This window comes from Danio aesculapii, chromosome 5, assembly GCF_903798145.1.
Source record: "Danio aesculapii chromosome 5, fDanAes4.1, whole genome shotgun sequence".
NCBI lineage: Eukaryota > Metazoa > Chordata > Actinopteri > Cypriniformes > Danionidae > Danio > Danio aesculapii.
This window is the reverse complement of record NC_079439.1, coordinates 45,723,741-45,867,919: the sequence shown is the minus strand read 5'-3', so window position 1 is coordinate 45,867,919 and position 144,179 is coordinate 45,723,741. Positions and strand designations below refer to the sequence as shown.

The following is a 144,179-nucleotide window of genomic DNA, read 5'->3' as shown; positions in this document are numbered from 1 at the left end:
CCTCATCACTATGCGACAAGTAATTTGTGCTCCAGACCATTGTGAACACATTGGCTGCGTCCGAAATTGCATACTTCCATACTATATAGTACGCTAAAATCAGTATGCAAGCCGAGTATGTCCGAATTCATAAAACTCTAAAAACAGAATATGAGAAGTACCCGGATGACCTACTACTTCTGGCGAGATTCTGATGGACGCTACACTATCCTGTACTACTAACTGTAGGTCATGTGATGATGACAAAATGGCGGATGTAGTATGTCGTAGTAGTATTCATACTACTGACAATGATACTGTATAGAATATTTCTAACGGTCAAGGAGTACATTTAAATTCAAATGCAGTACCTACTGAGTACTGTAGTAGGCGATTTCAGACACAACTATTCAAACTTTTGCTGGAGCTGTGGAGTAATGTGGCGGTGATAGTTGTAAATAATGTTTGCTTCTCAGACTGTTTTGCTTCTCAAGATCTCAATGTATCATCAAAAGCCTCGTGTATTAATTGTGCTTAACCTGTGTATGTTTTTTTGACTTTCAAAGTGCTGAAAGCCATTGTATTACATATTGAAGCAGCTACACTATATTTTAAGTGGCCTTGTTATGGTGTGTAATTGTGCATTACAGAACAACATTAATTAACAACATGCATTTGCAACAGAGTTAGAGCTAGGTTTCTGTTTATGATTATTTCACATAATTATGCATAACTTACTCTTATTATTATTATATTAATGTAATGGAGGCCAGCTAGCAAAGTGCTTTGGCCAGCTAGCAAAGACTGGTGGGAGCTCCTTCACGAGACTCCACAGCTGTAAACACTCGCTCTAATGGGTTTGCATGGCTCTTGGTCCCACCCACACTGGTCACAGCTACCAAGCGGACCAATCACAGAGCTTGTGCTATGTGTCAATGTGATGTATAAATTTTTTGAGAGGTGCACGTCAGCGTCAGCCACTGCGAGGTTTATGCAACCGCGCAAAGGCTGCCCCGGACTATACGCGTGCGCTTGATGCAGAAGTATAAATCAGCCTTCACTCCTCTGACCTGAAAAGGTGCTCTAGCAACAGATGCTAAAGGTCATGGTCTTTAGCCTCCTTGTTAGAGCAACCGACTCCCATACAAAGAATCGCTGGCTTGATCCCAGCTCAGACCGAGCTGTGTGCAAAAAGACCAATGGGTTACACATGGGGGCTCGTCCGGGATGGGAGTGAGGTTTAGGGGGTGAGTGTAACAGAGGCCAGCTAGTGAAATGCTATGCAGGTAAAACTCAAGGCTCATTTATACTTCTGCGTTGAGTGATCGGCGTGACCCACGGCGCCTGCCTTGTGCGTAGCAGTGCAATTATACTTCTGCATGCTGTTTGTGTTGCTCTGCAATAGCACTTCGGAAATGTTAGCTGGCAGTAGGTGTTTTATGTTTCTCTGTGTCGTATTTCTTCACGGGTGTTGTGTGTTTTTTTTTAAATGCTACCTAAATTTACAAGTAGCTAACACTCACTCATTCAAAGGCAGGAGCTGGCGGATGTGCAACAACATTAATCATAAGGTAAACACAAAACAACAGTTTCCATCTAGAGCTACTTCACAAGACCCCACACCTGTAAACACTCGCTCCAACAGGTTAGCACGGCTCTTAGTCCTGCCCACGCAGGTCACAGCTACCAAGACGACCAATCACAGAGCTTGCAATACATGTCATTGCGATGTGTAGTTACATTTTTGAGAGGTGCACGTGAGCGTCAGCCACGGCAAGGGCTATGCGACCGCGTGAAGGCTGCGCCGGACCATACGCTTGTGTCCTGTGACCTGAAAAGGTGGTCTAGCGACAGATGCTAGAGGTCATGGCCTTTAGCCTCATTGTTAGAACAACCAACTCTCATACAAAGAATTGCCAGTTCAATCCCAACTCAGGCCAGGTTGGGTGCAGAAGGACCAGAGGGTTAAATTAAGTATATAAAACGTGTATCTTTCTGGGCTTCAACAGAGTACTGCACTCTCTGTACTTTTTTATTTTGTTACTACCAGTACAAAAAAAAAAAATATTAAAACTACATCATTTACCGTCCAAATGACAGGAACTGTTTCATGTCCTAAATCAAGCTCATTTTGGAGATGGTTTTTCCTTTATACGAGCGGCTTCCTGCTGGCTGAGGATGGCAATGACAGAACCATTACCTGCTCAGCTATTGAGAACAAGACAAAATGACAAGTCTTCACAAACCTCTCGCATTCAAAAGACAGTTTGTGTGCCATTGTCATGAATTAAGAGCCATTATGCAACTCTCAAGCTTTATCTTATGTGCAGCTACAGCTGGGAAGCGCAGCCAAAAACTAGAATGAGTAGAGGGTTAAAAACAGCACACACACACACCCCGATTCAATATGGCCTCAGTACAGCTTTGTGGGTGGACAAGGCTAACGTTCTTCCTAGCTCTCGCACACATATACACACACCACGATCATCTCGCTCTCATCTGCCTCCAATAACTGCAATCTTTTTCTCTCTCTCACTTGCTTCATCTCTCTTTTTATCTCTTCCTCTCTCTCAAAGAGCTCTGGAGTGGTGAGCTGTAAGCGAGCAACACGCACTTACGTGAAACATCAGTGAGAGGCCGAATGGAAATGAGAACAAACACAAACAGGATTCAAAAAAGCAGGAAAGTTCTTAACCTAAAGTAACGTCATATCAAACATATACAATTTAATGTTCGTTATAATATTCAAACAGAGTTTCATCAAAGACGATCAAAGCCAATTAGCCTATTCTTTAGGGAGCATCTGTTTTAGAGAGAGAGAGAGATGACACATAAGCAGGGAAATGAATAAATGAGCCAATGAATAAGATGATAAACAGATAATAATAAGGCTTTCCCTGGAGACAAGAAGAGGACCAATTGAGAGAGGAAACACAGAGGGAAGGAAGTTTGCTGAAAAGGTTGCCCATGGCTTTTCGAAGACTGCATGGGAAATGACAGAATTTAAAATTAAAACACACAGGAAAAACCGTTAAAAATAGCCTCTGTGTGTCCATGCAGGTGTGTTGAGAGATGGGCCGAATATGAACTGCAGAGTGAAAATACATGCCAATAGTCACTAAATGAATCAGCAGAAATGTTCACAAGTGTGTCGACATTTAAATCATCACACTATCAGAGAAATTGTTTCCTTATTACATGAAATAGTTGATTAAAACCTTTTGAATATAGTTACTTTAAAACATGGACATCACTGGAATGTCTGTCAAGGTGACCTCCCATAAATCTGAAGGTAAATGTATGATCATTCTCTGAAATGAGTTTTAAGGACCTTTGCTTTCAGCCCAAGGGTTTATGTTTACAATATCACCATAATTTACACTGTATTACATTACATACAAGCTATGCAACCAAAAAGGTGTTTTACTCGGTGTGTTTTTGGATTATGTAATTGCTTCAGAGCTCAGATTTAATTTAGGTTTAATTTTTGAAAACACTGCATTATGTTTGCAATTTATTATGTTTAGTAGATTCTTAAAGGAAACCCTGAGCGTTGAATTTGTTTTGCCTGCATTTGTTTTACTCTTATGTTGCTAATAGTTGTTGACTTGCATTTTATGAATCAGCATGAACAAGTTTCAGCTGTTTTAAAAAAAAGTTCTACCAAAGAACAAAAAGTCACCTACATATAGAAAGTCCTGAGGGTGAGTAAATTACCAGCAAATTTGAATTTTTCTCTGAACTACCTACAGGCATATGATCGGCCAAGGATAAAAAGAAGGGAACAAAGAAAGATTTCTTCACTAGTTTGCATCAGCAACAATTTATATCAGCAATACATTTCATAAAAATCTGAAAATACTTTGGAATGCCAAAGCTGAATAATGGAAATGACATGCTATAAGCCTCAAACACCATTGTTTCCGTGTTCTCAAGTAAATACTGAGTGTAAAATCCCGGTTAAAATCACAGAACAATCACACCAAAACACAGTCTGTGTCTTTGCACATGGGATCATTAATATGCACCAGGTTGCATTTGATTGGCCACAACGATTCCTAATATGATTACAACAATGATCATTTTCACCCTGAATTTTAAGTTTATCTAAGCCAGGAATGGGCAAACTCAGTCATTAGCCGCGTTTCCACTGTCGCGCCTAAAGCGAGCGAGCCAGTGCCAGTCATGTTTCTATAGTCACTTCTGGGGCCTGATTGGGCAAACGCGGGGCTTTCTCACAGCCAGTGGCCGGTCTTTTTCGGCCAGCCGAATACCTTGGGCCAAAGAGGGCCAGCTGGTCCACTTTTGTAGTGTCATAGATCTAGATAAAATAAGCTAGGCTACTGAAATCTTTTCAAGAATTACAAATATTGGATTTAATAAAATCACATTAAATAAACCAATATAAAACAAACCAAACCTAGAACAATGTAGGTATATACAATACAAATAAATTAAACCATTTTAACCCATTTTAAACCTTTATTTTACAATTCTGAAGAAAAAGATTTTAGATATTTTCTAAAAACAATAAACAACAGAGGAGTTTAGAAATATTATTTAAGAAGTATTTGGATACGATGATATTAATCAAATCATGCAAACAGAGCATTTTTGGGTGAGCAAAACTACCAAAATCTTGTCATCCTTCCTTTCTGTCATCCAGTGCTCAAGCGCTTTATAAACGGATTTGGAAAAACTAAGTAAAAGTAAAAATGTGTTCCATGTCCTCAAACTAATGTTTATGTTTTTATATGATGTTGTAAAAATAATTTTAAATGTAGAGCTTTATTAGAAGGATATTTCATATTTTAAATTGTAATCATGCTTTGGGGAGAATCAGTCTAGATATGCCTTTCTGCCAAAACAAGGATATTATTAAAAACAAACAAAAAAGTTTTATACGGAGTTATTCCCGGATAAATTCTGTGGTTTTATATTTTGGATGGTGCGGTGGGTCATGCTTCCGTTGGTGGCGAGACCACTCGATGCACCATGGCAACTGTCAGTCGGCTAGTAAACGAAAATAATGAATGAAAATACAAAGGCCATTGCGTATAGACATATAATGTAATGCCGTACAGTAACATGTCATTTGTTTGTCTCGGTTGTCTTCATTTTAATCTTTTCGTGATAATGCGGTGATGTGCTTTGCACTCCCGCTGAACTGGGCGGGTTGAGTGACGTTTGATTTGTGGGGCATTCTGCAGGTGGGGTTTGCATGCCGTGCTGCAAGTTATTGGCCTGACAGTGGAAACACGACATGATTTCGGCCTCACTGCTCAATTTCCTGGCCTATTGGCCCGTCCCGGCTCGATAAAAGCCTGGCTTGCACTGGCCTGACAGTGGAAATGCGGCTTTTGAGGGTAAGTGCCTTGCATAGTTTAGCTTCAACACACATGCCTGAATGTTTATAGTGTACCTAGAAAGATCTTAGCTGGTTCAGATGTGTCTAATTGAGGTTGAAACTAAACTCCTGGACTAAGTTTGGGCACCCCTGATCTAAGCTTATGTTCAATTATGTATGTGGATCTCTTATTTTGAATCTCCGGATTGAAGTGGCAGTGCATGTGCACTCATAAAATATAAAACTGTTTCTAGAGAATTTTTGAACTTACCCAAGCCCCTCACATACTTGTAGATGTCAGAGAACAATATTTAAACATACTAAATCAATGCTCTGTATAACACAGTGAGCTCAAGAGAGCTGTTCAACACAGCCGCTAGCTAGATGACGCATCTAAATCAATCAATGCTGTCAGCATTAATGCACATGTAATAACAGTTATTATCAATGCAGAATTTGCATTTTTAGTATATTTAAGTAGACAATTTGTTCCAGCATAACTTTGAAACAAGTGACATTTGTACTCGTATAAGCCATTAAATATTGGTCTTAAAAATGAAGCAATTTCATTCTGTAAATAGTCTTCATTTAGGATTTAAATGATAATTAGAGCAAAATTTCCACATTAAACATTTTATGGAAGTTGGCAATTTGTATTGTCATGACAGTACTAGGCATGGGCCTGTATACAATTTTGACGGAATGTTAACCTTGGATAAAAAAAAAAGAAAAGAAAAGAAAATTAAATTAAAAAAAAATAAGATAAAATAAAATAAAAAATGATAATAAAAAAAATGTATAATAATAAAAACCACAGTATTGTGATTACTGCTATATAATAAGTTCTTTTTAAATGTCTGGGTAAAACAAAAGAAAAACTTTTTCCCTATTGAACACAATATATTTTATTTTAGGAAAGATTTAAAATATTATTTGATAGTAAACATGTCAGGCTAAATAACTATTATAAATCATTGACTTCTGCTCTCTTTATTGGTTTCAATAACAGATTTCTTTACAAGAAATCAAGAAATAAGATTTTCTAATACATTAAAAAAAACTTTACATATACCTTGGGAACGGTATAACAGAACATTTTAGTGGTATTAAAACCTTGACTTTTCAAAATCGTGGTAAACCTTGAAACCAGTTATCATCCCATGCCTAGACAGCACTGACCATATTCTGCAATGCGGAAGTGCACTCGTTTTTGCGATTGTTTAATTCAGATATTGGCTAAGGAGAAATGACTAGGAGTAAAAAACATCAGAAAAAGCTCTACTACTAGCTCTACAAACAAGTGTATTATGAGTATACATAAAAGTAGATTAATATAATAAGAAAATATCAGTTTACAAGATCAAGCAGCATAAAAAAAAAAATGTACGTCTAAAAATCAATGGAGATGAATGAAACCGGAAGTCTCAGGCCAAGAAGATTCCGATAGCTGCGCTCGCTTATACGTGAAGAATAAGGTGAATAAGTAGTCAAAAAGAAAAAAAGTTGTCAACCCCCCACAAAAAAGGAAACAAACTTGGGACTACACAACTCGTCGTCCATTAGTGGTTGGAAAATACAAAAGAAGAAAAAAAAATTGCATCCCTCTATCTAGTAAAACATACCTAGGCTACTTTGTATTGTGTGTGTGTGTGTGTGTGTGTGTGTATATATACAGTACGTAGACTTCAAATGAAGGTTGGAAAATGGAAGCAGCTGGAAAATATTGTGAACAGCTTGCAGCTTTTAGACCACAGATGAAGCCATTACAAAGTAAAGTAATAAAATAGTAGGTAAAGAGCTCTCCTACAGATATCAATATTTAAGAACTACTATATCACGTTACATCATTAACCTGCGACCTCACAAACGCAGAAACCAATATTCATTCATCAACAATTTCTCTAAGCAAATAATACACACACACACAGACACAAACATCTGGCTTTACACAAACTTTTGTTCAGCTTGTTTATTTGCCAGCTGGTTTACTCTAATCAACCAATGAGGAGCTTCTGTTTCATTTAAAAGCTACGGCAGATTTCTTAAGCCATTGTGCATATTCATTAGATTGTGTTTACTTAACATTTTAGCCCATTGATATTCTGGTTTGTGATGATGATGTCATTAGCATTTATATCTCATTTACATAAGCAACTCATCCTTCAAATGGCTGCTATTATGATTATGTAATAGACGCGTTTTAAACATGCGAGCTTACCAAATTCAGCTGCTAGAAAATAACTCGTTTCTACACTGCTTCTATGCCAAGTTTTGGTGCTCTGGGAAGACTAATGTTATTTAAAAACGATCCTTACAAAAAACTGAAACTGAGACGAGCACAGGTGAACTGGAGAGCAGGTGGTTCTCAATTTCAAAACAATACCATGAAACTACAAACCACCTCAGCCGTGTGCAACTCTAGCTGGAGGGCCACATGTAAGGCAGGCCTCCTGTGATAACGTACATGTGCTTTGCTCCCCTAAATAAACGTCTATGAGTGTAGTGTGAGAGACGCGGTGTGTGGGTGTTATATAGGACAGCTATCAAACAATGAGCCGAAGTGAATCATCATGCTCTTGCTCTCTCTCTAGGGGCAATATCAGACACATCACACCCTGGAGAGCCGTGCCCAGGAACTCACTGTACCAACACACAAGAGAGAAAGAGAGTTATGGACACTGCTCTAATGTTTCAGGTTAATTCACCCTAACACACGTAACTGCTTAAGTTTCAAAGAGGGATAGATTGAGTCCTGTGGTACATATACATATGTACATGTACTAGGCTGCACAATATATCGTTTCAGCATTGATATCGCAATGTGATCATTCGCAATAGTCACATTGCCAGTTTACGCAATGTTAAGTCTGAATTATAATTTAGCATTTCGCAAGTGTTTTTGAGACATGTGACCGAGGATATTAAAAGCATTCAGGCATAAGAAATTGTACCAGTTGTAACTTTGATGAATTATTACTGATTCATTTTATTGAACTGTTTATAAAACGAAGATTATGCCGTATTAATTTACATTTGATTATTCAATTACTGCATACCTGAATACAGTTCGGCTCCTCAGATAAAACAATCAAATGCTGTTTATTTAATTTGCATATTTTGCTTTATTGAATTTATCTATGCTTGTAGATTGTTTATTATATTTTATGCACTCCACTACAGAATTATCCCAATCTATATATCACAGAATAAAAAAACATCACAATGTTGGAATTTTTCCAATATCGTACAGCCAAATAATATTTTATTTATTTATTTATTTATTTATATATATATATATATATATATATATATATATATATATATATATATATATATATATATATATATACATACACACATATATATAATTATATGAATATGATAAAAAAAAAAAAATTATTCGTCGGCGCCAATAGCCTAGTGGTTAGTGCGTCGACATATAGCACCCATGTATGTATGTATGTATGTATGTATGTATGTATGTATGTATATATATATATATATATATATATATATATATATATATATATATATATATATATATATATATATATATATATATATATATATATATATATATATATATATATATATATATGTTTATGTGTATGTATGTATGTATGTATATATATATACACAAGTACACTCCTCACAAATTTATCTTAGATGTACACACACACACACACACACACACACACACACACACACATATACACATACATTATATATATATATATATATATATATATATATATATATATATATATATATATATATATATATATATATATATATATATATATACACACATGTGTGTATGTGTTTATGTGTGTATGTGTGTATGTATGTATGTATGTATGTATATGTGTATATATATATATATATATATATATATATATATATATATATATATATATATATATATATATATATATATATATATATATATCTGTACTTTAAGGCATAAAATCTTGGATCATATATTGATCTACTGTCATTTTAAATCAACAACAAGCAAATCCAAAGAACTGATAAAGATAAATGCTGTACACATTTATATACACACGTTTCCAATAAGTTCCAGTATTTCCAATAAAACTTTACATATTTTGTTTCTTTACATGCATATAACAAGTACAACTACAGCCTTTTTATCTAATGGTTATATTCTCCATACTTCATGGGACTGTATTTATTTACATTATTAAAGCCGCTGATTGCAGTCTTGCACCTTTGTCTTTTCGTCAGAATTTCTGTGATGCTGCATTCCTTCTTTTAGCAAGGAATTTTATTCTCCTTATATTATTAATCTTCAAAAACTAAAAAAAGTGAAAAGGTAGTATTGATCCAGACTACAAAGCCTAAACCAGTAGTTCAGGAGGGATGAATAGCTAGAGATTTGTAAACAGTAGTTTCGAACATTGACGTTTGGGGAAAAAAGAAGAAAAATGCAGGGCTATTAATAAATTATTAAAACTCTGAAAGGAAAATCAAAGTAAATTAAAATATAAATTAGATATTTTTCAATTAGAAGCACCAACTAAATAATCATCCCTAGAGAGATGTTTTGCTGGCAGTTCAATATAAAGGATGATATTTTCATCAAGAAAAAAATGACTAGAAATAAATCAAAAGAAAACCTGAACCAAAGCAGAACCCTAAAATGAAAAAGTTTCTTTTTGAATGGCAGATAACCTCACCTCTATGCAGAAAGTCACCTAATTAGTGAGTGTAATTAGCCCTAAGACACTGGATTAGCCACCTGCTAGCATACTACTAAGCTAGAGGACTAGATTAGCCTTCTGTTCTGCTTGCACATTAACTACAGAGGGACTATTCTAGTACACTACAAACGCTAGCTATTCTGAGGCTAATATATACGCGCACTACTGTTCAGAGGTGTGAGGACAGAATGATTAGAAAGAAATTACACAATTAAAAATAATGGTTCTTCACTAGCATCGACGGTTCCATGAATTACCTTTAACAGCCATGGTACCTTTTCTTTACAAAGGTAAAAAATAAATAAATAAATATTTTAGTTTTTGAAAATGTTCTTCACACTAGGGCTGCGTGATATTGGAAAAATCTAACATTGCCATATTTTTCATTTTGCTATATGAATACAATTTCACCAGATGACTTAATATCTCTATTTGGAAAGAATTTATACTGTTAGATCATTTGAGATGATTCTGCAGTGAAAGTGCATCTCCATAGAATCTAATAAATCTAAATTTTTGGGGTCCCACAACACATTTTCATTGTTGTCTGTGCTTTTTGCAGTGCGTTTCTGTATTTGCATGTGTTCTAAGCAGGGGTGTAGTGGACATTTTAAAAGTGGGGTGGGGGGGGGGTTGGACGGCTGTATGAGATCTTACGTTCATATAATTATTAATCACCTGTTTCTAAATGGTCTGTCTCTAAAAGTGAAGGGGACGGATCCTCCCCACCACCCCCCACCCCCCCGGTTGCTACGCCCCTGGTTCTGAGTATTTTCATGCACATGTTTAGTAAATGATTGATGAATAGATGTTTACTTTTTGCATCTCCATAAAATCTAATAAACAATAGAATCTATAAACTTTTTGGAGTCCCCCTACACATTTTCGTTGTTGTTTGTGCTATTTGCAATCTATAAATATAATCAAGAAAAAGATACAACTAAAGTGTTTTATTATGTCCCGAGTCTAACAGTATTCAAGTACGGTAACTGAATGACAAAAATAAAAATAATTTAATAAAATTAATCATAGCTAAGGTCAGAAATGGCGCAATTTCTTATACCTGAATGCTTTTAAAGTCATTATACAATCACAATGCAAATGATAACTTGTAAAAAAAAAACTCAACATTGCATTTCCTGCGATGTGATTAACGCAAATGTTCACATTACGATATCAATGCTGAAACGATATATTGTGCAGCCCTACTTCGCACTATGAAAAGGAAGAACTTTCTATTAAAAGGGAACCAAAAAAAAGGTTCTTCCATTGTATGGCATTGCTGTGAATGGCCTTTTTGATTCTTCCTGTCACATTTTTTTTGATAGCATACTTTCAGCAACAACAAAATGTATTTGATTAGACAAACACTTCTATAATACTGCAAGGATTTCTTCACAGGATTAGTCATTACAGAATCCTGCAAAAATCCTGCATTGCAGCTTTCACAAAACATGAGATATTTTAAAATATAGCAATATTACCAGCCAAATAAATGCAGCCTTGGTAAACAAGATTTGCAACGATTCTTTAAAATCTTACGTATTACATACTTATATATGAGATTTGCTCAAAATGATCAGGCTAGTGTCAAGCTAAAATAGACTTTGGTAGTGGACTGTCATCTTGCCACATAGCTTGGATTCATGTCAAGATAATAATCTGCCTACTTCTGCTAAATGGGCAACTAATTTTCTCCCTTCACAAAACTGTTGCTGCAAAAATATTTGATGTATCCATTAACTCACATTTTCCAGCAGTGGGGCAGTAGGGAATGCTGAGTTTTTGTTAAATAAATAAACGACGCCATAAAAACACACCGACAGTCCACTGAATGATTCTATCACGATTGTATTGAATGTAAACACACACACACACACGCACACACAAGCTATGGCCTAACGTTAAACGGAAAGGACACTAATGTTTTGTTTTGCAGGGTATTCCCCACATAACACTAGAGGTATTCTAAGATTACAGTCCCCGTTAACACTCATTTGCAAGGCAGGCCCTACCAAACCACAAATGTAGGTGTTTGAGAGAGAGAGACACCTAGACTTGCATACACACAAACACATAAACACTCCAGGCCTGGATTATTATGTTACACAATACAGGCTCAGGATTTACCTGCTCGCAGAATAAAAACAAACAAGAGCTAGTTAACATTTACCATCGTTGCTGTATATATATTATCCCTTATATGACATAATATTGGTGCCGTTATGGATTTGTTTGGGTGTGAAGGCCTCTGACAGGTGCAGGCAGGTGAGCAACACACACTCATTCAAAAATACACACAGTCACTCACCCGCAGGGTGGCCAGGTCGATGTCATCCAGACTCCGCGTAGGTGCGTTTTCTGACATTTTCACAACGATTTCAGAAGACTATTAAAAAGACGCCCTCGAAGACTGCAGCTATTATTTTTTTTTTAATCACAATGTTTATTTCAAGGGACAGTTCAGAAAAACTTGCGAGGTCCCCGCTGAAACATTTGGCCGCGACCAGCTCAACCGACAACAGTTGCAGGATTTCGGACCATAAAATGTTTGTTTCTTCTTTACCGGAGAACAAATGGTTCTTTAAAGGCCAAAGTGATCCGATTCTTCAGGCGAGATTCTGCGGTTATCGATGATAAAGGCTGATGTTGAGCCTATAATCCTAAAGATTGCATGGCAACATTTACAAGAGCTCGGATCAGATGTGCCACACTGCGCTCCGTCTCTACACTCATTTTGGCAGCACTGCGTAAGTTAAGCCGACCCTACCTCAGTCAAACAGTAAGATTAGTCTATACACGAGGGGTAGATATGCAAGAAATCGCGAAAATATGTAAATACACAGGCAAAACTTCACGATCCTAAACAGCGGCGATATCCTCGTCAATCTGCCACAGCCGTCATGTTACGGCGCAACCCACGCACACGCCTTAAACGGGATTTCTGCCTGGATTTCGATGTCCCCGGTCGGCTGAGTTAATGTCCACAGTTATTAAAAGTCTCACAGCGTGTATTTAAATGAAATACACGGCCCCGGTGTCAAAAACAAGAAGTGTTTACGTCGAATAAAATTCCGCCCGCCTGGCAAACTTTCATTCCCTCCTGCCGACAGTCAGCGGCACCTCCCGGTTGTGCGCAAAACCTCCGCCGATTTGTTGGGAGAGAAAGAGGGGGAAGAACGGAAAACCATAAACAGTCCCTTGTTTTCAGCCCGGACCCTTAATGGCAGGCAGCAGCGACTCGTCACGATGCATACATAATATTCTGATTATTTAATCACTCGCTAATGAGTCGCCTCAGGAAGCCAACTTTGCTTTTTTCTGCAGGGAGGTCGTATGTTTTGATTTGTCCGACTGAACTTCTCTCTCCGTCTTGGTATGATCCTGTTCGTACTTCTGCTGTCTGTGGTCGGGCTGTGACGTCCCTCCTCTGCAAGAAAACACAACACTGTTTTCCAAGCACTTTCCTTTTCTCCCCCTCCCTCCTCTGCGCTTCTCACTCCCGTCTTCCTGGACTGGAGAAGCGCTACGGTGCTGCCACTGGGACAAACTACCTGAGGCAAGCTGGAGACAGGTGACACCGGGACGATCCTGTCCAAAATGTTCCTCTGCACAATCGCACACGTTGTGTTTTTAGCATTTTGAAGACTTAACATTTAACTTGACATTATATTTCTTTTAATGATGTAAAGTAACAAATTACAAATACAAATTACTGCAATTGAGTAGTTTTTCTCAATAATTGTAATTTACTAAGTAATTTTAAAAATGTGTACTTTTACTTTCCTTTGAGTATATTTTTAGAACAGTATCTGTACTTTTACTCCACTACTTTCCTTCAACCTGCAGTCACAACTTTATTTTCTCTTGTCTATGGGGATTAGAAAAATCAGTCCTGTTATTCCTGTCCAAACAAATCACACATAGAAGGTAAATCACATCATAATGAACTACCTCAAGACATGGGCCATTTATAATTGCAGCAAACTGTTTGGAAACATTAAAAGTGTCCAAGAAGATGTCCAAAAGCTTTACACGCATTGACCCAGAGAATGTTTAGATGCAAGTCAATGATGAGAAGATGACGGATGTTTACTGTATGATGACCAAAATGGCCTTAAACACCCAGGAGGCACAAGACGTCAACATGACGTCAGATTGATGGTATACCCCGATGTGTTTTTTTTTTTTTTTTTTGGAAATGAAAATCGGGTTGACATCAGAACTCAGTGTCAGGCTGATGACATCATTGTCCAACATCCAACCTAAAAGCAAACAAATATCAATGTCTAACGATGTTACAGCTTGACGTTGTGTGAACGTTACCAATATGATGTCTATCAGACATTGGATTTTAGTAGCCATACCTGACGAATACATGTCAGTATTTGACGTCAATATGACGTTGGTTTAAGATGTTGGCTCGACGTTGGATTTTGGTCACTTTCTAACACAACCTAAAATTGACCAAATATCCACATTATTTGCTGTTCTTATTGGTCATCAAAATAATGTTGTCCTTAGACGCTGACTAGACATTGAATTTTGCTCATCTGATATCACAACCTAAATATAATCTAATATTAACGTCTTATGACGTTGTGTGCCTTTTGGGTAATAACTAAATGCACTACAGAATGTTACGTTTACACACATCAACAAATTACATGTAAATGCATCAGCTTTTTACAGTGTAATACACTACTCTCGCTATTACTTTTGAAAGGTCTACGTTTTACTCATACTTTGAGTAATATTTACAACAGATACTTTTACTCTACTTGCACTAAATTTTTAGGCAAGTAACGGTACTTTTACTTAAGTATGATTTTTCAGTACTCTTTCCACCACTGATTGCATTTTTTAAAACTTTACAAAACTCAATCAGATACATTAGTTTGTTTATAAAATGCAAAATTCAATACATTACAAAAACATTCAATCAAAATGTCAAAATTTTTTGGCGTTCATTGATGTTTTTAACAGTAATTAACACTGGTTATTAGCACTATTCAAAATATCTTCTTTTATGTTCAGCACAACAGAATCATACAAGGGTAAATTAAGACAGAAATATATTTATGGTGAAGTTTTCAAACACAGTGTTTTCTCCTCATTTACTTTCTGCTTAATCCTTGGCCTCTAAGTTTTGTACTGTTTTGGATTGTGCTGCACATTTAGTTTTGTTTGCTCTGTAAAGTGACCTTGAGTCTAGTAAAGCTGCTGTATAAATAATTAAACATTGTTGGCTGGGTCTCACAACGTAGGAGATTTCAGGCTTTACTACCTTTGAGGAACTATTTTGGTCCTCACAATGTTGGCAAAACTTCACAAACACCGCAACTTAAGTATAGAATATATATATTTATTGAAACAGAGAACCAAAGGAAGAAAATTATTGATTGCTCAGTTGCTTACAAACAGCTATGGTATGTCATTTATAGCCATTTATAGCCATTTAACCAAAAATGCATGTCATACATTTAGAAAAACAGTCTTTTGTAGTTTAGTTCATCAGGGTAGCACCGTAATTCATGTTTGACGGTAATGAAAACCAGGTTGTGAGAGTTAGAAGTGCGTTCATTATATTGTACTGTTGTTTAACAACATATTAACTGCTTTAAACACTTCAGTAGACTGAAACTTCATAAAACAGTTATTTTCAGAAATCACAGTTCATCTTTCACAGCCTCGTTTTTCTCTGAAGAAAAGTTCATCTCATCTACCCTAGAATAAAAGTCTACACCAGAGGTCCATTCTTCGTACCTCGCTTAAATAATCTAAGATGATTTGGCAGATCTTGGATCTGTTAATGTTGATAACGGATCTCTGATTCTTCAAAAAGTTCACACAGCAGCATAATGACATTATCAAATTAATATTCAGTTATCTATATGAGCAAAATTACATAAAATTTGTAGTAAACGGTTAGTTAAATATGATACGCAATGACTTTCCACATTTGTTGTGGGCTGCATGCTCAGATTAGTAGGCCTATTCAAGTTTCTTAATAAATGGCTGTTTAAAATAATTCTGCATCAAAAAAGCATTTTGCTATTGGTAAAGGTGTCTGCAGTTTTCGCAAAGCATCAAATCACAGACATATTATCTGTCAAAACGTACATGACTGCAGAAATCATTATTCTTTTCCTTAAAAATGAGCCATCATGTCCATTATCATACACAAATTGTAGTAATGCTGGATCAGTACCTTAAAATAGTGTGCATTTGTTTCTAAAAAGAATAACCAAATCCAGCTAATTGAGTAATCCACGTATGAAGAATGGACCTCTGATGTCTAGAAGTAGCGAAAACACATAGTGTTAGCAGATTATTTAAATTTAAGTATTAGTCTGTGAGTTCTATATGCTTTTTCAATAAAAGCAATCCTATTTACATTAAAAGTATAAAATGTGCAAAAAAAGAGCAGATATGTTAGCTTGTCTGAACAGGTGTAGAGTATTTAGTTGTTAAAAAGCATAATTGTCAGTTCATAAAGGTGATTCCTTGACGTGATTGGAATGTTACAGTATATTAATGATCATATCTCTAGTGGTCAAACCCTAAAACATTCTCTTCTAGTGCAGTGCAAGTCACCTATAGCATTCCACAGTACACAGGCAGATTAGTGATGATCACTTATAAAGTGGGGCATTGATAAATTTAGCTTTGCCTTTCTGGCCTTCAGTGTGCTTCTCCACTAGTGTCGAAACCCCTTCCGAAAAACCCAAAGTGGAATCTTCTGGGCTGCTGACATTATTGCATAACAATAATTTCTCCTGGTTGTCATGGAGATTGGGAAGGGGGGCTGATAAATGCTGAGCTGAGACTCCCCCTGAATATGTTTGATGCCCCACCTGATCCCTGCTCCGTAACACTCCCCCCTACCTGCTTTTTTAAAAAGACAAAACGCACACACACATAAATTACGTAATTTTCGTGACCGAGTACACCGATACTTTTCTCTCCCCCTAACCTCCTTCCCTGTTTTTAACGGTTTGTCTATTTTTTCCTTCTCTTCTCGATCTCTTGTTCTTTTCGTTCTCTCTATCTCTCCTCTCAGCAGCCAAGACCAAGTCAGCTCTTTATACCCGTCACCATAACAACCACAAATGTTCTGACAGATTTGCTGCCACTGCATTGAGAGGTGTAGTGCACGCAAGAACGAAATAAAGAGAGAGGGAAGAGAAGGTAAAGCAACGCTAACCGCCCACACACATTCACAACAATAAATGTACGTTCTGTTCCTCGGCCATCAAAAATACTCTCTCTCTCTCTCTTTTTCACCTCGTTCGCTCTTCTCACTGTTCCTCGTTCTCATTCCACCCTCAATATGCAGCACTCGGCCATCTTAAACGCTCAGATCAGGACTTTCATGGACATAATGGCCATTTTGGCACAATTTCTAAGTAATTTGATTGCATTTTCATACATTAGCATCTGCACTGTTTGATTCTCCTGGTATAAATGCTTTATAGATTCTCACACATGATCATCATGTGTTTCTTCTACTGTGTTTGCGTTAGTGTTCAGAGCTAATCGTACATTAGTGTACACTAGGTCAAAAAAATCTGGACTTTCTCTTTTTCACTATATTTGCTCAGCTCTCCTTCCTCGTTTTCATTCCACCCTTAATATGCAACTTTCAGCCATCTTAAATACTCATGATCATGACTTTAGTGGGAGAACATCAAACCCAGCAAACAATTTTGTGTTTAATAGACGTCTAATAGACATCTAAACGAAGACAGCTTGGCTAAAACAAGGCTAAATTTGGGCTGTCACTGAAAATCTAATAGACATCTAAGAATAGCCCAAAACTAGACTAGTTGTCAAATAGACAGATTAGACAGACTTTATAAGTGTAGTCATTCATTTCTGTTTACTTGATGATTAGTCTAGTTTTGGCCTTTTCTTTTTTTATATAATAATTTTTTTAGGGGTTTTCACCTTAATTTTGACAGTACAGTAGAGAGAATTGACAGGAAAGTGTGGGGAGCAGAGAGAGGGGAAGGATCAGCCTAGAACCTCGAGGTGTGAATCAAACCCGGGTCACCACAAACATCAGAGTGCATGTATCGGTGCACTTTCCACTACGCCATAGGCACCGACAGGTTTGGCCTTATCTTAGACGTCTATTAAATTTTCACTGACAGCCCAAATTTAGCCTTGTTTTAGCCAGGACGACTATGTTTAGACGCCTATTAGACATATTTAAAAAATATATAAAAATGGCTGGGAAGTCATTTGGCTGCATTGTCATGTATAAGCAACTGCACTGTTTGGTTCTCCTGGTATAAATGCTTTTTAGATTCTCACACATGATCATCATGTGTTTCCTCTACTGTTTTTGGGTTAATCGCACATTAGTTTTGTCCAAACCAAAATGGACAAAACAGTGTGGCGGTCATCACCACAGCATCTCACTGGGTTAGGAGATGTGAAATATTTAAACTCTGAAATCTGGATTTTCTCTTTTTCACCATATTTGCTCATCTCTCCTTCCTCGTTCTCATTCCACCCTTCATATGCAACATTCAGCCATCTTAAATACTCGTGACTTTTGTGGTTGTAATGGGAATTTGGGGAGAACATCAAGGTCATTTGGCTGCATTGTCATGTATAAGCAACTGCACTGTTTGATTATCATGTTACTAATGTTTAAATAGATCATTCTACTCTATATCTGGGTTAGTGTTCAGAGCTAATCATCCATTACTTCAGTCTAAACCAGGGGCGCCCAAACTTGGTCCTGGAGGGTTGATGTCCGGCAGATTTTAGCTCCAACTTGCCTCAACACACCTGCAAGGATGTTTCTAGAAAGCCTAGTAAAAGCTTGATTAGCTGGCCCAGGTGTGTCTGATTGAGGTTAGAACTAAACTTTGCAGGACACCGGCCCTCCAGGATTGAGTTTGGGCACCACCATACCTTCTTGCTAAGTTTTGATTTTTACTGGCACACTTCAGACTGTTTTCTCTTCCCTGCTACGTCCACACTTCAATAGGAACCATTCGTTCTTTGCTTTTAAGTGGTGGGAGCAGGTTCTCCTCGCACAGGAAGTGCAGTGGGAAATGGACCAGAATGCCTCGGATTGCCTGGAGCTCTTCTCTGGCTTTCTCCGGGTCGGCAAGACTGAGGTTCTCTGAGTTTACGTGATCCATCAGCTCACGCAGGTTGCGGATGGAGTCCAGTGGAAGACATCGGAAGACCTGCACAGTCAAGAAAGGGTACTGCAGTTGAAACACTGACTAGTGCAATATTGCAACCCGATGTTTATTTTAAAGCCAAAACATTTTGGAAATCTAATCCATAACTAGTACATGCACACATCGGGATTATGAATGCGAGTGTAAATATAAGGGTAATGATAGTGCAGCAGTGTATGGGAGTGGTGCTATTGTCTGCAGGACTTCTGCACAACCTGCAAATTACAGTAATTGTAGGTTTTACTGCGGTTTAGACCTGCATTCAGTGCATTTGTATCAGCTCAAACCCCGCACAATGACTTTAAATGAAAACCTTTGGTTAAAGACATTTAGGGGAGTTTGGAGAAAATCCAGAACACGTCTAACACAACTCTCTCACCCACCTTCTCATAGATGATGGCATTTGTTTGAGCGACTTTGTTCCAGACATCATTGAAGAAATCATCACTGATTGGATCATCAATGTCCAGAGAGGGATCGGATTTTGCTCCAAGTAGTACACTGTGGAGACAAGGTAGATTGTGAAATTACAACATAATTACAATATAGGCAAAATGTAGTTTTACACCTTAAAAGACAGTCCTACAGGTGAAGTGTTTTTCAGTATGAACAATATTTAATTATAATTTTTTTGTCTAAATCTGAACTTAAACTATATATAAAATGCATATATCATGTCTCTGCATGCAGGTATTCTCTGATGTTATGGATAAGTACATTTAATGTACTTCAACTGGTATTTACATATTTATTTTTGTTGTTTTGTTACTTGAGTTAATAAATGAAGGGCTGGGGGACAGAATTAACAATGGACAATAGATATTACTGTTTATCTTTCTCAACATTTAACATGTTTTGTCCTACAAAAGACCAATAAAAAGATTAAAATATAAAATGCATATATCATCTATCATTTCCAAGTGTGAACTCATAAGTAGTTTTAAACACGACCAGGGGTCTGATCTTCATACGTGGATTACTCAATTAGCTGGATTTAATTACTGATGATTTGACATGATCCAGGATCTTTTGTTGTCATAGCAACAGTTCTGGTATCTTATCTTATATATATATATATATATATATATATATATATATATATATATATAGTTAAAAATAAATCTAAGTTAAATATAAAAAAATATTTAATCTACATTTTCCAATCTACACTCTATATATATATATATATATATACATATACATACTGTATAAAAAAATACAAAGACTGTCACGGGGTGTTTCTCCTTAAGGAGTTCAAAGAGAACATTTATTAATATGGACACTTTAGATACAAACGCATACTATTTTAAGGTACCGACCTAGGTTTGGTGCAATTTGTCAATGATAATAACTGTTTTTTTTATGTTTTTCTTTTAAAGGAATAATAATTTATGCAGTCATGCACGTTTTGACAGCTATGCAGGTGATTTGATGATTTGCAAAAGTTGCAGACACCTTTTCCAATATCAAAATGCTTTTTTGATGCAGAATAAATTTTAATAGCTAGTTATTCTTTACGCCGATTAAGAAACTTGAATAGGCTTCTATAATAAAGAAAATCCGCTATAAATGTAAGCCTAAATAATTTGCTAAATACTCTTGACACATGAGAGTGTAAGCCCTGCAGCTCACAACAAATGTGGACAGTTATTGCGTATCATATTTAACAAACTGTTTACTATGTATTTTATGTAATTTTGCTCACATGGATAATTGAATATTATCAAGCAGATGATGTCATTACGCGACTGTGCCATTAGCCAATCGTTGCATTGCTGATCTTGATTTCGAGGATCGATAGATCAGTCCTTCACAAAACACTCAGCGATCTCAGATCAGTTCATCCAGGCATTTTAATCTGATTCACAAACTTGTTTGAAGAACCAAATTAGCCAGAAATCAGTTATCAAGATTAAAAGATCCAGGATCTGCCAAATCATCTTAGATCATTTAAGCAAGGTACAAAGAACGAATCCCAGAGACTGTCGAGACCAAGAAAAACAAGACCAAAACAAATAATATTTTAAATCCATTTATAACATAATTTTTTTTCACAGAATAAATTTGGTCGTCCTACAAGAAAACTATAGAAACGTATTAATATTTTTGGATGGGGGTCCCTTGCAGGAGAATGATCATATTTAGAGGTCTTAGCATCTAAAAGACTGAAAAATCTAGATTTAGACCATATTCAGTACTGTACTTGGTTAAACTATTTCAATTAATTAACGGCTCAGTTCACTTCCACAAGAAAACACTTCGAAATGGACAAAGTGTACCAACAAAATTCACATGTAAGAAAATGAATTCAAATCATGTTTAATGTAAGTCATGGTGCTTTCAGTCTATTGATCTGAGAGTGTTTGTCATGTTCATAAATGCTTACATGAAAAGACAAAAATGCACCAGGTTTATAATAAAATCCCTAATGTGCACTGAGTGAAAACTACCTTAGGTTGCACAACCCCCGTCTATATCATAATATCATTTTAAACTTGAATCAGATTATAGCAATAGCTAATTTAATAACGTTTGGCTTCATACATCAGGGCAAACATCACAAAAGGAAATATCAAAACAGCTCAACAATCTAATATGCTGCTCCCTCTGGACAGTACACTCAGTAGAAAGTCTCATAAAGCAAGAACAAATGTGAACAGTGCAATGTGCTGTGAGGAGATTAGAGTGAAATAACTCAATGAAACCAGAAGAGCCAGAGACGGACATGAACACAATGGCTTGAGGTCACGCATCTGAAGGCCAGCACTAGAAGGTGCTGCAGACACGCATCATTAGAAGCATCTCGCTGTTTCCATTGGCAACCGAGAGATGTTCTGGTAGCTGGCAGTGTGGAACGCAGCGTGCCAACACGAATCACACACACACACTCCTCTTTTTCACTCACACACTCCTACACAGACAGGGGAGAAGCTGGACAAAATGGGAAGCTGAGGTGCTTCACTGCACAAACACAGATCTAATCACAGCTCTCACGTTATTCAGATAGACGAAAGACTGTTAGGAGGTACGTCAGGGAGGGAAACGTCAAAAAAGCTGAACAGCCTGTTAATATTCGCTATAAACTATTGCATATTGGTATCTGGCATTAATGTCTAACTAACTGCATGCAGATAAGGTAGCAAGTCATAACAAATTTGATCAATTAAATACTTTGAAAAGAATATTTGAGTCTGAACAGCATTACTTCATACTGATTCACATCAGTAAACCCTTAAAGCATAGGTCTCAAACTCGATTCCTGAAGGGAAATGAGCTCCAACCTTGATCAAACACAGCTGATCCAACTACTAAAGGTGTTCATGACTCTTTTGAACACCTCGATTATTTGGATCAGCTTTATATGATCAGGGTTGGAGCAAAACTGTGCAGAGCTGCGGCCCTCCAGGAATTGAGTTTGAGACCCATGCTTTAGGGGTTAGTTCACTCAAAAATGAAAATTGTGTTATTAATTACTCACCCTCATGTTGTTCCAATCCCCTGAGCTTCCTTATCCTCTATAGACAGCAATGTTCCAGACTTGTTCCAAAGTTGTTCCAAGTCCAGAAATGTACCAAAAACATCCTCTAAACTGACCATATGCCATTATGTGCACTTGATAATATTCTGATTGAACCCTGAAGGCATTTGGCCTGTTTTGAAGATGTTTTTTGCTTTCTCTGGACTTTGAATGACCATCGGGACCATTGCTGTCTATGGGGGATGAGGGAGCCCTCAGATTTCATCTAAAATATCTTAATTTGTATTCAGAAGACAAACAAAAGTCTCAAGGATTTGGAGCAACATGATGGTGAAAAAAAAATGTAATTTTTGGGTGAACCAACCCTTTATGTGTGTGTGATTCATCTTAAACGATTCATTATAAGAATTGGCTCATGAGAGTCATTTGTTGTGAATCAAACAAAAAACACGGGGTATGAGTTTGAGTTGGTTTTTTTGTAATAATTTTAATGCTACTCATAAGTAAAAGTATTAGGGACATTCTACCATAAGCGCACATTATCTCAGATTCTCAGATTTTCATTCTTTATTAAAAACACTTTACAAATGTACAAACCAGTCATTGTCCTTGTCTTCAGCCCAACTGAACCTACAGCTTTAATAGTGTTATGCTAAAAACTGTTATTTGGAAGAAAAAAAATCTGAAATAGCAAGTTTAAGTTGTTACTCACATCAGTTGATTGAAAACATGAAATTATAAATTAATTCTACAAATAAATACTACAAATATATAATACTAATACATTTACAATTGTCCCTTATGTTTCTGTCAGTCCAGTCACATTTGCATTAAATACAACATAAAATGTGTGCAATACACCTTTAAAGCTATAACTCAGAAGTGACATTATCTGACGGAGAAGAAGCTGATAGTGATCATGGATGCGTTCTATCATTGTATGGATGTGTTCAATCAATTGTATGATTTTATGATTGTTTTGTATGATTTTATTTGAGGATGACAAGTCAGGCCCTGTCACATTTTTTATAAGTGAAAATGTACGTTTCTGGTAGAATGTCCCATTAATGTTGCTACAGAATATCTGTATTCATCAAAGAATCCTTCCACAAAAATGTTACACTAAATCAGGGGTGTCAAAACTTTATTTCATTTATCAGTCATTCAAATGATTCATTTGAAACAGCTACTTCATTTAGAAACAAAACAAGTAACTGCTTTCATGAATGAATCATTGAATCGCTGACTTGTTCATTCAGGAACACAACTGCAGTTTCAGCAGTGTTACTCTGAGATGCACAGATGTTCTGCTCGGGCTTTGTCTGGAACTATTTTCTTTGGAGAAACCATAACATTGTATCTAAAACACAATTAACATGTGTGAATGTACTGACATTCAGGAAAAGGGCACCCTGACTTCTAGGAAAGGCTAATATATGACATACTGTAAATATAAAAAGAACTCTTACAAGGCATTTTTGCATTCATATCTTTATATGTATAATTATAAGTTAACAGCATTCATAGGCTTTGTCATGCAGTCAGTGTCTCTGGACTCTTCACAGTTATTTTTGTTTGGTTTTTACAATTTAAAAGTACCAAAATTTACAGTATTACAGCTGATGATAAATACTGAAATGTTCAATCTCATTTATTTTGTTCATTCTAAACTGTCTGGAAAAGTTATTGCAGCAATCTCACTTTCATTTTCAAAATCAATATTTTATTTTTTATTTCATATTACAGTTTGAATAATGTCTAGGGCAGGATTAGACACCTTTGTGGCCTATATTTGCCCTGTGGGCTGCATATTTGACACCCCTTTACTCAGAGCTTGACGTTAGCTTTATTGATCACCGGCCACTAGCTACGTTTCCCTCCAAAAATGCAAATTAACTTTATGCGCAAAACTGGAATTTCGCATAAGAGATGTGCGAATACAGCAGCGTTTCTATCCAATGAGTCAACGAGAACAAAATAGTCACTTCCTCATTAATTGCCACCAAATATCAAAAATAATAAAAGTAATTTGCTGAGGTAGGAGAAGCTGTGTGTATCTTTTCTTCATTTAATAAATGACTTGCGCCTCAGAATATGCAGTGAACGTGAGACACGGAGCACAGACGCACTTGACAGTTCTGGAGGTCATTAATAATATAATAACACTAATGCTGAAATGGTTAAGGCATTTTGGAATGACCAAAACAACATTTCAGTTGTGTTACAGTGTGCTCAGCCACTGGTTTGTCTTTTCACACACATCTTTATCATCACATGATCTCTTATAACAAAATCACATGACCTATTTTAAAGTGCATACTGGAATTTGTTCAGTAAAAGTGTTTCCATCGAAGTTTATGCACAGTTTTTCTTATCAAATAAAAAGTTTATCCTACTCAGTTATGTGCATATGTTTTTATGAACATTTCAACTATATCATGTGCATAAAAATAGGTGGATGGAAATGTAGCTACTGTGGCTAGTAGATTTCCAATGCTACAAGCAACTCACAATTTTCACTAGCCACAATTTTGTTGTTGAGAAAATATATTTTACATGCATAAATTTGACTTTGGCATGCTAAAATGACTTGATTTAAATTTTGTGTTATGTCTACATGAGTCCTTATCAATTTCACTTTTTTGTGTTGTGACCTTACCCAATGTGCATGAGCAAATGGGTTGGGGTTTCCATAGTGTCGCACTGCAATTCGTTTTATTTCACATGACTTTTCAGAGCTCAACACTAAGGATTTACCTCTTTTTCTAATTATTTCCATTCCACATATTTTAAATAATGTGTCAAAACGAGCAAAATATAGCTGTATACTGTACATACACTTTTTATTCAACAAAAATGTTTTAAAAAAATTGACATTTAAAAAATTAATTATTTTCATGTATCTAAAACTATGTACAGTGGTCTGTCTAAGGTCTCGATCACCAGTTAACTATACATAAATGGAGAGTGAAACTGCTATTAAAGAGCCCATATTATGGGTTTTTGAAAATGCCCTTCCATGTAGTGTGTAATGCAGCTCTAAGTGAAGTGAAATATCCAGCTAAGGCTTAAATCTGTAAGTGTACAGTGTTTAAAACTATTGATTCATCTATAAAAGAGTCGACTCATAGTGCTTCAAACGAGTCGTCTTGATAACGAGTCATTAGGTGTTTCGCGATGACGCAGCCACGAAACACAAGCCTCGCCAGTAGTTACGCACGCAAACCAGGGAGATTTGAAACCTGCGGCCCCGCCCACTAACACAGAAAAAACACTAGACACACACACACAGACGCCGCCGGTCGAATGAAGTCACGCTGTGCTCAGATGGATAATATTGACAGTCTCTACCCAAAGATGAGTTGTGAACTGTGAAGAATCAGTGGTTGAGGTTTATTCACTAGTGTAAGTAAGTGCGATTAAAATTGTTGCCTCGTTTAACTTGCAAATTATGTATTTATTGTGTTTTGTTACTTGTTAACCTGGTACAGTACACACGGTTACTCTTTAGTAGAGAGAGAGAGAGAAAAAGAACAGGTCGAGTTTGTGACGCCTAGGGGCTAGGAGACAGGAGACTCGCATCGCTTTCCCTAGTTCTTCTGAGGAGTGTTGTGTGTGTGTGTGTGTGAGAGAGAGAGAGAGAGAGAGAGAGAGAGAGAGAGAGAGAGAGAGAGAGAGAGAGAGACTCGCGTCGCTTTCCCTAGTTTTTCTGAGGAGCGTTGTGTGTGTGTGTGTGTGAGAGAGAGAGAGAGAGAGAGAGAGACTCGCGTCGCTTTCCCTAGTTCTTCTGAGGAGCGTTGTGTGTGTGTGTGTGTGAGAGAGAGAGAGAGAGACTCGCGTCGCTTTCCCTAGTTTTTCTGAAGAGCGTTGTGTGTGTGTGTGTGTGTGAGAGAGAGAGAGAGAGAGAGAGAGAGAGACTCGCGTCGCTTTCCCTAGTTCTTCTGAGGAGCGTTGTGTGTGTGTGTGAGAGAGAGAGAGAGGGAGAGGGAGAGGCTAGGAGACTCGCGTCGATCTCCCCAGCTCTTCTGAGGAGGGTTGTGTGTGTGTGTGAAAAAAGCCTTACACTATGAAGCGTGTGTGCACTGTGACTACTTTTATATAGTTGATTACCAGCTGGGCATTTCACTCTGTCTCGTGCTGAAGCCTGTCACTGTCGACCAATCGCAGCAGGCTGTCATCGGTCCAATCAGCGCAGATTAGCTTCGCGCTGAGGAGGGGGTTGGGAACAAATGAATCGCTGAACGATTAATATGGGAGTCGTTGGGATAATTAGGTAAAAATAAATGCAGATTATAAGACCATCAAAGTGTTTTATGACCTTGCATGCATATTAGACTGTTGTTGGAGACCCTTACAACCTAAATATGACCCTATTTCATGTATAATATGAGCTCTTTAAAGCAATACTATTGTAAAGTATGATCATTAAACCACATTAACAAAATTAAATGTAAGCTAAAGAAAGCAGATAAAAAACATTCTGTGTGCAATTATGAAAGGATGACGTGCATATGGTTAACATTAGGCCCATTAATTATCTGTACAAAGAATGGTAAAAGCGAAAGCAGCAACCGCTGCTGCTAACAAAGAATCTCATCAATCGCATTTCTTCCAGTCTATTTCAAAGAGAACCAATCGCACCAGTTGTGTTACCAGGCACGGTTGCATCACGCAGGGAAACGAGAGCGCACAAGCTTTTAAAACAGTCAAGCACATGATCAGTAAGTAAAAGCCCTTGTTAGTGAATAAAGACCGCCTGTCTCACCTTGTGCTGTGATGCTCTCATTTGTTATTTACCTGCTTTCTTTTGCTCGCGCGAGCAGTTAGTTTTTTGTTTGCTGCTTTTTGAGTCTAAAATCACATTTGTACACATATTGACAAACCGTCATAAACTATAACTCCAATCTTCAAAGATGCAATTTAAACATTATTTTCAACCAGTCAAAGTGGCTAGTGGGAGTTGTTATCTAACCCGCCACAGCTGAAATCTACCCGCATTTGTTGGGTTTTAATGTCAAGCCCTGCCTTCACAAAATCAGCAAATCAGAATGGTTTTTGAAGCATCATTTAAAGCTGAAGACTGCAGTAATAAATGAAGAACATTCAGGCTTTCACTACATTAAAAAAAATAAAAAAATCAAAGCTAATCAACCAAAACGTTTGTACAGTAGTGTACACTGGCTACACTGCATGTATTTACTCTTACTTAACAGAATGACATGGATCTTGCTGTGATTTTCTGGTACAGTCTTGTTAGCTCATCAAACTGGATTCAGACTGCAAACTCTGTGCTGGAACCAAAACCAGCTCTCTGAGCCTCCATGCAAAACATATCCAAAAACGTGGATATTTGCATGACTTTTCCAGGCCATGTTTGAAATACTCCTGATTTTAATCTTGATCATGAGCGACCACAGAAACTCCAATGCAAGTTTCAATATGTGCTTGATTAATGCTGTTTTGTGAGTCTGACTCTTTCTGACTTCTTCACAGAATCCTTGACAATTTTAAACACACTGATGTGTCTACTATGCTGCCTTAAAGGGTCACGAAACACCAAAACACAATTTTTGAGTCGTTGACAGTCGTATATGTGTCCCACACTTCTAAAAACACGATTAGGACACATATATTTCACTAAAAAGTATTACTTAGAGCAAATTCGTACTTCCGGTTTGAAACAAATTTTTGAAGCTGCGTCACGGCCATGAGATCTTATTCCAGCGTGTAGATTGGACGTCTGTACAAACCAATCAGCGTGCTCTATTGTGTATGCGGTGCAACTTCATTAATATGCATGATAGCTTCCAAGCCTGTTTTACCTGAAACAGTGTTCAGATGGCAGAGAGACAACACGTGTTGCCAAAACAAGTGGGAAAAGAATAAGAATTGTTTGGAGATACGGGTCGTCAGTGTTGCTTTTATAATGCGCAGCAACGAAGGTTTTGTTTTCATTTTCCAGCTATGAGAGCGCAACTGGACTCACGTGTGGATCAGTGCACACGATATGTGGCAGAAATACGTTTGTACTGAACATTTTTTACTCGAGAGCTTTTCGCATCTGGAAATTGGGAAATTATGGCTCCAGTTGGTATTGATAGTCCGGTCTCTACAGATTTGGTAAGTGTGTGTGATCAGTGCCCTTTCTTTGTTCATTCATAGTTTGTATCGTCAGCAGTACTCTTTCAGTGTTTAAAGACAGACCTTAGTCAAAATGATTTCTAAGTTACTTGGTTTACAGTACGTTAGTATCACTACATTATTATGGGCTAAAAGATCTACTGTAAATAATGCTCTACGAGTGTAAACATGTAAACACTGCAAGCAAACTATTACCGACCGTCATGTTGAATTTTCGCCACATTTTGTGACAGGATAGTCTACACACACACAGCTTTCTGACCTACCGAGTGCATCTGAGTTACCGAGAAATGCAGAGGTTTTTTCTCTTATACGATGTGCGGTGTCAAACATTCCACTGTCATTAAACACAGTCACTGTCTTTGTCCCCTGCGTCTGTTTGTTTGTTTTGCCTCTGTGAAAATCAGCACGTGCCAAAATGGAAACTCACATTTTTTTTTCAAATCCTTCCCTCTTTCCCTCCCCCGACACTCCCACCTAAACAGAGCTAGGCACACCCACTTTCCTGACTTTTTCCAAACTAGAGGTGTGAAAACACCCTGCTGAAACAGGGGGTTTCATGGCCCTTTAAGCTCAAGTAAACTGACCTGAAGCACTCCTTTCGTAAGGCTAGTGCCAGCGGTCCAGCCTGGTACTCCTCTCCATCCATGACTGAAGAAACTCTTTCCTCATCCTCGACCAGCACTGCCAGCTCACTGTCGCGAGTACCCAGCATGCTCCTGTCATTGATGTTGGCTGACCCTGATAACAACAGGAGAGGAAGGACATTTTGAAGAACTTTGATCAGCAACTCCAGTATTGTACCAGCAGGTAGATTATGGAGCTCAGCTTCTCCATGCACAAAAGTAAAAATCATGAGCAGGCAATTCCCCAATGTCAACAAAGGGTATAAGTACCTCAAGGGGGCACATATTTTTAATTAATAAATTAGTTCTACATTCTTTTTAAACAGTTTTTTAATTATTATTTCTTTCAATCATGATTATGTGTTAATGTTATCAGTATACATGGGATGGGGAAAATTTGTAAAAATGTTTCATATTTTATTAAAAATACATTTCTTTAATTGTCTTTTTAAAAGTGTCTTTTTTTACACTAGGTACAAAATAGTTGCAATATTTCATCCCAGTGCAATTTAAGCAAAATAAAACAAATAAAATATATCACACATTCTTTGTTGGCAAGGCTTCCAAATAGTAAGGAACATTTGTCAGGTTTGACCTGTGGAGGAAATACACTTTTTCATTATTTTCAGCATAGAAATAGAAATAAATGTAAATATTATTATGTAGGTGTGTTGGTATGGATGTATTTTGACGCAGCACAAATAAAATGCATCAAGTTTAAATGTTGTTGTCACTGACTTACTCAAGACTACAATAATAAAAAAATCTGCTCATTAGCACATGGAAAATTAAACAATATATATTTAATTGTTTCATTATGTAAACACTCTGTAGTTTACAAGAGTTTAAATCAATTAAATAAACTTTAGCAGTAACTTAGTAGATAACATCAGGGCTGGTCAGTGAAAATGTAAAATAAATAGTACAATATGATCCTTTCAGCTTTTTTGTGACATTTATATCCGTTCTACAACTACACATAAAACGACAATTTTTGCCTTAAAGGGCACCTATGATGAAAATCAACTTTTGTAAGCTGCTTGGACAGAACTGTGAGTAGGTATAACGTCATTTTGGAGTGCTAAAACCACAAGTCTCTTTTTTAAAATTTACTGACGTCAAAATCAGACCCAAATCCCTGTGATTTTGAGGCCCACCGCAACTCGACGTAGGAGTGTGGTTTTCCCTGCTCACCAAATTGATTGACAGACGCCATGTTTCTACAATAACATGTATACACATGTCCACTTTCTTCTAAGAAACTGGGATTTAAACATGTTACAACTTTCTGTGATCAGCTGCATCTAAATAATTAATTGTATAAGTTTAAGACGTTTTAAAAACAGAGCCTGTTTGTAATAAAGACAGTAAAATCACCATGTAATTCTTAACCGATATAATCACCACGGCACATGGTGTCAGTAAACTGCATATATATGTGTGTGTGTGTTCGTGTATCCTGCAAATTGCATTTGTGTGGAACGTCGGAACGGTGGGTGGGGAGAAGCAGCTCAATTGGATTTAAAGCCACAGGCTACAAAAACAGCTGCATTGTCATCATACCAAAATGGGCAGATTCTTCATTATATACTAAATAATCTGTTGGATATTTTGAGTTGAAATTTTACAGACACATTCTGGAGACACCAAAGTCTTATCTTACATCTTGAAAAAGGGGTAAAATCAGTGCCCCTTAAAGAAATAATCAATTATTTTCATTTGGTTCCAAAACTTAGACTTTCTTTTTTCTAATGTACACCATCGAAAGTGTTGAACACAAAAGAATATCAGAAACTATCAGTCACTGACAATAATAGCAGGAAAAAAATATGAAAGTCAATGGGTGCCGGATTCCAACATTCTTCAGAATCTTTTGTGTTCAACAGAAGAGAGAAGCTCAAACAACAAATTTGGAACAAGTAAAGGATGAGTTAATGGGCAAACTTTTATTTGTGTAAGCCATACTTTTTATCCTACACTGCATTTTTATGAAATATCTTGAGATGAAATATTTTTTAAAAATATGAATTTATTTTTCCAGAATCTGAATCTGACCTAAAACTTTTAACAGCCATTATCATCAAGAGCCCCATCGGCCTTTTACAAATGGTCAGTTATATGTTATTGGATTAATCTGAAGCGGAGCCTCTCACCTATGATGTAGCATCGGTCGTCGGCGATGAGGGCTTTGCTGTGCACATAGATGAGCTCTGTAACAGGAGACGGGCCGAGCTGAGAGTGTGTTCGCAAACCACACAGAGAAAAATACTGCGTCCATTTGTCCTGCACTGATGAGAAGACGACATGATCATTACAACAATAAATGCCAAACCATCTGTGAGATTGGTTAATGGCCTGAATGCTATAATGCGTGACTGAAAAAAACAACAACGAATAAACTCAATCATTTAGAATCACTTATATAAACAGACAGAAGGAAAGGAACAGATGAAAGGATCCTAAAATATAAACAATGCACCAGAGTGGCAGAATTACCGACAGCTAAATATGCTTCTGTCAGATACTTACTTTGTTCTTTTAATCTTGAAAGAATGGAGTGTTCTCCTCGATTAATCGTTCTGTGTACAGAAAAGTTCTGTTAGCAAGACATGATCAAGAATTGTGGATAGAGAGAGTGTGTGTATGTGTGATACTAGATTTGTCGGCTATGTGTGTAAGGAGGGGCAGGTTTGAATAATAGCACGGGTATTAACTGGGTATTATAATGTTAACATGAACTTTTTATGTGTCCTCATTACTGCTGTCAAAAGATTCATCAAATACACATATACACACAATAAAGAACCCACTAGTTTTTCCAGATTTATTTTTATTTAAAAATACAGTGTGTGTATGTATATATATATATATATATATATATATATATATATATATATATATATATAGTTGAAGTCAGAATTATTAGCCCCCCTTTGAATTTTGTTTTTCTTTTTTAAATATTTCCCAAATGATGCTTAACTGATGTTTAACAGAGCAAGGAAATTTTCACAGTATGTCTTATAATTTTTTTCTTCTGGAGAAAGTCTTATTTGTTTTATTTTGACTAGAACAAAAGCAGTTTTAAAAAAAAAAAAAACATTTTAAGGTCTTAATTATTAGCCCCTTTAAGTTATATATTTTTTGATAGTCTACAGAACAAACCATCGTTATACAATAACTTGCCTAATTACCCTAACCTGCCTAGTTAACCTAATTTAACTGGTTAAACCTTTAAATGTCATTTTAAGCTGTATAGAAGTGAACTGAAAAATATATAGTCAAATTTTATGTACAAAGATAAAATAAATCAGTTATTAAAACTAAAAAATAATGAGTTATTAAAACTATTATGTTTAGAAATCTGTTGAAAAAATCTTCTCTACGTTAAACAGAAATTGGGAAAAAAATAAACGGGGCTAATAATTCAGGGGGGCTAATAATTCTGACTTCAACTATATATATATATATATATACATTTATTTATATTATTTTTTTCACTTATTCTCCATACCACAGGTTCTGAAACAGAACTAAAACAGTAGGGATTAAGCTAAAGGAAGGTTGTATAACTCTTATTTTTACCTACAATCTTACTTTTTTTTTTTCTTCGATTTCACTACCCAGATCATCTGACATTCTGTACCTCACTCAAGACATGTGTTAGGGCAGGGGTCACCAATCTCAGTCCTGGAGGGCCGGTGTCCCTGCAGAGTTTAGCTCCACTTTGCCTTAACACACCTGCCTGGATGTTTCAAGTATACCTAGTAAGACCTTGATTAGCTTGTTCAGGTGTGTTTGATTAGAATTGGAGCTAAAATCTGTAGGGCACCGGCCCTCCAGGAACAAGTTTGGTGACCCCTGTGTTAGGGCTTCCACTACCGTAATACACCTAAAACACGAATTGCTGTAAAACTCGTCAAGGGCAGGGAAGTTGGATGTCTAATCGCATCTTTACATTAACTTCACATGTAAAACACTCATGCGTATGCAACCTCTATAAGTCACGCAATTCATTGCAAACTGAAATATTGTCCTGATATATATATATATATATATATATATATATATATATATATATATATATATATATATATATATATATATATATATATATATATATATATATATATATATATATATATATATATATATGCATATATGCATATATGCATATATGATATATATGCAAACTGATATATATATATATATATATATATATATATATATATATATATATATATATATATATATATATATATATATATATATATATATATATACATATATATAATATGTTAATACAAACATTAATTTTAGGTTTGTGATTAATCGTTTGACACCACTAGTCCTCAAAAATCAAAAGTTTAAAAATAAAATAAACAGGGTTTGTTTATTCTATGAGGGTTGGGTTTAGGGGTAGGGTTGGGGTAAAAGGACAGAATATACAGATTGTATGGTACAATAAAAAAAAACCTTTATTGATTGTCTTTAAAAAAAAAATTTATTGACTGTCTTTAAAAACCACAAAAATAAACGTGTGTGTACCTGTAGGTGAAGTGCAGTATTGCCTGAATGGCATTTCCTCCACCCTGACTGATGTCTCCCTCAAAGCCGGGCAGGAGAGGAATGACAACAAACACCCTGAACTTCTTCCCCTCGCTAGAACAACACAAATAAAGTATAGATTTCATGCTAGGAAACACAGAATTTACTTAACTGAACTTGTATTATTTTATTTGACTGAACAGCATATTTTTTTTCTTAGCAGAAACAGACCTGTGAGCTCGTAGGATTCGCTTGACAATGGCATCTCCGATGGTGTTGTGGACATTCTTCTCATCGGCGCAGCTGATGAAGAACTGATTCTGAGAAACAGAAATCACACAGAAGACTTCGCTTAATAGGTTTCAAATTTTTGCTAAAATTTGGCCATCAGGTGATGTAAGAGCATGACTGTCTGAAAATCATAAAAAAAAATCATTATTCACATTTGATTTAGTACATATTTTTTCTAAAAGTTCTATAAACATCAACCTGGAATGACGCAAATTTCTAATTAATCGGTTTATCACATGGCAGCAACTCATACATTTAGGCATGTAGACATGTTCAAGACGATCTGCTGCAGTTCAAACTGAGCATCAGAATGGGGAAGAAAGGTGATTTAAGTGACTTTGAACATGGCATGGTTGTTGGTGCCAGACAGGCTGGTCTAAGTATTTCAGAAACTGCTGAGCTACTGGGATTTTCACACACAAAGATCTCTAGGGTTTACAGAGAATGGTCTGAAAGAGAGAAAATATCCAGTGAGCGGCAGTTCTGTGGGCGCAAATGCCTTGCTGATGCCAGAGGTCAGAGGAGAATGATCTGACTGTTTCCAGCTGATAGAAAGGCAACAGTAACTCAATCACTCGTTACAACAGAGGTATGCAGAGGAGCATCTCTGAACGAACAACACGTCAAACCTTGAGGTGTATGGGCTACAGCAGCAGAAGACTACACTGGGTGCCACTCCTGTGCTGTCAGCTAAGAACAGGAAACTGAGGCTACAATTCACACAGGCTCACCAGAATTGGACAATAGAAGATTGCCACGTTGCCTGGTCTCATGAGTCTCGATTTCTGCTGTAACATTCGAATGGTAGGGACAGAATTTAGTGTCAACAACATGAAAGCATGGATCCATCCTATTTTTAATCAACGGTTCAGGCTGGTGGTGTAATGGTGTGGGGGATACTCATAATGAGTTCACTGTACTCAAATAGCCTCCACAGTCTTCAGATCTCAATCCAATACCTTTGGAATGTGGTGGAATGGGAGATTCGCATGTGCAGCTGACAAATCTGCAGCAACTGCGTGATGCTATCATGCCAATATGTACCAAAATCTCTGAAGAATACTTCCAGTACCTAGATGAATCTATGTCACGAAGGATTAAGGCAGTTCTGAAAGCAAAAGCGATTCCAACTAGGTACTAGTAAGGTGTACCTAATAAAATGGCCAGTGTGTGTGTGTATATTTATAAAAGTGTCATTACAACCAGACAAATTTAATTTTATCTAAGTAAAATATCTTTTATTTTAAAATAATTGCACTAGGAACACATAAAACACCTAAAAAGTCAGGGTATGTCGAAGAGTATGTGAATGTTCCAAGGCTATGCCAGACCTACCACGTGCACTCAATGCAGAAGTATGAATTGGGCTTAACACTGTAGTACTGTACAACACTGTATTTATCTAAATACTGTCAGTAAATATTATCAGTGCTTTTTTAAATCCTCAAATGTAAAGGTTTTAGCATTCAGAGTTTTATTCTCGTTCCTGCATAGACATAAACATTTCCCCCTGAAGCACGTGTTATGTTCTCTCAGGCTTAGCTGACTTGCATTAGGACCCTGTGTCTGAGCATGAGGCCAAAGCAGAGAGCTATTGTGTGCTGCCAGCTGAATGCAGTGCAATCACATGATCCTAGTGGGAGAAAACACTGCAAACAACTCCATAACACTGAGACTCTATGTGTGAACAAAGCGCAGTGTCTGTTCAGCTGTGTGTGTGCTGAGTCTTATGAGTCAGAAGCAAATGCTTTCTGTAAGGTCACAGGGCGACTGTTACCTCTAGATAAATGTAATGCTGGCTCTTCTCAATAACATGCACATAAGCATTGAGGATTGAGTGTTCACATGTGCCAGCAGACCAGCGATCAACTGAACGAAGAACCTGAAATTAAAGAAAAAAGAAATAGATGAGGACAAAATAAATGAAATTTAGGGTAAAAAGGAAAGAAAAGGATGGAGACATGTGTACCTGTACAGAGGCTTTTGTGGCACCGGGGATGCTAAAAGGCAGTCTGTCTGCTGTGCAGTGAGATTTTGGCAGGAGATACGGGTAGAAGTCATCCTTATACTTGTTCTTAAAAATCTGTTAATTGACACAGAAAAAAGTTTGTAGTGTGTATGTAGTCAATAAGAAAAAAAATTTAAAACTTTAATTTTTTTTCCCCCAACCTTAGTGAAGTTCCAGCGCTGGATGAAATGTCGTGCCAGATCTCTAGCTGCTTTCCCATGATGCGCTGCACCCAGGTCTCGCCAGGGGATGCGTGGCACCTGAGTTCTGTCAACATTGTCTAAGAGACAAAAACAAAATCTGCATTACTGTTTGAAGCCACATTGGATATTTCCTAACATTTGTTGTTGTTAAACCAAACAATTTATTCCTGCAACTAAGTAATAATAACTAATAGCTCTTCTTTTTTACATCTAACTTTTATTTACCAAAGAATCCTGAAAAAATAAACAATAATCAGCCTATGATAATGAGTTTAAAATGTAATATACAACAACGCAATTATAAAATAATATAATACTACCTAAAACAATATAATCTAATATAATCCAATACAAATATTTAAACAACAACAACAACATTTCACCCAATTCTGTTAGTATATTATTAATCAAGTTACTTAAGCAAAGCTAAAACTTCATTTACATGTTTCTTTAAACAATGCAAGTAGGGATGCTCATAATAACCGATTCACTATTAACCGAAAGGGTGCGTTTTTAACTGATTAATGGTATCAGTTAAACTATTAAAAATATATTTATACAGTTGAAGTCAGAATTATTTGCCCCCCCTGAATTATTAGCCCGCTGTTTATTTTTTAGACAGAAGATTTTTTTCAACAGATTTCTAAACATAATAGTTTTAATAACTAATTATTTTTTAGTTTTAATAACTGATTTATTTAATCTTTGTAAATAATATTTGACTAGATATTTTTCAAGACACTTCTATACAACTTAAAGGGACATTTAAAGGCTGAACTAGGTTAATTAGATTAACTAGGCAGGTTAGGGTAATTAGGCATGTTATTGTATAACGATGGTTTGTTCTGTAGACAATTGAAAAAATATAGCTTAAAAGGGGCTAATAATTCTGACCTTAAAATGTTTTTTAAAAAACTAAAAACTGCTTTTATTCTAGCCGAAATAAAACAAATAAGACTTTCTCCAGAAGAAAAAATATTATCAGACATACTGTGAAAATTTCCTTGCTCTGTTAAATATCATTTAAAAAATATTTAAAAAAGAAAAAAAATATATTTAAAAAAAAGGGGGCTAATAATTCTGACTTCAACTATTTTTTAAATGGCTGCATAATTGTGCAACACATATTTGTTAACTCACGGGATGGTAACAGGTGCAACAACACGTGCCTACAGACATATTTTGCCAAAGGAGCAAAATGAAACAAGAATATTGCTGGTCACAGTATGACACAGACAAGTTGATGCCAAACCAGCGCTGATGCTGATTGCCCCTGTCCTGGATCCGCGTCATAAACACTTTTCTTTATTTGCACAATTGGAGAAAGAAGCCGCAAAACAAAACTCTCTGAAATGTGCACTGCTTTGGAAACAAGCCGGCCACAAGCGGCTTGGAATTTTCTCTCCAACGGAGCGCGCTCCGGTACCGCTCATAAGCACAACAAATAGGCTATAGTTGTGATGATTTAGTGTACAACCAACAAACCAACATTTTTTCCATTTGGAAAATTACAGTTATTAATGTTATATACATTATATACAGTTATATACAGTTATTTTATAAGAAAAATATCCATTTTTAAAATAGCCTTCATAATCTATGAATCAAACAAATCCCGAGATTTTCTTGATTTTTGCATAATTATAACTCCCCACCAAACTGAGGCTTTCATTTTACAGCTTATAAAACATGTTTGCAAATTATTGCAATATCATGTAAACAATAAAACTGTTATATGCTTTAGTAGTCTATACTTTACAAAAAGCCAACATATGAGCCTTGTAATTGTCTTACATCACACGCAGCAAGCGCACATGAACCGCGAGTGAGACAGGAAATAAATGCACACAAGCTCTAAAGTAAAATCAGACGCTCAAGACATAACCTTTAAAATAATGACTTCTATTAAAAATGTTAACAGAGGTTTGTGATAGAAGAATAACAGCAGAGCATTAATTAAATGCATATTTTCCTTAGAGCAATAGATTTGAGGTAGCCTGCTATTTTTTATTTGACGGAAGAAAAAAAGCCCATGCTGGTTCTTAAAACGGATTCAGTCAATGTTTTCATTTTGTAATCTAAATTTGTAGTTTAAGTCCAAAATATCTAGAGCAGGACTATTTATTTTATTCTTTATATTTAGTTTATTCTATTTTCTATGCTGTTGGAAACACTGCAGGTACGTGAAGATGTTTTGTTGTTAATATGTTCGCATGTTAAAAGAAATCAGTATTTTAAAATGCAATATTTAATGAGTCACAAAATAGACACCTCAATTTTTTTATTAAATAATAATTTAATAATATTCTGACCAGTTATTAATATTTGTAATATTTGGTTAAAAAGCGGCGGTTGTTGGTTGGCAAAATTAACCGAAATGAGCATTCCTAAATGCAAGTATTATACGATTCAGTTAGAATGTTAATAACAATTTTTATGTAATATCTCCAGGGTTTCTGCCAGTTTCACCAAGTCAAATGTAAGACATGTAAGACAATGTAAATTTTTAAGATATTTTTAAGACCATTATGAATGACATTTTAGACTTTTTGAGACATTTTAAATACAGGGCTAAATGCTAAGGATTTTTTTCGAATATCCCACTTAGAAAAGACTTTCACTTGCCCTATCTAAAATGATTATAATTTCATACATTTAACAATAATTTAATAATAAAAACACATCAGATCAGGCCAGTGTCCTCAGCAGTAAATAAATGAAGCACTTTTAAACAAATGCTACTGTAAGGAAAGTAATGAAATACTATTTTTAAATAAAAAGTTATACGTTTTATTGAGATTGGGATTGTTGGTGATTGAATGGGTGTTAACGGCCAGAATGGTATATATGAACAAAGGAAAATTAAGACCTAGTAAAAAAAAAAGATCTACAACACAATATGTCAGTATATTTAAGACTTTATAAGGCCTAAAATTTAGCTTTTGAGATTTAAGACATTTTAAGATCCAGCTGATACCCCGATCTGCTCTTTTAATAAAAAGATCAGAAAATCAGTTCATTCCATTCATTACACCAAGACAACAGGCAATGCATGGCCTATATTAGTTACTGTATGTGCTGCTATAAACTTTGAGGGAACATTCAATACATAAATGTTCATTTATTTACAATTGTGTTGTTTTGGACTTGACAGTGTACCTTGGAAAGGCTGATCCAGCTGTGTCCAGTCCCTCTTGATAAAGTTGCTGTAATCTTTCCCAAGCCACAAGAGGGCATTACAGCTCAGATCTACTTCATCCTCACACTCTGACGCAGGCTGTGTCAGAGGAACTGCAGAGCCGTCCAAAGTGTCACCCTGAGACACAGACAGAGTGGGAAGGTAAAAGAGAGAAAATAAATGGGGACAGAGGAAGAGTGAGGCACCAATAGGTTACTTGAGGACAACATCTACTGGTCACAGTTGTACCTCTGATGCTGCCTCTGGAGTACTGGCTGGTTTTGGGGGATCCAGATCGCTTAGCCTATAATCGCTGTCATCCCACCTCCCAAACGCAAGGTCCAACCCACCCACGAAGGCCACTGATTGGTCGATGGCGACCATTTTTTCATGATGGGCCCAGAGGAACACAACTGAGGCCACATGATCAGGATGACGCATCACCTAGAGGAAAAGAAATGGATTGGGATTGAGTCATCTGAAAGCTGGCCTGTAAAACAGCTGTGATGATGTGATAGAATTATGCTGTATGAACCTTGATATTGGGGTGCAGGCTCATCAGTTTTCTCTTGCTATATCCACTGTTGATACCCAAAGCCAGTTCTACCTCCTTATACAACAGCACACACACCTTTACTCCCTGTTCCTAAACAAACACGGTCATGGTAAATTTATGACAATCAACACATTTTAAAACATGCATACCTTTACAGATTTAATGTTTTGTCTGGTTAGAAACAGTCAGGTAGAGAGCTCATGCTAGCTATTAAACGATTTAATTCCTAACATCTTTCAAAATATAAATAATTATTAATAGAATAAATTTTCATTCAATAATATATACATTTTCATTGGATTTTCACTAAAAAGTTACAATGTAATCTCAACTTAATGACCCTCGGGTGGTTGCAAACCTTGATTTATTTTTATTTTTTTTGTGTGGAATTCAAAAGTAGAGATTTTGAGGAATGTTGGAAACTGACCGCAAAAATTAAACAAATAAAAAGACTTTGGAATTCAATATCGGTTTCCAACATTCTTTAAAATCTCTTCAACAGAACAAAGAAAATTCTTTCTGGTTTGGAGGATGAATAAGGCTGCATTTACATTGCAGATCTTGATGGTCAATTCTGATTTTGTGACTGTATCCTGTATTTACATCATCTTTTAAAAGTGACTTGTATCCCATTGTCTGCATTTGCACTGCACACAATGGCAAGATGCAATAACCAGGTAAAAAAGAGCAGGCGCTGACTGACAGCTGATAATAAAAGAGCGCCCTTTTCTCCATTCCTGTATTTAATCTGTTCCCAGGGTTTTTTTTTATTTTAAATTTTTTTGACAAGTTGTTTTATATATAGTTTATGACAGAAAAGTTCTTATTTGGCCATCTTCTTTTACTCTAGGCTTTTATTAAACTAGTAGGCATCTTAATGTAATGTCCATGGCTCGATTTATGCACGTGATGTAAGCAATATATTGTTTACATGGCAGATGGTGTGCTCTCTCTCTCTCTCTCTCTTGCTAACATGCTTGAATACTTGTGCTTTATGTCAATATAAAAGCTTTTTTTTGTTCTAGTATATGAAATGTAAAGTTTGGGACCCAAAAAGAAAGCGTCAGAGTTGACGTAACTCGCTATGGTTTTTAATGATGCACGACTCTCATTGGCACGTGAAAATCCGATCTACCTGCTTATATTGCAGACACAAGGGCACTGATCAGAATCATATCGAATAAATTTCCACATATGAACAAGTTACTGAATCTGATTTGAGTAAATCGGAATCCATGTGATTTTTGATCTGTGCCCCATAGGAGAAAAAAAAATCTGAATTGGGTCACTTGAACGATGCAGCGTAAATGCAGCCTAAATGATGACAGAATTTTAATTTCTGCATGAACTATCACTTTACATATTAAGGTGATAAATATAAATGTAAAAAGGTTCTCTCACATACTGCTTTGCGTTTGAGAATCTTGTCCAAGCGCCAGTATGTTCCAGTTGCTGGTCGTTTGAGGAAAACCTCTGGACTGAGCCTGCAGAGAGAAAAACATTTTCACAACATTTTCATTTATACCAATTTTAAAGTATTTAACTAAACTTAACAATCTCCGATATTCCTTAAATCTGAATGTTTATTTCTTTAAGCTCGACTGTTCTCCCATAGTCATCTGACCAACATATTAGACCTGGCACACATTAGGCAATTTTCAAATCTTATGTGATTGTAAAATCATTAGAGACCACAGACATAAGGACAACACAACAGTTTAAACCAATATTTAACATTATAGTCTATATATATACATATAGGTAGGCAAGTTTGGTCCTGGAGAATCACTGGTTCCTATTTCTGCTGAACACAAAAGAAGAACTATTTTAGAATGTTGGAAACTGGTCGTCACTGAAATCCATAGTAGGAAATAATACAATGGAAGTCAATGTCTAGTGATTTTCAATTCTTTGGGATGTGGTGGAACGGGAGATTTGCATCATGGACGTGCAATCAACAAACGTGCAGCAACTGTTTGATGCTATCATGTCAATATGGACCAAAATCTCTGAGGTATATTTTCAGCACCTTGTTGAATCAGTGCCATGAAGTTTTAAGGCATTTATGAAAGCAAAAGGGGGTCCAACCAGATAATAAGTTGTAAGGTAAGTAGTAAGGTGTACCTAATAATGTGCTGACTGAAATCCATAGCAGGAAAAAATACAATGGAAGTCAAGGTCTACTGGTTTTCAATTCTACAAACCATCTTCTGTTGTGTTCAACAGCATAAAAAACTCTAACAAGTTTCCAACAAATGGATGATACGGAACAAGTGGAGAGTGAGAATATGTATTTTTGGGTGAACCATCCGTTAAATTGTACTTGCTTAATAAAAGTATAATTTTTTCACACTGACACCAACATTCTGAATGGAGGTGCATAAGTGTCAAGTGTCACTTGTCTAGTATGACATGAAATAAGGAAGTAAATAAAAATACCCAAATGACCTGTTTTTTCCATTAGGCCACAATAGTTTCACAATAGTTCTTCCTTTTTTATTGAATCCAGTATTGCACATAGACTGGCTGCATGTGATTTGGATTAAATCTAATACCCTAACATTTTATAGCAAGATTTATCTCATTTTTAAGAATGCATCATTGATTCTATAAATTGATTTGAAACACCAAGGTCACAAACTGTTGCGTATTTGTGTTTGTGTGTTTGTGTGTGTGTGTGGATTCAAACTAACCACCAATCAGTGATGAAGATCTCCTCCTTGGCCTGTTCCAGTGCATCAGCCAGGTCTGAGAAATAGCCATGGCCATTAACATACCTGTCAATCAACAGTCATTTACTAAGTACCAACTTCATTGCATAATCTAGCCCATAAATCAATATTCTCTGAAACGAAGCATTACGCAAATGCACAGACCACTTTGTGAGGGTGTCCGTTCTGGGTGGGGCAAAGCCTTCAAATCGATGCATCTTATAGAAATCACAGCGCTCAGAGAGACTGCGAATCTCATGACTCCACCACAGGGCCTGCCTGTAACTGCTGCACTTGATCACAAGCTTCCTACAAAACAAACAAATACCAGCGATTTCTTCACATGCCTTTCTAAAATCAGATCTGTATCAGGAAGAGGAAGACTTCCTGACACTGGTCATGAGGATAAACTATTTTACCTGCCGAAATTCTCGATGCAAACGCCGTGTTGGATATCAGTGTAAACACGTCCAACCAGCACATTGAGCTCAGGGTCAAACAGTAGAACAAACGACACAATGCCAGGATCTCTGCACGTACACAACAGTGACAGAAACAAAAACAACAATAATAGAAAATCCATTAACAAATAAATGATTAAATATTAATGCACCTTAAATAGGAGCGCTGCAATAAACAGCAACAATGCTGAGACTATTCAGAGCTGAATCAACCATCATTTCCACATCAAATACAAAGCATAAACATGATTTCAAAAACAAAACAAAGATCTACAGCGCTATTCAAAGCTCAGAGTTTAAGAGAAACTAATAGCTTTGATTAAAAGGACGGTAAAATGATTATATTAAAGAGCCTATTTAAATATTTGGTAACATTTTACAATCACAGTACTACAATAATAATGTGTTAATATTTAAACTAAACATTACTGTATTATGAACTAATGATGAGTTAATGCGTACGCTAATCATGAACTAACTAACTAGCTGTTAATGTATAATTATGCATGACTTTACTTGGAGGGGCACATCATCATTAACCCATTCTTAAAGAGCCCATATTATGGGTTTTTGAAAATGCCCTTCCATGTAGTGTGTAACACAGCTCTAAGTGAAGTGAAATATCCAGCTAAGGCTTAAATCTGTAAGTGTACAGTGTTTAAAACTATTGATTCATCTATAAAAGAGTCGACTCATAGTGCTTCAAACGAGTCGTCTTGATAACGAGTCATTAGGTGTTTCGCGATGACGCAGCTACGAAACACAAGTAGTTGGGCGCGCAAACCCGGGAGATTTGAAACCTGCGGCCCCGCCCACTAACAGAAAAAAAAGTCTCACACACACACACACACACACACACACACAGACAGACACTGGTCGAATGAAGTCACGCTGCGCAGATGGATATTATTGAGTCTAATTAAAGAGGAAACCTCAGCATTATAGCCCAGCCTTGAGCAGTTCTGAGTGCTTCTGAAAACTATATGCTTTCAAAGAAGACTTCATCAGTTTGTTAAAGGAAGGATCAGTGAAGACTGTCTGAACATGAATCAGAGCATCATGGATCAGTTTCTACCCCCATTTCACCAGTGTAAGTACATGCGATTAAAATTATTGCCTCGTTTACTCTATCTTGCAAATGATGTATTTAGTTGTGTTTTGTTACTTGTAACCGTGTGTACTGTATCAGGTTAACTCTTTATATTCTCATATCGCGTGTAAAGCCACGTTGAAAACACGACGCGTGCCACTTTGATTACGGATCGTCAGCTGTTTACACACATGCAACGGTCAAGTAATGTGTGTGTGGGTGTGTGTGTGTCTCCCCGTGTGTGTAACGCACAGGTATTCGCGGATATAACTGAGCGCCGCGACGCCTCAATTCAGCCGCTCATTTATGGACGCGCCGGCCCTGTGTGTGTGTGTCTCCTCGTGTGTGTAACGCACGGGTAGTCGCGGATATAACTGAGCGCCGCGCCGCCTCAATTCAGCCGCTCCTTTATGGACGCGCCGGCCCTGTGTGTGTGTGTGTGTGTAACGCACGGGTATTCGCGGATATAACTGAGCGCCGCGCCCTCTCTATTCAGCCGCTCATTTATGGACGCGCAGGCCCTTTGTGTGTGTGTGTGTGTGTGTGTGAAAAGAGTAAGAAGACTGTGACTAGGAGGCTAGGAGATCTCCTCGCCAGTTCTTGGACTTTTTGCTCAATAAAATTGTTCGTCGTCAGTATTTTCTAGTCCATCGTCTGTGTTTACATTCACCCACTGGCAGCCAAAATCCACTGTGAAGCGTGTGTGCACTGTGACTACTTTTATATTGTAGATTAGCAGCTGGGCATTTCACTCTGTCTTGCGCTGAAGCCTGTCACTGTCGACCAATCGCAGCAGGCTGCCGTTGGTCCAATCAGCGCAGATTAGCTTCGCGCTGAGGATGGGTTTGGGAACAAATGAATCGCTGAACGAATTATATGGGAGTCGCTGGGATAATTAGGTAAAAATAAATGCAGATTATAAGACCATCAAAGTGTTGTTTGACCTTGCATGCATATTAGACTGTTGTTGGAGACCCTTACAACCTAAATATGACCCTATTTCATCTATAATATGGGCTCTTTAACTACTCGTAAACTCCTTATGCACGTCCGTCTAGTGCATTTACACTGAATAGCAATAAAAAAGTGTTCTGTCAACATGAACAGTTTAAATACAGGAGTTCATGAGCAGTTAAGGATGAGTTAATGATGATGCGCCCCTTAAAGTAAAGTCATTACATTGTTACATTAAGCTTAAACTTAAATGTTAAGCAATACATTAATTAACAACGGCTTCCTTAATTACTTGTTAGTACATAATTGTTTGTTATTTAGTGTATTAATTACCACATTAGTTTAAGCTTAATTTAATGATCATGAACTCATGAGCTGTTTACGTATAATTATGTCATGTCTTTACTTGGAGGGGAACATCATCATTAACCCATTCTTAACTACTCATAAACTCCTTATGCACGTCCGTCTAGTGCATTTACACTGAAAAACAATAGAAAAGTGTTCAGTCAACATCAACATGAACAGCTTAAACAAAGGAGTTGATGAGTAATTAAGGATGAGTTAATGGTGATGTGCCCCTCCAAGTAAAGTCATGACATAATCATACATTAACAGCTTATGAGTTCATGTTGGTTACATTTAGATTAACTCAAATGTAAATTAATATAATAGTTAACAACATGGGTAACACTTTTGCTTAGGTCACAATTCATATTAAATACTGGCTTATTACCTGCCTATTAATAAGATATTAACTGTTTAATAGTAGTTATAAAGTATGATCTTATTCTGCATCCCTAACTGTACGTTCACGCAGAAAGCGACAAGAGCAACAAAGTAGCCAGAAGTCATTCATTTTTAATGGGAGCCGCTGGCAATAAGCGGCGATGAGCAGCGTGGTGCGTCTTCGCCAGAGTGGGTGTCGAGGAGAGTTGAAATCAAGTCTACTTTATGGCAATAAGCTATGACGTGGTTCGGCAGCAAGAAATCAGAATGTAGAAGTCCACTTGAGAAGATTCCAGAGAACACAGTCCTGTGAACTTTGATTCCGACCACCGTTGTTTCCAAGGGTTTGAATAATATGGTCGCCGGATTTCCAATTATTTACAATGGTTTCTTACATGGTTTCTTATGTTCTTAGGAACATACATTTAAAAAGTTACTGATGAGTATTAATGTTATATATATATATATATATTTTTTTTTTTTTTTCTTTAAAAAAGCGGGAATCTCATGCGACAATAAAAAACAGTATTGCTGCTTTAGAATATTTCAGACATATGGACACATTGGATAATTAAGCGGAGCAAAGCCACACCACATGCAACTTGATCTTCCATTGTTAATTGAATTTGATAAAAAGTGTGCAACATTTTCACGCTAGAAAGCATACTTTGTGTAGGAATGTAACTGATATGATATGCTGCAATGGCCCCTTCAGATATGAGATTAATGTAGCGAATTTTGACGCTCTCTCCGCCAGAGCTGGAGGCAGACAGCGTTGTTGCCATGGCGGCCAGAGCGACTTTTGACGCTCTCACTGCCTTCAGTGTGAACACACAGTAATCCTACCCAAAACCTAAACCCAACTTTTACCTTACTAACTATTAATAAACAGCTAATTAGTAGTTTATTAAGCTAGTAGTGTTAGTTGATGGTTTGTTAATACCGTGAATTGTGACCTAAACTAGTGTTACCACAACATGTACTAACACGTAATTAAGGTAGCCGTTTTTTACACAATAACTCTTGTGAATTATGTTGTAGTTAAAGTTAGTTCATGATTAGCGCGTGCCTTAACTCATCATTAATTCATAATGAAGTAATGTTTAGCTTACATGTTAATACATCATTATTCGTGTACTGTTATTGTAAAGTGTAACCAAATTATTGTTCTCTGTTTTATGTTTGAATATAAGATCTCAAAAAATGTTTTCAACACTGAAAGTTATCCAAAAGGATTCTTAAGCATGTCTCATGAGTCATGTGATGGCGGCTGATATCCATTTATGAAATTTAGCTTAGGCATCAAAGAAAAAAAATACAATTTTAGAATATATTAAATATTGTTTTATTATATATATTAAAATAAAAATTTTCTTTCAAGGTGTAAAAATAACACGTCTTAATATTTCTGTCCATCAACCTCAATAGCAATGAATGGCAGCGAATTTGAGAGATGAAGAAGATGTAAAATAACGAAAGAGGATTGAAAGAAAAAAAGGTTGCATATGGTACTAATATCTGTCAGATGTGTACTGCAGATGAACAGGATGTCCACACCTAGATGAGTCAGTTTAGCCACAAAAACAACACCTGAGATTATTCTTTATTAATAAATGTAAACAATGTAAACTATGTCAACTGAAACTTCCCTCACTAAACACCAGGAAGCCACTCAGCTTATCAGTCTCAGGCAGTTCTTGTATATTTCACTATTTGTTGCCTTTGATTAACTCATTTACTCTAAGCTTACATATTTGGCCTCCTGGCCTTTTATCAGCACATAATTTAGGCAAACATTTGCTTCTGCTTTCAAGGAAACCAGTCTGTTTTCCAGAACTGCTTTGCCTGTTTGTCATACATGTGTTATGCATGGTTACTGCAACTAACATAAACTGGTTCAGGGTTTAAAAGGAACAATGAATGATGAGTCATATTCCCTTCCTGACACATTTTAAAATCCTGTTTAAACGCTGACAGAAGCATTCAGGGGAGGTTAAATGATCCTCCTTGACCTGTATTACATTCATAATAAACTGTATTACAGATGCACACTTTCATCTGCATTTAGTTACAGTCTTCTAAACACTTCTAACTGCAAGTCTTAGTGCTCAAACCAGATTTTTTTCTCAGATCTGATTTTATTGTATAGCCTTTCTGATTGTCGTTTTAAATGTGGTCAATATCAGATATGCAGTGTGAAAGGATCATGGTCCTAAACTGAACCACATGTGCAAAAATTCACACAGGATAAACTTTATAACTATGTACACAATGTGCATACTGTAAGATGTGAATAGAGCACATTGTTTTAAAATCATTATTTTAGCCAGTTCCACAGACAGCAGCTGTGAATTTCTATGAACTATGTACTGTATGGTTGATCGGATCCTTCTAATGTGTATTTCAATGTCTGAAGCCTAAAATAAGTGTTATGTGGTTGAAAACACTGATAAGTCATGATCTACAGTATGACAAGCATGGCTGGACAGAGCACACAAGTGCAGTGAACTCATCAAGAGTTAATGAGCAGCTGCTGAGAAAAATGGAGGATGTTTGTAGAAGGTGGCAGTGCAGAAAGATGAAACATCAATTGAAATCTTCATGAAAGTTGCATGAATTCGGACATAACCGTTCACATTGCAGTCACATTGCAAAATATCTGGGGTCTTGTTTATAAGCTTGTCATGCACACAAATGATGTATACGCGTATGATATATGCAAATGTTTTGATCTATAAAAAAACAAACTTGACAAGAGAATGTGTACAGCTGTAATTAAAGTCAAAGTAAAGATATTTAATTTAAATACTGACTTTAAATCCTCATATTAGCCATAATCATAAATAAATCAATTTAAATGTATTCCTGTTTGTTTAAGACATTTTCTATGCAAATGTTATGCAAATCAGACTCCAGATCTGTATTGGATTTAGTACTACAGATGAAAGTGGCACAGATTGGAATTGAAAAGACCAGAATCCAGAGCTATGACAAAAACAGATCTGAGTCGCATTCGGGAATCAAAAAGTGAGTTGACCACAAATGGATTTGGGCCACATTTGCCTGCAGTGTAAAAATAGCGAAAGTGTCTTTGAGAAATGAGATGACACCAGGGGTGTGTCTCAGTGTACAGCAGGATTAGACAGGTGTGTATATCACTTTTTACAAACAAAACACGTCTTGTGAGTTATGACAAAAAACATTTTCTTTTCTCATGCTTTAATTTAAAAGATTATCAAGATTATTTCTGTAAACATCCCACACCCCTACCAAACAATCATGACCTCTACACAGAAATAGTAAAAGCAGAGAACCTGTCTGGCTGGTTTCTAGTCCAGGAACTATCTCCTGGATTACCTTTAACTGCGGCTTTAACCTTTCTTTGACCTCCTGTGATTTTGAAGCCTCAACTAAACTCTAGGCTGAGAGGATCGATTTATTTTTTTTTGAGAGAGAGACAGAGAAAGAGAATCCATTCCATATTGCATTTTACAGTATTGCACAATAATGTATAAATGAAACATGCAAGATGTACTGATCTGAGATTTGACATGACAGCAGAATGTCCTGAAAAATATGACTCTTATTTGACGGACAATAAAACCAAAAAAACCTGGTGAATTTTAAAAAACAATGAAATAGCAAGTGGCTGATGTGTGTTCTTATCTATTCACAGATCAAATTGAGAGGCATGTTTTAACATGAGACAATAAAAAAAGAATGAAGCAAATTGAAGTTACAGATAACACCCAAGACGTGGGTGTATCGGTATGGAGGTGAAACTTACCTGGACATGTACAGGAGGAACGAATCCTTCACCACAAGCCAGCGGCGAGACCAGCGGAAGCAGAACTGATGGTGTCCGATACAGTTGAGCCCTTGGATGCGGTGACCCCCTGACCGTTTCAGAATATAACCTTCACTGTGGGGGGAAAAAAGATATCAGAACTACATTCTGGCAACAGTGGAAAAGTACTAAAGTCACAATACTCACAGGCCTTTGGGTCCAAGGTCTCTGATGAACGACAATGGACTGATCGCCAAGAAGTCCATCTGAGAACACAATACACACACTTTAATATGAAAATATATCACAAGAACAATTCTCTGTAACTTTGCATTTATTAATGGGTGTGTGATTAGTTGGATAGGGGTGACAGCAGTCTCAAGGGTACACCAGGTGAGTGTGGGTGGACAACACCAAGAATCTGGGAATTAAAGAATGATCGGTGGCTCATAGTGAAAACTATGTGCTGCACCGAGTCATGAATCCCACAGAGGAGTGATGAGCGTGAAGAAAGAGTAAGGCTAGGCCTGAGATATTTATGAAGGTGTTTAAGGTTTGTACAGCAGTCACCTATGAACTGTTACCTCTTAATTTAGATTTAGAATCTGCTTTATTGGCCAAGTGTGCACAAACGTAAAAGGAATGTGTCAATGCATACATACACACATAAGCTGACAGAATGGACTTTTGAGAATGAGAATAAAACAACAAAAACAAATCAAATATTAATAAAATCAACGAATAAATACAATTTTATACATATATATATATATTTTTTTTTTTTTTACAGGTGGGCATAGGTAATTATGATTTGGTACAAAAGCAGCATCCAAGAAAGGTCTAGTTCTTTAGGAGCAAAGATGGGCTGAGGATTAGCAGTTTGCCAACAAATACGTTCGTAAATTATTGTGTTTAATTATGTTTAAAAACAATGTTCCTCAAAGAAAGAGAGGAAGGCATTTAGATTTTTCACCTTCAACAGTGCATAACATAACTAACGATTCAAGAAATCTGGAGGAATTTCAGTGCGTAAAGGACCAGCCTAAGCTGAACAACTGTGATCTCCGATCCCTCAGGTAGCACTGCATTAAGCATCGTCATTCATCTATAAGCGATATCACTACATGGGCTCAGAACTACTTTGTATTGTCTGCAATGAAATACAAGTCAAAATAAACTTAGAAATCACTACTTTCTTTTTTATTTGCATTTTCCATACTGTCCCACCTTTTTCTGATTTGGGGTAGTAAATAAAGACACTTATCATGTAAATGGCAAATTTTAACATTTGTGTGCATTACAGACTGTGTGTAATCAAATAAATTAAATTGCATTTACATAAAAGTGTATTATCTATATTACAGCAAGCACAAACACAATAACGGTACAGTATTGGTTATGAGCATCAAAGCAGGTAGCTAATGATGTGCTCGCTATTTTAGCTACTGTAGATATAGCTTGACGGGGAAAAGTGCCTAGATGCCTTCTAGTGCTTAGGTTCATTATTTATTTATTTTGTCATCAAAGTTTGTTTACTGTTCCAGCCACCTTCTTTCTACTGACTGGTGTTTGGTGTCAACGCAGAAAAAGTCTTCAATGCAGTATGGTCACTGTAAACATGAATTTTCTCTCAGATTACACTAATGCTGTGAATGTGGTTCTGTATCTTTGTGGTGTTTTTCTGATCTTTGCATTAAGGCAGGTGTACCCAGTGCGATCTTTGCTGTCTTACAAGCTTACATGCAATCTTTTTCCATCATGAGAAGTCAATCAATAATGAGCGTGCAGTTGTATCGATTGAGATTTTTTTGAAATGTTCATATTCATAATGATCATATGCTCTATTGAGTGTGGTATTAGCTATGTTTCAATAAAAATCTAATATTTATGTTATTAACATGCCTTGTTAATGAGAGATGCATTCTTGGAACTCAAACAACCGTATTTATAAAGTTTCTTAGAATTAGTAACAGACATCTATACTAAAGCTTCTGCAGAATAATTGTGGCTTTTCATCTGCAGTGGGTGAAATAAGTATTGAAGACGTCACTATTTTTCTCAGAAAACATATTTCTAAAGGTGCTGTTGACTTAAAATTTTCACCGGAATTTGGTTACTACCAAAGAAATCCATATATGCAAAGCAATCAAAACTAATTACATTACACATTAAGTTATGTGTAATAAAATTAAATTACGCATGGAAAAACGTCCTGAACACATGAAGAAAGGAAGGTGTAGAAAGGCAAAGAAAGCCCAGACAGAAGCTGAAATGCCTCAGTAGGTATTCAGCAACCCTTTGCCCTTCATCACTGTAAATTAGCTGCTTCAGTCCTACACTGGCAGGATGATGAAGATGAAATCAGAGTGGACATTTCAGAAGACAATGATCCAAAACACAGGCAAGAAAACTCTTACATTTCAGAAATAGAAAATCAAGCTGTAGAATGGCCCAGCCAATCACCTGTCTTTAATCCAATAGAAAATACAAAATAAAGATCAGATTTGATAGACCAGACCTACAGAACCATAAAGATTTTTACACTCTGTTGAAGTCTGGAATTTTTATTTTTTTAATAAAATCTCCATATGAGAGGCGTCTTTAAGCTGCCAAAAAGCCTTTTATATAAAGTATTAAATAAATAGTTCAGTACTTTCTTCTTGTGTCATTCCACTGTTATTATACACAACAATTTTTTTATTTATATATTTGCATTGTTTGGGTTTTTACTAAAACCTAGTTCAGTTCCATGTCAACAGCTCCTTTAGAAATATCATTCCTAGGAATATAAAACATGGCATGTTGAATACTTATTTCCCCCAATGTAAATTATTTCTCTGGTGTGCTTGTGTGTGCCTGCTAAGTCTGATTGATCATTATTGGTGGTGCGATATACCCACTGAACTCACTGCAAGTTACTCCACATGATTAACATTTTAAAAACTGTGTGTGTATTTGACAGTTCATGCGCAAGGAGAACTCATGCGTTGTCAGAGATCAGGCAGACAGAGAGAATGCTTCAGTTGTGAGTTCATTGAGAGTGATTCTGTCAATTGTGGAATGACACAATTTACTGTTCGTTGTATTACTATAAAAAAAAGTTGTAAATACTATAATATTTACATTATAATACCTTTTTCTAGAGTATAACTATTATAAAAACACTATAGTTATACTACTCTGTTTAATATATCTCTGTAAGTTCTTTGGGTTTTATTTTAGTTTAGTTTAATACTATCTGCTTAACTTTTATTGTTCTTTGGTTTATCATCATTTCATATTCATCATCATATTCATCTAGAAGACACGCAAACAGCTGTCAATATCACAGGATGATTATTTGTGATTTGATTATCACATGATATCGCATGTGATATTTTGCGTAGCTTGTCAGAGAACTATGGCTTAGTGCAGGAAACCCATCTCCAGCTGAACACATGTGCTGAAGGTTCACAGCTGATTACAGAAACAGCTTTATAGAATATTGCACACAACAAAAATCGCATCAGATTTTTCATTCAGCCCTAACAGGAATATATGTATATTGTATCCCAAAGCTGAAAGGCCTTCTCTGAATGTAAGAAGGTACACCCACTGGATGACTCTGGTCTACAAGGCTCTTCTGGGTATGTCCTTTATACCTATGTTCCCTTCTTCATAGGTAGGGCCAGACAGAATCTGCAGACATTTTTAGCTATTTCTGGGAAGAATTTTGTATTTTGAAATATTTATGTGGAATGATTTTAGGAGTATCATAACTAAAAACTTAACATATGAAATAAACAAATAATACATCTTTAACTTTTATTTAATGTTTACAACGCAAATCCAATTAGATCCATTTATTTGGTAAACAAAGCAAGTCGCTCATATAATATATCTACTAAAAGACATATTACTTTATAAATTGCATTGTAAATAAATCATATGAATATTTTATTATTATTATAATCCCAATATTAGTGAATTGAATTTAAAAACTGAATAAATTTACACACATTTACACATGTAAATACATAGACTCAATGATGGGCTAAAAATCTGCTGAAAGATTCCACATGGGCCTATTCATAGGTCAAAAAGCCAGTATGCCCTACGTTCAAGTGAAACTTATCATTTGTCTGTTCCCCATGTTCGCACTGAAATAGGGAAGTGAGCCTTTATCCATGCCGCCCCCTCATCCTGGAATGCTCTTCAGTCTGAACTAAAAATGTCTGAGTTCATCCCAATTAAATCAATTCGCTTTATCCTTTATAACAAACAATAACAGTCCATTTCTCAATTTATATGTATTTAAAATTGTGTAATGTGGTATAGCTGAATAACTAAACTGTATTTTTATATTATCTTCACTTTTTATTTATTATTATTATTTTTTTCATAAGTCATGTGTTGCGGACCTCTTGGCCAGGTCACCTATGTAAATGAGATTTTTAAATGAGATATATATATATATATATATATATATATTAGCCCCCCTTTTTATTTTTTCCCCACATTTCTAAACATAATAGTTTTAATAACTCATTTCTAATAACTGATTTTTTTCATCTTTGCTATGATGACAGTAAATAATAGTTTACTAGATATTTTTCAAGACACTTCTATACAGCTTAAAGTGACATTTAAAGGCTTAACTCGGGTAATTAGGTTAACTAGGCAGGTTAGGGTAATTCGGCAAGTTATTGTATAATGATGGTTTGTTCTGTAGACTATCTGGAAAAAATATAGCTTAAAGGGGCTAATAATATTGACCTTAAAATGGTTTTTTAAAAAATAAAATACTGATTTTATTCTAGTCAAAATAAAACAAATAAGACTTTCTCCAGAAGAAAAAATATGATCAGACATACTGTGAAAATGTCCTTGCTCTGTTAAACATCATTTGGGAAAAATTTAAAAAGGAAAAAAAATTCAAAGGGAGGCTAATAATTCTGACTTCAGCTGAATATAAACATCTAAAGGTTTTCTTTTAGAATCCAGATAATTATACTGATAAAATGTGTACGCAAGCTTCTCACCATCCCATGATAGTTCTTGTAGAAAGTGTTTTCTAGCAAGTTGTTTAAATACTCCTCCAGATATTTCTGAAAAACACACACAAACACATCTTGTTCAACACATCATGTTTGCAACTTTTGGATGGCAGTGGGCTTTAGTGCTTTAGTGCATATATACCGGTTTACTAGACGTTCTCCTGATTCTATCGGTTCCATGTAAAGTCGGCATCTCCTCTGTCAAACCTGCCAGCTGTTGTCTCTGTACTGCAAATCTAATAGAACATCACATGAACAATGGGAGAAAAACATGATGCAATTTCTCCAGCCCAAACAAATGAAGTGTAGTGAATTTGCATGTGTCTGTGAGTACACGCACCTCCCCAGAGGCAAGAACTGCAGCATCACTTTGTGTTTGTACAGGTCCCGGTGGAGCTCCTGGAAGTGCTTGTACTTTCTTTTCACTGTCCATGTGAACTCGCCATGTGTCAGACGAACTGTGTATAGAGTACACACATGTACCTACAAACAGGATAGTCACATTGTTAAGTATACACAGCAACAGATTATTAATTACATGATCACAAACACACCTTGGAGCGGGTGGTGTATCGCTCCGTGTTTTCCACTTTGCAGGTGATCGGCGTGCCATGAATGAGAGGAGAAATCGATCCTTCCTTCAAGTCTGCCAGGTGATGGACCACAAAAAAGTCACGCTCTTCTGACAGGGAAAGACACAGGAAGATAAATATCAATCATTTTAATAATATGTTAAAATATAATTTTTTTTTTTGATTACATGTAATTTAAAGGACTCCTATTTTATCCCTTTTACAAGATGTAAGAGAAGTTTTGGTGTCTCCAGAATATGTCTGCAAAGTTTTTGGGTGAAGTTCACCTCAAAATATCCATCAGATTATTTATTATACCGTCCAGAATATGCCTAATTTTGTACTCAGAGCAATGTGTAGCTGTTTTTGTAGCCTGTGGCTTTAATGCAAATGAGCTGGTTGTCCCCGCCCACCATTCCCATGTGCGTGTCAGCTACTGCTAGTTAAGTAACTCACAGTGACAAACATGTATGAAGCAGATCCAGGATTCATTTTATGAGTTTATGAGTCAAATATAGCAAGTGAGTTTGTTTGATATATTTGTGGTGGAGTTTATTCAAGCAAACAACGCAACATCTTCTGCAATGATAATTCACACACAAATGCCATTACAAAGTTCGCAGAACACACACGGTTTTTGCATGTCTACTTAAAGCAGCCTCATATAGCCTTCATGTCTTGTCTTTATTACAAACATACTCTGTTTTTAAGCATTTTAAACTTGTAAAACTCATTCTTGACGTGTGGAAAACCACACTCCGACGTCACATTGCGGTGGTCCTCAAAATCGCTGGGATTTGGATACTACTTTAACTAGGGATGTTTATTTGGGCTAATTTTGCCAACCGACAACCGCCACTCATTTACCGAATATTAACCGTTAACTGGTCAGATTAATATTAAATTATTATTTACTTTAAAAAATGATTGTATCTATTTAATATGTCTGACACTTTAAATGTTGCATTTTAAAATACTGATTATTTTAACATGTAAACATATTAACAACAGAACATCTTCACTCAACTGCAGTGTTTCCAACAGCATAGAAATAAAGAATAAACTAAATATAAAGAATAAAATAAATAGTCCTGCCTTAGATATTTTTAATTATTTATTATTTATTATTTTAGATGTCCTAGATACTTAACCCTCCACCGCACGGCATTGCCATATGTCAACATTATATTTAGGTTCATTTCCCTGCCACTGTTTCTTTTTTCACTGAATTTTTTTTTTGTTGGAAAGAGAAGACCTTAGTGTAGCCAATGATGTGCTTTGGTTAAGTCACATGACATGCAGTGTTTTTCTGTGGTGAGATTTCTGACAGACTGGCGTTTATTGTGAGTAATTGCTGAATGCAAATGTAAACGTCAATAAAATCAAAGGATCAAATTATGTCAGATCCACAAAAAAAATCTGAAACATCACCTACAGTATGTTATGATGACATATATTTTTTGTCAAATTAGTTTTTTGTAAATCGGTCAAATGTATGTGCTGTCAAATGGCAACACTGCAATAGTGGAACGTGCAATATTGCAATGGGTTAGCTAGCTAGCAAGGTCAGCTGTGAACTTTTAAGTTGTAACAATAACAACATGAATGCTGGTAATATATGTTGATTAGCAATATGTTAATGGAATTTGCATTATGGATAAAATCTAGTTTTAATGGCAATACTACTTAGATATGAATACAGGAAACAGTGTATTAGCGAGCACCACCATGTTCTATTGTTAGTGAAAGAAGAAAATGACAGAACTGGCTCTTCCTGCAGATGAAAGTGAGGATGAGATGGGTTTTAGTGACCATGAGAATAATGCAAATTGGACATTTGATAAGACCAGTTAAGTAAGTTAGCTCACAGGCAGTTAAGACTGACGTAGTGTAGTATATAGTATAATATATAAACATTGTTAGCTAGTAGCTATATTATTGTGATGCATCTGGATATATTAGACTTTGTATTTATTTATTACAATATTAATTGGAGAAAATATTTATTTTTACTGTATGTTGTATACATGATAATACAATATTATGTTTGTTTTCAATAATATTTAGCAAAAAAAGAATGGAATAAATGAAAGCTTTTGGAATATCAGTTGTTGGAAAGTATGTATAAGGTGTCATTTATAAGTTCTGTGTTAAAGCTTATAATCCTGCAACACCAATTAAATAATTTCAAACAACAACATTATTAATTATAAGGAAAGATCTAAATTTGAAATTTCTAAGTTAGATCCACTGTTGGATGTTGTTGCCATATGGCAACATATCATAAAGCATTTAAAAAAAAGTTTTTTTACAGCACTTCAAGTTAAGCCATTTTAAGAAAAGAAAAATAGTCACAGATTTTTTTTTATAGATCTATCATAATGCATGCAGTAGAGGGTTAAATTACAAATTTAGATTACAAAATGAAAATACTGACTGAATCCTTTTTAAGAACCGGCATAGGCTGTATTTTTCTCATCATGTTTTTTTCATCTGTCAAATAATAGCAGGCTACCTCAAATCTATCGCTCCATGGAAAATATGCATTTAATTAATGCTCCGCTGTTATTCTTAGATCATAAACCTCTGGCAACATTTTTAATAGAAGTCATTTTTTTAACATTATGTCTTCAGCGTCTGGTTTTACCTAAATTGTTCGTAGTGTATGTGTGTGAATGAGTGTGTATGGATGTTTCCCAGAGATGGGTTGCAGCTGGAAGGGCATCCGTTGCGTAAAACATATGGTGGATAAGTTGGCGGTTCATTCCGCTGTGGCGACCCCAGATTAATAAAGGGACTAAGCCGAAAAGAAAATGAATGAATGAATGAATGAATATGATATTGCATTAACTTGTTTTATAAGCTGTAAAATGAAAGCCTAACTTTGGTGCGGAGTTATCATTATGTAAAAATCAAGAAACTCTTTGGATTTGATTGATTTGCAGATTAGGCTATGAAGGCTATTTTAACAATTGAGATTTGATAAGAATTATTAATAACTGTAATTTCACAAAAACGTTGGTTTGTTCGTTGTATACATGGGGCAGGGGTGCCCAAACTCCGTCTTGGAGGCCCAGTGTCCTGCAAAGTTTAGTTCCAACCCCAATCAAACACACCTGGGCTAGCTAATCAAGCTCTTAGACTTTCTAGAATCATCCTTGCAAGTGTGTTGAGGCAAGTTGGAGCTAAACTCAACAGGACCGAGTTTGGACACCCCTGACATAGGGCCCTATCATACACCTGGTGCAATAAGGCGCAAGATGCGTTTGCCGCAATTTGCTGTTATTTTCAGACCAGTGCAACAGTAATTTTCATTTTTTGCACAACGCTGTTTAAATAGCAAATCCATTTGTGCCACTTTGTGGACTCATGGGCGTGCTGGCCTAAAATAGAGGTGAGTTAAGGAACATTGTTGGCGCGTTATTATTGTGAAGAACTGAAATAAACCGCACCATTGACCATCTAAAAGCAGTTCTACAGTTCAGCGCAGAATGCATTTGTTATGCGCCTGTGTGGGTTCAAACATTTACACATTGCTTAATATAGACAAGATGTACAGCAATACACAAATATATTTAGCATCAGGAAATTTAAAAAAAAAAAGATACTTGTTGTGTTTATATCTCTCCGATATGACTGTGTACACACTATACCTACACCCAGTTGTGTCCAAACAGCTTACAAAAGTTGATTTTGCATCATAGGTGCCCTTTAAAGGGGCTTTAAGGAGAATTCAGAAAATCTTGTTATTAGTGACACCAGTGGCCGATATGTGATCTGCAACCAGCAACTCTTTGTGTTCAGACTTGTGCACATATACATATCTCAGGCCTTGTCCACACAAAGATGCATTAAGCTGTATTATGCATCATATAGGTGTTTTGTCCAGATAAAAGCAGCCCTATTTTTGAAACCGGGTCTTAGTGGAGAAAACTAATAATGGCACACTTGTGTTTTTGTGTAAGCACCGTCCTTGTATTTTATGAAACTACGATGTCATCCACCCACATCTGAACCCTAGTCAAACACAGCTACATCATGTAACAGCGACAGCAACAACAATGGCAGACTACATGCCTGTGTTTGCACTGCAGAACCCACAACCTCTCTAAAAAGCATTTTCCATGTTCATCCTGTTTGATTTGGACACGGAACAAACAAGGTTTATGCGCAAGTCTTTTTCTCCAATTATTTATGTATCACTGTGGGAGAATTACAGCTCTACATACTCGTCATGGCATGTGCTGTATACTGGCATGCATATAAAACATCGTTTTAGTCAGTTTCAGTTGTTTTTTTTGGGTACACTTATTTTTTTTAAATGAGGCAAAAAAAAAAGATTGGATAAGGAAAGCTCTGGCTTCTTGTGGATGTAGCCTAAAACTAAACACATTTGCAGTGATATAATAACTGACACAGCAATGCTGTACATGCTGCTGAGCCTGATGTTTAGATGTAAATATGTGCTGCGTGCTTTCCTCCTAATAACAAAAAAGGAACACAAATATGACAGCAGTGAGAAATCCTACTGTAATTTAAAACCTTTCAGTAAAGCAATTTGCATTAAACTAAATCACAAATTTATCCAGAACGGCATATTTCGAGGGTTGTTGAAGTTGATATGTTGAAATTGAGTCCATATTCTCCTGAGGTGCAGTTTACACCAGTGCATTTGCATTGTAAAATGCATACGTTTGTTACGGTTACACATCAGGTATCCACACTACTTCAGCATCTACTTCGACCCCCAAAAATGGAGCATTTAAAACCACTGAAGACCCTTTTTGTGCAGACACAGGAGGTATCCACAATGTCTCTCTGACTGGTCTTCTGGACTATTGCGTATGGTTCCCAGATTCATCAAGCCCCTGTCATATGAACACTACGCAACCAGCAGACTGCAATTATGAAATCTGGCCAAATATACAAATGGCCAGTGAGCGTGAATGGTCATGTATCATGCTTTTTATGCTGTACAGTGTGGATGGAGATTGCTTCTCTAATATTAAATAAAAACAGCAGTTTAAAAATGAAAACACACAAGTGTAAACAGTAGTTTATGACAGAACTGACAACTTCAAGGTTTTTGCAGGTTTAATCCAGTCAAATTTAAGACTTTTAAGACCATTAAAAAACAAAATATTAGACTTTTACAGGTTTTTTTACCAGTTTATTACCGGCATTATCATGATAAATCAATTGTTTTTTCTTTTCTTTTTTTTTTAATGTGGAATTTGCTGTAAGGTTGTCTAACAGCTGTTGTGAACTTTATCTCCTTGCAATAAAAAAAAAAACTAAAATATAAAAAATAAGGTTTTATTGAGATGGATTGTTGGTGATTGGATAGATGTTGGCTCAATTGAGTAGCTTTACTCGGACAAAGCAAAATTAAGACCTGTTTAAAATTATTTAAGACATACAACACAATATTTCTGCGAATTTAAGACTTTTTAAGGCCAAAATTAACTTTTTGTAATTTAAGACATTTCAAGACTTTTTAAGACCCAGCGGACACCCTGGATCTTATAAAAAGTTCATGGACTCAAAGACCATTTTTAATGCATGGTTGGCCCAATCTTGTCTTGTCATGTGAACCTGGACACAAAGAACACCAAACTGATGATCTTGTTCTCCAGGATCACCTAGAATAACTAAATCAGCATCTTGTTCAGTGGAAAAAGAACATCTGACTGTACAAGAAGCCACATGATTGATGCCACAAAACGTATTTGATTAGTGACCATGCAAATCTGAAACATTCTATTTTTTTTTCAGCTTTGAATTAGATTTTGAATCTTTGGCCCCTCCATTCCTCATTGTGTTTTGAAAAGCAGCTGCTGTGCCAGGCCTCAGTATCAACACTGTTACATCACCAGGGGTCAAAGATCAGACAAGTCACTCAGTTTCGGTGTTGTGCTTAAAAACACAACCCAACCAGAAGTATGTGAATGAGAGAAGCAGCCGTGAAGCCAGTCATTCTTCTCTCTGCTTTCTACATTTCTCACAATCTTTACACAGGGAGTAAAAGGACTCACTGTCACACTTTCAGTACCTGTTCCAACAGCATGGTTGACATGTGGATGTGGCATAAACAGTCTTTTGTCCTCAGAGACAAATCAGCGATTGAGAAGGAGTAACTGTGAATTGTGAGATCTATAAATAATACGTTTTTGTTCTGTAATAAATACCAAAAATAAGATGTCACAAGCATCATATGCATGCTCTCTACAATGACAAACTGACTGTCCCGTATGGATTCCTATTTCTTGAGAAATCACCCAGATGGTCACACCTTGTTTTGTAAAATATTTTTAACAGTTTACACTGCCATAGTCTTGATTGTCTATAAAAAATCGTTGTTCTTCATACATAGCATTGTTCCTGCAAATTCAACAGCTACCTCGACAATATAATAACATAAAAATAACCTATCAAAACAATAAAATGCATAGAAAACTTCAACCAACAGCTTTGAATTTGGGTGTGGGACAGGCAGCAGAGAGGTATGCAAACCATTTAGACGAGCCTAGATATGAAACACAAACAAACAAGCTTTAAAACTCTTTCCTAAACATGTGTTTCATGCAATTCCAGCTCCAATCAAACACACATTAACCAGCCAATCAATGTGTTTGCCTTCACCTGAAAGTTACATTTCAATCTTTGTGATCTTCTAATGAATACTGTTCTGTGTGATTTGTCTCACCGCTGTTGTTTTCAATAGACTTCAGCTGATCCTCAGTAAGGTTGACTATCACAGAGTCCACACATTTCCGCCACCTTTGAGCTGCATTCGACTCAGGGCTAGCCATAAGGCTACTGGACCGTGACACACCTGTGCAAACACACAAAAAAATTAAATAAATAGATAACTAATTGAAGTAAATAAAAAACACCCAGACAAAAAGGTGAAAAAATATAACTAAAGTTTTTGGTGTACTTAAAACTTGAGAAAGCTGGAAACAAAGTACATTCTGACTACACTACCTGACAAACATATTGTCACCTTTCCAAGTTTTATGATCAACAAATAATAAACTAACTTTTAGTTGATCATTTGGTATCAGAAGTGGCTTATATGAAAAGGCAAAGGCCTCTACATTACGCTTATTTTCCCCAAATAAAATATGATCATGCCTTGATTTTTAATGATTTAATTAGGACAGTAAGGTCTGACTTTGCTTAGACAAAAGTCTTGTCACTTAACAGAAATAATGTACAGTAAAGAATAAAAAGTCATAGTGCAGTTAAAAAAGAATTAATAATATGTATGACTCCCATGTGCTTGGAGGACTGCATCCATACATCTCTGCAATGACTCAAGTAACTTATTAATAAAGTCATCTGGAATGGCAAAGAAAGCGTTCTTGCAGGACTCCCAGAGCTCATCAAGATTCTATGGATTCATCTCCAATGCCGCCTCCTCCATCTTACCCTGGACATCCTCAATAATGTTCATGTCTGGTGACTGGGCTGGCCAATCCTGGGGCATCTTGACCTTCTTTGCTTTCAGGATCTTTGATGTGGAGGCTGAAGTATGAGAAGGAGCGCTATCCTGCTGAAAAATTTGCCCTCTCCTGTGGTTTGTAATGCAATGGGCAGCAAAAATGTCTTGATACCTCAGGCTGTTGATGTTGCCATCCACTGCAGATCTCCCACACGCCCCCATACTGAATGTAACCCCAAACCATGATTTTTCCTTCACCAAACTTAAGACTGATTTCTATGAGAATCTTGGGTCCATGCGGGTTCCAATAGGTCTTCTGCAGTATTTGTGATGATTAGGATGCAGTTCAACAGATGATTCATTGGAAAAATCTACCTTCTGCCACTTTTCCAAATGATCAACTATAAGTCAAGTCATTATTTGTTGCTCTTACAACTGGGATTGATGACAAGACTTTTCTCAGGTAGTGTATTTTACAACTGGAATACAGCAGAATACAGAGCAGCAGGATCCCCCCCCCCCCCCTTGCTCTTCTCCATTTACATCAGATCACATGGCTTCCCTTAGCAATAGTAAGAAAGTGTAGCTTGCTTATGATATGTGGAATTTAACTTGCTTTGTGCACCTATCATTTTGTTAAACAATGATAACAACCCTACACTAGGTATTTGAAAACCATCAGTTCTATAATCATCCATAAACTTCTGTGATATTTTATACTATTCTCCGGTTGTTTGATTCTTTATATAATTGCTTTCTTTTGTACACACACTTTTCATATTTTGAGTATTCGAATGCAGTTTGTAAACTGTAAAGCAACTTAAGCCACATAGTATAATATGCATGGAAAGATGTGCGATTAAAAACAACATTCATTATTGTTAATACTGTGCATTTTGTACTCACAGGTGCAGGATTTGCCTGCTCTGTTGATATTATCACATAATCTGCATTCATTTAAGCATGGGTAAAAATAACTAGGACAAAAAAGCTAAAGCGCTTGTGGCTTTTGGATTCAATCCAGATAGTCTCTGGGCTGAACTGCGGTGTATTTCTAAAGCTACTTCCCCACAAAACAAAAGAGCACATCATTCTAGTGATAAAAAAACTGTACTCCAGCTGTGGTACAGATGATTCACTGTCGAGTTAGCTTTTCTATTCTCTGATGTGAATAGTTCCTTGTTGACAGCAGACAATAAAAATAAATGAAAGTGAAATGAAATTGATTCTGTCTTACGTTGATTTTAAAGTGGATCACTTCTAAAGTCATGTATATCCAGTGGTTGTAAACCCTGTTCCTGCAGACTCTTCAAATGCACACATTTTGATTTTCTCCCTAATCAAACAAACCTTATTCATCCCATAAGCACACTAATAGAGAAAAACCAAAAAAGAGAGAGGGGTGTGTCTGATAAGAGAGACACCCTTAACATGTTTCCAGGAACAGGCCTATGAGCAGGCCGTTGTCATTAAAAGATAACTTAGGTAATCTAAGCTACGTCTCTGAGGTTCTGTAACGACACTGGATATGACTGTGACGTCAACACTGACATGCAAGCATATTTTAGTCAAAAGAAAAAAAATAATCTCAGATATTTTGTTTCATTTCTTCCATAAAGAAGACTATCAGAACAGAGCATTGCCATCAGTCTAATGATAAGGAAGGCAGGTTATAAAATATATATATAATACACAATATATAATTTCAGCATCAATATCACAATGTGTAAATCTGCAATAGTCACATCGCAGGATGCCTAGCAATTTCAATGAATTTAAACCAATTGGACACAAGATTTTTTTTGTCACTTTAACAAAGATTAATTGTGTTTAATTATTTATATGATAAAGACTATACCATGTTATTTTACATTTCATTATTGAATTTATGCACACCAACACTGTTAGATTCCACCAAAAACCATAGTGCACTGTTAATTTCATTTTTATCTTTGTTCTATTGTTTCTATCTGTGCTTTAATTTATTTTTATTTTGCATATATATATATATATATATATATATATATATATATATATATATATATATATATTTATTTATTTATTTATTTTCACAGTATTTTATTTAAGCTAGAATAAAAGCAGTTTTTAATTTTTTAAAAACCATTTTACGGTCAAAGTTATTAGCCCCTTAAAGCTATATATTTTTTCAATAGTCTACAGAACAAACCATCATTATACAATAACTTGCCTAATTACCATAACCTGCCTTGTTAACCTAATTAACCTAGTTAAGCCTTTAAATGTCACTTTACGCTGTATAGAAGTGTCTTGAAAAATATCTCTCCGTTAAACAAAAATTAGGGAAAAAAAAAAACGGGGGCGAATAATTCAGGGGGGCTAATAATTCTGACTTCAACTATATATATATATATTTATTTTTTTATTTTTTATTTTTTTTTTTTTACATTTTATGCCCAAAAATCATCCCAATCAATGTAAAATTATGAATTCTTTCCAAATATAGTCATCTTGTCAAAATATTACTATTGCAATATATGAAATCGCAGAAAAATGAAATATTGCAATGTCAGTTTTTTCCAATATTGTGCAATCCTAATCGGCATATCTGCAATATTTAAAAGGCTGATTGATACCAATGTATTATTAATAACATGGAAGAAATGAGTTGCACATGTTTTTTGGCCAAAAACATCTTGGACAATAAAAGAAAGTGACTGCACTTTAGTTACTGAATATTTTTCTGGAGCAGCAAAATGTATCGTTTATATATAGCTACAAACAATAATGGCTTTATTTGTTAAGTTTATTAAATTAAATGTTCTATTATGTTAAATAAAAGTAACTGTTTTTTAAACAAATAGATTGATGTGCAAAAATCACCTTTGAAGATTATCATGTTGTAAAAAAATATATAATAATAATAATAATAATAATAATAATAATTATATATATATATATATATATATATATATATATATATATATATATATATATATATATATATATATATATTCTAGGTAAGCTATTTACGGGTTTTTTAATCAGTCTTTACTGCAAGACAGCATGCATTTATTAAAAATACAAAAATGAAGTAATGCTTTGAAATATTATTTTAATTTAAATATGTGCTCATATTTTTAAAATAGCTGAATATATTTCAATGTAATTTCTTCATGTGACAGTATAAGTAATTTTCAGCAGCTATTGATGAAGTCTTCAGTGTCTCGTGATCTTTCAGAAAGAATTGACATATGCTGATTTGCTGCTTAAGTTTTCTGATTGTTATTGTTAAAACAGTCACGCTACGTCATGGTTTTTGGGAAAACCAAAATTTATTGCATTCATCATTTTTAAAATACACTGTCTATAATTATTCAAAACTCTTAATTTATCAAAGATGCATAAAATTGATCAAATTAAGAAAATTAAAAATGTAATCCTGAAAAAAAAAATCAGTTACCAGAAAAACATTCAACAGCACAACATTGGTGATAATAATATGGATGATTAGATAGATATTGGATTAGATATTGGAAGATTCTGCTTTGCAATAACATGAATAAATAAAAATCTGCATTTTTAATATTCATTGAATTAGAAAAGTTATTTTCATTTTTGCTGTATTATTTTACATTATTTCTTACTGTTTTATTAATTTTTTTTTGATAAGGTAAATGAAGCCTTGGTTAGCAGAAGAGGCCTAAAAAGAATGAACTAAATTTCCTGATGCTAAACCTCTGTATGATGGAGTGTAGTAAATTTACATATCAAATATTTAAATTTTAAAAAGCAGAAGAACGCCGGGGTTTACAGAGAGAGGGTTAAAGGGCGTTGCGCATGCTGACTATGCCTACTGTTGCCAGGTAACCAGGTGAAACTCTAGACACAGTGGGAGAGAGACAGAAGTTCAAGTCAGCTAGAAAGGTGCTGGAAGAAGGCACAGGCGATACTAAAAACAAGCCATAAACATAACAACACACAGGATCAAACAAATCATAAAACTAATAAGGCATAAAGTGATAATGACAGCCCAATCACTGCACATCTGATTATACTCAAATTAGCAATTGTTTTGCTTACAGATATGAAACCACTGCTAAAATCACTCACTGTAAGGAACGGACACTCAATGATCTGAAAAGCAAAATCAGCCTTGATAACAACAGCTCAAACTGTACACAAATAAGTGACACTTGGAATGGAAAGGTTGACAACTAGTTATGTCACGCGTAATTCATATGTGATGATAATTTAGTTACAAAAGGTTAAAACATGGTACAAATTGATATCGAAATGTAATAAGAATTCATAATGATTGTTTTATCTAAAATACATAATTTAAAAATTAATACAATTTAAATACTTTTTTAAATATATTTTTTGCAGGACTTCCAGAGTTCATCATGATTATTTGGATTCATCTTAAATGCCTCCTTCATCTTACCCCAGATATGCTCAATAATGTTCACTCTGGGGACTGGGCTGGCCAATCCTGGAGCCTCCAATATCTGGTCTATTGTACCTTTGTATTTTCGTTTTGCATTTCTTCAGTAAACCCTTTTTACTGAAGATTTGGTCTTACATCCTTTCAAATACTGGTTGTAGATGCAAAAGGTGGTACATAAAGATGTTCAAGAAAGTTGTACCACTACATTATGTATTACACTAGCATTAATAATTTGTGTCTAAAAATATATATAAAAAAGAGTGTCTCTGAAGTCATTTACTGCTGTACAAGATATTTACTGCTTACAACAAGTCCTTTACGTTTACTTACGTTTAAGTAAATAGTGTATAAATGGCAAAAGTTCCTGACGGGAGAAAAGTAAATGTTATTTTTGTAAACAGCAATAGCTTATTTTCACTTCCACATATGACTGTACAGTGTACAATTCATGTACAATGTCAATAATAATAAAAGAAACATTCTAAATGATCACTTGCTTTTGAAAAATATGATGGGACTGAAATGTAAACTGAAAAGTAATGTTTTTGGGGAGTTTTTTTTGCAATGAAAAAGGACAAACTATTGCAGTTACACATATTAACAAGGCCATAGTCAGGTTTAGGTGATAGAAGCCAGTAAATTTAACATAGTGGTGTCATTGGGTAGCACGATCGCCTTACAGCAGGAAGGTTGCTGGTTCGAGCCCAGGCTGGCTCAGTTGGCATTTCTGTGTGGAGTTTGCATGTTCTCCCCGTGTTGGCGTGGGTTTCCTCAAGGTGCTCCGGTTTCCCCCACAGTCCCAAGACATGTGATATAAGGTTAATTGAATAAACTAAATTGTCTGTAGTGTGTGTGTGTGTGCGTGCGTGCGTGCGTGCGTGCGTGTGTGTGTGTGTGTGTGAATGAGAGTGTATGGGTGTTTCCCAGTGATGGGTTGCAGCTGGAAGGGCATCCGCTGCGTAAAACATATGTTGGAGAAGTTGGCGGTTCATTCCACTGTGGCTACCCTGATTAATAAAGAGACTAAGCCTAAAAGAAAATGAATGAATGAAAGAATGAATGAAATTTAGCATATTGCTTTGTTAGATTTGTATCTACTGAGGGGGTCAAACATATTTGGAAAAAATACTAACTCAAATTAAAAGACCACAATTGTGACTTAGTAAACACAGCAAAATATATTTCTAATGATATATATTTTAAAATTATATATAAAAAATGTAACTTTTATCCTTGCTTACATTTAATTGTACATTACATGTAGTCGGTTTATATTTTCCCTCGCTCCAGAAACAGAAGTGTGGTTACTATGATTAACGTCTATCTAACATTACTTTCTCTTCTCTTTCTTGCTTCACACCTTTTTCAGAAACTTTCCCCGTTTCAAAATCAGTCCAAACCGGCTTCTACCTGGTAGTCTACCCCGGATGAGTACAGTCAACCGCCAAGAAGACGAAGGGGGGAATGAAAAGTGTGGTCGTGTCTTAAAACGCAGTGAGCATCACGTGTTCACACACTTTAAAGTGCACAAAACTGTCAAAAAGCATCTGGACCTCGTAAGTGTTGAGACAAGAGTCCATATTTATGCATCATTGATCTAATATCGCGACCACAGACATTCCTGACACTTTCATCACTCGCAATATAAAACAAAAATCTGATAATCAAATCAACTCGTCGCTTAAAGACAATAATAGATTTCGTTTTGTGTGAAGGTTGACTTAAGAAAGATATATTACAGTGGAATGATGAAAACGGTACAGAAGTGCCTTTGCCGAAGCAACGTGATCGTAACACCTCTTTCTAAACACGAGTTACTGTGTTCAGTGTTACTCACCACCAAAGAAACCGTCGCCTCGAAATGTCACTTTAAACCCTCGTAGTCTCGTAGGTTGTTATTTCCGAGGTAGAGTCAAACTTCTGGATAACTTGTCCTCCATCACAACTCCCAAGGCGTAGGTTTGCTGTAACATTCAACGTAGACAAACTTGAGGCCGTTTTTTACCGTAAAGCCGCGAAAACAATCCGCAGCGAGAATGTCGCATAAGCGCGCGTGCTTCGACCTCTTCCCTGACACACATGCAGGAATGCGGTCTATTTAGGAAATCATTTCAAAAACAGACGCCCTCTATAGTTGTTTGTTGATTTATTAAAAGCAAATGTTCCCCAAGCGCATTTGTCAATGGCTCAAATGTTCAACATCCTCACCGTAATTTGCGTAGATGCGACGCGGGGGCTGCGGCACTGAAATGACAGGATCCTCAGAGGCGCTGAAGGAGCATCTGTACTATTGAAACAAACTGGTTTAGCAGCACTCTCTACACTGGTCACATCCACATCAGTGAACACACACACACGCACACACACACACACACACGCACACATGCACACACACACGCACGCACACACACACACACACACACACACATACACGTTGTTTTTTATGAATTATGGGGACATTCCATAGGTTTCCATTGTTTATATCTTGCACAAACTGTATTTTATATAGCCTTACTCCTAAACCTAACCTTCACATGAAGGTTTTACTGTCTGAAAAAAAGCTTTTTGAGAAATGGGACATTATAGCAATGGCTGCATAATCTCATTGTAATACCGGTGTAATATGTCATATTATGCACATTTGTGTCCTGAATCCTGAATATGGAACAAAAGCATGCACACACACATAGTGCTTGTGCCACTACACAGCTCAGGCATCTGAGGACAGCACTGGCAGGACGCCTTCAGTGCAGGGAAATGTGGTCATTGTGGTAGATATATCATCCAGACCCACACTATACACATGAAAACATGTTTACTGTGCTCTGTAAAATGTTTCACTGAACTAAAAACATTAACTTCTGTTAAAGTCAAAGTGGTTCCAAAGTTCAGTGTAAATTATTCTTCCTCTTTGAAGTCTGTCATTGCCCCTTAAGAAAGTCAAACTCATAAAGTAAAATAAATATTGTGAAATGTTATATATATAAATTTGTGCAAGATTATATATGAAGAGTTCTGATGCAAAAAAAAAGTGCCATCTGAAATTTTCTCCTAGAGTGAGCATTTTCCCTCAGCCTCCAATATTTTTGTTCCGTTTGTTCACTTTAAAGGCAATACAAAGATCCTATTTTATATTATATTTTATATAAATATATATATTATATAAAACTGGATTTGCTGAACATACAGACAGGAGCTTGTGATAAACGCTCATATTAGAAGAAATTTTCAGCATCTGAACTCTTCATATATATTTATTGTTACGACCCCCTTGTTCGAGTCGCAACATAAAAGAGCTCAGGCAACAAAAGAATATATATATGCAACTTATTTATTATATATAAAACTAAATAGAACAACAAATCAAGGAACAAATGTCTAGGGAATAATAAAGAAAATAACTAACTTTAACTACACATATAAATAATGCCAAATAAAATCATAAGGTTGCCGAAATAAAGCGATGATCTTGACAGGAGGATGGCCAAGTAGCCACACCGTCCTCCAGAAGCTAGCACACACTCGCATTTATATGCTTTGAACCAATTGGTGAGCAACCATGGCACCCAATCAGAATCTGCCACATCCAAACTGGAATCCTGGGGTCGTCACAATATATATATATTTATATATATATATATATATATATATATATATATATATATATATATATATATATATATATATATATATATATATATATATATATATATATATATCAATGCCTCAAGGATTTTGCAAGTCCAATGAATCTTGAATCAAAAAAAGTATTAAAAAATGTCCATAATAGTTTTTTTTTTTTCGCAAAAGCATATGCAATAATGTACATTTTTGTAAAAACCTCAGTAGTGTGAATAATAAGTAGTACAAAAAAAGTTTAGACATCTATAAAAATGTCTCCTTTGTCCCCTAAAAATACCCTTTCAACAGACACGTCTTTATACTTTGTATACCCCTAAAGTGTGCATGTTATAGCCTACTAAAGGATATATTAGTACCATTTGAAACGGACAACTATTGCACGTCTGTACCATTTTTAAAAGTTTTTCCAAGCTCAAAAATGAACAAGACAAATCTTTACTTTGAATATATAATTTATTTAATCCTTTGTCTCTAGTACATATAGAAAAGGCCGAACAGCACATTGCTTAATAAACGTTTTAAAAGTGTTCTAACGATTTCTGGTGCATTTGCAGTGCATATCTTAAGACAGTGTGAATTAAGAAAATCTATTTATTTACTGCAAATAGGCCACAAAATTAGTTAATAATAAATTGGATGAACACTGCATATGTAAAAGTAAAGTACATTAAATAAATACATAGAACAAACAAAAATGAGTATGCATCTCTTTAATACCAATACTAAATACTACTGTATTTTATAAATTGAAAGTGGCTGACATAACACACTGCTTATAATAGCACACTGTAAAAAGAGATGGTAAAATTTGTTGGGGGGTTACAAAATGCAGCCACAGCAAACTGGAAGGTCACTATTTTGTATGAAATAAGGTAAATTCCTTAGTGTATTTCCTCCTTAATGTTATTTAAAATGTACATTTCTGTAAAAACCCAGGTAGTGTAAATAATTAATAGTACAAAAGGTTTATACATGCATCTACACCCTTAGACCCTAAGATTAAATATAAGACAAAATCATATATCAAGTCAGATGATATTGTTCACATCATGTGCAGCTTGTTGTACTATAACCCAAGCTATAAAACTTGTCTTGGCATTTACCAAAATAAGCAGAAAGGAACTGGCCTACTGACTTAAAAATCTATCAAGAGCACTACTCAGGCACATACTTTTTGTTCTCCCAAGGAAATGGGTACTCAGGTGCCTGGTTGTAGTGACCCATGAGGAAGATAGCAATGGTGCCAATAGAGAATAGCAAGATGGCCGCCCAAAAACAAACCTTGTCAATCATCTTACCAATCAGCACCCAACTCTCCATCTCCTGTAATTAAAAAGGAGCAACAAGATGAAGCAAGTATACTCTAATGTTAACTAATGTTGACGTAAACACACAGGCACACGCATACTTACAGATCCAGTGTCATTCTGCTGCTTGGTGGATTCAGCAATGAAGTTACAGGCATCCACACACTCTTTTATTTCTGGGGCCGTCTTCGCCAGACTCTTGTAGAGGTTTGCGGTACTGCTCACATCAATTTCATCCACTAGAGGGAGACATATGCAAACACTTTACAAACTGTATCGAAAGAGTGTTTTTAAAGGGACAGGTGAGAAAAGAAAACGCACATACAGTATATAAAGAACAACACAAGTAAAAGCGAGACATTTAACCACTATTAATGCAGGTTTGTTTTATAATCCATTTATCACCTTTCAAATCTTCAAAGTTATTGTAATTTTAAGAAAAGTAAGTGTTAATGCTTAAAACAATTAAATTATCGTTCGATGGGGTTAAGAAAAATAATTTACATTCCTTTTTAATACAGTTTTGATTTATATATTGTAATATTAATGTAATATTAATATATTTCCATATTTATTTGACAAAATATTAGTTTTTTAAGCAAAGACACATTTATCTTTATAAAATATTCATAAACACAAGACTTCAAGTCATCATTTACACACCTTTTTTTGTTCTGTTAAACACAAGATATTTTGAAGAATGTTGAAAATCTGTAAAAATTAACTTCAATAGCATTTGTTTTTTCTTACAATGAAGGTCAACGGTTACCATTTTCCAACATTTTTCTAAAATTATTCTTTTATGTTAATTCATTTATTCATTTACCTTTGGCTTAATCTCTATTTCAGAGGTCATCAAAGCAGAAAGAACCGCCAACTTTTTGTTTTACACAGCAGATGTCCTTTCAGCTGCAACTCAGTAGTGGGAAACACCCATACACACTCATTCTCACACTCATACACTACAGCTAATTGAAATTATTCAGTTCACCTATAGCACATGTCTTTGGACTGTGTGGTAAAGCGGAACACTCAGAGGAAACCCACGCCAACATGGGGAGAAAATGCAAACTCCACACAGAAATGCCAACTGACCCAGCTGGGACTTGAATGAGTAAATGATGACAGAATTTAGATTTTTGCTGAATTATCCCTTTAAGTCTTCAATTTTTAATTTCAGAATGTTTATGATGTTTGTACTGGACAAAAACAGTGAAATTACGTTTTTGCACTGAAAATGTTTCCCCTTCCAAACTATATATGCTTATTCCAAAAACTGAACAAATGCAAATTTTGTTCTCAATAGGCCCTACTTCTATGCAACAATACTTTGAATGCATAAGTTAAGTCTGAATTTCTCACCAATTGTGCGCATGAGTCCATGTCTCTCTCTCTGTTTATCAAACATCATCTCACTGCGTGGCTGTTTCAGAACATATTCCTCAGCCCTCTGCATGAGCCCAAATGAACTCCGCCGCCTCTCCCTCATTTCATACACTCCACCCTGGTCCCCCTCATCCACAAAGGGGGCCATGCCAAGATAACGAGGTACCACTTCCAGGAAAATCTATTAGATACAGTATGTTAGAGGTACACATCCAAAAGCTGTTAAGTGATAATTCTAGCTAGCAAATATGCAACACAGGCTCATTGTTGATGCGTGCCCCTGTATACATTTCTGGAGAGCGCAAATTATGTAGCCAGAGCTACATGCTACTACATGCTATTTGGTATGATGTAGCCGACAGCTTCTTTTTTTCTTTTTACGCTACCACCTGACCGCTTACCTACATGTGGACAGCTTTTCCGCTGTTAACAGTTTGCGCAGTGGCTTGCCATGTACGTTGGAGGACTTGAATTGCAAAGAGGAGATGAATGCGATGATGGGGTTTGCGTCCAGTGAAGAAAGGTTCCAGAAAGTACGTAAAACAAAAGGCAAAAAATTAAATAATCAAGTAAATAACAGGGTAAGAATGTGGTAAGGCTGCCAGGACTTTTCTTTTTCTAGATTGCTTTTAAAAAACACTGTCGGCTGGGTTTAAGGAAGGGGGTGATCGGGTCAATTGGTGCTTTTAACAACACTATCATTAGGGTTTATAGATAGGGGTGGGTGGGGTGTATTGGCCATTAGGTCAGTGAGTCAGTCAGTCAACAGCGGTGCAAAAAACTGCAAAAAACTAACCTCCTGGGACATATTTCGTGCTCTCCAGAAATGTATATAGGGGTACGTATCAATAATAATAATACGTATAATAATGTTGCAACTATCAATGTTTTAAGAACATACATGTTTGATGGTCTGGGACATGTTGTGTGTGCTGGGACTGCGGAGGGAGTAGTTGAGCACAATAATGCAGTTGGTCACAATGAGTGTGGTCATAGACATCACAAAAATTAAATACCTGAAACACAGCAACAAAAGAGTGAAATCAGATGATTCGAGCATAATAAATCGAAACTGTCAAGACACTCAATAAAATGGTACTGACTTGCCAATAAGAGGCACAGAAAGTGACGTTTCTGGTATTTTCTGAGAAATCAGGATGAGAAACACAGTTTGAGCCAAAAGAACAGAAATGGACACAGTCAACTTCTGTCCGCCAGCTAAGAAAAAGAGGAGACAGTATGAAAGTGTGAGACAACAGTATCATAGACAGAGACAGTGAAGAGCAAATACAGAAGTCACAAATAGAGGAAGGGCTACTTTAAGAGAAACAGAGCATAATTTTAATATACTTGTTTAATTGTGGCATGTGGAGTAAAGTTTATCAGTCCAAGCTTCTACTTACTTGAACTGGGAAAATTCAATATCTGTTTGGGACTGCTGTGTAGTCACATCACTTTTAAAAGCATCTTTTACTAAATTATGTTGTACACTTGGTCTCTGGCTGCATTCCAGACTCGTCTACACAAATTGAGAAAAATTTTAAAACTGCATTTTATCTAAAAGCGCTCTGCAACCATACTATCGTTTCAATTGTGAACTGAAATGAAATGAAACTGAAATGAAACTGAACTGAAAATGCTTTTGTCTCTGCACTGTGGATGCGTTAAGGTGTTTTTTTTAAACATTCTAGCTCTTTGAAACATTGTGGAAATCAACACAGGAGTATAAGATTACAAACAGGATCGAGAATATAGACTAGAAGATGTGTCAAAACAAAAGATTTGAATAAAAATTCTACGTACTTTGAAAAACCATGTACAAACTATGGGCCCTATACAGCTGGTGCAATAAGGTGCAAGACGTGTTTTGTGCAATTTGTTGCTATTTTTAGACCAGCGCAACCCCTTATTTTTACGTTTTGTGCCACATTGTTTAAAATAGCAAATCTGTTTTGAGCTACTTTGTGAACTCATGAATTAGACCACACCATTGACCAGGTTAAAGCTGGCCTAAAGTCTAGCGCAGAGCGCTTTAGTTATGTGCATAGCAGGTTCAAACTCCTAACACACACAAGATGTACAGCAATACACAAATATCTTTACATATTAAAAAAAAATAAAGGATTAAAATGTTACAAAATTTATTATTCACTACATAGACATAAAAAACACTACCTTCATGCCTTCTTTATCTCGGTGGGCTTTTTCAGTTCATTCATGAAAATTTGCATTTGTATAATGTTATTATTATTAGCAGTATTATTTATTATATGCATATTTATATTTGTTTTAATAAAAACAAGATTAGATTTATCCACCTGTCAGGTTTTGGAGACGTATGCATCACTATATAGGACATAATAATAGGATGTGTTTGGATATAACTCAGTTTTTTGACCACATTTCATTATTATTGTTCATTTATTCGTTTACTGGAAATAAGAACAGAATTTAGAAATAGTTTTGAAAAAATCTTTGCGCTTAACAAACAAAATTAAATATGTTGGCTAATTAATGTCTTCAGTTGAGTGTGTACAACACTGATTCCTTATCCATGAAAGTAAAGGAGTAAAGTAAAGAGTAAAAGTAAAGAGAAAAAGAAAGTAAAGAGGTCGAATGGAGGAGGCTCGTTCTTTATCCTCGTGCTGCAGATGGTCTGATTAACTGTTTTCTCGCTAGTAAAACATTCAGTTTTTCCACTTACAAAGTCCGTCATATAAATAGCAAATGTGCCAAGGCAAATGACTCTTAAAGGGAATAAGAGACAAGTCTCTGATTGGTTAATGCACATTATGCTCAAAACACACCCATAACTTATTACGAGAGTAAGCACAACACTGTTAGACCATGTGCTGTGACACAAACCATATTTTTCCATCCTTAAAATAGCAAAAGTGGATTCGGACACGCCCTATGTGTTTGTGTCATGCTCTTTAGACTTTGCGCCTAGATTGTTATAATAGAGCGCAATGAATCTTTAACAATGTTGTCCAAACAGAGAAAATACAAAGGAATAGCTGTACAAAACCCTCCACCATTTTGGCTGAATTGGTCACATAACTAAAAGTGCATAATTGTTTTCCTAAGTCCCAATTTTCACAGTCCACACCGTGACCCCGTGAGGATGGACCCCCAAACGGAGAGGAAAAAGTTTTTTTTTGTGCGGACATGGATGGTCTGACCATCTGAGATTAAAACTTAAATAGAATTACCACACACTGTGAGCATATCTAAGTATCATTCGTTGTTCACTTTTGCCATTTTATAGAGCTTTTGTTTCTAGAAACTTTGACATGTGATGTCAGAATTAACTACATTTTATTTTGAGGCATACTAAGCATTATCTTCAGAATATCTGCACATGCACACATACACACACACACACCTTTTGCAGGTAGAAAATAAGCCAGAACGACCAGAGAGGAGATGAGAGAGCAGGGCAGGATCATGTTGATGATGTAGAAAAGCGGTTTCCTCTGGATGATGATGTTGTAATACACCTCTTGGTACTCCAGGTCATCTGGAGAGTAGCGTTGGTTTGTCAGCTTTCGGGCGGGCCGGTGCTTGATTGCCCACTCCCCGTTTTCTGTAAGACCATGTGATTAGAAAAATATGTTTAATTTTAAATGTTTTAGTATTACATTGTTTAATAAAGCTAAAAGCCCATGTTTAACTTAACTTTTCATGTCTATTTGTTGAGATGTATATAGATTTTAAGTAGTCTTCAAGTAATTCCCTGTTGAGTAATTCAATTACGTTTCAGATATAGTAATACCATTTTAATGATGTAAATAATTACATTTTTGAAGTAATTTTCTCAACACTGACTGGATCATTACTCATTTGATCAATGTATTAACCCATACTAATATATTGATAGAGCCCTAGTCTTACCCATCACTTTTTGTCAATTAAATATTTGGATGATAAAAGTCAAATTTCCTTCTTTCTTCTATGTCTGTAAGCAATAATTAGTAAAATGTGTACGAATGGCACCTGTGAAGGCCTCGGGATCAATGTCCACCCACTCAATAGGCTTTCCGGTCTCATCTTCTGCCAGTACAATATCAATTTCATTTGCACTGTAAGTCTGAGACCTGCAGATAAAGAATAAAACAAAAATGTAATATAAATGTTATATATAATAAAAAATGGATATGTTTATGAAAATAATTTAAAATACAATGAAATAATTTGATACAAAGTCTTGTCATGAATTTCCATGAATCAGTCTGTGCCAACCTGAAGACCAGTGTGCAGTTCTGCCAGTCAAAAGGGAAGTAGGTGATTTCAATAGCACAGGTGCTGCGGTAGATGGCAGGGGGAAGCCAGTACATGGAGCCATCATATGAAATCAGCACATTAGCGTAGTATGCCACATCAAACTTGCCATCAATGCTGAAAAGAGGTTATTTTGTAAGTAAAACAGAGAGAAAATAATGGCAAACTTTATGTTTTACTGCTAACTCACTTATTTTCCAATACTATGTCTGGTAGCCACACGGTGTAGTATGGTACACGAATTTGCTCAATGTCATGATACTCGGATGTGTTCCACGCAAGACGATAATCATGCCATTGCTGAAGAGCAGGAGTGTGAAAGAAGAAAAGCAGGTATTAGCAGGACAAATAAGAGAATAGGTGCAGACAGAAATTAGTATTAGCTAAGATAATTTAGATTAAACTGCATGAGCAGAGAAATAGTTCAGAAGATTAAATATGGAGAGGAATAAGCAAAAAAAAAAAGTCTGATATTCATACGTTTGAAAAATATCTGACATTACAATAATTATTTAGAAAAATGTATAAGAAATTTGAGAACAAAATTTTTCCCTTCTTTTTCCCATCGCATTGCTTTTGTGACATTTTATGAAAGTACTAAATGCTAATAATAGCATTTATATAAACAATCAGTCACTTATATGGTTGCATTTTTGGACATTAAGTCCTGTTGTTGGTTCATTTCAGATTTGTTTGGTGTGCTACGTTCATATTTCAGTCAAATTTCACCAGAATTCATTTTGTAAGTGGATTGAGAATGGAATTCAGAATGAAAGTGGATTGAAATCCATATTTTCAAGAGCTTCTGTCAACTTGTTTGATGCACAACGGGGCTCAAATGGCAGTTCTCAAATACATTTAAACAAACAGCATTAGCAGAGCAATCCCAAACAACATTTTTTAAACCAAACCTTACAATTGACTGAACACTAACATTCAGATCATCAGCTATTCGCTTTAACAAGTTGCAAGTTCAATTGCTAGGACTGAGCTTAGATTTGTTTTTGTTTTGTTTTTTGTTTTTTATTTAGTTTTTTTTTTAATATTATGCATGTTTTGGCTTTTTTTCATCAAAATAACAAAACCTATGAAATAAAAAAAATATCTTGCTAAATTTATTACAATGCAACTTTAAAAGAAGAAAAAGATAATAACCGCCCTATGAGGTTTTGTAAGATACTCACAATCTCAATCCAAACATTTGTAGTTAGAGTCTCTTCTTTTTCATTCTGTTCAAGGAGGGAAAGTTGTCAAAATGGAAATAGTCTATCAAATAAATCACTGAATCAATAAAAATATATAAATATTATCAAAATAATTTGTGCAAATATATTTTATATTAAAGTATCAGTGATACACAAGTTTCTGGAACATTATTATTTGTTATATTTTATATAACAAAGATATATGTTTATATGTTTAAAACCGACAATAACTTGTCACTGTTAATATGGAGGTTACTTACCAAGGAGATGAGGTTGGTGAGAGTTAACTTGACCTGAACCTTAACCTTTTCATCTGCATGTCTTGCTGGTCGAATATTTTTACTGTAGTTTTTAAACTTATCAGCAATTAACTGTGACTCTTCATTTCCAGTGACTGTAATGTACAAGAATCCAAGAAAAGAAATGAGCTGCAAAACTCACATAGAAATATTGTTAATAAACAAATTCAATTAATGGTTAAAAGTGTGGATAGATTAGAGATTTTATAACTATAAGTCTACTAGTCTCACACATGAAAAAAAGTAAATCACTGTTACATTATAATGCTAAACGTTTTGGGGCATCTGCCTTTACATGCACATAAACTTTAATGACACACCATTCTTAAACTGCAGGGTTTATTATGGAGTTGGCCCAACATTTGCAGCTACAACATAACAGCTTCAACTTTTTTAAAAAGGCTTTCCACAAGGTTTAGGAGTGTATTTGTCAATATTGACCAATCTTCTAGAAGCGGATTTGTGAGATCAAGCACAGATCTTGGATGAGAAGGCGCACATGACAGTTGGAAGTAACGCACACCGGACCCACACATTCGTATGTTATTTAAAATTAAATTATTCAGATTCAGATTCAGATTGACGATTAAATTATCCTGTGACGCGGCAGAACAGTGTCCTGAGTCGTAGCTAGGTGCGGTGCCGAGTGGCATATCAGGTGTGCGACCCTCTTAATTCATCTCAAAGGTTTTTAATCGAGTTAAGGTCAGGACTCTGTGTTGGCCAGTTGTGTTCTTCTACAGCAAACTCGCTGATCGCTATGTCTTTATGGATCTTGCTTTGTGCACTGGTGCACAGTCATGTTGGAACAGAAAGGTACTGTTCTCCGGGCAACTGCCAAACCTGTCATTCATTACATTGCCAGACAGAGAAGCATGATAAGTATCTCCAAAGAACACATCTCACTGCTCTAGAGTCCAGTGGTGGCATACTATGCTTTACATCACAGTATTCCATGCTTTGCATTGCACTTGATGATGCAAGTCTTAAATGCATGCTCTGTTCTTAAGCGGATCTGAAGGCCACACAAAGCTTGGAGGTCTGAACCTATTGATTCTGCAGAAAGTTGGTGATGTCTGAACACTGTGTGCCTCAGCATGAGCTTACACTGCTCTATGATTTTGCGTGGCCTACCACTTTTTTACTGAGTTTCTTATGCTCCCAATTGTGTCCACTTTTCATCAAAATTTACATTTACATAGTTGATATTTAGAAGTGAGGAAATTGACGAATAGACATATTGCACAGGTGGCAACCTATCACAATACCACACTTGAATTCACTGAGCTCCTGAGAGCGTTCCAATGTTTGTAGAAGCAGTCTGCATGCCTCAGTGCTTGAATTCACCTGTGGCCATGGAAGTGATTACAGCACTACGATACAATAATTTGGAGAGGTGTCACAAATCTTTTAGAAGTGTATTTTTATATTTCAAGATATAATTACCATTGTTTGCAAACCCTCAGTCTTTTACCATGGTAAAGTTATTTTTTTAGACATTTGACAGCTTGATATTTAGGAATGGTTTAGGACAAAAACATCAAATGTAGAATATGCAAAATAATCCATGACTGGAAATATGCAATAAATACATATAGTATGGATTTGCTACTTATAATTAGTTTGATATATTTAGGGTAAACTGTTCATTGATTTAAATAGATCAAATTTAGTATATATAAATACAGAAATAACATTCAAAAATAAGACTTGTGTATTTTGAAGAATTCTATTCTGAACATATTAATTTTCTTTTATACCTTTAGATCAACTGTCGTTGAAATAAACGGATTTAAACAAAATGTACTACATGTAACACACAAATAACAATCCCCAAAATCAATAATATTCTGACCAATTTGCACTTGTTAATACCTTTGGAATAATTCATAAATATAGGCGTCAGCCATTTTAAAGCAACTTAAAACTGTGAACCTCATTTTTAACCAGATATTAGGGGTTTATTGTAGAAAACACAACGTTAAATTTCTGATTTACAAACATATGTTAATATTCTCGCATGATACTGTATGAAAGACTTCAATATACGCTGTAACAAGTGTGATAGAGACGGAGAGTCAAGTCACTCACTCACACAAATGCACAACATACCTTGTAATACAGTGGCCAGAAGCGCAATAGCAACTACACACGTCCTGCCGAATCTCTCGGCCACGGCCATGGTAGCCAAAAACACGGTAAAAGTTGTTAAGAAAGAGCCAGAGCCGCTATTGTGGAGCAGTCAGCAGTGAGGCTCCGTCTTTCTCAGTTCAGCTCAGTACAGCTGTCACTACACCAGGCTCGAGTTACAGCTCCACTCGCTCTTAAAGTCACATTCACTTATCGACAATATCATTATGCCTCTAATACGCGACAATGATGCAGATAATGTCGGTTGCTTGCCGAGTAATTCTGCAAGTGATCTCAGATGCAATGAATAGAGCTAAACATGCTGACAGGAGAGTCAGTTTGAGGTGCCAGTTGTAAAAGTTCCACTCGCTGGACGCGTGAACTGGCGCTGCTGCTGACAGTTGCGCATTTCAACGAGTATCATAATGGCTTAATAACAATACATATAACGGTTATTGATAGTGTTGTTCAGCCTCGGGGAATTGTGTTTCAGTCTGAAGACACGATAAGCAATGTTAACAGGTGTACGGCGGTGGGGGGAGTGGCGTTGAGGGCCCTGGCGTTAAAGTCTCTCATGCACTTGAGTATAAATAACCAGTGCCTGTCTGGACAGTGTGATCTGCTCTGCATGTGCCTGGAGCAAGGTAAATGCAGTGTTAGGGAAGGAAGGGTGTGTGTGCTGGTTTTGGTGGTTTACGAGGACAATTTGTATAATAACATGGGCATGACCAAAGCATTACAATGTTGAGGTGGTTTATGAGGACATTGTGTCCATAATTTATAACTCTATTTAATTCAAGTTTATTTATAAACTTATTTCAAGAGGATCACATGCTTAAGATTGACCGCGGCTGGTCCCGCATTAGCTAATGCTTGATTCACCAATCAGACGATTCCTAACTCACTATAAATAAGTAGAGTGTCTTACCTTAGTCATGTTCCTATTGAAGAATCCCCCCTTCCGCCCCTCCTCCCCTTTTCCTTGACAGGGTGGCATGGCGGCCCATGGTTAGCACTGTTGCCTCACAACATGAATGTCACTGGTTCAAGACTTAGCCTACCTGGCCATTTGACACTTCAGTATAGAGTTTATATGTTCTCCTCATGCTTGTGTGGGTTTCCTCCAGGTTCTCCGGTTTCCTCCCACAGTCCATAGACATGCGACATGGGTAAATTGACCAAACCAGATTGGCACCATAGATCCTAATCAACAGTATATCTTTAGAACAATCCCTAATCTGCCATTTGTCATATAACAAGCAGGGTAGTTCTCGAGACCTACCTGAGCTCAAACTCCCCTCTTGCCCTGCTAACGAGAGGGAGCCCCGGACTCGAGGGTCTTATGGGCTCGGGGCTCTCTCTCGGGACAGCATGCCAAACACGCTTTGTAATCAGTCATCAGCTAAGTGTGATCTCTTGAAAAATAATTCTTAACTGGGTCTTTTCACGTTTAACATTTTCCATAGGTTTCCTTTAAGGGTTGGGGTTAGGGGTACGGTGAGACAATATATTAAGCATTTTTTGGAGTACAAAATGTATTATGTGTCTTCATAAACCATCAAACAATGTGTTTTGTGTGTACTTGGTAGGGACCTAAACCTGAAGGCAACCAGACACCATGGGAACTGAATTGAGGTCCCTATGGGTAAACATGCTTATAAATCACAAAGAATGAGGTATTTTGAAAATGTAAAGCTAACACTTTATTTTGATGGTCCAATTGAGTATTAGTAGACAAAAGTCTCTCCAGAAGAAATTAGTTTAGTAAACACATTAACAATGTATTCAAGTAAAAATGTCTTCAAATCAAAAATTCAGTAATCAGTTTATGAAAAATAACTATTAAATCAAACAGCAATGGTTATAGTAGCAAAACTATAATACACTATTTATAGTTTAACCATGGTATTTGTAGTAAAACTGCACTCTTTTAAATGCACACAAATTTTAAAGTGTTTGGTTAGATGGTTACACTTGTATATAAAACTATCAGTGTTGGGGAAAGTTACTTTCGAAAGTAATGCATTACAGTTTTGAGTTACTCCCCAAAACACTAACTAGCTGTAGTAATGCGTTACGCAACTTTTCAGTTACTTTTGTGTTACTTTCAAGCTTTTTCAGAACTTGCACAGGGTTTTTCCTTCTTTTTTTTAAACAAAGGAGCTCTTCAATTAACAATGCTGTATAGCCTACTCCTTCATTTACTTTTAAAAAACATTAAAAAAATAATAATGTAGGATAATCTTATCTTCTGATGTACCTCTGACTCTTGAGCTATATGCCATATATACAGATTAATGAAAGTGTAAAGCTATGTGTTTGCTACTTTTTTGTATTATTAGTAAAGTAATATCTCTGTCCATCGAGACAACACCCTTTTCCCATTCCTTGATCCATTCAGAAGAATGAGAATATTTCCATCACAGAAAAGTAATGCTCTGTCATGTTGGTTTCTGTCTGTTCTAACATTCTATCATTGCATGTGAGTGTAACACGGGGAGTGACAGAGACAACGTTAGGGTCCAAGTGCAGGTTTATTCGGTAGTCAGGCAAGCAAGGGTCAACACAGGTGCAAACAGATGAATAAAGGCAAATCCAGAATCGTAGTCACTATAACAAGCGAGAGGTCGGAAGGCAGGCAGTGAACAGGGACAAAACAAGACTAAGGAAAACGTGTTGAATTGTCACTTTACAGGTAAACAAGACTCGGCCAGGAAGTGAGTGTGTGTGCTGCTAAAGTGGTGTGTGTAATTAGTCCAGAAACCGTCCATGTGAATGTGTGAGAGAGCCAGCGATCTAGGGAGTATGATCGGTGGTGATCGTGACAGTGAGATTCAACATAACTATGATCATTTTAATTCAGCTATTTATTTTTTTTATAAGCGAATTAATCAAACTAAAAAGTAACTCGCATTACATTTTTTAAAAAGTAACTCAAATATTATTACCTAATTTTTAAAAGTAATGCTTACTTTACTTGTTACTTAGAAAAGTAATAATATTACATAACTCGCATTACTTGTAATGTATTACCTCCAACACTGAAAACCATAACTAGTTTTCATAAGTGAAAATCCAATTAAAGTAAACTGAGTATGGCAGAAAATGTGTGTTTGAAATGGAACTGTTAAAAGATTCATTTTGTTTCCATCAGGTCAAAAGTTCAGGACAGTGAGTTATGAGATACGCTCGAGTGGTGAGATCATGTACAGAACTGTCCAGTGTGTGAGGTTTTAAATGATTTATGAGGTCCAGCTCACAGTATGATAACTGACTCTATTCTGCACATCTAAAAGAACACAAAAAAAGCACAATTATTTATAGGATGTTTCAATAACCCACACAGAAAATAAATGATGACACAATCATGTTAAATATTTGTAGTATTTTTGTTTTGTTTACATTCATATAAGCCAAAGGCATGGATTCATTACTTAGCCAGTTGCTGGCCACCAGGATTAAGTGGTACAAGGTACATGGGCTTAAGTGTCACTGGATTGCAAAGCTTGTTGGTGGGTTTACCGGGGCATGAATTCCTGTCTCCTTTGTGTACTATTAATATGATCTGAAATCCAACCGTGTTGCTTGTGGGTAACCGGAAACTCCACATCCGCAGAAACGTCACACACTGTGTTTGCCAAGAGAGATGCAACTGAAGTGTCATGGCTAGTGACTTTTTGTCTTCATTAAAATTACCAAAATGTGCCCTTGGGACCACAGGTCTCAAAAGAGATTAAGTTCTCACCTCTGGGAATGTAGCAAAGATTGAACCTAATTTGTTATACAGCATGCTAGTGCACATAATCACAACTCAAGCTCATTCTGAAAACGTACCCCTATATATCATATACATCCCAAATGTAATTTTTTTTTTTGCATTTTTTGTTTTCTCAAATCCACCAAAGGCCGCTGTGTACGATTTTTCAGATTTCAAATTTCTCTCCCAAATGCCATTCGCACCCACTGTTCTCACGTAAATCCACCAGAGGCTGCTGTCGACTGACTTAATGACTGATCGACTGGCCCATTCTCCTCCTTCCCCTAACCCAACCAATAGTGTTTTCAAAAGCACCGACTGACCTGTCCACCTACTTCCCTAAACACAACCAACAGTTTTAAAAAGGAATCCAGAAAAAGAAATGCCCTCGCCCGATTTTTACCTCGTTTTCAAATTTTACCACATTCTAACCCTGTTATTTACTTGTTTATTTTATTTTTTGGCTTCTGTTTTTGTCTTTGACTCAAACCCCCTTGTCATGGTCAACTTCCCTCTGCGCCTCAAGTTCGCCAACATACATGGCGAGCTACTGGACAAACTGGTAACAGAGGGAAAGCCGTCCATATGGAGGTAAGTGATCAGCTGGTAAGCACGAAAAGGAATGGCATCATACTGCCTCGTAGTGTACGTTTTAAAGATGAAATGTAGCCATACGTACTTCTGGCTACATAATTCGCAATCTCCGGAAACGTATATGGGGGTGCGTTTTCCGAACAAACATAATCAATACTGAGAGCTGTATGCACTCCACATTTATTCTTTTCAAAGGTATAGTCCACCCAAAAATGAAAAACCTGTCATAATTTACACACCGTTCACTATCACAAATTTCCGGGTCCAAGCCATACCTGCCAACACTCCCGTTTTTCCAGGGAGTCTCCCGTATTTCAGACCCATCTCCCGCCCACCTCCCGTATTGTTCTATCCCCCAGATAAAATCTCCCGGATTTTATGATCCGAATGTTGGCAGGTATGGTCCAAGCCTCTACTCATTTAAATTGAGAAAATATTCGTTGATGGACACTTTTTAGTCCTATCACACTTTAAAGTGAATTTTATATAAAACCATGGTGTATCGATCCTTGCTGCATCACAAATACCAAAATGTTACCAATATATTAGAAAAATATTACTTTGTCGCCATCGGCTATTAGACATGGATATATATATATATATATATATATATATATATATATATATATATATATATATATATATATATATATATATATATATATTGTGGTCGTGATTTTCGAAAGTATTACATTGCTTTGTAAACGTAGCATCCGTGACGTCACCCATAGGTTTCTGAAGAGCGCAAAAATATGGAAGGCCATTAGGGCCAAAACGTCTGCAACAAACGCGTTTACACGTTATTACGTGTTAACACGTAATTTACGCGTTAACACGCAATTACGCGTTAACACGTAGGTACGTGTTAACACGTGATTTACGTGTTAACACGCAATTTACGTGTTAACACGTTTTTTTCAAACTAATGTCATTTTTAAACCATTATCATTTAATAAATTCTCCAACCTGCTCATTTTAAAATGTATAATGTCATTTCACTTAAATCACAATAAATGTTTTGCAGTCAATGATCTGTAGTAGATATTTTGTATTATGAAAGGCCAGACATCTTCTGCAATGTTATGTTTGATGGCCGGGGACATTTTAATTCTTGTCATTCAGCTGCTGAGATTTTTTGAAAAACATGTCCAGTGAAATCAGTATGAGCTTTATTTGACAAGTGTGGGCAAACACTCTTGGTGAGGTTTATGTCTGCAAATAATGCACATATTGTAGAACAAACATTTTATAAAAATACTGTTTTTCTTTATAATTGTGTTATACATTTATGCTTGTAATATATATTTATTGTTTACAGAACTTTGGACTATGTACTTTTGTCTCTGTACTGGAAGCTCCAATCACCAAGACAAAATATTCTTGTGTGCAAACAATTGAGGTAAGAAAAACTCAAATTATGATTAACTAAATCAAAATTACAAGATAAAAAGCAGAAATTATTATTTAAGAACTCAAAATTATGACTGAATAAATCTGTAGAAATTACATTACAACAATAGGTGGCCACAAAGCACTATCTAAATGTGGAACTTAATTTTCTAAGGATGATTTTATAAAAAGTTTAATTTAAAAACAAAAAAAAAAGGCTCGTTATTTAATCTTTAACTGAGAATTGTGTGAAAATATAGATTTATTTTACATAAAACATATTATTCAAAAACATTATATTTGAACATGTACATATTTGTAATAGTTATATAAATAGGGTAAGGGGCAATTTTTTCGATATTCATTTTCTTTTCGGCTTAGTCCCTTTAGTAATTTGGGTTCACCACAGGTGAATGAACCGCCAACTCATCCAGAACGTTTTCAGTTGTAGCCCAGCACTGGGAAACGTGTACACACACACACACACACACACACACACACGACAATTTAGCCTACCTAATTCATCTGTACGGCATGTCTTTGGACTTGTGGGGGAAACCGGAGCACCCAGAGGAAACCCACACAAACGAGGGGAGAACATGCAAACTCCACACAGAAATACCAACTGACTCAGCCGAGGCTCGAACCAGCAACCTTCTTGCTGTGAGGCGACAGCATACTGCGCCACCGCATCACATTGAAATGCATTTTAAAATACTAACTACATCCATTTTACATGTATCGAAAAACTACAAAATACAGCAGCCACAAATATATCTAAATAAAACACTTTTACAAGAGAGCATTGCATAGTCGGTCAATCTCTTTATCATTAAACTGACTAAGTTAAGTAAACAATGTTTGACAGCAACAGCATTTGAGCAAGTTTAATTCAGCTTCTGTCAACTTATTCACCTCTACATGAGGAGGTATTCATAAACTAGTTTCTTTCAAATATAAATTTCATACAGAAAGTACTGTCTTGAGGAGGTTCGCTGTTAAAGAAAAAAAAATAGATAAAGAGTTAGACTATATTGCTTCATTGTGTTGTCATCCATTGAGTGGCCAGTAAAATGGACAATCTCTTAACAGTCTTAAATTTTAAAAGTTATATAAATAGGTTACTTAAATGTTTTTATTAAAAAATCTAAACTCAAATGTAAATACCATTTTCTGAAAACTACTAAAATATCCAGTTTTAATAATTTCCATAAATCATGTTTTCAAGTGTACTCTTTAAAAGGTTATATATATATATATATATATATATATATATATATATATATATATATATATATATATATATATATATATATATATATATATATATATATATATATATTTTTTTTTTTTTTTTTGTAAATCAAGGAGCTCGTTTGAAATAAGATGTAACAGACTAAAATTTGGTACAAATATTGAATTAGAATTAAAGAAATGTGGAGAACACACTTCAATCCTCAGCCCAAGAGTGAGGAGTCAGCACAAGGTTAGAGGAGAGAAAAAAAAACAAAAAAAAAAGGATTTTATTTTATAGAAATATGTTTATTAGAAATATTGGAACTTTAATAGAAACTAGTTGTCAAGCTGAGGGAGTATAGCCTAACCACAAAGAGAAAGCAGCTAAATTTAGAGGACTAGCAATGCAAAAAATAATAATAAATAAAACAAACAAAACTCAAAGATAGAGGGGAAAAAAAAGAAGAAAAAAAACCCCGAACAGGTGAAAAGATATACAAAATAAAAGGCACTCATCCTTTAGTCACACTTGGAAGTAAATCTCAAATCAAGTACACAAAATAATAAATAGTAATGGACATGCAGGCGCAATAATATTAATTTGGCTTTAAGGCTTAATCCAACTACCACAACCACTAGTGACCACAATCACAAATACCAACTAAGAAGTGTTCCTCAACTCACTATAGCTTCAGAAGCCAGTATTTATAGCCAAACCACTCTGACTCAGGCAGGTTCAGCTGGGCAGAGCACAAGGGTGACATTTTTGGAAAAGGTCAAAGGTGGAAAATCAGAGTGGAGCACAATACAATATTCAAGGCTTACACATAAAATTATGTTTTGGCTGTAACAAATACAAAACATAAAACATGACAACCGTAAAAATGGACTCATCCTGTTGTATAGACTGGAGTAGTATTAAATATTTGTGCATTATATATACTGTTTTATGCCACTTTAACATCTTTAGACAGAATTGTAATATATATATATATATATATATATATATATATATATATATATATATATATATATATATATATATATATGATTAATTGGTATATTTGTATGTCTTGATATTTATTTGAAATGATATGTTTTATACTATATAATAGAAATTAACAATTTAAATCTCATTTTCAGTTAAAGATTCAATTTACTATAAAGATTTCATGTTTCATTAGATTAATCATTCACCTCCACCTTGGACCTCCAATTTTGATTTTTATCCAATAATTTCGACTTTTCTAAATCATAATCTTTATTTCTAAAGCATGATTTCCTGGCAGAAACTGGCTTCGATAAATAACTGAACCAGACATTAAACAGCAGCGATACTTGCTGCTTTCGGTTTGTATTTCTTAACGCACTTCCGCGTGCGTTACTCTCCCGTCATGATCTTGGTTGATGAGGTAAGGCCACCGTAAGTGCAGCGTAGTGCTTCGGTCACTGCATCATGAATAATTCAAGTAAAACGTAGCTGTGGTGTCCCGATGACTGTGTCTGTCGTAACTGCTCGTAATCCTTCTCCTAAATATTAATGTGGTGATGCGCGCAATCGTTTTGTTACACAATGGCTACGTCGAGCCTACGCCATCTGGTCCACTTCCTTAAAAGGAGCTCAACATATTTGGCAGCGAGGAATAAGGCAGAGATTGCGCTGAGACAGTTTTTTATTTCAATTTCCGATAGCCTGCTTCTTTACCAGTCATCTAACTGTAAAATAACGTTGGGCTGTATTCATACGAGGATAAAAAAAAATCGAGAGAGAGAGAGAGAGACTAGCGAAAATAATTTTAATGAAATAGTCTACAATAACAAACCGTATGCCTTTTCGGGGGTTGCTGAATAAACTTATAGACCGTCCTTTTTAGTACGAGCTCTGATAAACCGTCATGAAATGCCCATACTGTTCTCTCATCATTTCTTTTTAGCTCTGAAAAACGGATTTCTTGTCAAAATAAAAGTCCCGCATAAACAATAGAAGTAAAGTGATCCTTAAACATAAAGAAATGTAAGATAACTCTTATTAACGCCTGTTACAGTGTTAATTAACACATTAGTGGTAACAAGAACAAACAATGAACAAATGTAACATTAGATAATGCTGGAGTGTACACTACAATAAGGTTCATAATTACACTCACAAATGCTTTGTTAATGGTAATAGTAAATCATATTAATTAATGGTTAACAAGCATGAAAAACATGCAGGTTGAAGCTGAGAATTCCAATACTCTAAAACCTGCATGTTATTCATGCTTGTTCACTACACAAAGACATTTATTTCAGACAGATTCCTCTGGCATCCAATGTTCTTCCTGATGGATGTGGCTCTTCTTCTTCATTTGGTGATTTACCCTGGATAACGTGGCTCTTGATCATCTCAAACAAATACGTTCTGTCTTGGTCACAGATGCACCAGCGAGACGCACACCAACAGTTTATCCTCTTTTTAATTCTGATATGTCACTCATTATGTTGTGTGCATTGCGATATTTTAAGAAAAACTCTGTTACTAAACCTTCACAGTCTGCTCTTACTGCTGGAATCCGCAATCAATAAAGATTGGTCACCAAGGAGATATGAGTCCTCTCGCGCGCGCACTCGGTCTCTCTCCTTTCGCTTAAATTACAGTTAGCTTAGTCCATAAACAATCCTTGTATAAAATACATAATTTATCCAGGCCTAAACCGAATATGCAATATTATCCTTGCATAATTATCAAAGCGAAATAAGCTAGGGCTCATTTTATATATAAACTATACATATACATTTTAATGAAATTTTAAGTAATGGAACATTATACGTAAAAAAAAAAATTTATACAGTAGGGTAGGTTACAGGCTAAATAAATGCGCCTCATCAGCTGAACATCGCTGCGGTCACCGCACGCGCTTCTGTGTAATGCTTCATAAAGAACTGATGACAGACACAATCTCAATAAACACTTGACGCTTGCTGTCAACTAGGTAGGTAATTAAGGACATTTGTTGTGACAATAATAGGATCTGTTGTTGTCAAATATGTTTCCTCATATGTTATAATATTTTTGTTGAAAATCTGTAATAGTGTGCCTCAATGCCAGTAAAATAATCAGCCTTGGTATTTAATGTATATTTCCTGCCAGTTTATCGCAGGCAAACTAAATTGTGGTCAGTTTTACTTATTATACTGTGCCTTGACTGGCTATATAGTTCAAAAGCAAAATGGTTGGCTATGTGGAAAAATATAATTCACAATGCAAAACCCTGGCCCTGCAGTTATCTCTCTCTGAAAAAAAAAATCTTATAGCCTATAGCCTACTCTTTTCGGTTTAGAATATGGGACTATGGGATTTTTTTAATACATTATACTATTCTATTCCCTATACTGAACCAACATAACATATATATATATATATATATATATATATATATATATATATATATATATATATATATATATATATATATATATATATATATATATATATAGTTTTATAGTTTTAAGGACATTTTAATATTTAAGCATTTTGATTTATTGGCTGCACATTGGGCTCATGAATACCGCACAAACTTGTGGGTAAAAAAATTATAATTTAAGCTTATTATAAATTAGCAGTTGGTCAAATATTACCATAATGACAATAAGTAATTATTAGGCTATTAATACAGCCAGTTATTCCGTTTATGGCTGTGACAACGTCCTGAAAAAATAGCTGGCGAGAATCACATTGGTTTTAACACTGAATAAATTAATAAGCTAATTTATAATAAGCTTAAATTAATTTTTTTTTTCATTAGCCACACTTTATTATGTGTGTGTGGTATTTATGACCCAGATGTGTAGCCAATGAAACAAAATGCTTAAACATTAAAATGTAAGGTTTAGAAAATTAAAGTATAGAAAAGTGCAACAGCAACAGGTAACAATTTTTCTTTTGAAATAGATAGCCAGTCGAAGCACAGCACATCCCAGTATTATAGAGATATTATTAGCTTATAATAATAATTGTCAGGAATCCTTCTGGACTGTCAGATTTATTCACTGCACCTGCACAGCCCCAATCACCAGAATACTAAATCACCTTCACCTGTTGCTCATCACCCTGCTCGCACTACATAAGCCTGGAACATTCACTCATTCTCTGTCTGATCTATTTGTTAGTACCCAGACTCGGTTCTCTTTGACTTGATAGCTTCTGCCTGCCTGCCTGCCTGCCTGCCTGCCTGCCTGCCTGCCCACCAGTTTGCCTGTCATCCCGTCTGTTATTTCGTGCTGTGAATCCTGTACTGTGTTTAACTCCACCGGCATCATCTTGTTTTCAGTTACCACCCAAAGTTAAGTTCTGTTTGTTTTGCTTTCTTTTACGCTGGTGTTGATGATATTTCTGTTCTAAACAACCTCAACATTGTTTAAAGTATCATTAAATATCCATTCTTTGTTAATCTGCCTTTTTGTCTTCTTTCTGATCCATAATAATAAGAAGAATAGACATTTTGTTTGGACCTAATGTGCATTTTTTTTTTTTCCCAACAAGCACCATTTTTCATTCTGCAGGCTGTTCGCTCAGGCAGATGGTCGAATATTTGTAACCTAGCCTATAATAAATAAAAAGCAGAGTTATTCTTCAATTAGGTGCTCTATTAGGCACAATTTTAAGAGTATCTTGTAGTGTGCTGTGCCGCAGTTTTCATATCTTCTAGTGTGCGTACGTTTAAGATTTGGGATAATGAAATCGCAGAAGATTCGCCTCGTGTGCGCTGCAACCAGATTTTATTATCGGTTAGGATTTTAAAACTCCTGCAGCAAGTGAGGAGAAAATGAAAGCACCATAATCTTTAAAATAATGAGAAATTAAAAATGTAGCAGACATATGACAGGGGTTTGAGACACAACAATTACAGTAGATTACTAATCAAACCCTTTTCCACACAACAAAAGAAATCATTTCTTGGAAAATTATCTTTTTGAAACATTTGATTTAATATAATTTATATCTTAATTGTAATGTGTGGGTGTTTTTTTTTATTATTATTATTATTTTTTTTTTTTTTGTGTGTCCGTTATCTACACAATAAACGAGAGAATACCATCTGAAGTGCACAAGTCCGCTATATGCTTCAGCGCCAAAACACTATTTGTTAAATTTTATGTGCAATATTTACTGTTTTAGAGAAGTCTGATTTATACTGTTGTGATTATTAATGACATTATCATTCATTGCGCAGGTCTCTTTGAATGAGCCAGGCTTTACAAGCTATTTGCAGCACTGACCTTGTTCCCAGATTACTTCGGAAGAACAAACTTGGTTGGATGATAGAACTCAGAAACTCATTGTGAGAACGGAGATGCTCTGTGCATGCCTATGCAATGCGTTATTTATATTTAATTTGAGAGTCTACATGCTGAATTGTGCCAGTCTGTCAAGATAAAATTACCAACAACATCTTAATATTTTAAAGTAAGTATTAAAGTTTGCATAATAATTGAGATATATATATATATATATATATATATATATATATATATATATATATATATATATATATATATATATATATATATATATATATATATATATAATATAATATAATATAATATAATATACACACACTATAAGACTTATTATGACTCCAGAAGAATTATTTTTGTTGTATAGGACACTGCGACATAGATAATACTGTGAATTTCCTTTGTTCGTTAAAGATAATGTGGGAAATATTATTTTAACTTAATTTTGCATTGACTTCAACTGCATGTGTTACCCACTAAAATGCAAAGTTACTTGTCAAATAAATTACCATGGAACATTAATTTGAGTTTAGGTTATTTCATTAGCTTGTTTAAGAAAACTGTGTGCTTGAAAAAATGACATTTTCAGTTAAAGATTTAATAACTCTCTAAAAAAACTTTGTTTTATTAGATTAAACATCTTTAGAGAATTAAGTTCCACATTTAGATGGTTGTTTGACGCCACCTATTGTCATGTAATTTCTACAGATTTATTCAGTCATAATTTTGAGTTATTAAATCATTATTTCGACTTTTTATCTTGTAATTTTGATTTAGTTAATCATAATTTAGTTTTTTCTTAAGGCAGAAAGGAGCTTTGTTATTACATAGTTTTATCGCAACTTGTCAATTATTTATTGTCAATTGTTTTCACACAAGAATATTTTGTCTTGGTGATTGGAGCTTCCAGTACAGAGACAAAAGTACATAGTCCAAAGTTCTGTAAACAATAAATATATATTACAAGCATAAATGTATAACACAATTATAAAGAAAAACAGTATTTTTATAAAATGTTTGTTCTACAATATGTGCATTATTTGCAGACATAAACCTCACCAAGATAGGTTACTCTGCATTAAATCATTTATGTGTTAAGTAATTATTGACCTGTTACATGTAGTATGAGAATGCACAATCTGCCGCCTCTTCATCTGACAAAACTTCAATTACTGTCTGGTTTGGATCAGCCACCAAATCAGACATAAGACTGCAGCGGACTGTCAGGACAGCGGAGAGGATTATTGCTGTGCACCTGCCCAACCTTCAGATCTTTACACATCTTTATCTCTATACATCTTTATTATTAGATCAGTTGTTAACTGTTTATTTTTATGGTCATGCATATACACAACCATTAGTGTTTATGATTTTTGTAACCAAAATGTTTTATTGTTTATTTTATATCCACTTATGTCATTCTGTGTTCTTGTGTTGATTTGTATGTATCCTGTGCTCCAGAAAAAAAAATACAAAACATTTCTTGTGTTTGCCCACACTTGTCAAATAAAGCTCATACGGATTTCTCTGGACCCATTTTCAAAGAAATCTCAGCAGCTGAATTACAAGAATTAAAATGTCCCCGGCCATCAAACATAACATTGCAGAAGATCTCTGGTCTTTCATAATACAAAATATCTACTACAGATCATTGACTGCAAAACATTTATTGTGATTTAAGTGAAATGACATTATACATTTTAAAATGAGCAGGTTGGAGAAATTATTAAATAATAGTGCTTTAAAAATGACATTAGTTTAAAAAAACGTGTTAACACGTAAATTGCGTGTTAACACGTAAATCACGTGTTAACACGTACCTACGTGTTAACGCGTAATTGCGTGTTAACGCGTAAATTACGTGTTAACACGTAATAACGTGTAAACGCGTTTGTTGCAGACGTTTTGGCCCTAATGGCCTTCCATACAAAAAAAGCCACAAGTAGGGAGGAGCCAAGATGGCAGCGGAGTGAATGGTCATGGTTTTTAGCGCTTAGGTACTACGAGGAGTTTTAAAGTTAACAAAACAGTTATTTAGCATGTAATGTCCTAAATTTTGATAGTTTTTTTGTTCTTGAAATTTTTTCACGGACATTATTTATTCTCTGACGTGACAATGGGAAAAAAAAGAAAGAATCAGTCCCTCCAGGAAAGTGCTATATTGGCTGGATACCTCGTGGAAGAAAGGGGCATGGAGTCTGCAAACATGGAGAACATAGATCTTGAGACAGAAATTGGTGCCAATGAAGAGGTTTTTGCAAAGCCTATTTGTTCTACTCCATCAAAGAATCCTACGAGGTCAAAAGGTACGGATGAAATCTCCTTATCTACACTCCTTGACGCGATTCAGAGGCTAACCGCTAAAATGGATGAAACGCACGACAAGGTGATTTCCATTGATAACACGGTCGCAGTCTCCTGTGGAAAACTAGATAAATTGTCTGAAAAAGTCTCCCACATGAGTGAAGAGATCAAGTCGCATGGCCTAAGAATAGCTCAAATTGAGAAGGAGAATAAAGTATTGCAGGCAGAAAACCTACGCCTTAAAGAAAACTTTGACGAAATGCAGCGCTACTCCAGGCGATGGAATCTCAAGTTACAAGGGGTTCCAGAGCGCGACGGAGAAGACACAAGAAGCGTGACGATCAGCATCCTGAAACAGGTGGTTCCTGGTATACAAGAGAAGATGGAAGATGTAATTGATGTGGCTCACCGCCTGGGGCTAAGGAGATCTGACGGAGCACCTCGTAACATCGTGATGCGTTTTACTATGCGTACGTTCAGGGACATTGTATGGCGAGCTGCAAAAGACTCTCGCTATCTTGCGGAAAACAAAATTCGCATCAAGGAGGCGTTAATCAAACAGGATGTGGATGCTAGAGCAAAATTATGGCCTTTAGTCAAGAAGGCTCGTGAGGAAGGCAAAAAGGTTTCGTGGAATGGCCCCTTTGCTTTTGTTGCTGGAAAAAAGCTTGAACTTATCTCCTAAAAATCTCACGGAATGTAGCCGAACGTAACTTTTGAGTTATCTAAGCAATCTCCAATTGAAGAATAACTAACGTTATTTCCGAGACTTTTCTTTTTCCCTATTGACTGTTACGACTATATTTTATATGTAATTTGTCCCTAAATAAGTAATTGTACTACTGGCTAAGGTTCATGTTAGCTTTATCCTCCTCTTTGCCGTTACTCGTTTACAGCGGTAAGTTCAAGAAGTGAGCATTGTTAATTTTGTTCTACTTGCATTCAACTTTATTGTATTTTTTTTTTTTTTTAATCTCTGTTTCTAGTTATTCTTTTTTATATATGAAAATGCAAAACTTTGAGTTTAACTCTTTGAGTATTATTTCGTTAAATACCCGTGGCTTGAGAGATCTTACTAAAAGAAAAGCTTTATTTTTATATTGTAGGAAAATGAATGCTGACTTAATACTTCTACAAGAAACCCATTCTTGTGAGAATGATGTACGTTTTTGGAAATCACAGTGGGGTGATAAGGCCTATTTTAGTCATGGGTCTAATCATTCAGCGGGTGTTATCACTCTCATTAATAAATTTAAAGGAGATATTGTTGAATCTCTGGCCTCTACAGAGGGTAGATGGGTTATTCTTGTCACTAAACTTGATAACGCAGTCTTTATAATAGTTAATATATATGGCCACAATTTAACTTCTGTCAACAAAGCTCTTATTTCACTATTACAGATAAAAATTGAAGCTTTAAAGAATAAATATCAACAGGCCTTTGTTATATTTGCTGGAGACTTTAATGAGGTTTTAGATAATTCATCTGACCGATATCCCCCCAAAATGAGTCACAGTAATGACATTATTTATACTTTGTGTGATTATCTTCAAATAACAGATGCTTGGCGACATTTTCATCCTGATGTGAAGGAATATACTTGGAGTAATAATCTACAAACTTATAAATCTAGAATAGATTTTTTCCTTATTTCTCAACAGTTGTTACAATTTGTATTTGATGTAAGTCACCAGTATGCTCCTTTTTCTGATCATTTAGTAATTAGACTAGTTTTGCAAACGAATCGTAAGGAGAATACCTTACGTGGTTACTGGAAATTGAATAATAATTTGTTAAACGATAGAATTTTTAATAATCAGATTAAATATTTAGCTATTGAAATATTTTCAAAAAGTGTAAGTAAGTCACATGCTGCTAGTTGGGACTATTTTAAATTTAAAGCTAGAGCCCTAGCTATAAACCGATCTAAAGCCTTAAGAGTGGTTAATGCCAGTAAAGAAGCTAATTTATTAAGTAATATAAATGCCTTGATTAGAAAAGAAAATCTCACTGTTCAAGAAATTACTCAGTTAAAATCCTGTCAATTAGAATTAGACCAGTTGTATATAGAAATTGTTAAAGGTGCTTTCGTTAGATCCAGAGCAAAGTGGATTGAGCAGGGAGAGAAAAATACAAGTTTCTTTTTCTCACTTGAGAAAAGAAATTTTAAAAGAAAGAGTATTTCTGCTCTACAAATAAATAATTCCTTATCTAAAAATCCTGAAGAAATTGGAAATTTTATTTCAAAATTTTATAGAAACCTATATTCACTTGACTCTCAGGCAAGCCAAAATAGATCTTACATACAACAAATAGAAAACTACATACCTCAGATAAGCAATGAGTTTAAAATATTATGTGAAGCTCCACTTTCATTAAATGAAATTAGGGATGCAATGAAATTAATGAAAAAAGGGAAGTCGCCTGGCTCTGATGGCCTAACATTAGAATTTTTTATACATTTTTGGGAATTTTTGGAGCAACCCTTTCTTTTAATGCTTCAAGAGTGTGTAGAAAATGGATCAATGACCCCCACTATGAAACAAGGCGTGATATCTCTCATTCCCAAACCAGACAAAGACCCAACTATTATTGACAATTGGCGTCCTATTACTCTTCTAAATTTTGATTATAAATTACTTGCTTCCATATTTGCCAAAAGATTAAAACAACATTTACATTATATTATAAATGAAACACAGACTGGATTTATAAAAGGACGTCATATTAGTTGTAATACTCGATTGGTGCTGGATCTAATTGATTATAAAAATGAAATTGATTCTGATGCTATTATCTTATTTCTCGATTTTTACAAGGCTTTCGACACCGTAAAGCACGAATTCCTTATAGACTCTTTGAAAGCCTTCGGATTCCCCTTAAAATTTCTTAATATGGTACAAATGTTGTACAAAGATATTAATAGCTGTGTAATTTTAAATTCATGTACTTCACCAAGATTTCCTGTGCTCCGTGGTATACGACAGGGCTGTCCCTTGAGCCCATTCTTATTTTTATTTGTTGTAGAAATTCTATCTATAGATATTCTACACAATAATAATTTGGTTGGTATTAATATCTTTAACAGAGAGATTCGCATATCACAATTAGCAGATGACACTACACTATTTTTAAAGGATAAACATCAAGTGTCTCCAGTTTTAACCATTATTAATGCATTCTCTGATGCTTCTGGACTCAAGCTAAACTTATTAAAGTGTGAAATTATTTGCTTGTACGACACCTTAGATGCAAAAATTGAAAATATACCAATCAAAAATGAAGTAAAATACTTAGGAATTAATATAACAAAAAATCTAATTAGCAGACAGTTTCTGAATTTTTCAACAAGATTATCTAAAGTAAAATATATTTTTAACAGTTGGCTCCAAAGAGATTTATCAATTCTAGGCAGAGTCTTCTTAACCAAAACAGATGGATTATCTAGATTTGTGTACCCCGCATTATCTTTAGCAGTAGATAATCACACCTCTAAAAAAATTGATAAAGTTTTTCTTGACTTTATTTGGAATAATAAACCTCACAAATTGAAGAAACATGTGTTATCAAATAAAAGGAGTGAGGGGGGGCTTGAAGTCCTAAATTTTGATGACACCAATAATACATTTAAAATCAATTGGCTAAAGAGATGTTTGCTTAGCTCAGACTCTATGTGGTATTTTATTCCTAATAATATATTTAAAAAGATTGGTGGCCTTTCTTTTTTAATGAAATGCAATTACTCTGTTGGTAAATTGCCTATTAAATTAGCTAAATTCCATCAACAAGCTCTATTAGCCTGGAAACTGACTTACAGCCACAATTTCTCACCCCACAAGACCATTTTATGGAATAATGTAGACATTAAGATAAATAATAAATCTTTTTTCTGGGATAAATGGTTTAACAAAAACATTATTTTTGTTTCTGATCTTTTTGATTGTAACGGGGATCTTTTAACTTATGAGAGTTTTATAAACATTAATCAATTCCCTGTTCGATACATGGAATTTAAGTCAATTATAAAGGCTATACCTAGTGGATTACTATGTTTGATGAAAGCAGCTCTTAGTTATGAGACAAGTTCCAAACAATTATCACAGTTATACCTAGGAGGAAAATCTATTCTTACTAAAGAATGCAATAATAAGTTCATACGTCAAGTGTCCCAGTCACATAATGCAATTACTCCTAGAGGAAAGTTTTTTTGGGGTTCCATAATTGTTAATATTAAATGGAGAAAAACATGGTTATTACCATATAAATTCTGTATTCCTAATAAAATGAAAGAGGTGCACTTTAAAATTCTGCATAATATTTACCCATGTAATGCACTTTTATCCAAATTTTGTGATGTTACTGATAGTTGCACATTTTGTAAGAATGAGCGTGAAGACATTTGTCATTTATTTTTTTCTTGTAACGTGTCATCACTGTTTTGGAATGATTTAAGTTCATATTGTTTTTCCAAGGTTAATATGAGTGGTAATTTACACCTTAAGGATGTTATTTGTTATTTTGAAAACCAAAACAAGTCGTTAGAAGCCACTGTGAACTTTTTTATACTTGTTGGGAAATTTTACTTTCACAAACAGAGGTTCCTTAAAAAAAGTCCAATCTTTATAGACTTCCTATGTGAAATAGAACACTTAATTAAATCGCTTAGATTAATTGAAAATAAGAAATGTGCTTCTCTCTTGAGCAAATATGATGAGATCTTTCTTGCTACTTGAATAGTTATTTTCTTTTATTGCACTGTCTTTTAAATTTTTATTGTATTTATTTAATTTTATTTGTTTATTTTATGTATTGTATTTTGGTTTGTTCTTTATCTTGTGCATCTAATGTGATTATTGTGTAAAAGAACTGTTATCTTTTACTGTATTTTAAGTTATATTATACAGTTTCTTGAAGTTAATAAAAAAAAAAAAAAAAAAAAAAAAAGCCACAAGTAGGCGCGGCCAACCGTCGCCATTTTGTTCGCGCGTCATCGCAACCACGGCGGGATACCAAACAAGGGCAAAGAGGCGGAGAGTGAGCGGAGCTCCAGACACCTGCTGGCACTTTGCTTAGACCTGGCAGACAGACTTTAACTTTGGGAGAAACGCTTGATACTTTATTACCTGCGACTCGTTTGTGTTCTGACCACATGTGCTTGGCTGTACACTATATCAATAAAGTGATTAGACTTTCAAAAACACTGTTGTAATACATTGAGCCACTAAACATTGTTCTTATGACGTTTTTCTACAGGAGGTAAACGCGAATTACTTCCAAACACTTCAGATCTGTGTGTGTGTGTTAGTAAATGCAAGACTATTGATAAAATCCAGCATAACACTGTATGACAACGCTTCAGATGACTGTTCTAGAGCCTACAGCTAATCAATCTGTCACATTCTGAAGTGCTTTACGGGTCTAAAGAAAAATATTAATGATAAATGATCTTAAATAAAACAAATACATTTATAGAGATGGTATACAAGTATATAACTTTACTCACATGGGAAACGGAGGCCACGTGAACGGTTTGTGAGCACAATTAAATGCACACAGCATCTCATATCATCTGATAATTGTAAGAAATAAGTCCAAAAGGCAGCTGATTGTGTAAAGCCAGATAAAACAACACAAAAATACGACGAATATGCCGAGATCAGTGGCTAATCTGCCGGATTCAGCTGAGGTGAAGTTGATAGTGAGAAAACGGTGGGAAATTTGTCAGTTTTGGGTGAACTATCCATTTACTGAAGTAAAATGTATTTTAATTTCCAGTAGGGGGAGCTCTGATCCTTATAAATGAAAGTTGTTCAGGAGTACTTGGCATCATGTTCGGTACAGTATAGAAAAAAAGCTTATGCTGGTGCTTTTGTGCCTCCAAGGCCTTTATTTAATAAAAAAAAAGTTCAAACATGCAAAGTTAGAGTTAAATTAGACTTTTGTACATAGTTACATTTAATTTTGTGATTTCAGTAATTTGTAGAAATGGATGTTTTTTTTTTCAGTTTACATTTCAGTTTTTCCTCCAGTTGGTACTTTAGAGATTGAAAAGGGATTGGCTAGACAACAGGGTCTCACAAATAGTTCATTGGGGAAATCCATAAGCCTAATGTTCTATACAACTGACATTCATTCATTCGTTTTCTTTTTGGCTTTGTCCCTTTATTCATCAGGGCTCGCCGCAGCGGCATGAACCACCAACTTATCCAGCATATGTTTTACACAGCGGATGCCCTTCAAGCTGCAACCCAATACTGGGAAACACCTATACACTACGGCCAATTTAGATTACCCAATTCACCTGTACCACATGTCTTTGGACTGTGGGGGAAACCGGAGCACTTGGAGGAAACCCAGCTAGGGCTTGAACCAGCGACCTTCTTGCTGTAAAGCAACAGTGCTAACCACTAAGCCACCATGCCTAAAACAATTGACAAGTTTATTTTAAAAAAATATATATTTTATATTGAGAGGTTTCAACTCAGAGTCAAAAATATATATTTTTCTTGTTTTGTATTGACATCTAGTGTACAATATCATCATGAAATAATGATTATAAAAAGGGTAATGACACAAATAATAACCAATAATGATGCACGTATGAATGCAAATTAATGCTATTGGTCAGATAATGTCATCAAATGAGTGGCATGTTTGCTACATTTTTGTGCATGTCTATGTCACAGATGCCTATAAATCAGCAGTTGGGTCTAAATATAGTGACACAGAGACAACCTGCTAATGCCTACAGACACACTTACTCTGCCAAACTGGGGCACTGAAATTCATCAGCTTTCAAATCAGATGGGTGAGGTTTTTTAGGGCATGACGGCTTTTTTAAGGTGCTCACTGACATTTCAGGTCACAGTGGCTGTCCAGTGTTAACTTGATTAACAGTGACCTTGTCGTGCAGTAAATCTTCATTTAAAACTTTTATAAGAATTAAAAAAATACTAAAACAATATATGAATATGAGTAAAAAAAGTTAAAGCACACCAGTATAAATTATCTAGCGTCCTGCCCAAAGATTTAAATTCAGTATTTGCATGTGGTGAATTTTGAGTTGAACATTTGAATGGGACATTTGAATCTTTTAAAGACAATAGTTTTTTCCTCAGTCTTTTTGAGAGATAAACAAATTAGTCAAATAAAACTTGGACCTTCTCTTGTGTATTCCAGGATTTCACTATTTATTTGTGACACGTGTTGTACGAGTCTGACTGTGTAAAGGTTACTACAGGTTGCTTGGGGCTTGCCTAATAAGGAGTGATTTGTTGTTCCTGACTAATCTATGGACTTTCAGATTGAGCAACATTTCTGGAGACTGACAAAGGCTAGGATTTGCCTGCCAGTTCGTTGTGGAGAGAAGAAGAATACAGAATACACTGTATAGGAGAAGAAAGGACACATAAGAGAGGACACTGGAAGTGGAGGAGAGATGCTGAGGGGAGAGAGAGGAAGCACATAGACTGAGACTGAGCGAGGAGATGCACTAAAGTGGAGAACACTGAAACATTATGGATGTCAGATGCAGGGCTTGTGTTGTTGTCATCTTCGTCCTCCTGTTGCTTGGCTCGTTGTGCTTACGTAAGTATTTTTGTTCACATATTATTATGTTCCATAGTTAACTGACTTGACAGTGTTTATGAATCATTGCTAACGTTCATGAAATTAAAATAAAACTTGTTCACAGAAGCTACAAAATATTTTAAAAAAGTAAATTATAAAAATCAAAAGTTGTATTTGTTATTGTAGAAATTGGCATTAATTAAGACTTTAAAAGTATTTTTTATGAAGTGTACATAACGAATATTAACATATATAGCATTAACATTAATATATATACAGTATTGTACAGAATTCATTTAATTAATCAAAAATCCCTACTTATATTTTTAAGGTTGCAGGGAGTTCACCCAAAAATTAAAATTTACTATAGTAATCGTGTCGTTTCAAACCTGGAAGACTTTCTTTCAAGTTATTTTTGAAGATGTTGGTAGCCAAATTGTTTTTGGGGCTGCAATCCCATTCTGCAAATTTTTCTAAATATCAAGTTAAAACATTAGTTTAAATTCCTATAACTAACGCACAGAAGATATAACTCTTTTCACAGTAACTTGCTGTAATCATGCTACCTGCCTTAATTTCGCAATAAAATTATGAAAACAACATATTACTGTGAATTTTATAGTTAAATCCTGTAAAAACGTGATATTAATGATATTAACGTGAAATTCTGATCCTAACCCTCATTTTTTTACAGTGTATTCATTAGAAAATATTCAAAAATAAATGATAAAAATCAAAAGCTGTATTTGTTGTTGTTGAAAGTGTCATTTATAAAGACTTTAAAAGTATGTTTCATGACAACTAGTGTAGATGATGAATAATTACAAATATAGTCTTACTGTATTTATTCTTTATACAGAATTTTACAAAAATTCTATTTTTTTTTTAGCAATTTTGATCTTGGTAGTCAATTTCTATCTAAAGGGGCAAAGTAAACATTAAAAAAATGTACCGTCTGTGCCAATAGCCGGTGAGTGTGTTGACACATAACACACTAAAGTGCTGGTGGTGTCCCAAGTTTGATACCTGGTTTGAGCTCCATTATCAATCCTTCCTCTCTCTTACTGCTCCCCATGATTTTCTGTCAATTAATCTCTACTGTCCTTTTCATTTAATGTTAAAAATAATGTGCAGCCATTACCTAATGGTTAGAAAGTTAGACTTGGGGTGCAAAGGTTGCAAGTTTGAGTCTCAGTACCAGCAGGGATTGTTGGTGGGGTGAATATTCAACTTAATATCATGGCTAAGGTGATTCTCTTGAGCAAGGCCTCGAATCTCCAACTGCTCCCTGGGCATGTGTGTTCACTGGTGCAGCCATTTTGGATAAAAGCATTTGCTAAATGCGTAAATGTAAAAAACCTTTGCTTTCTTACTGGTTTTGGCCAACAGACTTTTATTTACCTGAGATAGTCTACAGCAGTGTTTGTGTATTGATTTGGTCCCATACTGTTCATGAAAGATTGTGTTCTTTTTCCTGTGTTTCTCGCCATGCTGTATTTGTATTTTGGACTGTAGCTGTTTTTGATTGTTTGCTGCCTCCCCTGACCTCTCATCTGTTTTGTGGATAACTCTTGTGGGTTACCTCTGTTGCTATTGTTTGCTCCTGCTATTGTTTTGACCCTTGCCTGTTTGACATTTCCTAATAAACACTGCATTTGGATCCTCCGCTCTTGTTGTTATGTCCCATTTCATAATAGAGGAGAGGCATAATCTGTTTGGGGTGCGTTTTTTGGTACTACACCAATTTCTCTTTCTGCAAGTTAATCCATAATAATTTTTGTTTAAATGGTAACTCTCTTTGTTCTAATTTCTAATTTCTTTGTTCTTTTGTTCTTGGTTACCTTTGTTTTAGTTGTTCGTATAATGCCTAGCACACTAAAAATAGGGCTGAAGGATTGTCCCATGAAAAATGGCATGTCTCCCTGTTAGAGGGGCTAAACTGAGCTATTTAAAATTTCTATTGGACTAAATCCCCACCTCTAGTCCAGAGATTTTGTATCACTGCTTTGAAAACCAGCGAGCCAAACAGCATACAGTAGTAAACCTTTGAAGTGGATCAAAACCTTTCATCAAAGTTGTCTTAAAACTATTCAACAACTATTCTCGTCTTAGGAGAATTTTGAAAAACATTTTTGATCAGCTTCAAATGTTGACTACTGTATACTTGAAAGTGAAAGTGTCATGCAAAGAGGCATTTCTAGCATCATGATGATAATTGTCCAGCCAATCAAGAACCTCCTCCTTATGTGGGCCCTCAGGCTTCCCATGCAGGGCTCACTGCAGCCTCACCTTGTTCTTATGTTAATCCAGCCCTGTGCATTTGACTCACTAGTTTGATAATCTAGTTCAAGCCAAGATTATTTAAATATTTTCCACGAAATGTAAATGATTTCACTAGAAGAAACAACAAGAGGAAAAGATAACAGCTAAGAATAAGTTTTATTTATAAATATTTTCAATGAACAATTTTGGTTTATCCGATGCATGGAAATGTTTAGAGAGCTCATAGATGCATTTATGTGCATGGGACAGTTGAAACCAAGCTTTCTTTCTTTGTGAAAATGTGATTTTTAAATACGCATTTGGCTATTTTTCCTTTTCTCATCCTCTTTAAACGTTTCCCATAACTCATCCTCTACCTCTTTCATTGTAGATCGTATTCTAGAACACCATTCTGAAGTTTACAGTGTGAAAATCAAGGTAAGAGTAATGAAGTACATAGATAACACAATATACAGTGGCGTGAAAAAGTATTTGCTCCCTTACTGTTTCTTCATTTTTTTTACCATGTTTGTTACACTTGTTAAAACTTTAATGTATAGGTTTTTATTATTAAAGGAAAACAAAATCCAAAACTACATAGCCCTGTGTGAAAAAAAGTATTAAGGGGCAAACAATTTTTTCACACTACTTCATGTTAGTAGGCTGTTTTTCATTGTAGAGCTTCAGTCTGTGTGTGCCTCATTGCACACCCCTACTCACCCCAGATACAGAATGTCCTCCTTACCTCACTTTTTCATCTCTTGTCTTTTTCTCAGGTCGTGTCTTTGGTAATAGACAACACTTCAGATTCTCCCCTGAGCGTTTGTCCTGATCAGAGTTTTCAGATTGCTTATTTGCTGGCTCACCTGCAGGCAGCGCCACTCGCTGCCAATGATGTTCTGCTGAAGCCATACTTGGCAAGCTGGGATGAGCTTATCAAGTAAGCTAATGTGTATTATGCTTTACTAGTGGCTACATACAACCCCTACTCAAAGTAATTACAAAAATGACAACCTCGAATCAGAAAAAGTTGAGAGAGTAGATAGAAAACGTAAATATAAAAAAATAAAGAACTGATTTCTAAATTTACTTTGACTTGTATTTCATTGCAGACAATACAAAAAAACATTGTTTAATGTGTTCCTCATGTTTTTATTTTTATAAACACATACTCTAATTTTAGTTCTTGCAACACAATTAAAAAAAGTTGGAACAGTAAAGCATTTACCACTTTGAAATGTTGCCATTCCTTTTCACACCGCGTCCCTGGAAAATAAGGCAGCATAGTGTGCTGTAAAATCTCCATATACTTTTCTGCATTAATGGTGCCATCACAGAAATGCATGTTACCTTTGCCAAGGGCATTAAAACAACCCAATACCATGACAGACCCTGGCTTTTGGACTTGCTGCTGATAAAAATCTGGATGATCCTTTTCTTCTTTGGTCTGGAGGACACACCGTTCATTTCTCCCAAAAAATACCTGAAATACCGATTCATTTGACCACAGTACATGATTCCACTGTGTAATGGTCTATCCCAGATGCCTTAGAGCCCAGAGAAATCGACAGTGATTCTGGACACTGTTAACATAGGGCTTTCTTTTGGCGCAGTACAGTTTTAACTGGCATTTGTGGATGTAACTGCATATTGTGGTTCTTGACAAAGGTTTGCCAAAGTAGTTCTGGGCCCATGTGGGGATATCACACATAGATGAATGACAATTCTTGATGCAGTGCTGCCTAAGGTATTGGAGATCACAGTTGTTCTGCTTAGGCTTGCACCCTTGACATTTACACACTGAAATTCCTCCAGATTTCTTGAATCTTTTAATTATATTATGCACTGTTGAATGTGAAATATCCAAATGTCTTTCTTTGAGGAACATTGTTTTTAATAATTTTCTTACATATTTGTTGGCAAACTGGCGATCCTCTGCCCATCTTTGCTCCTAAAGGACTAGACCTTTCTTGGATGCTGCTTTTGTACCAAATACTAATTACAATCACCTGTTGACATCACCTGTTTCAAATCACATCATTAGTTAACCAATTTACCTGATTATTAGCCCTAAATTGCTCCTGTGCCAACTTTTTATGGAATGTGTTGCAGGTCTGAATGACAGAAAAGGATGAATATTTACAAATTAAATGAAGTTGAAATGAAGTTGACAAATTATGTGTTCATATTGTCTGCAATAAAACACACGTCAAAGTAAATTTGTAAATCACTACTTTGTTTTAATTGCGTTTTCCATACTGTCCCAACCTTTTCTGATTTGCGGTTTTATTTGTTTGTTTGTTTGTTTGTATTTATGTATGTTTTGTGTGTGTGTGTGAGGATGTATTGTATTTTATTTTGGGGGCATTGTTTTTCTTATCTTCTATATGTTCTGAAAGTAAAATCATGTCTAATGTATGTCATTTGTTTGTGCTTTTAAGGTTTTTAGAAGCCTTGGGGCCAATAGTGGGTATCATTTCACAAGAAATTGAGTCAAAAACCACCATAATCCGTGACCTGGCACAAAAAGCGGAAGAGGCAGAGAGGAAAATTAATGAAAGAAAATGGACCACTAAGGAATTAGCTCAGAGAAAATCCTCAAACTACAGTAAAATGGACCAGACTCTGTCCTCGGGTTACACTTCCGTTCGGTCTATGATTAAATTGGAGCTGGAGAATGGATTGGTGGATTTCCAGACGCAGACGGACTCTGGCTGCAGGACACTGCTGCGTCTGCACCGTGCTCTGCTCTGGCTGCAGAACTTCCTGCATGAACTGGGGAAAGATGCGGCTAAAGGAGAGCGTCTACGAAGACCTTCTGACCTCTGCAAGGAGACTTACCAGCGTACACTGGCCCGCCATCACTCCTGGTGGGCCAGGAAAGCTGCAGAGCTGGCCTTTCTCGCTATGCCTGAGCGATCTTATTTCTACAAGTTGGTTTGTGTGAAAACCCAGGCAGAGGCGTCTGTGGTGCTGAACAGGGTTGTGAAAGCAATAGAGAAAGTGTATAAGAGAAATGAAGTAGCTCTACAGGAACATGGGATGCTGGATCTGCCCTGAGTATGAACTGAGAAATAAGACCAAAACCAGCTTAAAGAAATGCCATCTAAAATACAAGATATGAACTTTGCCTTATGTTGTCCATCTTATTGATATGCTTGCAGAAAGGTCAAGAATTACTATCCACCAAATTAATCACAACTGGAATTATTGGACTTTTTTTTTTCTTTATATGCAAATTAAAGGTTATATTGTCACTGATGGTTCTATGAGGAACCTTAGACATCCCTGGAACCTTTTTATTCCACAAAATGTTTTTTATTATTGAAAAATATTCTTAAAATTATTAAAATTCTCTTCACATTTCAATAAAATGGTTCTTTTAAGAACTGCTGACTTAAAGCTCCCACTTCTTAAAGATTAGTTCACTCAAAAATAAAAATTCTGTCATTAATTACTCACCCTCATGTGGTTCCAATCTCCTGAGACCTTCGTTGATGAAATTCAAGAGCTCTTTCATCCTCCATAGACAGCAATGGTCCTGAGATTTTCAAAGTCCAGAAATGAAATCGAAAACATTCTCCAAACATTCCATGCGGCTTGGTTCAACTGTAATCAAGCAATAAATATGTCAATATGACTCTGTTGATCTGTATCTTCTCTCATGCGTCAGATCAGGGTGTGTGTTTACTGCAAGAAGTGCAACGTGTAGCCATTAGCGCCAGCACCGCAACATGCAAGTGTCATAATTGTAAATGCGCACTCTGATCTGATACTGAAGACACTGGTGAATAAAGTTGTTTTTACAGTTTTTTTGGCACACAAAATATTCAGGGAGCTTCGTATGTTTACAGTTGAATCACTAAAGCCACCTTTCTCTTTAGTTTAGGACGAGAGAACTCTGATTTCATTTAAAATATCTTTATTTTTTGGAACAAGATCAGGGTGAATAATTAATAACAGAATTTTTATTTTTGGGTGAACTAATCCTTTAGTTCTTCAGTGGCATCACAAAAAAACCTTGCTTTTGGAAACCTTAAAAAGGGTGTTAGTTGATACTTCTTGGGAAAAGTCTTGGATTGATTCTTGTGAAGATATTAGAATATTCATTAGGTTTACCACTGATAGTCTTGATCTGTTGTGCAAGACATGGCAGTGCAGGCTCAGCAAAGCTTGCAGACTTGTTATGTAAGACTAAGTATCAGCATGAAAGTTTTACAATGCACATGCTTTCCTATAGCATGCAGTTTTATAACTGTTACCTATCTAATGATTGTTCTGCCAATATTTAACTTTCTCATGCATGTCCATCTATTCTGGCATGATGACATGACAAACTAGATTGCAATTTTTATTTTTGGAGTGGTCCATTTACAGAAACCACTCAAGTTTTTCACATGTGAGTTTGCACTTAAAAGAAATTACGTTTGTTGTTTGTTCAAACTACTTATTTAAAATAAGCTGAAACAACACAATTCTTGAGGTTTCTTTTGGAACAACTTCATTGTTTTATGTTTAATCCACATTCAATTTGTACAAAAAAAAGTACAACTTACTGTCATTCCTTCATGTTGTCCCAACACAAAACGATAGTGGAACATTTTTATAGTGCATATGAAAAGCACTTAAAGGGAGCTATTAAGGAGAAATGCTTTACATAATGATGATAAACATTTACATTTCTTAATTTAGCAGACACTTTTATGCAAAGTGACTTACAAAGTAAGATAAAAGAAACACTTCAAATCATTTCAGCGAGAGCAGCAATATACAGATGAAATGACAATCCTAAAATAAAGGTTGACATATAGCATGACATCAAGTGTGACATTTATCCCCACAGCATGTCAGATGTGAAATGTGCATATTATTCCAGGAAACCAAAGTTCATGCAAATATAATCATTCTGTCCTCATTGCAATGAAAGTGACTGAGATTCTTTCCTTTAAACTTAAAACAATAACAATATTATTATTGTGAAGTTGTAAACAATAACAATATTATTGTAATGCATTTCACAAGAAAATAAAATGTCATGTTTAAATGTTATCTTTAACACTGAAATACAAATTCAATTAAGTTTAATCAAATGTACATCAATTAAACAGCCTTGAACTTAAAGTAAAATAAAATAAAGTTAGAACCTGATTAACTTATTAAAATAAGTTAAAGCAACATAAAAACATGTTTGAAGTCAGAATTATTAGCCCCCCCACGTTTATTTTTTCTTCCAATTTCTGTTTAACGGAGAGATTTTTTCAACACATTTCTGAACATGATAGTTTTAATAACTCTTCTCTAATAACTGATTTATTTTATCTTTGCCATGATGACAGTAAATAATATTTGACTAGATATTTTTCAAGACACTTCTATACAGCTTAAAGTGACATTTAAAGGCTTAACTAGGTTAATTAGGTTAACTAGGCAGGTTAGGATAATTAGGCAAGTTATTGTATAACGATTGTTTGTTCTGTAGACTATCGATAAAAAATATAGCTTAAAGGGGCTAATAATTTTGACCTTAAAATGTTTTTTAAAAAATTTAAAAACTGCTTTTATTCTAGCCAAAATAAAACAAATATGACTTTCTCCAGAAGAAAAAATATGATCAGACATACTGTGAAAATTTCCTTGCTCTGTTAAACATCATTTGGGAAATATTTAAAAAAGAAAAAAAAATTAAAAGGGGGGCTTATAATTCTGACTTCAACTGTACGTCGCTCATACACTCTCAGAAATAAAGGTACAAAATCTGTCACCTTTACAAAATGTACACTTTTGGACTGCACAGGTGGACATTAGTATGTTTAGGGTACACTTTTGTCCCTTTAAGGTACTTTTAAGGTATTAATATGTACATTTAGAACCTATTAGGAATAAAAATGTATCTTTTGATATGGTACCGCCCCAGTGACAGATGTTGTAACTTTATTTCTGAGAGTGTCATATTTACAGTGCATTTGTTTCAAATTGTTTATAAAACTATCTCTGAGTGGAAATTGTATCTCTGTATTTGTTATTCAGTAATCGCTGCTGTTGCTGATCATTTATTAGAGCAACATTATACATGTGTCCATTCACATTCTCAAATAGAAATAATAGAAATAGAAATAATTATATATATATATATATATATATATATATATATATATATATATATATATATATATATATATATATATATATATATATATATATATATATATATATATATATATATATATATATATATATATAATAAGATAAGATAAGAGTTATTAATAATTTTAGTTTCACAAAATCTTTCCCAAAGGTCTGTTGGGGTTTGTGTGTATATTTAAGATATAGTTTAAAATAATAGATTCTCAATCTCAAAATTAATTCACAAGCAAACATGTTAAATTGGATGAAGCAGGAGACACTGCACTTTTTATTCATTTTATTAAGTTTGTTATTTCAATACATTAAAGTAAGCTTGTGAACATATACAGTGTAAGGTGTTTATGTAATTAACTAGTCAATATAATTTCAGGCTCTCATCAGCGCTGTGTGAAAACTGAGCCATACCGAATGAACTGCATTTCTTCTTACAGATCGCTACGACCGGTATTGCTAATGTTACATCTGTATGTTCATGAAACATAAAAGTTGCATACATTTTGGTATTCAAAAAGGCTACAGTGAGATCCAGACTATTAAAGTGAACATGAATTATTACATTCTTGGGCTGATTAAGTCTTGTGACCTCCTTACGTTTAACATAAGCACTGCAAAGCTTAATATCCGTCATACATTCCCAGCTGTTACATGCTTTTTTCATAAATGATCAACGAAATAAAAACATTGGTTATTTGAAAATATAGTACTAAAATATAGTGTATTGCGTTTTAAAACATATAGTCATTCCAGTCTATAGATATATTCCAATATATATACTAATAGGCCATCAATATTCTTCATCATAAGCCATTCTCATCTTTTTATACACGAAACTGACACAAAATATAAATATATTGCTTTTCAGAAGAATATTTTACATTACATTAAATGAGTTGTTCTTCTGTATGAACAGATGATAGTGAGAGAGAGGCACAGCACAACATTTCCACTAGGGGCGCAGTTTTCAAAATGTTATATCAGAGCCTGCATGCAGCAAAGTCTGCACCATAATATTGTTTTCCTCGGCTGTTTGTGCGTACTGCAAATAGTGTGCGGATGGATAGGATGGTGTTTATTCTCTCCAGAGTGAACTATTATACAGGGGGAAGCCACGATATGCGATCTTAGTCCTGAGAGAAATGAATATTTAATTTTGTTGATTTGAAGCTTTCTCTCCCGGGTCAGATAACAGCCTCACCGTGCGCGCGCATAAAATATGCAATAACAAACACCGGAGGTCAAAACAGAGACGCACATGTGAAAGTGAACAAACGAGTCGCTCAACTGAAAATAAAGGAGTTGACAGTTTATATATTGTTAACTGGTTAACAATTGAACAAATCTGGAATATTCTTCAGTAATTAAAGTTAGATCTTTAGATAGTTAGCCAGCTAACAAGTAAGCAAACGTTTAAATGAGTTGACTTTAGGTTATAAGTTGTCACAAAACTTAATATTCCTCAGTTACATTTTCAAAAGTGGACATTTTATCTCACCGTCAGCTAGCTAGCATGTGATACAACTTGGCAAATGGCTTTGCTAGCATGTATGCTTTGTTAATAATAGTAGAAAGGATTACGGAACGTATAAGGGTTTTGTTATGAACTTTATGAAAATTAACCATGGTTTTATTTAAATTAAAAAACTTTTTTTTTTTTTTTGTAGTGAAACTGTGGTCAGTATAAATTAACCATGATTTTGCCATAACCAAATATTAGAGAAAAGAAAACAGATCTAGTACACTAAATAAATTTACTTAGAGATTTGCCTTGTTTCCAGGCAAAATATCTAGAAAATTATATACCTTATACCACAAGCATATTAGTTAGCTTGTTTTAAGGGGGGAAAAACATTTAAATTGTGCTTTCCCCCTGAAAATACCACAATATCTTTTTATTTTTCTAGAAATGCTTCTTGGTTTAAGAATATAAATCACGACATTTCCAGATATTTCAACCAGAAACAAGACAAAACCTCTTAGGTAAGTAAATATATACTTTTGCAGTGTAATCAGCACAGTAAAAACTACAGTAATAAAACCAATTGCTATTATTGTTAAAGGAAAATACCATTAGAAACATTACTAACCATCAAATTAATCAACTAAATGAGCACATTTTAATGGTTTCTAGTCTGTTTTTGGACATTAGAGATAAGTGGATTTTAACATGCCACTAATAAAAGGCAACACATTTAGAGTAGGGACCCATATGGACCATAACAGTTCCCATTAGAACCAAAACAAACCATTATAAATTCTACAAGGATTTCTATTGTGTTTTTAATGACAGACAGACAGACAGACAGACAGACAGACAGAGAGACAGACAGACAGACAGACAGATAGATAGATAGATAGATAGATAGATAGATAGATAGATAGATAGATAGATAGATAGATAGATAGATAGATAGATAGATAGATGCTTTTGTGGAAATGTTGGTGTGCAGCACCATACCTATTTAGGATTATCCGGTGAGATTAAAGGATTAGCGCATTAGAGGAAGTATACACACTCAGACGCTTGTCATGACACACACAAGCAGTGTGAAGCAGTTCTCTGTATGACAGAAAACACAAGACACTTCTCTGCATGAAGCATGGGGTGTGTGTAATGGTGTTGAAAACCCAACAACAACAACAACAAAAAGAGAGAGAAATGAGATGTAATAAAATAATCATGAGAAATGAGGTTGGTGACCATGTTTTTTGTTTTTGTTTTATTGACTCATGCAGGGATGGATTCACTTCGAAACATAAATCTGCTGTCCCTGCTTCTAGAGTCTCTCTATCGGATCTGTGTCTATGCTTATGCTCAAAGTCCCTTACAACAAAAGTCAAAAATACTCAGAACGTAAATTGTGCACAAAGTTTAACATAAAAGAGATGAAATCAAAGAAATCACACATGCACATGCAGGAATCCACAAGTAATCACGCTCTCTCTCACGCACACACACATGCACGCACACACCATACTTCTTCTACCTACTGTATTATTCAGATTTCAAACTGAACCCAGACCTGCTGTAATCCTTTCTGTTGGTGCAAATCAATACAAAACCTTACATCCCATCACCATGTGAGACAACCTGGGTTACACATGCAAATAAAAGAAAAAAATTAAGAAACCAAAGAAAGGAAAATACTGCAAAACACCTATTTATACATATAAACAAACAAACAAAAACGCCTCATGAGAAATGAAACGTGACACACTTCAGAGTACAGTCTGAGCCAAACTATTAGGAATGCAGAAATGTTTGTGAATGGGTCAAGTTTTGATGTGTGCTAGAGCTGACATGCGCAGTGTTATCTTTATGTCGGTGTAAACTCTCCTCCTCACAAATCAGACTGATACACATGTGCCAAACGATCCCAGAACTCAAGAGATTCTCCAAACACACACAAGATCATGCCTGCAAAGCACTTGACCTCATTGACGCTTGCTCTGAAATTAATAATTGAACAAAATGAACAGAGATACTGAGTTAAGGAAAGCATGTTTTTTAAAAAGGTACTAGGTAAGGTTGCTTGAACAGAATAATATGTTATATTTTTTAATCAACAGCTCTGCTAGCTGAGCATGCAATTTAAATTTTGGTTCAAAAAATAAATGCTGTACTCTCAACACACACGCACACACACTGATTTAACACGCACAAAAAAATCCTGCTTCCTACTTGCAACCTTACTAGTCTCAAAGTCTAAAAGAAAAAATATTTGAAGTATTATTTTTCGTTCTGTCAGACTTCTAGCTGTTCCTTCCACACATTATTGTACACTAATAGATGGGGAGGACCGGTGTGTGTGCATATGTATGTGTGTGCGTGCAAAAAACAAAAACAAAACAAAACACACTCTTGTCTGTTCAATCTCTGGAGTTGATCCTCAGTGTGAAGGAAACTCGTCCAGCAAACTTGTCTCGTTCACTTCCTTCGGGAATGTTGTTGGAGTTGATTTTGCACTCCACGTTGACGTCCTCATTCCTGGTGATGTTGAGGAACTTAACGGCCACTAGAGGCTGAGAGTAGTTCACCTGCAGAAGAAGAAGAAGAAGAGGAAGATACCAGAGGGAAACTGTGTGAGAACAGTCATTATTGGGTGTTTTATTATCCCTTTATACACTGTAAGAAATGCTGGGCTCCACACAATTCATTCATGTTGTCCCAACACAAATCATTTAAGTTTACTTATTTGGTTTTGACAAATTTAAGTGGATTGAACATAAAATAAGTTGTCCCAAACAAATCTCAAGAATTGTGTTGTTTCAGTTAATTCTAATGAAGAAGCTAGAAGGATTTATCACTCTGAAATACCTGTGTGTGTACATTTATATATTGTAATCAGTGTAGATGAAGTCACCATATATGGTTCAACCAGCCAAAAAGGGCTGTTAAAGCTAGTCTAATAAAAGCTGTCTTGTTTTAAACCCCTGTTTTCTCCTTTTATTGGAGTTGTATTGGGTTGCATTATTTAAATGTTGCATAAAAAACACTGGGTGAAAATTTTAAAGATGCACATAAATTACTTAAAATGTGCACAGACATTTTTTCTTGCACTTTTTTATTTATTAATATTATTTTAGATTGCATAATCAAAAAAGCTTTATAAGATCAAATGATAATTATGTAATTAATAATTTGAATGGAAATTTATAAACAGCACAACATTAAAATAAAAAATCTATTTAATTATTATTTATTTCTTAATTTTTTTAAGTTTTCACTACCATCATTTTACAAGTGAACTATATAACCAAAGTTACCGAAAAAGGTGTAGTCCGAAGCCAGGTTTGTTATGCCTACTCTCTCTATATAATTAAAGTCACTTTCTGTTAAATTTAATTAAATAGAATAAACAAAAGTACATCAAAGGTGTATGTACTGACAAAAATTTTAACGATACATGACTACCGAAATACACAATACAACAAATATTCCAAAATTATGACTACATTGATAGTCATTTAACTATTTATCATATATTTTTTTTAATTTGCAAAGTGAGTTACATCATTTTTAACGCAATTAACACAAATTTAAAATCAGCCAATCACATGGCAGCAACTCAGTGCTTTTAAGCATGTAGACATGGTCAAGACGATCTGCAGCAGTTCAAACCTTAAGACAAAAGGGGGTCCAACCCGGTACTAGAAAGGTGTACCTAATAAAGTGGCCGGTGAGTGTATATTCCATAGATTTACCCCATGTGATGTCTAGTCTTACCTTTGTTTTTGTTTCTTTAAACATACACAGTTAAATTAAACTGAGTTGTTCTTATTTTTAACAGTCTCTGAATACTTTTTGGACTTAAAACGTTGTACATTGTCTGTATAATACACAATGTTTAACCCAAAATTGGGTAACATGAACAAAACCAACTGCTGAGTTTATTTTCAAATTAAAATTATAGGGCCAAATACAATACATTAATAATTTGTTTGTAGGTTCATAATAATCAGTGTTTTTAACAATTGAAACAATAAAACATTTAAGAAATGTATTGATCTCTTTTTCAGTATGAAATGATTATAAATGACCCCATGCCGCACACAATAACAAAAGCAAGACAATACTCTACTTATAAAAAATACTTTACTTTAAAACAGTAAAGAATGACACTATGAGGGGAAAATACAATGCTCATAGAGTATTTTCATTCAGTATATGTTTTATTCTATTTAAAATTGCCATTGATCTGAACATTTATGTTTTTACATGATTAATATGTGTATTCTGCATTGTGGGGTGAAATTCTGAGTTACAGAAAAGAAAGCAATGAATAACATTATTCTATTACCAACAGCAAATGCTGAGTTATTTGAACCTAAAATTGGATGAAATGTGGACAAACCCAACCACTGGGCTACATTTTTAAATAAAATTCATAGCCTAATTTTATTGGGTTTGGGCTTGTTCATATTTTGCCCAATTTTGGGTTGAAATAACCCAGCATTGTTTAAGAGCATAGTGTTAAATTTAGATATTAAGATTGCAAGGTATCTGCTAGCTCACCAACTATCCAGAACTCACTTTGAATAAAAAGTAAAACTCATCAAGTTGTTTTGTTTTTTGTTTTGTTAAATGTGCATCGTACAAGTGTGTGTGTGTGTGTTGTACAGTACCTGCGCTTTCTTGCCATAGTATGGATAGTACATGAGGTTGAAGGTGCCATTAGGGGGATAGTATGCCAGTTCACCAAGTTTATCTGAATCATCAGTCTACAGAAAGAGAAACATCATTAGTTCACCGCAGCGTTTGATCTGATCAATATCACCCTGTTCTAATATCAAAACTGCTATTCACTGCTATTTATATCAAACTGCTACAGTATTACTACAAATATTAAATAAATATTCAGAAACACTACAGTAATTGTCCCTTGAGTTGATCTTATGCTGCAATAATTTAGCATATGATCCATCTATGAATAATCATTTCATGTTCTGCTGCTAAAATATGCAGCTTTTAATTGTATCATGAAGATGTGACCCTGGACAACATAACCAGTTTAAAGCTGCACGGGTATATGTACATTGCATGAGTCAAAATGACAGGACAAAACCATTGGAATATTAAGACCACATCGTGTTTCATGAATTCTGTAATTTTCCTACTGTAGACACAAACAACACAATTCTTGAGGTTTATGGGGAACAACTTTATTGTTTAATGTTCAACCCACTTAAATTTTGTATACACTAATAAGTTAACTTAATTCCTTCATGTTGTCCCAACACAAAATGATCATGTGGAACCTTGCTTTTTTTACAGTGTATATCCATACTCTATCTTTTATTAGTAATGTGCATTGCTACTTCATAGGACAGTTTAATACAGGGGTGGGCAAACTCAGTCCTGGAGGGCCGGTGTCCTGCATAGTTTAGCTCCAACTCTGATTAAACACACCTGAACATGCTAATCAATGTCTCCAGGATCACTAATTATCTATAAGCAGGTGTGTTTGATCAGAGTTGGAGCTAAACTGTGCAGGACACCGGCCCTCCAGGACCGACCCCTGAATTAATAGGTGATTTTCTCAGCATTTAGATTTTTTGAACTCTTAGATTCCAGGTATTCAAAAAGTTTTATCTCTGTCAAATATTATCCTATCCTCACAAACCATACATCAGGGGTTCTCAATCTCGTTGCTGGAGGGCCGGTGTCCTACAGATTTCAGCTCCAACCCCAATCAGACACACCTGGGCTAGCTAATCAAGCTCTTAAGCTGTGGTCACACTGGGCTTTTCCTCCCATAGACTTCCATTTCACGAGTTCACATTTGCAATAGTTTCAGAATAAAGCGTATTTGGCGTGCTGTCCGGGGAGAGGGCTCTGAGCTCGGGGAAGACACCCAAACTCGAGATATTCCTCTTATCAGGAAACAGAGAGGAATAGGGATTCGAGCGAAGTATCTAGCCCGGCCCCAGAACGCTCCCCCCAGGATTGTAATGCTTAAGAGGTGAGGTGACGGGGTGGTGGAGGGATGCTAAAGTCGTAAGATGCTGCAGGTAAGACAGCTTTGGTATATATAGGGGTTTGGTCAAGAACTGATTGGATAATAGAATAATTGTCAATGACGTATTTGATACTGAAACTTCTGCGCGTGCTCCTCCTGAAATTTGTTTATAAAACATCACTTATATGCACGCGAATACAAAAGACCGGAAACGCAAGGTCATGCGTCAAGTTTCGCATGCCGCTGCGGTTCAAAGTTCAAGCTTGGTGAATTCTGACCAGTGAAATCGCATCACTTGACTGCGTGAGACCAATCGAGGATCAAAACACGACCTCTCTGGACAGAAATTAAAACATGGACCAATCGCTCGCTTTTTTAAATGTCTAATTATCTTGTTTAATCCTGCCACTTTTCACAGCGCCGTACGACAGAATTTCGCACACACAAAGCCCAGTGTGACTGCAGCTTTAAGCTGCAGTCACACTGGGCTTTTTCTCCCATAGACTTCCATTCATATGCACGTGAATGCGTCAGACCGGAAACGCAGGGTCATGCGTTAAGTTTCACAGTTAGCTGCAGTGCAAAGTTCGAACTTGGTGAACTCTGACCTGTGAAATCGCATCACTTGACTGCGTGAGACCAATCGAGGATCAAAACACGACCTCTCTGGACAGAAATTCAAAACATGAAGCAATCGCTCGCTTTTTTAAATGTCTAATTATCTTGTTTAATCCCGCCCCTTTTCGCAGCACCATCCAACAGAATTTCGCACACACAAAGCCCGGTGTGACCGCAGCTTTACTAGGGTTTCTAGAAAAATCCTTGCAGGTGTGTTGAGGCAAGTTGGAGCTAAAATTTGCAGCAATGGACAAATGGACACTTATGACTGGTTTTGTGGTCCAGGGGCACAAATCAGCTTGATAAAATGCAGTCTGCGTCACACTACAGAATATCCAAGCTGTTGTATAAAGTATATTGCGAATGTTTTGTATTTGTAGAATGATTATTCTTTATTCTGTCTATATTATTCTTACCCACTCATCTTTCCCAACTTTGTATTTCTGACAAGAATGGAGGGGAGAACAGATGAGACACAAAAAACAAAACAAATGAAACATGAATGGAGATCATGAGCAATGGTGTGTAAAATAATACATTTTCAACAAACACTGAAACAACACTGAAAACAACAATGATATGACACCAACAACAAAAAAGGAAGAATGCAGATGGGGAAATGGTGGGTCAGGGCATGATATGCTCAGAGGAAGATAAAAGCATGCAAGAGTAAACTGCAATCGATCAGAGAACTGGATTGAGAAACTTTTCAGCACGAGCCTGAATGGCATTGATGCTTTAAAACACTGCTTGATATCCAGCCAAAACACACATAAACCAGGGGGATGGTTCATGTCCAGGGGAATACACTACTGAGAAAGCTCCGGGAAACTACTGTATAGTCTGACTTAGGTTATAAGTAATTACTCGTTAGTTTACTAAATTACTAGTTGCTTAGTTAGTAGTTAGTATAATTTAGTATAGATTATTGATCCAGAAGGTTAGTTTTGTATAGGCTTAAGATAGCTCCAGTGTTGTGTTCATAGTACAGTGTAGTATAGATTATTGCTCCAGTAGGTTAGAATAGGTTTAAGATAGCTCTTACGTATAATCCTATGTATGATTATATTCATTTTTGTAGCACCGTGGTCCTGCAAAACATGACATTTTATTACACTGTATGTCCAAACATGTAGCTGAAAGACAATAAAGCTCAACTTCACTTGAATTAAAGAAAAAATAACGTAATAAAGATGAAAGTTTGTTACCTGATAACATTAAGCATTATAGTGGGCTAGAAACAAATCCTATTTAAATTAATTCACAAAAATGTTGGTTCTCTTTTAAAAGTATAAAGTATTAAAAGGTAAAAGTATTAAAAACAACACTTGTCGATTGACTGATGTTATTTGAGTCATTAAAATGTTTGTCACAACTTATTCTCATCTGTTTGCATGTGAATCCGCAGCTCATAGCCAGTCGTGGAAGCTTGTCTGCGAAGCCGGCTGCAGTTCTGATTACCGGCTAATTGAATCCAGCGGTCTTGTTGAATGGCTCATGCAACTTTAACCTGAAATCAATCCCTTTCTGAAAGACTGAAGGATAAGAAGAACGAGAGAGCGGTAGATGACTGAAACCGAGCGCTCTTACCTTCGCACCACACGTGACATAAGGAGGCTGACCGTCCTTAGCAGGCAACAGACCGATCACCTGCAAAAAGAGAAAGAAAAAAGAGCAAGATTGAAAGATTTGAGATTGAAAGGAGAGAGGGAGACAGGCAGACAATAAATAGAGAGAGATAAAAAGGCCAAATTGTTTCTCAATAGAAAGCTAAAGCAACTCTGATGAATTATTTATCATAAAGCAGTCTTTGATTCTGTGATTTCAGGTCAAATGTTAATCAATAAAGTCTTTTTGGCTTCTTTTATGAACTTTGAATGTCTCAGAACATTTGCAGTCAATGGTGGACGAGAGAGCGCTCGAATTTCATCTAAAATTTGATCATTTGTGCTCTTAAGATAAACAATCGTCTCAGTGGATCGAATTGACATGAGAGTAAGAAATTAATAACAGAATTTTAATTTTTTCACTGCAAAATTTTCTTACTTAGATTTTTTGTCTTAATTCTAGTCTAAATATCTGAACATTCTTAAATCAAGAAGCATTTTCTACATAAGCAAAACCTATTGTCTTGTTTTCAGAAATAATATGCCAATATTAAGTGAGTTTTTCCTTCAAACAAGCAAAATAATCTGCCTATGGGGTAAGCAAAATTATCTCATGTCAAAAGGAAAAACAAGATTATTTTGCTTGTTTGAAGGAAAAACTCCCTTAAATAGGCATATATTTTCTGAAAACAAGACAATATGTTTTGCTTATGTAGAAAATGCTTCTTGATTTAAGAATTTTTTGATATTTAGACTAGAAACAAGACAAAAAAATCTAAGTAAGAAAATCACTTTTTTTTGCAATGGAACTAATTGGTTAACCTGTCATTTGATTGTTGTCCATTATTCAGATTTCATGTGATGTCACATCGTTATACAAATCACGGTTGGAGGTTAACAGGTGATTGTGGCAAAAAATGCTACAAAAACGGCTCATATATTAAAAAAAAATACCATCATGAATAAAGAGCCATTAAATTTAGATCCGTATATGCTTTAGATTTATTTTTGCAAATTTTTTTCCTTTGCATCAATGAACCCTATAAGCAATCACATATGTTTCTGTTCAGATAAACGCAGCAGCCGATGAGAAACGTGAAGATTATCACCAAAAGCTCTGGAGTTTTGTCATGCACAGAAATTTGCAGATGATTTCAACATCAACAATGAAAAGATAAATATAAAATTTATCTAAAGATATATATTATATATTATATTGTCTAAAGAATATAAAAGAATATAAAAGATAAGATAAATATTAAGTTTCTGACTTAAACTTCTTAAAAGTCTTGTGTTTCCCATCTTACACGGTTGAGCTTGATGATGATGCAGGGTTTGCCTTCATGATAACCGTAGAAGCGATCACTGATCCCAGAGCATTTCTCCAGTATAGAGCGCTTGAACTGGCAGGAACGTTTGGGGAAGTTCTTCAAACCGCCGCTGTCCTCCTGGATGAAAAACTGATCCGGTTTACACTCATAGTTCTTCTGTGTCTGCACTGTGTCGTTGTAGGCTGCACAAAAGAAGCAACAGGATATCACTTTGTGCAAACGTCTGCTACACAATCATTACAAATCGACAAACATGAGTACTTCTTCAATCCATCTTCCAAAGTGTTTATGTGTTTCAGTTTACAGTGAGCCTATATTAAGTGTCTATATTCAGAGTATTTTTAGATCTGTTGGATACAAGGTGCAAAGTTTATGCTTGACTCTTCATAGAACAAAATTAGCAAGAAGCAGACAGTTACATTTGAAGAGGTCAGATGCAAAAACCTCTAAGTGCCATCTGAAATTTCCATCAAAAATGACAATTTTTCTCAGCCTGCTTTGTTTATGTTGAGATATTTAACTTTAAAGACCAGGAAAAGGACTTATTCTTCGCCATAAAAGTTACTTTACTGAACATACACACAAGAGCCTGATAAAAATGCTCATTTTTTAGAAAAATTTCAGATGGCATGTAGAGGTTTTTGCATGTAAACTCTTCATTTATTAACCGCTAGATTTCCAGAAGTTAAATACAGTAGCTTTAATTAAATGCATAACGTCTATATTTACTGCATAATACATACAGCATTAGGGCTGTTAAAAAACTCACGTGAGAGAAAGTTATTGAGGGCCTGCACATATCTTTCCCAGGTCTCCGTGTACTCAGTGGTATAAGCGATCTCCAGCTGCTCTCCCTTAGGTCTGATCATCATCCCTGCAAAACATCAAATAAACATTAAAGAGGAGAGAAAGAAACAGGCAGCGGCTGTGAGTGTCGGCTTGCTTGCATTTATTATATTTTTGAAAATCAGAGAGGTTAATGAATGGCCCAAATAGTGAACGGTCAGTTAATTGCAATTTATAGATGGCAAAAGGTGTCCGGAAACAGGTTATTGTGGTTATAATTAACATAATGATCAAGTGGAACACATATTATATACATGTAGACATGGATGAGCAGGTGTGTGTGTGTGGGTGTGTGTGTGTGTGTGTGTTACCTGGAGTTGAAAGTCTATCCTGGTATGTTGGCCTGTGGTCATCGAGGGTCTGCAGCATTACGTACATGGTAAGAGAAAATAATCCAGCCAAGAATATGTAGAATGCCAGATAAAACAGCAGAATCAGACCTGCAAAAATACACACATTCAAATAAACAAACTTCAAAAGCAAACAATAAAAAAGATCTTGGAAACTAAATGCAAAATATAAAATGTCTCTGAAACACTGGTCAAACTTATCACTGAAATATATACATATCTTACTTGACTGCTGGCTCTATTATTATTTTTATATGATAATAATTTACTATTATTATTATTATTATTATTATTATTATTATTATACTTACAATTTACAGATTACAACTTAACTATCATACTAAACCAAAATAACCCATATTTTACATACCACTGAGCAGTTTTGACAGATACAGTAGCTTTTTAGAAATTATTACTCCCACTGTCACCAACTACAGGCCAAGTGGAACAGCATTTTTGAAATAGATAAAACATTAATCCAAACCCAAAACATTAATATTAGTAACATGTAGTAGAGGTCATACATTTGATTCAGTACTATAGTTATTATAGTTATATATACTATACAATATATAATATATAATACTATATATATATATATATATATATATATATATATATATAGGTATAATATACTATGTTATTATATTATTATATTAATTATATTATTATATTATTATATTAATTATATTTAATACTATAGAAACAGGGTATAGTTTTATGATTGCAAGTTTGTGGCAAAGACTCAAAACAGAAAAATGCCATGTGCACAATATGTTGTAATAGGTCCCATCTTCTAAATAAAGGAGCCAATCGCAAGCTGTTAAAGTCAGTCTAAAATATGATTTTATTTAATGTTATTTGAGCATAAGAGGCATTATTTTTAGGGCAGAATTATCTTTTTTTTTTATATATATATATTTCTGTGTATAATAAAACTGAGTTGGTCTTGTATGACCGACTGCACACTGAGATGTTACACATGTGGCTGCTGAATGAACAGACTTTCCTTTAATTGGAGTTTGTCAGCTTCCCAAGTCAGTTTGGCTAATCTTCAATAAATTGCATGTATTCTATCAGTGCTGCATAAACTTGGTTTGCAACATCAACTACTGGACACTTGTTAATCAGAGTTCAAGTGCATAACCTAGGCGTCAACATATCGCTAAAGCTAGATTTTTGCCCCCTTTTATTTATTTATTTATTTATTTATTTATTTATTTTATGTTACATGAATGTACAAGCATGTACGTTTATCAACTTGCATTCTGTTGGTTTATTATAGGTGCATATATTAATGTGTTGTGTTCTCACATTAAATTAACCTCACGTTTTAAATGTGTAGTCCATGAATGGCAAATAATTAAAACACCCTTAAAGGGACAGTTCACCCCCCCCAAAAAAAATTATTAATTCTCCTTTCATTCACTTCCCCTTCACTTGTTCCATGCCTGTCTGACTGAACACAAAAGGAGTTTTTTTGAATAAAAGATGTAAACCTGTAATCATTGACTTCCAATGTTCATGTTTGAGTGAACAATCCCTTTGAAAAGAAAATGGCACTTATTTAAGCTGCATTTTTAATTTGAATGCGATAAGGTTTTAACAGCGTACTATTAGAAGGGCTACTTTTTACTCATACCTTGAGTTGATGATGATCTACTTATCTATTTTTTTTTTTTGGCAAGTAATGGTAGTTTTGCTTGAGTTGTTTCAGTACTCTTTCCATCTGACAACCAAACTCCAAAGAATCAAATCCGCATAGCAGTCTATAGGCATCTTGCATAATCTTTTCAAACAATTCCTTTTTATTCCTTAAACGTTGTGTGTGTTTGACCTGTACTGACTCAATGAACGAAATATTTTTTATTCCTACACACAAAAGTAATTAATAGTATATAATATAATAAGATAAAAAATTGGTAGTTTTTGTTAGACATGCAGAATATGCTGACCATTTAATAAGTAAGTAATGTGTATTTATATAGCACATTTATCATGTATGGCCATACATCCAAAGCACTTCACAATCATGAGAGGGGGGTTTCCACTCCACCACCAGTGTGCAGCATCCACTTGGATGATGCGACAGCAGACACGGGACAACGGCACCAGTGTGTTCACCACACACCAGCTATTGGTGGAGTGAGAGACAATGATAGAGCCAATTCAGTGGATGGGGATGATTGGGAGGCCATGATGGGTGAGGGTCGATGGAGGGAATCATGTGATTGTTCTGTACTGTAAAAAATGCTGGGTTCCACACAATCGATTTATGTTTGGACAGCATGAAGGGATTAAGTTAATTTATTAGATTTTTCAGATTAAAGTAGTAGATTTATTGTTGTTTCAGCTCAATTTAAATAAGTGGTTTAAACAAACAGCAAATGTCATTTTTTGAGCGTATACTTCTACTGATGTAACTTGGAAAAGAGACAAGACTAGTAGCCTAATCCTCTTAACTTTTTACCACAGCACCCAATCTCCTCCACTCATTCATATATTTATACACACATTCACTTGCGTGCATTCACACTTTTACGCACACATTTCCCTTACAGGAAGTCCGGTAATCCTGCCTGGTAAATGTCTGCTCTGTGACAACTGAATTAGAGCGGGGCAGGTGTGGGTTAAGAGGGGTGAAAGGTGGAGTGATGATGACAGAAGGAGGAGAGGAGGCCAGATTAAATCACAAGAGGGATTTTCAGAGAATACATGCTTTAAAACAGCAGCGTAGCTTTATGTCTCTGAAAGCATTCATTCAAACACTGCTGACTTAAGTATTCATCATACTCTTGATTATTACTGTATGTGGACACAATTGTGTGGAATAGATTTACAGGTGCTTGGCCTGACATATTTGATAGGGAGAAAGACAGAGTGATGTTTCATCATGAGATATGTAATGTCAACGCTTCAGTGTGGTTTAGATTATTGGGAATTGTTTTTGATGTCTTTGCTGATGTTAATAAAAGAGGAAGTCATTTATAATTAATTAGAGTATTGTTTATGAGACATCAATTTTGAATGGTGGGTAATATCCAGAATATATATATATATATATATATATATATATATATATATATATATATATATATATATATATATATATATATATATATATATATATATAATTAATCTATTTATTTTTTCTCAGACAAACATACCTAGTTACAGCATGGGAAGTTGTAGTAAGATTTTAAACTGCTTATATACTGTGCTTGCTGTTGAAGTTGAACAGTTGAAGTCATAATTGATAGCCCTTCTTTGATTTTATTTCTTTTTTAAATATTTCCCAAATTATGTTTAATAGAGCAAGGAAATTTTCACAGTATATCTGATAATATTTTTTCTTCTGGAAAAGGTCTTATTTTTTTTTATTTCGACTAGAATAAAAACTTTTTTTAAAACTTTTTAAACACCATTTTAAGGACAAAATTATTAGCCCCTTTAGGCAAATTTTTATTTGATATTCTACAGAACAAACCATCGTTATACAATAACTTGCCTAATTAGATAAAAAATAAACAGGGGGGCTAATAATTCTGACTTCAACTGTACATATAAAATACATATACATATAAATAACATGTATTTAAATTGTTTGTTTTACTTTATTGTTACTTAATTTTCTTTGGCTCAATCAACAAAACAAATAAATGATGACATATGACAGAATAAATGGCCATTTTGATTGTGTTTTACAGTTTTTTTACAGTATTTTGCTTCATTTTAGGCAGTCCCGGATAATAGAAAATATTGTGATATAGTGTTGCATGCATTCAGTCATTCATTTTCCTTTAGCTTAGTCCATAATTTATCAGGGTTCGTCACAGCGGAATGAACCACCAACTATTCCAGCATATGTTTTACGCAGCAGATGTCCTTCCAGCCACAACCCAGTACCAGGAAACACCCATACACTCACATTCACACCCATTCACTCTCATATTAATTCACTACAGTCAATTTAGTTTATCCAATTCACCTATACTGCATGTCTTGGGACTGTGTGGGGGTCTTAGGGGACAGTGCTAACCACTGAGCCACTGTGCTGCCTGATATAGCTTTCCATTATAAATTATATCATTTTATCTTTTTTAATATACAGTATTGTACTGTATGTTACTGTAGTACAGTACTGATTTAAAAAAAATGATTGAATAACAATTATACTACCATTCAAATATACGTGTAAGTTACTGGTTTTCGCCATTTTAATATATATTAAAAATGGTTTAAAGTTTAATTTTAAATATTAACTAAAATATTTAATACTAATCATATACACCACGGTTTCGTCAAGTCTTCACTGTTTTACTGCATTCTGATTCCTTTCATTCAGGCCTTGGTTATAAGAAACATTGTGAAACATGAGTACAATTTAAAAACTTTACTATTTGAATATAAAATGATTTCCAAAGGACTATGCGACACTGAAATGACCTCTAAAAATTCAGCTTTGAATTACAGGGATGAATTACGTTGTACAAAATAAATGCTGATTTGATGATCAAGAACAGAGATGCCCAAAGTAGCTCCCTATCTGAAAAGAAAGGGAGAATGATAGGGAGGTGGTTGGGGCGAATGCCTTTGACAGATTGCTGATCTACAAAAAAACAAAATACAAAAAAAAAAAAAAAAAAAAAAAAAAAACTGAAATTAAATGATTCAATTAAATATTGTAAATGAATCAGACTTTACTGTCAGCAAACTGCAAGCACATCAAAGTAAGTACCGTTTTCTAGTTGTTTTTTAAATATTAACAAATAAATTAGAAAATTACCCATGGCAAATTTGATATACATGGTTTGGTATATATTTGGCCCACAACCAAGTTTACTTTTGTCCCTTTATAGAAAAAAGTTTCTGTAACCCTGATCAAGAAACATTTCTTAAATTATTTTTGTGAAATTTTATATTTTTTCAACTTTGTAATTAAATAGTCCAAATGAAAAGAGCAGATTTAATATATATATCCAGGACATCCAGGATTTCCTTAGAAAATGTTACTATTATATATATATATATATACACAACAAAAACATTGCATGACAGTGTATAGCACATTGCAGGACAAAAACACTTCCTAAAATTGCTTAATTATTTGAATAACCTCATCTATTTGCCTTCATAATAAGAATGTACTGTACTTCCCCAGCATAATCAATAATGCATGCTTTTGGACAGATCAGGCTCTGGCGTTTCCATAGGGAAAGCCGCGGTGTGTATGTTCTGTAGGTGTACATTTACACTTTATATGATGGCCATACTATATATGTGTGCTGTAAGCTCTGGTGGACAGCAGGATCAGAGCTCATTAAGCTATACAGGACACCTGAGCTTCAGGCCGCAGTGTGGCCTGTGGGGACAGTTGATCAGGTTGCCCTGGGCTGAGGGAGGAGGACACCGGATCTCCACAGATAGCAGCAGGGCACTGTGAGGTTACTCTACAGGCTAGAGTTACACACACCACGGAGTGTGCTCATACACCTGCAGATAGAGTAAAAAATATGCAGTGGATGAGTAAAAGAGACTAAAGGGGAGGTAAAAATGTTGCCACAAAAGATAACTCTCCCAAAAATGAAAATGTATGCACCTGCAAGTTGTTCCAAACCCCGATGAGATAATATTTTCTGTTGAACCCAATATGAAATGGGTCTTAAGGGGATAGTTCACACACAAAAAAGTACAATTCCTGTCATCATTTACTCACTGTTCACTTGTTAAAAATCTATCTGAGTTTCTTTATTCTGGAAAAAGAAATACAATGGAAGTCGTTTCCAACATTTTTCAAAATATCTTCTTTTGTTGGTGTCGCAGTGGTGCAGTGGGTAGCGCTATCACCTTACAGCTAGTAGGTTGCTGGTTTGAGCCCCGGCTGGGTCAGATGGCATCTGTGTGGAGTTTGCATGTTCTCCCCATGCTGGTATGAGTTTCCTCGGGGTGCTCCGGTTTCCCCACAGTCCAAAGACATGCAGTATAGGTGAATTGGGTAAGCTAAATTGTCCCTAGCATATGTGTGTGAATGAGTGTGTATGGGTGGTTCCCAGTCTTATATAGAGTATATACAGTAGATGCCTCATTAGATGTTATTAAATCTCAGCATGGCTGTGTAATGTTGTGGCATTTTGAAACACATCTTGCTCTTTAAGGCCAGGTAGAGACTCAATAGCTGCATTTCCACTGTAGGGCCAGTGCGCGCCAGGGCTTTTATTGGGCCAGGCCGAGCCAATTGCCCGGGAGGTTGAGCAGTGAGGCCGAAATCATGTCTAGTTTCCACTGTCGGGCTAGTAGCTTGCAGCGCATCATGCAAACCCCGCCCCAGAACGTCAAACGTCATACAACCCGCCCAGTTCAGCGAAACAAACAAAATGACATGATGGCTGTGAATGCATGCATTGTTCAACAGCTCGGGGAAAGATCATTCTGAAAGTGGTTTTAATGGTTCACTAAAAGGGTATTTATTCCATTAATGCTTTGACAAAGAAACTTGAACATCTATGAAACCTTTTCTTTCCACTTTCCATTCATTCATTCAAAATGTTTCTTTAGATCATGAAAATATTCTTAACACTGGAGAAATGGTTATTCGGGGAACCCAAAGAGATTTTTCCACCATATCCCATATGACGCTGAGTGCCGCTTTTTTTATTTAAACCTATTTAAACCAGGAACAATATTGATAATGAACATTTAAAACGTTTAACCCTTTAACTGCCTGCTCTATCAAATGGCTGAGCATATTTTGACTGTTTTAAATAATGACAGTTAAAGTAATTTAAAGAATGACTGTTTAAAATAATGGTTTACACACACAGCTTTGCTGGTTTACAAAAAAAAAAAAACAAGAAAATGTGTTAAATGAGAAACTGAAATATTTTATGGCATACTTAAAAAAATAAAGATGATTTAGTATTAAAAAATTTTTTATTTTGGTTATGTTTTTTTAAATAAATTTGTGTTACACTTCATGTTTTTAGATTTTTCACAGTATATGTATTAATTCCATAAACCTACCATTTGGTAGTGGTTGATAATTAAGAAATTATGGCATGTGTTGAAAAAAATGCATTGATAGTGTTAACTAGTGACATTAGGAGTTAAAAAATACAATCTAAAAATGTTGTTCTTGGTGGCACAGATTTATTGAGAATAGGAAAATTCGCATGTATAACTACATAACAAAACAGAATCCAACTTGTTGGAATCACTTTTAGAATCATAAATTTTTTTAAATTATTCATTCTATTTAATAATTTGAATAATATGATTCTGTTCATCAAGGCGGCATTTACTAAATGTAAAAAAAACAAATGGTTAAATTGTTAAAAACTCATTTATTAAATTTTTTTGTTACTTATTGTATGTAGTTTCACATGAAATTATTACTTCAGTCATTATTGCTTTTATTACTATTACTATTAATAAGAATATTATTATAATAATTAATAATAACAATAATGACAATTACCATTAATATTAGAGTGATTTGTGAAGGATCATATGACTCTGAAGACTGGATTAATGAAGCTGAAAATTCATCATTAAAATCACTAGAATAATTTATGAATTATGAATAACGAACTACCTTTGAACAGTTTTTTTATTGTGCAATACATTTCACAATTTTACAGTGTGTACGGTATTTTTGATTAAATAAATGCAGCCTTGGTGACCAGGAGAAGCTTATTTTAAAACATTTAAAAATCCTACTGAGCCCAAACTTTTGAACAGTGGTGTGTATATATACTATGCAATGGTTAGTTGCAGTCTTTGATGCTGATTGGTCAATTGCTGTGTTTATTAACAATAAGGCACAGCTACGACTGCCTCATCCAGCGATTCTCTTTAAACAATTCTATTTCCATTCTATGGACTATGCATTTCTTCAAAACAAACTGTTTTATATCTGCATAAGGAAGTATGACTGACCACGTTTTGACCACATTTTGAGGCCCTTCTAAAAAACTCTTCTAATGCAATTATAACATTAATGTGCATAGGTGTGTGTAAAAACTTGCAGTTCTGAACTAAAGGTTTTCTGTTTTAGGAAGGGGGCGACGCAGTGGCGCAGTAGGTAGTGCTGTCGCCTCACAGCAAGAAGGTCGCTGGTTCGAGCCTCAGCTGGATCCTTTGGCATTTCCGTGTGGAGTTTGCATGTTCTCCCTGCGTTCGTGTGGGTTTCCCCACAGTCCAAACACATGCAGTACAGGTGAATTGGGTAGGCTAAATTGTCCGTAGTGTATGAGTGTGAATGAGTGTGTGTGTGTGGATGTTTCCCAGAGATGGGTTGTGGCTGGAAGGGCATCCGCTGCATAAAAACGTGCTAGATAAGTTGGCGGTTCATTCCGCTGTGGCAACCCCGGATTAATAAAGCGACTAAGATGAAAAGAAAATGAATGAATGAATATTTTAGGAATGATAGGTTATTTTAATCAGTTTGCAATGTTTAATCACATTAACAACTAACACTGTCATAAACCATTTTTAACTAAAAGATGGAAAATGAACCTTTACACTAGAACATTCTACTGCTGATTACTGTCACTGTCAGGAAGTATTATTATTTAATATTAATATTTAAAAATAATTAAAAATTAATATTTTTTTGTATTTAATACTTCTATAGCATGGAGTAATTTTATTAAAGCAATACTGTTCTATGGGATTCAATATTGTGAATACTGTAAGTCACAGCTGAAGGCATTTTCTGGCATCTCTTGTACCATATTGCTTACATATTTGTCATTATCAATTTATAGCCATGACCTTTGGTGTACAGTAAATGAGAAATGCCAACAAAGCCCAAATAATCAAACCATTAAGCGCCACGTAATCTCACAGCAGGCGAGCCTCAAATAACCACCATCTCTGTCAGGATACCAAGTACCTGTATTACTTGCTGCACTTGGTTATAGGGTTAAAATGTGGTACATCCTCATTAGCTGTGCTGGACATCCTCACGTTCTCTGTATCTGTGTGTGCGCGTGTGTTCGGGTGAGAGTGATACACTATCAGTGCTCTTCTGTTTCTTTATCTGTCTCTCACCATGATGAAAGTCAGCCTCTCTCTTTCAACCCTCTAATCTGCACAGAGACTGAAAGAGAGGAACAGAATGTGCTGCTGTGATCTGTTATTTGCATGTTCACCTCCATTAATACAGACATGAAGCCCGTCTCTTTAGATCTCTTTCAGTTCAGAAATCCACCAAACCTGCCGGACCACCATACTATCAAACACTTCAGAGAAACACACACACATGCACACACAGCTTTGATGCAGACAAAGACAGCGCTCACTCCACTATTACTTCCCAATATCAATTTCCTGTTCTGTCGGTAAATTTGTAATGAATGCACATAAATTGAATGTCAAATTTCTTGTTAGAGTTAAAGTTAGAGTCTTTATTTCTTGCAAAGACTCTGGGTGTTTGGTGTTGGACAGAGGGTACTCATGTTGTTTTATAGAGGGATTTATGTTACAGAATTGATTTGTCAACATGTCCGTTTAATTAAAATCAGACATACAGTTGAAGTCAAAATTACCCCCCCCCCTGAATTATTCGCCCCCCTGTTTATTTTTCCCCCAATTTCTGTTTAACGTAGAGAAGATTTCTTCAACACATTTTAAACATAATAGTTTTAATAACTCTTCTCTAATAACTGATTTATTTAATCTTTGTCATGATGACAGTAAATAATATTTGACTAGATAGTTTTCAAGACACTTCTATACAGCTTAAAGTAACATTTAAAGGCTTAACTAGGTTAATTAGGTTAACTAGGCAGGTTAGGGTAATTAGGCAAGTTATTGTATAATGATGGTTTGTTCTGTAGACAGTCGAAAAAAAATAAAGCTTAAAGGGGCTAATAATTTTGTCCTTAAAATGGTTAATAAAAATTAAAAACTGCTTTTATTCTAGGTGAAATAAAACAAATAAGACTTTCTCCAGAAGAAAAAATATTATCAGACATACTGTGAACATTTCATTGCTTTGTTAAACATCATTTGGGAAATATTTATAAAAGAAAAAAAAAAAATCAAAGGGGGGCTAATACTTCTGACTTCAGCTGTAAATAGACTGGTTCATACAGCAATGAAAGTGATGGGGGTGAGGGAGTATGACCCCTGATTCTCTGAAATGACCATAGGTAATGAAAACATAATTGCAGATACCTCTCATGTCTTGAATATAATCTGCCTCCCTCGGGTAGATGTTATAATGTTCCAATTAAATATAGCAAAATATACCTGAATAGGTATAAACATTCTTTGATTGCCTTATTTGAATCCCCTTGATTGTGATGATGGTGTTGCAGGTATTGAACGCACTTATTTCTTTTTGAATTCTACATGTATGTACTGAACTCTACTGTATGTATTCTATTATGTTTCTGTTATGAATTTTGTATTTGGCAGTCCTTATGTTTACAACAAATTTAATTGGGGACAAATCAGAAAACTGAAAGAGGTAGTAACTGTAGACTAAAAACTATTAACTCAATCCATTCATTCATTCATTCATTGTTTTTTGGCTTAGTTCCTGATTATCTGGGGTTGCCACAGTAAAATGAACCTCCAACTATTCCGGCATAAGTTTTATGCAGCAGATGCTCTTCCAGCCACAACACAGTACTGGGAAACATATATACACTCTCGCATTCACACACACACACACACACTCATATACTACGACCAATTTGTTTCATCCAATTTACCTACAGTATTGAGCATGTCTTTGAATTGTGGGGATAACCGGAGCACCCGGAGGAAACCCACGTGAATATGGGGAGAACATATAAACTCCATACAGAAACGCCAACTGGCCCAGCTGAAACTCAAACCAGTGACCTTCTTGCTGTGAGGCAACAGTGCTGCTAAGCACTGAGCCACCGTGTCACCTAACCCAATCCATTTTAACTCTACTCAATGTAACTGAAAGATTATTTTAATGATTATTTACATGAGTGTATTGTCCTAAATTCATTAGGTTACCAATAAACATGGTTTGATCATGTTTCATAATCTTATTAATATTCTCATTTTATTTTTTATTTTTATTTTAGTTTACCTTGTTCTATTTTATTTCATTCTCTAGATTTGTTATAGTATTGCACAGTCCTGTGTTATGTTGTCAGTTTATGTTGTTTGATGTAGCATCTTGGTCCTGGAGGACATTTGTTTAGTTTCACTGTATACTGCACTGTATATTGTTTAAATGACAATAAAAGCCAACTATTGTATTCCACTGCTCTCTGGACTGCTGTATATACTTAGTATATTTGAATTCATTTTAATCTTTGCAATTGTACACGGCAGCCCTGTACACTGCAGTGTTCAAAAAGGAGCTCAATACTTTCAAAAGACTTCAAAGTAATATTAGGGCTTTTACAATTTAATGTGCTAATCAGATTAATTAGTTTTGAGAAAAATAAAAAGTTACACTTTAAGGTAGTTAAAACACTCAGAATGCCCAATTACTACCTCTGTAGTTCATCTTGCAATTAATACAGTTGATTGGTGATAAACGTGATCCAGGAGAACAGCTCACTGTGTGATGAAGCATATAAAATGCAGTAATATGCGCCTAAAATTCAAGATACTGGGCTTAAAATGCCCCTGTATGAGCTTCTCACTCATTTCAAATATTTCTGCTGTTTGTTCAAAGTACTTCTTTAAAATGAGTTAAATCAACACAATTCGTCAACTTAATCGTTTTATATTCAAAATAATTAAGTTAATCAATTTGTGTTGAGACAACATGAAGGAATTGTGTGAAACCCTGCAGGTTTTACAGTGCAACTGACATCTAAACACTGAAAAATGCTGGCCTCCACACAATTCCTTCATGTTGTTCCAACCCAAATTGATTAATTTAACCTTATAGTTTTTGCAAATTTAAGTGGATTGAACAAAAAACAATTAAGTTGTGCCAAGAAACTCGTGTTGTTTTAACTCATTTTAAATATATGTAGTTTGAACAAGCAGCAAAAGTCATTTTTGAATGTGACTCTGTGGTGAACGCTTGACATGTGTGGATTTTCCACAAAGGCACAGTAGGAATAAAAAAAACATTCACACTGAGAAAAAGAAAAGGAAATACTCTGTGAAAGGGAAAACACCAATTGTTTTTGAATTTCAAGTAAATATTTTATGAGATCTTTTCTACGTGGTTAATTTCCAGGAAGCCCCTGGATCTTCTGCAACTGTATGCTTTGGTACAAGCTGTAAAAGTCTCTGGAGGAGTTTGGAGATTGAATTAAGACCTTTGCAAAAGTCATGTTTTACAGCAAGATGGAACACAGGTTTTATTGACTCTCCAAAGGGCTGTGGTGAGATCAGCTTTCAGTGCTTTTATCTGAAGGTAATGACTCCTGTGTGCCTTAACGAGTCCTGAAAGCATCCTGGGATGTGTTTAGTTTTGAGGCACAGCTGTATAAACGTACCTGCAGCTTCCTCCATGCTGCATAGGTCACTATTAAGCCCCAGTAATGAGGATGTACTTTGTTAAAGAATCTAAGCATACACAGGTTCACTTTGGTTTGGGCACAGACAAAAATAGACTAATTAAGGAGTCTTAGAGAGCATGCTGGCTTAACTAGGCAGCTAGTCCTCAGAGCATCACACACACACACACACATACACACACACACACACACATGTGCGTGCGTGCACACAAAGTGAGGTGGCACACACAGAACTCCCTAGAGCAAAATGTGCTGGCATACATTTATTTCTTAAGGCAGTGATCTGGCATTTTTTTCACTCAAACACACAGACTCCCAGAGCATTGACAGCTGAGTTATAGATGCCTGAGGGGCAATTCTGGAGTGCCGTAGATGTTAATGCCATCACACCCTGATTAAAAGACGCATTCGGTTACAGAATTAATCTACGGTCCTTGAATAGGCTGCGTCTCCACATGACAGCTTCACCAAGGCAACCAATGAGCCTATTAGTAAAGGATTACATCTTACACTAATTCACAAAACCCCCTCACACACACACACACACACACACACACACACTTAAAATGGCCCTTGGCTAGATTAAATCATCTCAATGTCACTGTAAAAGACAGAACGCAACAATATGTACTCTGGGCTAAAGTTCTTTTATGCGGCTCTTGTTGTTGGAAAGGTCTCATTCACTACTAAAGGCAGATTATTCATGATGTAGGCACTGTATTAGAAATGATGATTGCATGTTTTGTTTTACTGTTCCTTGAGGTCATTAAATTATAATTCTGTTCACATACAATATATTTGAGGTATTGAAATTAATTTGTTGTGATAAAAATTACCTGCAATGATACAGGTGGCACAATGAGGCTTAGAGTCCAAAAGACTTGGCCTCTCTAGCAAATGTGAAGGTTGCTCAGCTTAACACACAAATTGTGTGTAAAACAATGCAATAAATATAAGTTAAACCGATTTAATACAACATCCAGCCCTTCTGTACGCATATTTGTACGCGAAACAAAACACAAAACAAACAAATATAACATAATGAGCATGGAATTATGAAATTATCAATTCAACGCACAGAGAAAAGTTCAAATGTATGTATGTAACCAACCAAAACAGTTGTTAAATAAATGATAAATAAAAAATCATGCTTTTGATTTTGTTAGCATGACTGTTTTGTTGTTTTAATTCTACTTTACTTGAGCATATATAGTAAGGTTTTAGTTTAGAGCAGATGTTATACTTTTCTTTGCAGATATAATGATTCTACAGAACGCAGTTCGGGAAATACTGACACAAGCCTGTATTTAGGCACAGTGCCTGAGGCGCATTGTGGAGTTGTGCAGTGACTCGACACTGCATTTCTCCACGCTGTTCATTGGCTGAAGAAGCACATTCAACGTTTTATCTGCAAACTCCAGCAAAACCGAGCAATCAGTGATCACAGTTACAGCTGAGATAAATTTGCGCCAGTTGACTGACATAACATCATTCAAATTGTATCGTATAAAGTTTTACAGCTAAAACAGGCGACGAACAGAAACGCATGCGACGCATAGAGCCTGTAACCGGCAACTGGAGTTTCAGCACCGCGGACAGCGATCTTCACTGTAACTTCTCTGCACATACACAGTGAGACTCGATGTACTAACGACTGCGGCTCATCAGCATACATTTAATTTACAAATATGTGAAACTAATTGGCATATGTCCTGTTAGGTAGTCTTACCCCAACTGCTCGCGGTCCTCCCGCAGAACTCGCGGGTCCTCGGGTTCCAGAAGAACTCCTTCCAGCCGTTCTTATCATCCTTGGCCATTTTCCTGGACGGAAGAAATGTGCGCTCACAGAGACAACTCCTCGGGACTAGCACTCTCTTTGAGAGTAATAAAGAGCTATTCAACCCTTAAATATTGCGTGGAAAGGGTTAAAACGGTCTTTTGTGGCTTTACAGAAAGTTTTTTTTATGAAAGATTTTATTAAGACTGATTCCGAAGGCACTCTGCCTAAACCTGAGCACTCAAGCGAGGACTGAGTGAGAGAAGATCTCGATCCCTCTGTAACGCCCGACGCTCTGCTCACCCGCCAGTGCAGTGCGCATTCCGCAGAGAGAGAGAGAGAGAGAGAGAGAGAGAGAGAGAGAGAGAGAGAGAGAGAGAGAGAGAGAGAGACCAGTGCAGCATTAATGTAAAGACACTGCAGCAAAACAAGCTCTGCCTGCTCACCCCCACCCCTAAATACACGACCCTCCTTCTTCAAAACTCAAGTCACTTCTTGACCAATGGCAGCGCTATGCGGCACTCTTAGCCCCGCCCCCAGTAAAACGACAAATCGTAAAGCTTGCCTTGGAAAAAACGTGAATGTGCGTCTGTCAGTACCTCATGCGGCCGCTGTCAAGACAGTCGCGTGCGCGCGCCCTGCACTGAAAAGCCTCTAGTGGGTTTGGGAAAACTCCTCTCAGCATGCTTGGGCTGTTCCGTGCAGACTCCCAGTGGCCCCACATGATCAGATGGATGCACTGTAAAAAACAATCGAAGATCATTTACATTTAACCATTTAGATGCTTTTATCCAAAGTGACATACAAAATAATGACAATCACACATTGATTTTCAAGAAGCATTAAAGCTGTGTTTTATATTTGCCATCTTCCCTTCAAGCATTACAGTTTTAATGCTGGGGTATTAATATGGGTAAATGGTTTGGCTGTTTGCCAGTCGTATTTACACCACCATTGATTTGCTCAAGCTCAATAACTTAATGTCCTAATGTCAAGAACTGAACGACTGAAGGGGTACTTCACTGACATGGCTTTCATTAATACGTTCATTAACTGTTGTTGTTCATGTTGATATTTTATTATTAGCATTTTAGATGATTTTTATTATAAAACAAAATAAATAAATAAATATTTACCCTTTTTGTCAAATGGGAAGTAAAATGAGAATGATCTGCTCTGAGAACATTGCTGTTTAAGGCCATTCCCAGTCCCAATCCAGCTGAGACTGAATATTTATATTGTTTGTATGCGAGTGCACCAAAAATGCAGTATGAGCAAATTCAGAGTATTCAGAAAACAGTATAGAAAAAGAACCTGGATAACCTACGACTTGGTAAGATTTTTAATAGTGCAATGTGCATACTTTATTGTTTCATAAGGCCACAGGGGAGAATTTGTGAATGACATAATGCAACTAATGCTGCTGAACAGGGCGATAAGTAATCACCACTGATAATTGCAAATTGATAATTGTGGGTTATTAATTGTCATTAATATTGTGGATTCATCTGTTTACCTGTGTGCTTTATCCGTAAGATGTGTATTGAATTCAATATTTTAACATTTTAATGCCTTAATACAGGCGACACAGTGGCGCAGTAGGTAGTGCTGTCGCCTCACAGTAAGAAGGTCGCTGAGTCGCTGGTTCAATCATCGGCTCAGTTGGTGTTTCTGTGTGGAGTTTGAATGTTCTCCCTGCGTTTGGGTGGGTTTTCTCCGGGTGCTCCGGTTTCCCCCCACAGTCCAAAGACATGTGGTACAGGTGAATTGGGGAGGCTAAATTGTCCATAGTGTATGAGTGAATGAGTGTGTGTGGATGTTTCCCAGAGATGGGTTATGGCAGGAAGGGCATCTGCTGCATGAAAATGTGCTGGATAAGTTGGCGGTTCATTCTGCTGTGGCGACCCTGGATTGATAAAGGGACTAAGCTGAAAAGAAAATGAATGAATGTCTTAATACATTAAGCAATGTTTGGGACTTGTGGAGCTGCGCATCGATGGATTTGCTCTTTGGTGTTTGGACTTTCAGCAGTGAAAATTAAACCACACTGAACTGAACTAAACTGAACTTGAAAACTGGACTGGCACTGTTTTAATTTACTAGAACTTCTACTGTATGTTAAGCTGCATTGACACAATCTACACTGTAAAAGCACTATAGAAATAAAGATGAATTGAATTAAATAAGAACATGGCAGATGGAATATGTCTGAATATTATTCATACTACCCATACTCATACCACATAGATCAGTTTTAACAGTTTGATGCAAGTTCACATACAAATGCAGTGCATACTCAGTATGCAAACAGACATACTGTACACTGTGACATAATAAACTGTTTAGGGGTTCGAGCTTTCATTTGAGAACACATCTCAATACTATTTACAGCGCTATTTATTTAAATAACTTTTAGTTAAATTTGAGCTATATATTAAACGATAGGATAATTATTATTAAGTAGTATTACAGCACATCTTCAGTTCCATTTGTTGATTTTTATTGTGCACCTTAGAAAGAGTTTGAGTTTACACATTTAATTTGTTAACTGGATAGGCTTGATCACAGTCAAATACAACACTGTTGCCTTAGCAAGCTTTTAAATCACAATGGTACTGATTTATATTGCTCCTTCAGGAATTGAGAATCTAAAGATTTAGCTGGAGAGAAGATTTGTTCGGTTTCATAGAAATGATTCAGTGTTGTAGGGGCTCAAGGCTGCAGAGAAACACAAATACAAAGAGAAACCAGCCTGATCTCACCAGGAAACATGCTTTTTTTTACATATTGGGAGAAAAGTAGCTAATTAGTACAAGTCATATGATTATGAAAAAAATAACATTTTAGTAATATAACGTCGGTTCATGAAAACTGCATAATTTTACAATAGTCTTTTTGGTGCCATAATATATTAAAGGGCCTTAGCTAATATGTACTTACACTGAAATTAATAATTTGTTACAATGTAATTATTGTTTAAACGCATGTTTTTACATTGTACTTATGATTAATTAAATGCATGCATGTATTTACATCTGAAATTAATTTCTGTAATTACATCTTTACACTGTTGGTCCATTCCTTATACCTAAACCTACCCGTATGCCACCTCATGAGCACCAGAAGTGTTCTGCAATACATTATGAACACAGTAAGTACATTGTATTGATATTTTGATGCACATACATAGCAGTTAATCCACTTAATCTAAAGTGATACATTTTTTTAAATTGAGTTTTGCGCAAGTAATTGAAACTAAACTACAACTGACATTTCAGAAACTTTTATAACTACATATAACTACAAGTATAACTACAACTATCTGTAGGCAGGGATACAAAAGATAAACAAATAAAACATGATTTTCTTTGGTCCCACTTTATTTTGATGTTCTGTTTGTTAAATTTAGTTACATTGCATCTACATGCGACTATTTTTCATTAGATTATAAGTAGACTTTTAGGTTGGGGTTGTGGTTAGGGTTAGTGTAAGTTGACATACTTGCAAAGTTCCTTATTGTCAGTTAAATGTCTGTTAAAGAAGCAGTATCAACAGATATTAAGCAAACAGTCTACTAATACTCAAATGGACCATCAAAATAAAGTGTTAGCTTTTTTGTCTAGGTAAGACAAAGAGGTTTCAGTACATTCAGTAATTTTATTTAATATAAATTAATTTAATAACACAAAATCCATTCAAACTCTTAGTCTCATATATATTTTTCTAAATTTGGTGTACAGATCAAATGTTTTAAGTTGTTTATATGTTTGTGGGATGTTGTAATTTGGCAAATTCAGCATCAGCATCATTGCTGAGTCACTTTGATTATCAAGCATAAGTTTTAAGAGAAGAGTTTTTGTACTTTCAGTTCTAAACACATCTACATTTTACAGTGCAGAATTAAGCAGTACCAATTGTCTTAATTAAGTGAAATAAAACTAGTGGAAAGTGGCCAAGCAATCTTTTTATCTTGGTAACTATAGGCTACTTTATTTCCCTGATGCTTAAAACAGTAAACTGTAATCCAGCACTTAAATCTGCCACGCAGCACTCACATTCACTGTAGATCTGTCAATAAATCAGCTGACTGATATTACTTGAAACATCTGTTGAATTAAAAACAGCCAAAACAACGTCTGTATCGAAATTGAAGACAGTAGAGCCAGCAATGCCCTAGAAAGAGAAAACTGCATTTATAACATGGGACATCAGCGTAGAGCAAATCAGTCAACACATTTCTGCAACGATCTGTGTTCGTGCAGCTCCCAACATTCATGATGCTGACATGTGAAACTGGATGCTGAAACAACAAGCCTAGAAGGTCAGGATGAAGAGAGAGTGAATAAATGAATAAAAGCCTTACCACATCAGACTGGGACAGCAGGTATCCAATGTCCAGAGTGGTTTGCGGGACAAGATGACATTAAATCCAAGTTGGTTGCAACAGTTTCTTTCACTTCCTAACACACACACACATGCTTATGGTTTACCATAGGTGTATATACATTATGCATTTTATACTATTAAAAAAACGCTTATTATTTGGCCTTATTGGTTTTGAATTACGAGGACACAAAGAATGTTATCGTAAACCATCTTTATAGTGTACACCAGGGATGCCCAACTCCGTTCCTTGAGATTCTTCCTGCAGAGTTCAGCTGCAACCGTGATCAAAGACACCTGTCTTTAAAGCTGCAGTATAAGTTTGACATCCAGTGGTTGAACTAGGTATTGCACTTCTGTATCAAAACAAATGCAAGCACAGGTTGCCAGATTGAGGAGGATCAACAGAAGCGATCGAGTCTGACTATCGAGCCTAAACACCGATTTAAACTTTTTTATAAATTCAAGCAACGGCACACGATAGAAGGAATATTTTCCATATTATAAGAAGTTTTTGTCCTAACCAACACCTCGAATTAATATATTAGAAACGGCTTTTTTTTCTTGCAGCTAAACAACGGGATAAACTGACAGTTATCAGCTCAAGTACACCTTATATGCTTCATTCAATGTTAAATGCTAATATTTTGAGTTTGAATGCTGTTTTACTAGACATTTATTGCCATACTACTGAAAGCAGCAGCAGATGTTCACCTCAAGGTCTGAGTTCACCTCAGATCTTGAAAATAAAATAAACTGTTTGAAATTGAACTTTAGAACTGTGACTCAGTGCAAGCCAACACATATCAGTGATTCAGCATCTACATTTAATAATGTTAATATGATTTAATATGTTTTAATCAGATTCTAAACCTTAACCATTTCATGAGTGTTTGCATATTCTGTGCTTCTAAATGGCTGTACTTAAATTTCTGTTGTGTTTCGTCTGGTGCAAACACCCAAATTGCTTATCACTGCATATCTCATAACATAGCATGTAGTTAGGACACAGGGTTACAACGTAAACTGCTCTCCTAATGTTTACGCTCGTAATATTTA

The 144,179-nt window shown here is 35.5% G+C and overlaps 5 protein-coding genes across 10 annotated transcripts in view; 1 reads left to right on the top strand and 4 right to left on the bottom strand.

The window, feature by feature from the left end:
• mink1 (misshapen-like kinase 1) overlaps positions 1-13,532 on the bottom strand; it is a 78,633-nt gene extending 65,101 nt beyond the window's left edge. For 3 of the 4 annotated variants that reach the window (XM_056458320.1, XM_056458321.1, XM_056458323.1), the window contains exon 1: positions 12,362-13,532. In XM_056458320.1, coding sequence (XP_056314295.1) covers positions 12,362-12,418 — 57 coding nt within the window. In that variant the 5' untranslated portion in view covers positions 12,419-13,532. The remainder of the gene's footprint in view (positions 1-12,361) is intronic. The other variant, XM_056458322.1, reaches the window with a different exon arrangement.
• A 5,078-nt stretch (positions 13,533-18,610) lies between these two features.
• Positions 18,611-69,753, bottom strand: pld2 (phospholipase D2). 2 transcript variants are annotated; one of them, XM_056458318.1, is made up of 25 exons: positions 69,336-69,753; positions 62,329-62,457; positions 55,605-55,732; positions 55,391-55,533; positions 55,193-55,286; positions 55,036-55,101; positions 50,222-50,280; positions 50,015-50,149; positions 43,413-43,523; positions 43,159-43,302; positions 42,976-43,059; positions 41,688-41,766; positions 40,262-40,372; positions 39,976-40,170; positions 39,708-39,864; positions 36,507-36,625; positions 36,307-36,420; positions 36,115-36,219; positions 34,278-34,366; positions 34,047-34,160; positions 32,031-32,080; positions 31,655-31,789; positions 29,463-29,616; positions 19,640-19,757; positions 18,611-19,259 (listed from the first exon to the last, which is right to left on the bottom strand). In XM_056458318.1, the coding sequence occupies exons 2-25, from the start codon at positions 62,432-62,434 to the stop codon at positions 19,035-19,037; spliced, it is 2,835 nt and encodes a 944-aa protein (XP_056314293.1). In that variant the 5' UTR covers positions 62,435-62,457; positions 69,336-69,753; the 3' UTR covers positions 18,611-19,034. The 2 variants fall into 2 exon arrangements, with proteins under 2 accessions (XP_056314293.1, XP_056314294.1); XM_056458319.1 differs by having other exon boundaries at positions 55,605-55,729.
• A 1,821-nt stretch (positions 69,754-71,574) lies between these two features.
• On the bottom strand, positions 71,575-82,248 carry chrne (cholinergic receptor, nicotinic, epsilon). Its single transcript, XM_056458317.1, has 12 exons — positions 81,731-82,248; positions 79,580-79,713; positions 79,299-79,343; positions 78,305-78,414; positions 78,076-78,231; positions 77,830-77,930; positions 77,219-77,419; positions 74,937-75,051; positions 74,735-74,849; positions 73,810-74,014; positions 72,553-72,686; positions 71,575-72,463 (listed from the first exon to the last, which is right to left on the bottom strand). Exons 1-12 carry the CDS (start codon positions 81,798-81,800, stop codon positions 72,296-72,298), a joined length of 1,554 nt encoding a protein of 517 aa, XP_056314292.1. The 5' UTR covers positions 81,801-82,248; the 3' UTR covers positions 71,575-72,295.
• Positions 82,249-103,636: 21,388 nt separating this feature from the next.
• gltpd2b (glycolipid transfer protein domain containing 2b) lies at positions 103,637-109,526 on the top strand. The gene is made up of 4 exons (XM_056458316.1): positions 103,637-103,893; positions 106,529-106,575; positions 106,914-107,077; positions 108,579-109,526. Exons 1-4 carry the CDS (start codon positions 103,824-103,826, stop codon positions 109,195-109,197), a joined length of 900 nt encoding a protein of 299 aa, XP_056314291.1. The 5' UTR covers positions 103,637-103,823; the 3' UTR covers positions 109,198-109,526.
• Positions 109,527-112,546: 3,020 nt separating this feature from the next.
• Positions 112,547-139,050, bottom strand: atp1b2b (ATPase Na+/K+ transporting subunit beta 2b). 2 transcript variants are annotated; one of them, XM_056458313.1, is made up of 8 exons: positions 138,690-139,050; positions 124,452-124,580; positions 124,064-124,168; positions 123,271-123,476; positions 121,947-122,006; positions 120,773-120,799; positions 118,405-118,500; positions 112,547-116,316 (listed from the first exon to the last, which is right to left on the bottom strand). In XM_056458313.1, the coding sequence occupies exons 1-8, from the start codon at positions 138,775-138,777 to the stop codon at positions 116,149-116,151; spliced, it is 879 nt and encodes a 292-aa protein (XP_056314288.1). In that variant the 5' UTR covers positions 138,778-139,050; the 3' UTR covers positions 112,547-116,148. The 2 variants fall into 2 exon arrangements, with proteins under 2 accessions (XP_056314288.1, XP_056314290.1); XM_056458315.1 differs by lacking the exon at positions 120,773-120,799 and having other exon boundaries at positions 138,690-139,049.
• Between the last annotated feature and the right edge of the window lie 5,129 nt (positions 139,051-144,179).

Excerpts from the sequence above, each read along its gene's own strand:
- pld2 (XM_056458318.1), bottom strand. The coding sequence starts at position 62,434 with ATGGCTAGCCCTGAGTCGAATGCAGCTCAAAGGTGGCGGAAATGTGTG. Across the intron at positions 50,281-55,035 it reads ACAAGAACTATCATGGGATG|ATGGACTTCTTGGCGATCAG; the intron begins GTGAGAAGCTTG and ends TTGTGTTCTCAG. Across the intron at positions 41,767-42,975 it reads ATCTTCATCACTGATTGGTG|GCTCAGTCCAGAGGTTTTCC; the intron begins GTTAGTTTGAAT and ends TTCTCTCTGCAG.
- chrne (XM_056458317.1), bottom strand. The coding sequence starts at position 81,800 with ATGGCCGTGGCCGAGAGATTCGGCAGGACGTGTGTAGTTGCTATTGCG. Across the intron at positions 79,344-79,579 it reads TCACCAACCTCATCTCCTTG|AATGAAAAAGAAGAGACTCT; the intron begins GTAAGTAACCTC and ends CTCCTTGAACAG. Across the intron at positions 72,464-72,552 it reads AGCAGAATGACACTGGATCT|GAGATGGAGAGTTGGGTGCT; the intron begins GTAAGTATGCGT and ends TTTTAATTACAG.
- gltpd2b (XM_056458316.1), top strand. The coding sequence starts at position 103,824 with ATGGATGTCAGATGCAGGGCTTGTGTTGTTGTCATCTTCGTCCTCCTG. Across the intron at positions 103,894-106,528 it reads GCTTGGCTCGTTGTGCTTAC|ATCGTATTCTAGAACACCAT; the intron begins GTAAGTATTTTT and ends CTTTCATTGTAG. Across the intron at positions 106,576-106,913 it reads TTTACAGTGTGAAAATCAAG|GTCGTGTCTTTGGTAATAGA; the intron begins GTAAGAGTAATG and ends TCTTTTTCTCAG.
- atp1b2b (XM_056458313.1), bottom strand. The coding sequence starts at position 138,777 with ATGGCCAAGGATGATAAGAACGGCTGGAAGGAGTTCTTCTGGAACCCG. Across the intron at positions 122,007-123,270 it reads TCATCATCAAGCTCAACCGT|GTGATCGGTCTGTTGCCTGC; the intron begins GTAAGATGGGAA and ends CTCTTTTTGCAG. Across the intron at positions 120,800-121,946 it reads ATGTCACGTGTGGTGCGAAG|AAATACAAAGTTGGGAAAGA; the intron begins GTAAGAGCGCTC and ends CATTCTTGTCAG.